Below are 144,179 nucleotides of genomic sequence, written 5' to 3' on the forward strand. Positions count from 1 at the left end.
GAGACAGACACTTCAGCTCAGAGGTGATGATGGGCCGGGCAAACCCCAACAGAGGAGAGGGACAAGTGAGATGGACGCTGCAGCTCAGAGGTGATGATGGGCCAGGCAAACCCCAACAGAGGAGAGGGACAAGTGAGACGGACGCTGCAGCTCAGAGGTGGTGACAGGCTGGGCAAACCCCAACAGAGGAGAGGGACAAGTGAGACGGACGCTGCAGCTCAGAGGTGGTGACGGGCCAGGCAAACCCCAACAGAGGAGAGGGACCAGTGAGTCGGACGCTGCAGCTCAGAGGTGATGATGGGCCGGGCAAACCCCAACAGAGGAGAGGGACAAGTGAGACGGACGCTGCAGCTCAGAGGTGGTGACGGGCCGGGCAAACCCCAACAGAGGAGAGGGACAAGTGAGGCGGAGGCTGCAGCTCAGAGGTGGTGACGGGCCGGGCAAACCTCAATGGAGGAGAGGGACAAGTGAGGCGGACGCTGCAGCTCAGAGGAGGTGACGGGCCGGGGCCAACCTCAATGGAGGAGAGGGACAGGTGTGATGGAGGCCGGGTCCACGCTGGGCCATGCATACAGTCTCTGCAACAGCGTGGTCTATACTGCGGATCTGTATGCAGCGTTGTCTTTACTGCGGATCTGTATACAGCATGGTCTATACTGCGGATCTGTATACAGCGTGATCTATGCGGTGGATCTGTATACAGCAAGGTCTATACTGCAGATATGTATACAGGATGGTCTATACTGCGGATCTGTATACAGCATGGTCTATACTGCAGATATGTATACAGCATGGTCTATACTGCGGATCTGTATACAGCATGGTCTATACTGCAGATATGTATACAGCATGGTCTATACTGCGGATCTGTATACAGCATGGTCTATACTGCAGATATGTATACAGCATGGTCTATACTGCGGATCTGTATACAGAGTGATCTATACGGTGGATCTGTATACAGCATGATCTATACTGCAGATCTGTATACAGCGTGATCTATGCGGTGGATCTGTATACAGTGTGGTCTATGCGGTGGATCTGTATACAGTGTGGTCTATGCGGTGGATCTGTATACAGTGTGGTCTATGCGGTGGATCTGTATACAGTGTGGTCTGTACTCTGGATCTGTATACAGCGTGATCTATGTGGTGGATCTGTATACAGTGTGGTCTATGTGGTGGATCTGTATACAGTGTGGTCTATGCAGTGGATCTGTATACAGCGTGATCTATGCGGTGGATCTGTATACAGCGTGATCTATGTGGTGGATCTGTATACAGTGTGGTCTATGCGGTGGATCTGTATACAGTGTGATCTATGCGGTGGATCTGTATACAGTGTGGTCTATGCGGTGGATCTGTATACAGTGTGGTCTGTTCTCTGGATCTGTATACAGCGTGATCTATGCGGTGGATCTGTATACAGTGTGGTCTGTTCTCTGGATCTGTATACAGTGTGGTCTGTTCTCTGGATCTGTATACAGTGTGGTCTATGTGGTGGATCTGTATACAGCGTGCTCTATGCGGTGGATCTGTATACAGTGTGGTCTATGTGGTGGATCTGTATACAGTGTGGTCTATGCGGTGGATCTGTATACAGCGTGATCTATGCGGTGGATCTGTATACAGCATGATCTATGTGGTGGATCTGTATACAGCGTGATCTATGCGGTGGATCTGTATACAGTGTGATCTATGCGGTGAATCTGTATACAGCGTGCTCTATGCGGTGGATCTGTATACAGTGTGGTCTATGCGGTGGATCTGTATACAGTGTGGTCTATGCGGTGGATCTGTATACAGTGTGGTCTATGTGGTGGATCTGTATACAGTGTGGTCTATGCAGTGGATCTGTATACAGCGTGATCTATGCGGTGGATCTGTATACAGCGTGATCTATGTGGTGGATCTGTATACAGTGTGGTCTATGCGGTGGATCTGTATACAGCGTGCTCTATGCGGTGGATCTGTATACAGTGTGGTCTATGCGGTGGATCTGTATACAGTGTGGTCTGTTCTCTGGATCTGTATACAGCGTGCTCTATGCGGTGGATCTGTATACAGTGTGGTCTATGCGGTGGATCTGTATACAGTGTGGTCTATGCGGTGGATCTGTATACAGTGTGGTCTGTTCTCTGGATCTGTATACAGCGTGCTCTATGCGGTGGATCTGTATACAGTGTGGTCTATGCGGTGGATCTGTATACAGTGTGGTCTGTTCTCTGGATCTGTATACAGCGTGCTCTATGCGGTGGATCTGTATACAGCGTGCTCTATGCGGTGGATCTGTATACAGTGTGGTCTATGCGGTGGATCTGTATACAGTGTGGTCTGTTCTCTGGATCTGTATACAGCGTGCTCTATGCGGTGGATCTGTATACAGTGTGGTCTGTTCTCTGGATCTGTATACAGCGTGCTCTATGCGGTGGATCTGTATACAGTGTGGTCTGTACTCTGGATCTGTATACAGTGTGGTCTGTTCTCTGGATCTGTATACAGCGTGCTCTATGCGGTGGATCTGATCTGGCAGGATGTGCAGGGATCCTCTCCGTCCTCGCTCGCTGACACTTTGGGATCTCCACAACAACCACAGTCCGGATTTTCTCCTTCAGAAGCGGCTAATGATCCATGAAAGACTCGGCGGTAAAAAGTGCGGAAAATGGGAAATCCAAAAATAGCGACAATGATAAGACGGAGTCTAAAAATGTTTCTGATCCCAACAGCAGGAGGATTAAAGGGACAGGCACCTTTACTGGTGGTGTATCTAAGCCTCACCTGTGATACAGTCTACTTGTGGTGAGGTAGAGGTCTAGGTGTACAGCTCAGCCAGGGATTGACGCCAGTGCTTGTCCAGCACACAGGTGCGGTGTTGGTACCTGCTTTGTGTTATGGCTGGCTGTGTTCCCCAATGGTCGGTGACCTGCCGGGCTGTGATGGGTCCCTTGGGTTCCTGTCACGGTAGTCCTGAGTGGCAACTGACCCACCTGGATTATCGGTACCACCCCCCACAGAAGGGGGAAAAATAACCCAAGATAAATCTTTAACATAGAGGTTAGTGCTGGAACGTGTGCTGAAGGAGGTGCTGGAGAAGTAGAGTAGAAGAGAGGTAGTTGTAGTGGTGCTTGGAGTTGAGTAGAAGAGAGGAGTTTGTCAGAGGAGCCCCTACCTAGTGTAGCAATGTACTCTGCTGAAACCTGGAGATATACTTTGTAGTGAGAAGTTTACTTGTAGTTGTGTTTAGACTGTGTCTGACCCCCTTCTGCCCTATAGTGTCGAGTGACCCGTCCTGTCAGGGTACTACAAGCCCCAGCCGTGGTTATCTGGGTGTAGTTAAGTGTCCGTGGGTGTCCCAGTTACCTGCACTGTGAGATAAGATACGTAGACCTTCTTTACTGTACCTTTGTCCTATCCAGACTAGTTCCTCTTGTGTTCAGGATACTGCCCTGTGCTTTTTAGACATGTTCTAGGCATGGGCTCGGTGTGGGCTAGGATGTTTCTAGATTCCTCCCCCTTCTAAGTGCTTAGCACTGCATAGTAGGTATAGTATAAGTAGTGGGAGAACTGGTTGTCTTTAGCTGCATTTATACGCACTCGTGTCTACACTAGACTGCTCTTTGTCCCTGTCAGGGGCCCGGGCAGCTGGGGCCCTGGCTTAGCTACAGCAGGAACACTAGGTTTTGCTTCTTCCCTTTCTTAGAATACGGTAATAGCTGCCACTACACTTCCTACACCAGTGACTCCTCCTAAAGGGGCCTAAATGAATTTCCCTGTGAGTGGTGGGGATGAGTGTGTGCATAAGAAAGAAGAAAGGTAATAGGTTAGAAGCAGAGAGCACCTATTGGCCAACAATAACACATGGTATACATAAAAAGTTAACCCATGATCTTCCTCAGCTGTGTAATACATAGGAATAAGAAATACTGACATCTAGTGGTGAAACTGTAAAGTACCCTTCATCACCACTTAACCTGAGAAGAAGCTTTTTGAGAGGTACAAAGGAAAAACCACCTGTGGTGGGACACCACATACTGAGCGGCTGGATCTATCACAATTGATGCTGTAAAATTAGCCCCTGTATCTAATCCTAGCACGTGTGATACTCTCAGCTGATTGGCTCATTCTAACATGTGTAAGGAGGGGTCTGGGGTCTCTGCTGCAGACAGGTATCTTATCTGGTTGTGTGGTGTCCCACTCTGAGTGCCTTATGCACCCGTCGCAAAGTTCTCACTCTTAGGTTAAAAATGGTGAATGAGGTAGTATTCTAAAGTTTCACCACTAGATGTCAGTATCTTTTACATACCTATGTTCTTGTCTGCACAGCTGAAGTTAGGAATGGGTTAATTATTGTACCATGTGGTCTGTGCTAACCTATAGGAGGTGCTTTCTCTTCTTCTGCCTATCCCTGCTCTCCACACACACTCACACCCTGTAGGAGGAGTTAGTTAGCTCCGTGTGGGAGGAAGTAAGCAGGTCCAGGAGTCCAGGAACACGCTAACCCACGCCAAGTACACGTCTAAAAGGAGCAGGGCAGTATCCTGAGTACAAGAGGAACTAGCCTGGATAGGACAAAGCTATTGTAAAGAAGGTCTCCTATCCTCGTATCCTATCGCACAATGCAAGTAACTGGGACACCCACGGACACTTAGCTACGCCCAGATAACCACAGCTGGGGCTTGTAGTACCCTGACAGGATGGGTCACTCGACACTGTAGGGATCAAGGTGGTAAGACACAGTCTAAACACAACTACAAGTAAACTTCTCACTTTAAAGTATATCTCTTCAAGTTCCGGCAGAGTACATTGCTACACTGGGTCAGGACTCCTCTGACAAACATCTCTCTTTTACTCAACTCTCCAAGCACTGCTACAACTACCTCTCTTCTACTGTACTTCTCCAGCACTTCCTTTAGCACAACAAGTTCTTAGCACTAAAGTATATGTCACACACACCTTAGGTTATTTGGGTGTGTCTCTGTGACCCTGTACGGGGCCCTAAGTCTTATTGCACCTGAGTAACGTAACTCCTTTGGGTTCACACAAGTGGGATGAGGTATCCACTGCAGTTTGTGTTTTTTCCACTAGGTGTCACTACTTTGTAACCTATTTCTATACACAACTGAAGCTCTCCAAGGGTTAACTATTGTATGTCACGTGTTGCCTTTTGTCCACTCACAGGTGCAGGTGCTTTCCCTCCTTTCTCTAGCCTATTTTCTCCTTCCTTTCTCTCTCTACACACACACACACACACAGCCCCCCAATCCCAGGCAGGGTTAGACAGACCCCTGTAGTTAGTCAGTCTGTAGTCTAGTTTCAGTGTGAGAGGAAGCAACACAAACAGGCTCTGCTAATGCCAAGCCAGGGCCCCTAACAGGGACACAACTAGAAAGTCAGTCTCTTTCCGATGAGCACTAGAACCGCTGTGCAGTGCTAGAAGCTTAGAGGGGGAGAGAAGCCACACAGGGATCACCTTGTCCATGCCAGGAACCTCTCTTGAAGTAGAGGACAGTAACCTTCGGAGTCATTGGAACTGACTTCAGTGGAACAAAGCTACGGAAAGTCTACGTATTCCACTGCTCAACGCAGTCTCGGGAGTCTGCTCAACCCAGATAACAAGGCCTGGGGCTTGTACTACCCACTTAGGATGGGTAGCTTGTCACTAGGGGGGCAGAAGGGGATCAGACTAGAGTCTATACTTGAGTACGGGTGTTTTCTATTCTCTTCTTCTACATGCCTCTACAGTTCCGGCAGAGTACACTTGGACACTTGTACTACCTTGGACAAGGCCCCTCTGGCAACTCCTGTCCTCTACTCCTTCCTACTACAAGCACCTGGTCTCTACCTCAACTACAAGCACCTGAGTTATTACAAGACTGTAACTGTTGTATTGCACTGGACTGTATTCCTACCACAAGGACTATCCAAGTATTGCAATATGTTTCTCCTAAATAACCTCCTCTACTTTGCTAAATCACCAGACTCTGGCTTGTCTCTTCCAGACCCGCATACACACACATCTCTACACTTGGGTAACCTTTTTGTGTGCCCAAGTGCCCAAGTGACCTTAGACCCACTCAGCTACCACACCACCGTACCAGCTGACCCAGTAGGGAGACCCCCCCAAAACAAACACTCCCCAGGGGTCAGGGGTCTCTGCCCTGGGTGGAGGGGTCAGGGGTCTCTGTCCTGGATGGAGGGGTCAGGGGTCTCTGCCCTGGGTGGAGGGGTCAGGGGTCTCTGTCCTGGATGGAGAGATCAGTGGTGTCTGCCCTGGGTGGAGAGATCAGTGGTGTCTGCCCTGGGTGGAGGGATCAGTGGTCTCTGCCCTGGGTGGAGGGATCAGGGGTCTCTGTCCTGGATGGAGGGGTCAGGGGTCTCTGCCCTGGATGGAGGGGTCAGGGGTATCTGCCCTGGATGGAGGGGTCAGTGGTCTTTGCCCTGGGTTGAGGGGTCAGGGGTTTCTGTCCTGGGTGGAGGGGTCAGGAATTTCTGCCCTGGGTGCAGGGGTCAGGAGTCTCTGCCCTGGATGGAGGGGTCAGGGGTATCTGCCCTGGGTGGAGGGGTCAGAGGTCTCTGCACTGGGTGTAGGGGTCAGGGGTCTCTGCCCTGGGTGGAGGGGTCAGGGGTCTCTGTCCTGGGTGGAGGGATCAGGGGTCTCTGTCCTGGGTGGAGGGATCAGGGGTCTCTGCCCTGGATGGAGGGGTCAGGGGTCTCTGCCCTGGATGGAGGGGTCAGGGGTCTCTGCCCTGGATGGAGAGGTCAGGGGTATCTGCCCTGGATGGAGGGGTCAGTGGTCTTTGCCCTGGGTTGAGGGGTCAGGGGTCTCTGTCCTGGGTGGAGGGGTCAGGAATTTCTGCCCTGGGTGGAGGGGTCAGGGGTATCTGCCCTGGGTGGAGGGGTCAGGGGTCTCTGCCCTGGGTGGAGAATTCAGGGGTCTCTGCCCTGGCTGAAGGGATCAGGGGTCTCTGTCCTGGGTGGAGAATTCAGGGGTATCTGCCCTGGCTGAAGGGATTAGGGGTCTCTGCCCTGGGTGGAGGGGTCAGGAGTCTCTGCCCTGGATGGAGGGCTTAGTGGTCTCTGCCCTGGGTGGAGGGGTCAGGGATCTCTGCCCTGGGTGGAGGGGTCAGGGGTCTCTGCCCTGGGTGGAGGGGTCAGGGGTCTCTGCCCTGGGTGGAGGGGTCAGGGGTCTCTGCCCTGGGTGGAGGGGTCAGGGGTCTCTGCCCTGGGTGGAGGGGTCAGAGGTCTCTGCCCTGGGTGGAGGGGTCAGGGGTCTCTGCCCTGGATGGAGGGGTCAGTGGTCTCTGCCCTGGATGAAGGGGTCTCTGCCCTGGGTGGAGGAGTCAGGGGTTTCTGTCCTGGGTGGAGGGGTCAGGGGTCTCTGCCCTGGGTGGAGGGGTGAGGGGTCTCTGCCCTGGGTGGAGGGGTCTCTGCTCTGCGCTCTGATCTCGGATACGCTTTCTCAGACATATTTCGCTGTTTTGCCTCCATCTAGATTTATTTACTTTAGAGGAAATGCGGCCGGTGCCCTGAAATTTACTGCGCTCTCCATATATCAGACGCCGCCGCTCGAGAGCTCGCTGTAAGTCACAGAACAGCGCAGATTTAATTCATGGTCTGGAGGTTCAGACATTGTCAGCCGCCATCTTGTAATTTAAGGATCCGCTCCAGGCAGGGGGGGAAGTGAACCGAGTGCAGAGAGAACGCCGTCCGCAATGATCCCATCTATCTGGTTCTATGTGCAACCTCATCGGGGAGGGATCGAGAACCCTGCTCATCCTGAGCCTCCTGCTTCATGAATAGGGAGGTGGAGACTGACCCCCAGACGGCCGGAGTACGCCGCAGACGGCCGGTGACAACCCTCGCCTCCTCCAATCTGAGATAATGGAATATTATTAATAATAATAAGCAGCGCCGGATGGGGAAGCGTCGAGTCTATCATCTCCGCCGCCGCCGGATAAATTAAGCGGGACGCCCGGCTCCTCGCCCTGATATTACAGATAATCAGATTCTTTGTAAATGAACGCGGCCTTAATCGGAATTGCTAATTTTAATCAAAATTGCTGAAGTAGAAAATGGTGTAAAATGTTTGTTTCATGGAGGAACGAGGCGGCGGGAGGGGGGGGGGGGCGAATCGGGGCGGTACTGCGGCGGGGGAGGGGGGGGGCAGATTGACAGGAAAACCAGCAATTTCTGTAATGAATATATAAGTGTCTGAGATGAGGTTGTCACCGAGGTCCGGAGATGGGATCAGAGATGAGCCGCACAGCGGAGGGAGATCAGCGGCGCTAAGACGCCAAACCGCCTGGACGTGAGGAGTGAGACTGGTGACACCTGATATTTACTGGCGGCTGCACGGACAGCACGGACAGCACGGACAGCACGGACAGCACACCGCTGTTACCTATACTGTATCATCTCCACACACAGCCAGCATCCCCGCTTTTACTACTGCAGGTTCATTCATAAAACGCATCAAGTAAACATCCACAGGGCAGGGAGAAAAGGTTAGGAACTAGGGATGGTCCGAACCTGCCGAGGTTGAGGTCCGTATGAACCCGAACGCTCGGCATCAGATTCCCGCTCTCTGCCCGCTCCGTGGAGAGGGTGGATCCAGCGGGAGGACCACCTGGAAAACTGGGATACAGCCTATGGCTATGGCTGTATCCCAGTTTTCCAGGCGGTCCTCCGCTGGATCCGCCCGCTGCACGGAGCGGGCAGAGAGCGGGAATCATTACCGAGAGTTCGGGTTTGGACCATCCCTATTAGGAACCTCTGGTGTCAGAAAGGTAATTTACTTCTATTTAAAAATCTCCAGTCCTCAGTACTTATCAGCTGCTGTATGTCCTGCGGAAAGTGGTGTATTCTCTTCAGTCTTCCTGTACTTATCAGTTGCTGTATGTCCTGCAGGAAGTGGTGTATTCTCTCCAGTCTGACACAGTGCTCTCTGCTGCCACCTCTGTCCATGTCAGGAACTGTCCAGAGCAGCAGCAAATCCCCATAGAAAACCTCTCCTGCTCTGGACAGTTCCTGACGGGCGATGCTGAGAGAGGTGAGGAGGGGGAGGGGGGGGGGGGCAGGTAAGTCCCACAGCATCCAAATATCCCCACACTCTCCATCACCAGAACCAGTATCTAAACTCTGCAGGATAAGAGCTCAGTGAGTCTTCCCTGTGAAGCTTCTTCCCGTCCCTCTTATTAAGCTGCAGAATCAGGGCTAAGATGGTCTTCCCTGTGAAGCTGTTGTCGCTCCCTTCTTTATAGAGCTGCAGGTTTGGGGCTCAGTGGGTGTTCCCTGTGAAGCTGTTGTCGCTCCCTTCTTTATAGAGCTGCAGGTTTGGGGCTCAGTGGGTGTTCCCTGTGAAGGTCTTGCCTCTCCCATCTTTATAGAGCAGCAGTTTGGGGCTCAGTGGGTCTTCCCTGTGAAGCTGTTGTCGCTCCCTTCTTTATAGAGCTGCAGGTTTGGGGCTCAGTGGATGTTCCCTGTGAAGGTCTTGCCTCTCCCATCTTTATACAGCTGCAGGTTTGGCGGTCAGTGGGTGTTCCCTGTGAACCTACTTTGTGTCTCCTTCCTTGTTAATCTGCAGGATCAGAGATCAGTGGGTGTTCTTATTAAGCCGCCTACTCTCCCTTTCCTTATGAAGCTGCAGGTTTGGGGCTCAGTGGGTTTTCCATGTGAATCTGCTTTCTGTCTATCTCCTTGTTAATCTGCAGGTTTGGGGCTCAGTGGGTCTTCCCTGTGAAGCTGTTCTCTTTCCCCTCTTTATACAGCTGCAGGTTTGGGGCTCAGTGTGTGTTCCCTGTGAAGCTGTTGTGTCTTCCTTTGCTTATGAAGCTGTAGGTTTGGGGCTCAGTGGATGTTCCCTGTGAAATTGTTCTCTCTCCCCTCTTTATACAGTTGTAGGTTTGGTGGTCAGTGGGTCTTCCCTGTGAAGCTGTTCTCTCTCCCCTCTTTATACAGCTTCAGGTTTGGGGCTCAGTGGGTGTTCCCTGTGAAGCTCTTATCTCTGTTCTTATAGAGCTGCAGGTTTGGGGCTCAGTGGATGTTCCCTGTGAAGCTCTTCTCTCTCCCCTCTTTATACAGCTGCAGGTTTGGCGGTCAGTGGGTGTTCCCTGTGAACCTACTTTGTGTCTCCTTCCTTGTTAATCTGCAGGATCAGAGATCAGTGGGTGTTCTTATTCAGCCGCCTACTCTCCATTTCCTTATGAAGCTGCAGGTTTGCGGCTCAGTGGGTTTTCCATGTGAATCTGCTTTCTGTCTATCTCCTTGTTAATCTGCAGGTTTGGGGCTCAGTGGGTCTTCCCTGTGAAGCTGTTCTCTTTCCCCTCTTTATACAGCTGCAGGTTTGGGGCTCAGTGTGTGTTCCCTGTGAAGCTGTTGTGTCTTCCTTTGCTTATGAAGCTGTAGGTTTGGGGCTCAGTGGATGTTCCCTGTGAAATTGTTCTCTCTCCCCTCTTTATACAGCTGTAGGTTTGGTGGTCAGTGGGTCTTCCCTGTGAAGCTGTTCTCTCTCCCCTCTTTATACAGCTGCAGTTGTGGGGCTCAGTGGGTGTTCCCTGTGAAACTATTGCCTCTCTCCCCTCTTTATACAGCTGCAGGTTTGGTGGTCAGTGGGTGTTCCATGTGAATCTGCTTTCTGTCTATCTCCTTGTTAATCTGCAGGTTTGGTGGTCAGTGTGTGTTCCCTGTGAAGTTCTTCTCTCTCCCCTCTTTATACAGCTGCAGGTTTGGTGGTCAGTCGGTGTTCCCTGTGAAGCTGTTCTCTCTCCCCCCTTTATAAAGCTGCAGGTTTGGGGCTCAGTCGATGTTCCCTGTGAAGCTGTTCTCTCTCTTCTCTTTATAGAGCTGCAAGTTTGGTGCTCAGTGGATGTTCCCTGTGAAGCTTTTGTCTCTCACCTCTGTATACAGCTGCAGGTTTGGTGCTCAGTGGATGTTCCCTGTGAAGCTGTTGTCTCTCACCTCTGTATACAGCTGCAGGTTTGGTGCTCAGTGGATGTTCCCTGTGAAGCTTTTGTCTCTCACCTCTGTATACAGCTGCAGGTTTGGTGCTCAGTGGATGTTCCCTGTGAAGCTGTTGTCTGTCCCCTCTTTATACAGTTGCAGGTTTGGGGCTTAGTGGGTCTTCCCTGTGAAGGTGTTGTCTCTCCACTCTTTATACAGCTGCAGGTTTGGTGGTCAGTGGATGTTCCCTGTAAAGTTCTTCTCTCTCCCCTCTTTATACAGCTGCAGGTTTGGTGGTCAGTCGGTGTTCCCTGTGAAGGTGTTCTCTCTCCCCCCTTTATAAAGCTGCAGGATTGGGGCTCAGTCGGTGTTCCTTGTGAAGCTGTTCTCTCTCCCCTCTTTATAGAGCTGCAGGTTTGGTGCTCAGTGGATGTTCCCTGTGAAGCTTTTGTCTCTCACCTCTGTATACAGCTGCAGGTTTGGTGCTCAGTGGATGTTCCCTGTGAAGCTGTTCTCCCTCCCCTCTTTATACAGCTGCAGGTTTGGGGCTTAGTGGGTCTTCCCTGTGAAGGTGTTATCTCTCCCCTCTTTATACAGCTGCAGGTTTGGTGGTCAGTGGGTGTTCCCTGTGAAGCTTTTGTCTGTCACCTCTGTATACAGCTGCAGGTTTGGTGGTCAGTGGATGTTCCCTGTGAAGCTGTTCTCCCTCCCCTCTTTATACAGCTGCAGGTTTGGTGCTCAGTGGATGTTCCCTGTGAAGCTTTTGTCTCTCACCTCTGTATACAGCTGCAGGTTTGGTGCTCACTGGATGTTCCCTGTGAAGCTGTTGCCTCTCCCCTCTTTATACAGCTGCAGGTTTGGGGCTTAGTGGGTCTTCCCTGTGAAGCTGTTCTCCCTCCCCTCTTTATACAGCTGCAGGTTTGGTGGTCAGTGGGTCTTCCCTGTGAAGCTGTTCTCTCTCCCCTCTTTATACAGCTGCAGTTGTGGGGCTCAGTGGGTGTTCCCTGTGAAACTATTGCCTCTCTCCCCTCTTTATACAGCTGCAGGTTTGGTGGTCAGTGGGTGTTCCATGTGAATCTGCTTTCTGTCTATCTCCTTGTTAATCTGCAGGTTTGGTGGTCAGTGGGTGTTCCCTGTGAAGTTCTTCTCTCTCCCCTCTTTATACAGCTGCAGGTTTGGTGGTCAGTGGATGTTCCCTGTGAAGCTGTTCTCCCTCCCCTCTTTATACAGCTGCAGGTTTGGTGGTCAGTGGGTGTTCCCTGTGAAGCTTTTGTCTGTCACCTCTGTATACAGCTGCAGGTTTGGTGGTCAGTGGATGTTCCCTGTGAAGCTGTTCTCCCTCCCCTCTTTATAGAGCTGCAGGTTTGGGGCTCAGTGGGTGTTTCCCTTAGAAGCTGATTTCCCCTTTTCTTGGTACTCCAGCCTGTATCTTTTCTTACACAGACTTATCTGCTTAAGACATTATATTCACTGAGATTTCTGCAGCTTTGATACCAAGGACATAGAACCTGGAGTTAGTAAACAGATCTGCAGTGAGCACATAGGCCTCTATAGAGCCGAGGAAGAGGTCAGCAACATAAGCCTGGGGGTCAGAGTCCTCCCAGAGACTGTATGTAGCCACTGACCATCAGGACGCATAGCTCAGCAAGGGAACTGTATACACAGAATCTGGATATATTTGCTCTTTATTAATAAATCAGCAGCTTGAAGTTCGTGTTTTATTATATAAATTTCCATATTTTAGTAGGATTGTTTAGTGGTGACTTTTTGGTGGTGTCGCGATGATCTGCAGTGTAATGCAGTGGACTGCAGCCACCTATTCATCTCCGCAGTGAAGATTAGGGATTAATCTGATGAGATGAGACGTATATCATAGACCTGATGGAGTCTGGTAATATCTCCTATAGCTCTTCCACAGTCAGCGATCGCCCCCTCCCCCCGCGCACATCCATCTCCACCGTACCGGTGATACAGGACGATTAGTCAGAGCCTCCAAACTTCCAGATCCGTCAGTATCGCTCAGGGAATAAGGACATTTGTCAGTTTTATTCCTCCATCAGATGCGTTTAGTGACACAGTAAAGGTAAACCAGGCGTCTTTATGAATGAACGTCCCCGGCTATGACCATGACACATTGGCGTCTAATTGTACGGCGCCATCCTGCCGAGATTTATACCCAACTTCGCAGAAGCATTAAGGATCGTGCAGCTGTACAGTAGCCGAGCGTGTCAGGATATAACGCTCCGAGAGAGAAGAGAATAATTAGACATTAAGGAGGAATCTGAAGCCCGGACGGCGATGGAGGCCGCGAAAAAAGCAGATTCTGAAGAGGAAGAAACAGGAAGATTCAGAGCACAGTAAGGTCCAGGGGGATCCACAGGTGCTAGGGGTCTCCCCGACTGATGCAGTATAATATAATGTGCCTTAAAGGGGTACCCCGACCTCAGGTAAGAACATAAAGGTGATGCAGAAGATCATAGTGTCACTAACCTGTCTGTCCCAGCTCTCATACTATGTACGTGCAGGGGGGTCAGACCCCTCAGGTCTGAGGGGTTCATCTGTGGACAAAGTATATACAACCGCTACTCTTGGTGTATTGTGTAGTCATTCTATTCAGACACCGCAAACAAAAGGGGTTAATTGTGTCTGTGACAGCCTGTAGGCGCTTGAGAGGATGATTGACAGCCACCTCCCTGCCTCTGAGCCAATCACAGCCCTGCAAATGTTTCCCTCCAGTTTGGGCCAATCCTGTGCTGAGCTACCTCAGGCTGCTCTCCACCAATAGGGAGCTCCCTTGTAGTCTATAAGTAGAGATGAAACATGCCCAGATTCTAGTTGACTTCCAGCTTCAGTCAGTAGCTAGACATGCCTGATCCCTGCCAAGTATCAGGCGGTGCTCTTACCAGGGCCGGGCCCTGCATCCACCACTTGAAGTAGCTAAGTGTGTGCTGTGTACCAGAAAACCAGGCTATGGAATACTAAAGCTCCAAGGGGTTAACTACCGCAGATGAGGGGACCAGACCTGTCCACGCTGAGGGGGATCACCGCTTACAAGTCCTACCAGTCTGTACAAGGACTTATCTGAAGGGGTTGGAGAAGTTGCTCTGTGCCGGCGTGCCCTGCTGTCTCCTGCTTGGCTTCCTCAGCATAAGTTGAGGGGCCCAGTCCTTCAAACTGTGGGCTCATCCTACAGGACTTGCCACTCTGTGTACCTGGCCAGCTCATCCATAGCTATGGGTATGGGTTATTTGTCTATATTCAAAGTAGTCGCAACTGTAGCCAGGGTTACCAGAATCCCCCCAGAAATGTGCCGTGCCTATTGGACAGGTCCCCTTCAGGTAGTCCCCTCACCTCAAGTCTTGCACCATTACACTACAGAGGGGATACTAGGGACTTGTTTAAGGTCTGCATTAGGTTCCAAGAAGAGCTACTACCACTCAAGTGCCACACTGTACCGCAAAGCCTAGCTCTGCATATAACACCCCTGGGTCACCACAAGACCACCAAAGATTTATTTGTTTTTCCTGTTTTTTATTCATTGCTCAGTACTACAATGCCCAGAATGCATTGTTTTACCTCAGCTCTCCAACCTGTATACTCCCCTCTCACAGCACTCCGCCTACACTGTGCAGTCCTGCTGCATTCACTATCTGCCTGCTCCTCTGCCTGTGGCTGTAATCACACCTTGTTCTTCCTAAATGTCCCAATAATGATTGATATGTATATGACAGGGAGATGGTAATGCAGGCTGGTGAGGCAGTGGCATCAGAGACATCACTGAGGGGGGTGGATTTAGAACTCAGAGACAAGATTAAGCTAAGCCTCCTGCAACTGAGAGAAGACAACAACACACTGAAAGAGGAGGAGACCCGGGAGCTGCCCTCCATGTATGCTCTCCTCTCCACCTACAGCTGGTGTGAGCTGCCCTCCTTATGTGCTGTGCTCCCTATCTACAACCGGTGTGAGCTGCCCTTCATGTATGCTCTCCTCTCCACCTACAGCTGGTGTGAGCTGCCCTCCTTATGTGCTGTGCTCCCTATCTACAACCGGTGTGAGCTGCCCTTCATGTATGCTCTCCTCTCTATCTACAGCTGGTGTGAGCTGCCTTCCTTATGTGCTGTGCTCCCTATTTGCAGCCTGTGTGAGCTGCCCTCTATGTATACTGTACTACCTATCTACAGTCTGTGCTAACTATCCTTCATGTATGCTCTCCTCTCTATCTACAGTCTGTGAGGTGTTCTCCTTGTATGCTTTCCTCTCTACAGTCTGTGCGAGCTATCCTCCATGTATTCTCTCTGCTCTATCTAGTCTGTGCAAGCTATCCTCCATGTATTCTCTCTGCTCTATCTACAGTCTGTGCGAGCTATCCTCCATGTATTCTCTCTGCTCTATCTACAGCCTGTGCAAGCTGTCCTCCATGTATGCTGTTTTCTCTATCTACAGTCTGTACAAGCTATCCTCCATGTATGTTCTCCTCTCTATCTACAGCCTGTGTGATCTGCCCTCCATGTATGCTCTCCTCTCTATCTACAGCCTGTGTGATCTGCCCTCCATGTATGCTCTCCTCTTTATCTACAGCCTGTGTGATCTGCCCTCCATGTATGCTCTCCTCTATCTACAGCCTGTGTGAGCTGCCCTCCATGTATGCTCTCCTCTCTATCTACAGCCTGTGTGATCTGCCCTCCATGTATGCTCTCCTCTATCTACAGCCTGTGCAAGCTGTCCTCCATGTATGCTCTCCTCTCTATCTACAGCCTGTGTGATCTGCCCTCCATGTATGCTGTTTTCTCTATCTACAGTCTGTACAAGCTATCCTCCATGTATGTTCTCCTCTCTATCTACAGCCTGTGTGAGCTACCCTCCATGTATGCTCTCCTCTCTATCTACAGCCTCTGTGATCTGCCCTCCATGTATGTTCTCCTCTGTATCTACAGCCTGTGTGAGCTACCCTCCATGTATGCTCTCCTCTCTATCTACGGCCTGTGTGAGCTACCCTCCATGTACGCTCTCCTCTCTATCTCCAGCCTGTGTGATCTGCCCTCCATGTACGCTCTCCTCTCTATCTCCGGCCTGTGTGATCTTCCCTCCATGTATGCTCTCCTCTCTATCTACAGCCTGTGTGATCTGCCCTCCATGTATGCTCTCCTCTCTATCTACAGCCTGTGTGATCTGCCCTCCATGTATGTTCTCCTCTGTATCTACAGCCTGTGTGAGCTGCTCTCCATTTATGCTCTCCTCTCTATCTACAGCCTGTGTGATCTGCCCTCCATGTATGCTGTCCTCTCTATCTACAGCCCGTGCAAGCTGTCCTCCATGTATGCTGTTTTCTCTATCTACAGTCTGTACAAGCTATCCTCCATATATGTTCTCCTCTCTATTTACAGCCTGTGTGATCTGCCCTCCATGTATGCTCTCCTCTCTATCTACAGCCTGTGTGATCTGCCCTCCATGTATGCTCTCCTCTATCTACAGCCTGTGTGAGCTGCCCTCCATGTATGCTCTTCTCTCTACCTACAGCCTGTGTGAGCTACCCTCCATGTATGCTCTCCTCTCTACCTACAGCCTGTGTGAGCTACCCTCCATGTATGCTCTCCTCTCTATCTACAGCCTGTGTGAGCTACCCTCCATGTACGCTCTCCTCTCTATCTACAGCCTGTGTGAGCTGCCCTCCATGTATGCTCTCCTCTCTACCTACAGCCTGTGTGAGCTACCCTCCATGTATGCTCTCCTCTCTATCTACAGCCTGTGTGAGCTACCCTCCATGTACGCTCTCCTCTCTATCTACAGCCTGTGTGATCTGCCCTCCATGTACGCTCTCCTCTCTATCTACAGCCTGTGTGATCTTCCCTCCATGTATGCTCTCCTCTCTATCTACAGCCTGTGTGATCTTCCCTCCATATATGCTCTCCTCTCTATCTACAGCCTGTGTGATCTGCCCTCCATGTACGCTCTCCTTGCTATCTACAGCCTGTGTGATCTGCCCTCCATGTATGTTCTCTTTATCTACAGCCTGTGTGATCTGCCCTCCATGTACGCTCTCTTCTCTATCTACAGCCTGTGTGATCTGCCCTCCATGTACGCTCTCCTCTCTATCTACAGCCTGTGTGATCTGCCCTCCATGTACGCTCTCCTCTCTATCTACAGCCTGTGTGATCTGCCCTCCATGTTTGCTCTCCTCTCTATCTACAGCCTGTGTGATCTGCCCTCCATGTACGCTCTCCTCTCTATCTACAGCCTGTGTGATCTGCCCTCCATGTACGCTCTCCTCTCTATCTACAGCCTGTGTGATCTGCCCTCCATGTACGCTCTCCTCTCTATCTACAGCCTGTGTGATCTGCCCTCCATGTACGCTTCCTCTCTATCTACAGCCTGTGTGATCTGCCCTCCATGTACGCTCTCCTCTCTATCTACAGCCTGTGTGATCTGCCCTCCATGTATGCTCTCCTCTCTATCTACAGCCTGTGTGATCTGCCCTCCATGTATGCTCTCCTCTCTATCTACAGCCTGTGTGAGTTGCCCTCCATGTATGCTCTCCTCTCTATCTACAGCCTGTGTGAGCTACCCTCCATGTACGTTCTCCTGTCTATCTACAGCCTGTGTGATCTGCCCTTCATGTACGCTTCCTCTCTATCTACAGCCTGTGTGATCTGCCCTCCATGTATGCTCTCCTCTATCTACAGCCTGTGTGATCTGCCCTCCATGTTTGCTCTCCTCTCTATCTACAGTCTGCGTGATCTGCCCTCCATGTATGCTCTCCTCTATCTACAGCCTGTGTGATCTGCCCTCCATGTTTGCTCTCCTCTCTATCTTCAGCCTGTGTGATCTTCCCTCCATGTATGCTCTCCTCTCTATCTACAGCCTGTGTGATCTGCCCTCCATGTATGCTCTCCTCTCTATCTACAGCCTGTGTGATCTGCCCTCCATGTTTGCTCTCCTCTCTATCTACAGCCTGTGTGATCTGCCTTCCATGTTTGCTCTCCTCTCTATCTACAGCCTGTGTGATCTGCCCTCCTTCCTCTCCACACTTTTATCCTCCTATTATAGCAGTCACCTATTACTCTAAGCTTTCCTACATAAACATTGTGTCTTCCTTCTGGGGGGGGGGGGGGTGCGGAGACTGTAGGCATGGAGGGATAGTAGTTATAAAAGAGACATAATAGCCAAATAACCGCTGATAACTCCTGATATTCCGCCCTGCGGTCGCTGGCGATTGGCTGGACCCTGAGGTCGGGGCTGTTTCCTCTGTGTTCGGTGTATATTTGGCGCCATCTATGACTGCCCGCTGCTGGTCTCCTGTGCGGTCGGCTCTCCATAGTCATCCTTAGTTGTTTGAGGTGAGGGGGGATTAGCGGCTCCCCCTATGGAGCGATGGCTTAGGTGCACTTGAAGACAATGCATTCCGTTATATGGCAGCGAGGGAGCGCCCGCTCCAGCCGCCACCGCCGCTGACACTCAAATCATTTCTCAAAGCTTCAGGGGTTAAAATGTCTTCAAAGTAAGGTGAGGACGGCGTGCCGCGTGCTTCTTTGTCGGCGGGGGAGGGGCGGGGTCACCTGGCGGCGTACTCTTTCTGTAGCGCATTGTTACGGGCATTGTGTGGTTTTTGATGGCGCTGGGCTGTGTAATTTGGGAGGTGGGCTCGGAGCTCAATGTAACTAACAGATAGACCCTATAGGCCTATTCACCAGTGGATGTGGCGCTCAATGCGGCTGATTGCCTTCCCGCCTCCTATTTTTAGCCCCGCGTTCGCCCCCTTTGTCCCTTCGTTTGCAGCCGCATTGTTCTGCGCCGTCAGTAGGTTTTAAGGTATTAACCGGCTTCCATATTATATTGATTACTGGACTGTATTTACGGATCCAAAAATCTCCGTCCTCGGCGAGGAGACTCTGCGGATGGCGACTGGTGACGAGAAAAGGCGCTGGCACATTGGCGTCATCTCGTAACGGAGAAGAAACGGCCAACACAGATCTCCAGAATACAGAATATTATAGGGAAAACCACCTGAGCAGGGTGCGGCTGTGCTGGTGTATCAACATGTCACCTCCAGAGCTGCACTCACTATTCTGCTGTTACATCATGTCTCATCCTCCAGAGCTGCACTCACTATACACCGTTACATCATGTCTCATCCTCCAGAGCTGCACTCACTATACTGCTGTTACATCATGTCTCATCCTCCAGAGCTGCACTCACTATTCTGCTGTTACATCATGTCCCATCCTCCAGAGCTGCACTCACTATTCTACTGTTACATCATGTCCCATCCTGCAGAGCTGCACTCACTATTCTGCTGTTACATCATGTCTCATCCTCCAGAGCTGCACTCACTATTCTGCTGTTACACCATGTTTCATCCCCCAGAGCTGCACTCACTATTCTGCTGTTACATCATGTCTTATCCTCCAGAGCTGCACTCACTATTCTGCGGTTACATCCTGTCTCCTCCTCCAGAGCTGCACTCACTATTCTACTCTTACATCATGTCTCATCCTCCAGAGCTGCACTCACTATTCTACTCTTACATCATGTCTCATCCTCCAGAGCTGCACTCACTATTCTGCTGTTACATCATGTCTCATCCTCCAGAGCTGCACTCACTATTCTGCTGTTACATCATGTCTCATCCTCCAGAGCTGCACTCACTATTCTACTCTTACATCATGTCTCATCCTCCAGAGCTGCACTCACTATTCTACTCTTACATCATGTCTCATCCTCCAGAGCTGCACTCACTATTCTGCTGTTACATCATGTCTCATCCTCCAGAGCTGCACTCACTATTCTGCTGTTACATCATGTCTCATCCTCCAGAGCTGCACTCACTATTCTGCTTCACTCTGAATCTTCCCAGAACAGGGGTAAATCTTGGTATCTGGGGTAATCTCAGCCGACCAGGACTCAGTTCTCCCAGTAGATGTGAGGTTCTGCGGTGCGATGTGGCGGTGCGGTGGCGGTGTGTGCTCAGCGATGCTCGCAGTGTTAATACCCTCTATAATGTTACACTGGAAAGGGCTGATATTGAATTTAAATAACCGTGAACGTCCATTTGCACCCGGGCGGAATAAATGACTATTTTATGAGGTGATAACTTTTTATTCGCTGTGACAATTATATTTTAGGGAGAAGCTGCGGAAATTCTCATCAAGCTGCAAAATTAAACGATACAAACAAAAAAAGAGAGAAAAGCAGAAGGAAAGCGAATCCGGAGCAGCGATCAGAGAGGGTCCCAGGGCCGGAGCGGCCGATAACACGACGGCCACCACAGAACTGCTGCTACTGGAGAGTCTGAGCCCCGGAGCAGCGATCAGAGAGGGTCTCAGGGCCAGAGCGGCCGATAACACAACGGCCACTACAGAACTGCTGCTACTGGAGAGTCTGAGCCCCGGAGCAGCAATCATAGAGGGTCCCAGGGCCAGAGCGGCCAATAACACAACGGCCACCACAGAACTGCTGCTACTGGAGAGTCTGAGCCCCGGAGCAGCGATCAGAGAGGGTCTCAGGGCCAGAGCGGCCGATAACACAACGGCCACCACAGAACTGCTGCTACTGGAGAGTCTGAGCCCCGGAGTAGCGATCAGAGAGGGTCCCAGGGCCGGAGCGGCCGATAACACAACGGCCACCACAGAACTGCTGCTACTGGAGAGTCTGAGCCCCGGAGCAGCGATCACAGAGGGTCTCAGGGCCAGAGCGGCCGATAACACGACGGCCACCACAGAACTGCTGCTACTGGAGAGTCTGAGCCCCGGAGCAGCAAACATAGAGGGTCCCAGGGCCAGAGCGGCCGATAACACAACGGCCACCACAGAACTGCTGCTACTGGAGAGTCTGAGCCCCGGAGTAGCGATCAGAGAGGGTCCCAGGGCCGGAGCGGCCGATAACACAACGGCCACCACAGAACTGCTGCTACTGGAGAGTCTGAGCCCCGGAGCAGCGATCAGAGAGGGTCTCAGGGCCAGAGCGGCCGATAACACGACGGCGACCACAGAACTGCTGCTACTGGAGAGTCTGAGCCCCGGAGCAGCGATCAGAGAGGGTCCCAGGGCCAGAGCGGCCGATAACACAACGGCCACCACAGAACTGCTGCTACTGGAGAGTCTGAGCCCCGGAGCAGCGATCAGAGAGGGTCCCAGGGCCGGAGCGGCCGATAACACGACGGCCACCACAGAACTGCTGCTACTGGAGAGTCTGAGCCCCGAAGCAGCAATCATAGAGGGTCCCAGGGCCGGAGCGGCCGATAATACGACGGCCACCACAGAACTGCTGCTACTGGAGAGTCTGAGCCCCGGAGCAGCAATCAGAGAGGGTCTCAGGGCCAGAGCGGCCAATAACACAACGGCCACCACAGAACTGCTGCTACTGGAGAGTCTGAGCCCCGGAGCAGCGATCAGAGAGGGTCCCAGGGCCGGAGCAGCCAATAACATGGAATCCCAGGGCCAGAGCAGCCAATAACACAACGGCCACCACAGAACTGCTGCTACTGGAGAGTCTGAGCCCCGGAGCAGCGATCAGAGAGGGTCCCAGGCCAGAGCGGCCGATAAAATGACGGCCACCATAGAACTGCTGCTACTGGAGACTCTGTTACTCTTAGACTCTTCTACTCAGACTCTGCATCTAATAAGAGTGGGCTCAACAAAGGGGGTGTGGCCTCAACAAAGGGGGTGTGGCCTCAACAAAGGGGCGTGGCTTTGGTAAAAGGGCCCCTGGTATAAGATTTAACACTGTGGGTCAACAATGTGCCATCGTGCAGTGAGAGTCCGACTCAGTGTAAGCCAACCGCTCTCCCTGTTCCACAGCTATCATAGTCGGCCTCCTGTGTTCCTCCCACAAAAAGACTGTTTTTTCTCCCATCTCTCACAGACTGCTCCCCATGGCTCATCCTCACAGAGCTGTCTTTCTGTCCCCCCTCTTTTACAGACTGCTCCCAATGGCTCATCCTCACAGAACCGTCTTTCTGTGCCCCTCTCTCACAGACTGCTCCCCATGGCTCATCCTCACAGAGCTGTCTTTCTGTCCTCCCTCTCTCACAGACTGCTCCCCATGGCTCATCCTCACAGAGCTGTCTTTCTGTCCCCCCTCTTTTACAGACTGCTCCCAATGGCTCATCCTCACAGAACCGTCTTTCTGTGCCCCTCTCTCACAGACTGCTCCCCATGGCTCATCCTCACAGAGCTGTCTTTCTGTCCTCCCTCTCTCACAGACTGCTCCCCATGGCTCATCCTCACTGAGCCGTCTTTCTGCCCCCCTCTCTCACAGACTGCTCCCAATGGCTCATCCTCACAGAGCCGTCTTTCTGTCCTCCCTCTCTCACAGACTGCTCCCCATGGCTCATCCTCACAGAGCTGTCTTTCTGTCTTCCCTCTCACAGACTGCTCCCCATGGCTCATCCTCACAGAGCCGTCTTTCTGCCCCCCTCTCTCACAGACTGCTCCCAATGGCTCATCCTCACAGAGCCGTCTTTCTGCCCCCCTCTCTCACAGACTGCTCCCAATGGCTCATCCTCACAGAACCGTCTTTCTGTGCCCCTCTCTCACAGACTGCTCCCCATGGCTCATCCTCACAGAGCTGTCTTTCTGTCCTCCCTCTCTCACAGACTGCTCCCCATGGCTCATCCTCACAGAGCCGTCTTTCTGTCCCCCCTCTCTCACAGACTGCTCCCAATGGCTCATCCTCACAGAGCCGTCTTTCTGTCCTCCCTCTCTCACAGACTGCTCCCCATGGCTCATCCTCACAGAGCTGTCTTTCTGTCTTCCCTCTCTCACAGACTGCTCCCCATGGCTCATCCTCACAGAGCCGTCTTTCTGCCCCCCTCTCTCACAGACTGCTCCCAATGGCTCATCCTCACAGAGCCGTCTTTCTGCCCCCCTCTCTCACAGACTCCTCCCAATGGCTCATCCTCACAGAACAGTCTTTCTGTCCCCCCTCTCTCACAGACTGCTCCCAATGGCTCATCCTCACAGAACAGTCTTTCTGTCCCCCCTCTCTCACAGACTGCTCCCCATGGCTCATCCTCACAGAGCAGTCTTTCTGTCCCCCCTCTCTCACAGACTGCTTTCCATGGCTCTTCCCCACAGCCGGGTCTTTCTGTCTCCCCTGTCTCACAGACTGATCCCCATGACTCTTCCCCACAGATTGGTCTTTCTCTGTTCCTCCTCTCTAACAGACCCAACAGCCCTCCACACAGACTGCTCCCCATGGATTTTCCCCACATATTAGTCTTTCTGTCACCCTCTCTCACAGACCCAACAACTCCCCCCCCACACACACACACACACTCAGACCGGCCTTTCTGTCCCCCTCTCTCACAGACTGCTTTCCATGGCTCTTCCCCACAGACGGGTCTTTCTGTCTCCCCTGTCTCACAGACTGATCCCCATGACTCTTCCCCACAGATTGGTCTTTCTGTCTCCCTCTCTCACAGACTGCTTTCCATGGCTCTTCCCCACAGCCGGGTCTTTCTGTCTCCCCTGTCTCACAGACTGATCCCCATGACTCTTCCCCACAGATTGGTCTTTCTGTTCCCTCTCTCTTACAGACTGCTCCCCATGGCTTTTCTCTACAGATTGGTCTTTCTGTCTTTCTATCACCCCTCTTTTCTCTTGCCACTCTCTCACAGGCCAGACAGCCCTCCCCCTGTTCCCCCTCTGTCACAGACTTCTCCCTTTGGCTTTTCCTCCCAGATTGGTCTTTCTGTCCCCCCTCTCTTACAGACTGGTCCCCATGTCTCTACTCCACAGACTGTTTTTTTATCACTCTCTCTCGCCCCCCCTCTCCCAAGACCAGTCCAGTCTTTCTGTCCCCACTCTCTCACAGACTGCTTCCCATATCTCTTCTCCAGGGCATACACCTGCCTTAATCATTTCCTATTGAATGACAGAATAAATCAGTGTGGACCTCCGCCCTCGCCATCGGTGCCCTGCAGCCCCAACCATCTTCGCTTCTCCTCGCCAGCTCTCTACTAGATGGCGGCACAGGATAACATAATCAGCATGTAATGATCAACGCATCTCTCTGTCCCCCCTATCTCACAGACTGCTCCCCACCACTCATCCCTACAGACCGGTCTTTCTGTCCCCTTCTCTCAGACTGCTCCCCGTGGCTTTTCCTCACAGATTGGTCTTTCTGTCCCCCCTCTCTTACCGACTGCTCCCCATGGCGGCAGAGGATAACATAATCAGCATGTAATGATAAATGCATCTCTGTCCCCTCTCTTTCACAGACTTCTCCCCACCACTCTTCCCTACAGACCGGTCTTTCTTTCCCCCTCTCTCATAGACTGCTCCCCATGGCTTTTCCTCACAGATTGGTCTTTCTGTCCCCCCTCTCTTACCGACTGCTCCCCATGGTGGCAGAGGATAACAATCAGCATGTAATGATAAATGCATCTCTCTGTCCCCCTCTTTTACAGACTGCTCCCCATGGCGGCACAGGATAACATAATCAGCATGTAATAATCAATGCATCTTTCTGTCCCCCCTATCTCACAGACTGCTCCCCACCACTCTTCCCTACAGACCGGTCTTTCTGTCCCCCCTATCTCATAGACTGCTCCCCGTGGCTGGTCCTCACAGATTGGTCTTTCTGTCCCCCCTCTCTTACAGACTGCTCCCCATGGTGGCAGAGGATAACATAATCAGCATGTAATGATAAATGCATCTCTCTGTCCCCTCCCTTTCACAGACTGCTCCTCACCACTCTTCCCTACAGACCGGTCTTTCTGTCCCCCTCTGTCACAGACTGCTCCCCATGGCGGCACAGGATAACATAATCAGCATGTAATGTTAAATGCATCTCTCTGTCCCCCCTATCTCACAGACTGCTCCCCACCACTCTTCCCCACAGACTGGTCTTTCTTCCCCCCCACCTCTCACAGACTGCTCCCCACCACTCTTCCCCACAGACTGGTCTTTCTGTCCCCCCTCTCTCACAGACTGCTCCCCACCACTCTTCCCTACAGACCGGTCTTTCTGTCTCCCTCTCTCATAGACTGCTCCCCATGGCGGCACAGGATAACATAATCAGCATGTAATGTTAAATGCATCTCTCTGTCCCCCCTATCTCACAGACTGCTCCCCACCACTCTTCCCCACATACTGGTCTTTCTGTCCCCCCTCTCTCACAGACTGCTCCCCACCACTCTTCCCTACAGACCGGTCTTTCTGTCCCCATCTCTCATAGACTGCTCCACGTGGCTTTTCCTCACAGATTGGTCTTTCTGTCCCTCCTTTCTCACAGACTGCTCCCCATGGCGGCACAGGATTACATAATAAGCATGTAATGATAAATGCATCTCTCAGTGTCAGGTGAGGTGGATCCACGTCTGGGAGCCTTTCCTCGCTCTGCGTCTCGTCTACGTGGTGGCCGGGTGGAAGAACGTTCTGTGGTGCGTTTTTTTAAATAACTCTGTGTGATTTCGGCGTTCATACTGCAATCCCCTTAATAATCTAAAGGAAAAAAAAGGGGGGGAAATGGCGGCTTTTGCTTCATAAACTTTCCCTTTCAGAGCCTGGAATTCTTATTCGTTTCCAATATGTAAGTTTAATGGCGTGACCCTTCCAGGCGGCAGCCGGGGCGAATGAGAGGAGGCGGCGTCGGGCTCTGCGCCGTTACAAGTGTCACTTCTGTCCCGCAACCCATTAATTTTATTGGAAGTCATTTTTCCAGGTTGAATCGGGCAGAATTTAATGTTCCCGCTCGCCGTTCCTGCTCTGCATGACAAATTGTTTTAATAAACATAAAGCGCGTAATATTACGGTAATAATAAGCCTCGCAGTCACCTTCTATCACCGCCGTTAAATTCTCCCATAAGCCATGACTGGTTACATTGACAATTACGCGGCAGCCAATGGGCGCCGGCGCCGCCGACAATGGACTGATTTAATATACTTGGTAAATATGATTAGTGGGCTGTCGTGTTATTGCAGGATATTATTTGCATTTCTCTTTGGGGGTTATTCACATTAAAGCGTGCGTCCTTCGCTCAGCGTCAGATGCAATCATTCTTCCCCACCGCCTGTTCGCCGGGCGTAATGAACGGAATGGCATTGATTGTTAATATTCCGCGTATCAATCACCATCTTTACTATGTTCTTATATATATATATACCCCTCCCCCCCTCGTGGTGATGTACGACCGCGCGGCGCTGGGAGATTGAGCCGGCCGCCGTCTCCCCCCGCCACCGCCGCCGCTCATCTGCCTCGTCTTTTATGAAAAATGTTCAAATAATGAATGCCTCTTGTTTACAGAAGTAATTTCATGCTACATTTCCATTATTGCCGGGATTTGTTTAGCTTCTGAGCCGTCCCTCTTCCCCGCAATGAACTTTTACAAAAATATAACCTGCTGGAAAGAAAGCGCCGCGCGACCGTGACTTATTCCAGGTCGGCGCTGAGTGATTCGCATTCCTGAGCTGGGAAATGTCATTCAATCCTCACACACAGGATTTTGGGGGAGTTTCGTGATGGGACGTTCCGCCCCCTGCCCCCCATATTATTAGCAACAGATGGGACGTTCCGCCCCCTGCCCCCCATATTATTAGCAACAGATGGGACATTCCACCTCCTGCCCCCATATTATTAGCATCAGATGGGACGTTCTGCCTCCTGCCCCCCATAATATCAGCATCAGATGGGACGTTCCGCCCCCTGCCCCCCATATTATTAGCATCAGATGGGACGTTCTGCCTCCTGCCCCCCATATTATCAGCATCAGATGGGACGTTCTGCCTCCTGCCCCCCATATTATCAGCATCAAATGGGACGTTCCGCCCCGCCCCCATATAATTAGCATCAGATGGGACGTTCCGCCCCCCCCCATATAATCAGCATCAGATGGGACGTTCCGTCCCCTGCCCCCATATTATTGGTGTCAGATGGGACGTTCCGCCCCCTGCCCCCCATATTATCAGCATCAGATGGGATGTTCCCCCTCCTGCCCCCCATATTATCAGCATCAGATGGGACGTTCCGCCCCCTGCCCCCCATATTATTAGCAATAGATGGGACGTTCCGCCTCCTGTCCCCCATATTATCAGCATCAGATGGGACGTTCCGCCCCTGCCCCCCATATTATCAGCATCAGATGGGACGTTCTGCCCCCTGCCCCCCATATTATCAGCATCAGATGGGACGTTCCGCCCCCCCATATAATCAGCATCAGATGGGACGTTCCGCCTCCTGCCCCCCATATAATCAGCATCAGATGGGACGTTCCGCCCCCTGCCCCCATATTATCGGTGTCAGATGGGACGTTCCGCCCCCTGCCCCCCATATTATCAGCATCAGATGGGACGTTCCGCCTCATGCCCCCATATTATCAGCATCAGGTGGGACGATCCGCCCCCCCATATAATCAGCATCAGATGGGACGTTCCGCCCCCTGCCCCCCATATTATCAGCATCAGATGGGACGTTCCGCCTCCTGCCCCCCATATTATCAGCATCAGATGGGACGTTCCGCCTCCTGCCCCCCATATTATCAGCATCAGATGGGACGTTCCGCCCCCTGCCCCCCATATTATCAGCATCAGATGGGACGTTCCGCCTCCTGCCCCCCATATTATCAGCATCAGATGGGACGTTCCGCCTCCTGCCCCCCATATTATCAGCATCAGATGGGACGTTCCGCCTCCTGCCCCCCATATTATCAACATCAGATGGGACGTTCCGCCTCCTGCCCCCCATACAATCAGCATCAGATGGGACGTTCCGCCCCCTGCCCCCATATTATCAGCGTCAGATGGGACGTTCCGCCCCCTGCCCCCATATTATCGTGTCAGATGGGACGTTCTGCCTCCTGCCCCCCATATTATTAGCAATAGATGGGACGTTCCGCCCCCTGCCCCCCATATTATCAGCATCAGATGGGACGTTCCGCCCCCCCATATAATCAGCATCAGATGGGACGTTCTGCCTCCTGCCCCCCATATTATCAGCATCAGATGGGACGTTCCGCCCCCCTGCCCCCCATATTATTAGCAATAGATGGGACGTTCCGCCTCCTGTCCCCCATATTATCAGCATCAGATGGGGCGTTCCGCACCCTGCCCCCATATTATCGGTGTCAGATGGGACGTTCCGCCCCCTGCCCCCCATATTATCGGTGTCAGATGGGACGTTCCGCCCCCTGCCCCCCATATTATCAGCATCAGATGGGACGTTCCGCCCCCCCATATAATCAGCATCAGATGGGACGTTCCGCCTCCTGCCCCCCATATTATCAGCATCAGATGGGACGTTCCGCCCCCTGCCCCCATATTATTGGTGTCAGATGGGACGTTCCGCCCCCTGCCCCCCATATTATCAGCATCAGATGGGACTTTCCGCCCCCCCATATAATCAGCATCAGATGGGACGTTCCGCCTCCTGCCCCCCATATTATCAGCATCAGATGGGACGTTCCGCCTCCTGCCCCCCATATTATCAGCGTCAGATGGGACGTTCCGCCCCCCTGCCCCCCATATTATCAGCGTCAGATGGGACGTTCCGCCCCCTGCCCCCATATTATCATATTATTACATCCTGCAGCATATTATACCCCTGCAGAACATCGCTCTTTCCTCTCTACTTCCTGATATATAGTGATATATCCTGCAGAGTATTACACCCCTGTCCTCTCTCCCTCCTGATACTTAGGGGTGTAATACTCTGCAGGATATATCACTAAATATCAGGAGGGAGAGAGGACAGGGGTGTAATACTCTGCAGGATATATCACTAAGTATCAGGAGGGAGAGAGGACAGGGATGTAATACTCTGCAGGATATATCACTAAGTATCAGGAGGGAGAGAGGACAGGGGTGTAATACTCTGCAGGATATATCACTAAGTATCAGGAGGGAGAGAGGACAGGGGTGTAATACTCTGCAGGATATATCACTAAGTATCAGGAGGGAGAGAGGACAGGGGTGTAATACTCTGCAGGATATATCACTAAGTATCAGGAGGGAGAGAGGACAGGGGTGTAATACTCTGCAGGATATATCACTGTCCTCTCTCCCTCCTGATACTTAGTGATATATCCTGCAGAGTATTATACCCCTGTCCTCTCTCCCTCCTGATACTTAGTGATATATCCTGCAGAGTATTACACCCCTGTCCTCTCTACTTCCTGATATATAGCGATATATCCTGCAGAGTATTACACCCCTGATACTTAGTGATATATCCTGCAGAGTATTACACCCCTGTCCTCTCTCCCTCCTGATACTTAGTGATATATCCTGCAGAGTATTACACCCCTGTCCTCTCTCCCTCCTGATACTTAGTGATATATCCTGCAGAGTATTACACCCCTGTCCTCTCTCCCTCCTGATACTTAGTGATATATCCTGCAGAGTATTACACCCCTGTCCTTTCTCCCTCCTGATACTTAGTGATACATCCTGCAGAGTATTGCACCCCTGTCCTCTCTCCCTCCTTATACTTCGTGATACATTCTGCAGGGTATTACACCCCTGTCCTCTCTCCCTCCTGATACTTTGTGAATAGTGATATATCCTGCAGAGTATTACACCCCTGTCCTCTCTGCCTCCTGATACTTAGTGATACATCCTGCAGAGTATTGCACCGGTAACCTCTGTGGTGTTTGTGTCATACATTGAGCTTTGTGATGTAGAGCTGAGGTGTGAAGTGGCAGCACTTTGATTACTGTGCCTCCAGAGCAGCGCTCTGCGCTCAGGACACATATATCTGGAGTATTTATGTGGCTGCTGTGAGATGTTTCTGGATCAGTCGCCCTCACACCTGAAGACGTCTTAATCGCCGTCCCCGGGCTCCGCGTAATATAACAGCGGATATGGCGGCACCGGTGGAGGATTCACCATCTCCTGTCGCTCTGAGAGAGCGGGAGATCAGCGGTGCCATCCTATACTACATGGAGAGAGCAGGAGATCAGCGGTGCCATCCTATACTACATGGAGAGAGCGGGAGATCAGCGGTGCCATCCTATACTACATGGAGAGAGCGGGAGATCAGCGGTGCCATCCTATACTACATGGAGAGATCGGGAGATCAGCGGTGCCATCCTATACTACATGGAGAGAGCGGGAGATCAGCGGTGCCATCCTATACTACATGGAGAGAGCGGGAGATCAGCGGTGCCATCCTATACAACTTGGAGAGAGGTGCCCTCCTATACTACATGGAGAGAGCGGGAGATCAGCGGTGCCATCCTATACTACATGGAGAGAGCGGGAGATCAGCGGTGCCATCCTATACAACTTGGAGAGAGAGGGAGATCAGCGGTGCCATCCTATACTACATGGAGAGAGCGGGAGATCAGCAGTGCCATCCTATACTACATGGAGAGAGCGGGAGATCAGCAGTGCCGTCCTATACAACTTGGAGAGAGAGGGAGATCAGCGGTGCTATCCTATACTACATGGAGAGAGCGGGAGATCAGCGGTGCCATCCTATACTACATGGAGAGAGAGGGAGATCAGCGGTGCCATCCTATACTACATGGAGAGAGCGGGAGATCAGCGGTGCCATCCTATACTACATGGAGAGAGCGGGAGATCAGCGGTGCCATCCTATACTACATGGAGAGAGCGGGAGATCAGCAGTGCCGTCCTATACTACATGGAGAGAGCGGGAGATCAGCAGTGCCGTCCTATACAACTTGGAGAGAGAGGGAGATCAGCGGTGCTATCCTATACTACATGGAGAGAGCGGGAGATCAGCGGTGCCATCCTATACTACATGGAGAGAGCGGGAGATCAGCGGTGCCATCCTATACTACATGGAGAGAGCGGGAGATCAGCGGTGCCATCCTATACTACATGGAGAGAGCTGGAGATCAGCGGTGCCCTCCTATACTACATGGAGAGAGCGGGAGATCAGCGGTGCCCTCCTATACTACATGGAGAGAGCGGGAGATCAGCGGTGCCATCCTATACTACATGGAGAGAGCGGGAGATCAGCGGTGCCATCCTATACTACATGGAGAGAGCGGGAGATCAGCGGTGCCATCCTATACTACATGGAGAGAGCGGGAGATCAGCGGTGCCATCCTATACTACATGGAGAGAGCGGGAGATCAGCGGTGCCATCCTATACTACATGGAGAGAGCGGGAGATCAGCGGTGCCATCCTATACTACATGGAGAGAGCGGGAGATCAGCGGTGCCATCCTATACTACATGGAGAGAGCGGGAGCTCTGGAGATCAGCGGTGCCCTCCTATACTACATGGAGAGAGCGGGAGATCAGCGGTGCCCTCCTATACTACATGGAGAGAGCGGGAGATCAGCGGTGCCGTCCTATACTACATGGAGAGAGAGGGAGATCAGCGGTGCCATCCTATACTACATGGAGAGAGCGGGAGATCAGCGGTGCCATCCTATACTACATGGAGAGAGCTGGAGATCAGCGGTGCCCTCCTATACTACATGGAGAGAGCGGGAGATCAGCGGTGCCATCCTATACTACATGGAGAGAGCGGGAGCTCTGGAGATCATCGGTGCCATCCTATACTACATGGAGAGAGCGGGAGATCAGCGGTGCCCTCCTATACAACATGGAGAGAGCGGGAGATCAGCGGTGCCATCCTATACTACATGGAGAGAGCGAGAGATCAGCGGTGCCATCCTATACTACATGGAGAGAGCGGGAGATCAGCGGTGCCATCCTATACTACATGGAGAGAGCGGGAGATCAACGGTGCCCTCCTATACTACATGGAGAGAGCGGGAGATCAGCGGTGCCCTCCTATACTACATGGAGACAGCAGGAGATCAGCGGTGCCATCCTATACTACATGGAGAGAGCAGGAGATCAGCGGTGCCATCCTATACTACATGGAGAGAGCGGGAGATCAGCGGTGCCATCCTATACTACATGGAGAGAGCGGGAGATCAGCGGTGCCATCCTATACAATGTGGAGAGAGCCGGAGATCAGCGGTGCCATCCTATACTACGTGGAGAGAGCAGGAGATCAGCGGTGCCATCCTATACTACGTGGAGAGAGCGGGAGATCAGCGGTGCCCTCCTATACTACGTGGAGAGAGCGGGAGATCAGCGGTGCCATCCTATACTACATGGAGAGAGCGGGAGATCAGCAGTGCCATCCTATACTACATGGAGAGAGAGCGGGAGATCAGCGGTGCCCTCCTATACTACGTGGAGAGAACGGGAGATCAGCGGTGCCATCCTATACTACATGGAGAGAGCGGGAGATCAGCGGTGCCATCCTATTCTACATGGAGAGAGAGCGGGAGATCAGCGGTGCCATCCTATACTACATGGAGAGAGCAGGAGATCAGCGGTGCCATCCTATATTACATGGAGAGAGCGGGAGATCAGCGGTGCCATCCTATACTACATGGAGAGAGCGGGAGATCAGCGGTGCCATCCTATACTACATGGAGAGAGCGGGAGATCAGCGGTGCCATCCTATACTACATGGAGAGAGCAGGAGATCAGCGGTGCCATCCTATACTACATGGAGAGAGCGGGAGATCAGCGGTGCCATCCTATACTACATGGAGAGAGCGGGAGATCAGCGGTGCCGTCCTATACTACATGGAGAGAGCGGGAGATCAGCGGTGCCCTCCTATACTACATGGAGAGAGCGGGAGATCAGCGGTGCCATCCTATACTACATGGAGAGAGCGGGAGATCAGCGGTGCCCTCCTATACTACATGGAGAGAGTGGGAGATCAGCGGTGCCATCCTATACTACATGGAGAGAGCGGGAGCTCTGGAGATCAGCGGTGCCCTCCTATACTACATGGAGAGAGCAGGAGATCAGCGGTGCCATCCTATACTACATGGAGAGAGCGGGAGATCAGCGGTGCCATCCTATACTACATGGAGAGAGCGGGAGATCAGCGGTGCCATCCTATACTACATGGAGAGAGCGGGAGATCAGCGGTGCCATCCTATACTACATGGAGAGAGCGGGAGATCAGCGGTGCCCTCCTATACTACATGGAGAGAGAGGGAGATCAGCGGTGCCATCCTATACTACATGGAGAGAGCGGGAGATCAGCGGTGCCATCCTATACTACATGGAGAGAGCGGGAGATCAGCGGTGCCATCCTATACTACATGGAGAGAGCGGGAGATCAGCGGTGCCATCCTATACTACATGGAGAGAGCAGGAGATCAGCGGTGCCATCCTATACTACGTGGAGAGAGAGGGAGATCAGCGGTGCCATCCTATACTACATGGAGAGAGAGGGAGATCAGCGGTGCCATCCTATACTACATGGAGAGAGCGGGAGCTCTGGAGATCAGCGGTGCCATCCTATATCACATGGGACCTTTGGGTGACGGAGCTCCGACTGCATCTACATGAGACTGCTGATCTTAACCTCAGGCACTTACCTGCTTCACTTCTCTCATCACCTGTAGTATACCAGGCTGATAAAGGTCCCAGCAACCAGAACGTCCCGAGATTGGGTATATTATCACCTAAAGTCGAGTGCAGTTGTTTTATATCCTTCATTGACCTTTATACAACCTGCACCAGTTGTTACGGAGTGCACAGACATACTATAGTTAGGATTGAAGTTAGTCTGAGAGTAGTGAGTCAGGTCCCAGGGTGTGAGGTAGACTTCCTGCAGGAGGTCCTCTACACCCATCAGCAGTCAAAAAAGGTCAATCCAAGCCAAAAACTCTACTGCCAGTGCTAGGATTCCTAAGGGGTCACCCTGACAGTTAGCTTGCCAAGAGGTAGGGCCTACGTTCCTGATCCTGCGTCACTCAGTGCCCACAGACAGCAATAGGCTGATGCTCACTCCTGTGGACGCAGGTGCTGTTCAGTTGTGACGTATATCCTAAGTCACAGTGTCCAAGGGATCTCAGTTAGCAAACTGTGACATGTATAGCACTTGTATCGGAGAAAGAACGGTACTGTGTGTATGGCCACTTCAAAGATATCTGTAAACCTGTTCCTGGTTAAGTTCATTGCTGGACTCTGTGGTTCCTCTACACCACACCGTCCTAACCTAAAAAGCCATGTGTCAGTGTATCCAGGGGCAGGCACGCTACCCCTCCAGGCCACCGTGACATGTGCCTGGTTGGTACACCACCATCTCACCCAGATAGACACCACCTGGCCCCCTGGTTACTGCGTCTGTCTGTCCACAGGTTTGCTGACTGTTTCCCGTAACCTTCCTGACTCTGAGAATTAGCGCCATTCAGTGGGTGATAAATATCTGACCTGTAGAGATACCGATGGGGCCCCCACCTCATCATTAACCATCTGTATTAACAGCTCCGGAGATTAGAGCCTAATACGCCGCGCCGAGAAGCAGCTCACCGTAATGAAACTGAATGAATCGCCGTCCATTGAAACTTGGAGAATGTATTGATTTTGCTGAGGGTGACGGTCCAGGAGGCGTTATTGGGGGAAATGGCGGCATAGCATGTGGGAACAGCAGCTCAGGATTGTGTCTGTAACTAAAATATAGATATTTATATACAAAAAGGGAGAACAGCGGCGTGCTGCATCCCCGCAAATCTCACCGCCGCCGCAGCCTCTGTCGCATCGATTTGTTAGACGCCAAAGTGAGATCGCAAATTAGTAGATTTCATTTCTGAGGCTTTGAGGCGTAAAAAAATTGATATTCCATAGAAAAGTCTAAAGAACAGCTGTCCGAGCGGCGGCGGCGGCGGCAACATCCATTACAGAGCGCAGCTCAAATATCTCCACTAAATGTAAATCCTTCAGCCGGCTGTCACCCCGGCCAAGAAGTCAGGTCTACGGTTATGTCTGGTTGGAGATCAATATGGCTGCCATCACAGCTCCGCTAGAGACCCACATCCAGCTTTCTCAGACTCCTGAACGGCAACTAAACCGCAGAGATTGTGAAATAGAGAGGCCTGTGAGATATACATATAATATACTAGTATAAATATATACATGCTAATATAATATACATACAGTATATGCAGTGTGGCAAACAAGGGGGTCAGGAGATATACTGTGTTTGTCAATGGGATGATCTTGTCTTCTGTTAATAAAGCTTCATTGAGAGGGGGGGAAAGGTCTGTTTCCCTTAGCGACCACTCCCACTTCAGCTTCCATTTTGTATTGAGCTCCTGATGTCACATACACTGCTCTCCTCACCAGGCCGGCTGTGATGTCACATACACTGCTCTCCTCACCAGGCCGGCTGTGATGTCACATACACTGCTCTCCTCACCAGGCCGGCTGTGATGTCACATACACTGCTCTCCTCACCAGGCCGGCTGTGATGATGTCACATACACTGCTCTCCTCACCAGGCCGGCTGTGATGATGTCACATACACTGCTCTCCTCACCAGGACGGCTGTGATGTCACATACACTGCTCTCCTCACCAGGCCGGCTGTGATGTCACATACACTGCTCTCCTCACCAGGCCGGCTGTGATGTCACATACACTGCTCTCCTCACCAGGCCGGCTGTGATGATGTCACATACACTGCTCTCCTCACCAGGCCGGCTGTGATGATGTCACATACACTGCTCTCCTCACCAGGCCGGCTGTGATGATGTCACATACACTGCTCTCCTCACCAGGCCGGCTGTGATGATGTCACATACACTGCTCTCCTCACCAGGCCGGCTGTGATGTCACATACACATACACTGCTCTCCTCACCAGGCCGGCTGTGATGATGTCACATACACTGCTCTCCTCACCAGGCCGGCTGTGATGTCACATACACTGCTCTCCTCACCAGGCCGGCTGTGATGTCACATACACTGCCCTCCTCACCAGGCCGGCTGTGATGTCACATACACTGCTCTCCTCACCAGGCCGATGTCACATACACTGCCCTCCTCACCAGGCCGGCTGTGATGTCACATACACTGCTCTCCTCACCAGGCCGGCTGTGATGTCACATACACTGCTCTCCTCACCAGGCCGGCTGTGATGATGTCACATACACTGCTCTCCTCACCAGGCCGGCTGTGATGTCACATTCACCTGCTCTTGTGTCACTGCAGACCTTTTGTAGTCTTCCACTACGGGTTACTTATTCTTATGCACCCAGGTAAAAGCAGTTGTTCCCAGTGATTGCTGAACCACTAGGTGTCACCCTCCCCAGGACACAGCTGCAGTTATGTGGGGAGGTTTAGCCAGTCACACACTCTCTCACACTCCACTTCCTGTAGTCATGAAGCCCCAGCCTGGCTCTAGTCAGCGAGGACATGTTGTAGTTCAGCTAGACCTGACTGACTGCTGGGTGACCAGAGTTACAGGAGTGGATCCAAACTTCAGGACAGTCACCCCCTAAAGAAGGAGAGACAAAAGGGACTGATCTGCAGTAGAGCACAGTGCAAGAAAGCCGCTCTCTACTGACTACGCTTGACTACGTAGGAAGGTAACTACTAGTCAGAGGCCTGGGACTCGTACTACCCCCCGAGACAGAGGCCTGGGACTCGCACTACCCTCCGAGACAGAGGCCTGGGACTCACACTACCCCCAGAGACAGAGGCCTGGGACTCGCACTACCCCCAGAGACAGAGGCCTGGGACTCGCACTACCCCCAGAGACAGAGGCCTAGGACTCGCACTACCCCCAGAGACAGAGGCCTGGGACTCGTACTACCCCCAGAGACAGAGGCCTGGGACTCGTACTACCCCCCGAGACAGAGGCCTGGGACTCGTACTACCCCCAGAGACAGAGGCCTGGGACTCGTACTACCCCCAGAGACAGAGGCCTGGGACTCGTATTACCCTCAGAGACAGAAGCCTGGGACTCGTACTACCCCCAGAGACAGAGGCCTGGGACTCGTATTACCCTCAGAGACAGAGGCCTGGGACTCATACTACCCCCAGAGACAGAGGCCTGGGACTCGTATTACCCTCAGAGACAGAGGCCTGGGACTCGTATTACCCTCAGAGACAGAGGCCTGGGACTCGTATTACCCTCAGAGACAGAGGCCTGGGACTCGCACTACCCCCAGAGACAGAGGCCTGGGACTCGCACTACCCCCAGAGACAGAGGCCTGGGACTCGCACTACCCCCAGAGACAGAGGCCTGGGACTCGCACTACCCCCAGAGACAGAGGCCTGGGACTCGCACTACCCCCAGAGACAGAGGCCTGGGACTCGTACTACCCCCCGAGACAGAGGCCTGGGACTCGCACTACCCCCAGAGACAGAGGCCTGGGACTCGTACTACCCCCCAAGACAGAGGCCTGGGACTCGTACTACCCCCAGAGACAGAGGCCTGGGACTCGTATTACCCTCAGAGACAGAGGCCTGGGACTCGTACTACCCCCCGAGACAGAGGCCTGGGACTCGCACTACCCCCAGAGACAGAGGCCTGGGACTCGTACTACCCCCCAAGACAGAGGCCTGGGACTCGTACTACCCCCAGAGACAGAGGCCTGGGACTCGTACTACCCCCAGAGACAGAGGCCTGGGACTCGTATTACCCTCAGAGACAGAGGCCTGGGACTCGTATTACCCTCAGAGACAGAGGCCTGGGACTCGTATTACCCTCAGAGACAGAGGCCTGGGACTCGTATTACCCTCAGAGACAGAGGCCTGGGACTCGTATTACCCTCAGAGACAGAGGCCTGGGACTCGTATTACCCTCAGAGACAGAGGCCTGGGACTCGTATTACCCTCAGAGACAGAGGCCTGGGACTCGTATTACCCTCAGAGACAGAGGCCTGGGACTCATACTACCCCCAGAGACAGAGGCCTGGGACTCGTATTACCCTCAGAGACAGAGGCCTGGGACTCATACTACCCCCAGAGACAGAGGCCTGGGACTCATACTACCCCCAGAGACAGAGGCCTGGGACTCATACTACCCCCAGAGACAGAGGCCTGGGACTCGTATTACCCTCAGAGACAGAGGCCTGGGACTCGTACTACCCCCCGAGACAGAGGCCTGGGACTCGCACTACCCCCAGAGACAGAGGCCTGGGACTCGTATTACCCTCAGAGACAGAGGCCTGGGACTCATACTACCCCCAGAGACAGAGGCCTGGGACTCATACTACCCCCAGAGACAGAGGCCTGGGACTCGTCCTACCTATCAGGATGGTCACCAAGACTGAGAGGCAGGAGGCAATGTAAGTGACAACATGGTGGCATTGTGGTGTCATTCACCCACCCAGTCCTGATAAATGCGCATACTCTCCCCACATATTTGCCATATGACATACAGGCTCTATAGATTGTAAGCTCTTCAGGCTCCTAGGTGTCACATAGGTGCCACTGCCAGATACAAACCCCTCTGTGATAATATATATTAGTATACAGATGTCGGATGTGATATCAGTGTATGAAGGGGGTGCTATATTCACTGATGGGTGTCAGTCTGAAAATTGCTCTGTCAATAATGCAAATCCTAAGAAACAATTATCACCTGAGCGATGAGACAATGACAATGTAATTACCCCCATTATTATAAGGAGGAGGGGGGGAGGGCTGCACTGGAACCTGATGACAATATCTGCAGCATTCAAAAAAGCCATAACAGCACAAACCCAAAAAAAAAAAGAGAATAGGGCGGGTGCCCGTCTCACCACTCCGGCCCAGGGGTGGCAGCAAGATCCAAAAATGAGATGAGAGACAGCACGTCCAAAGAATAAAGTGGTATTTTAATGACACACCAGTGCGCGACGTTTCGGCTATGTAAGCCTTTCTCAAGCAGTGATCATAGCCGAAACGTCGCACACTGGTGTGTCATTAAAATACCTCTTTGTTCTTTGGACGTGCTGTCTCTCATCTCATATTTAATATCTGCAGCATGAGACAGAGGAGGAGGTATACATGTCAGTGATGGAGATATATATATATATATATTATTATATATATATATATATATATATATATATATTATACACACACACACACACACACACTACCGTTCAAAAGTTTGGGGTCCCCAAACAATTTAGTGTTTTCCATGAAAAGTCACACTTATTCACCCCGTACGTTGTGAAATGAATAGAAAATAGAGACAAGACACTGACAAGGTTAGAAATACTGATTTGTATGGGAAATAACATTGTTCTTCCATCACACTTTGCTTCCGTCCCAGAATCCTCCTTGTGCACCAATTCCAGCATTGCCCACCTTTGGCATTCTAGCTATTAATCTGTTGGGGTAAGCTGGAGAAATTGCCCCCCACGCTTCTAGAAGCAGCTCCCACAAGTTGGATTGGTTGGATGGGCACTTCTGGCGTACCATACGGTCCAGCTGCTCCCACAATGGGGTGGTGATCTGGTGACTGCGCTGGCCCCTCCATTACCTAGGATAGAATACCAGCTGCTGCTTCTGCTGTAAATAGTTCTTGCACAATTTGGAGGTGTTTAGGGTCATTGTCCTGTTGTAGGATGAAATTGGCTCCAACCAAGCGCTGCCCACTGGGTATGGCATGGCGGTGCAGAGTGATCGCCTTCCTTATTCACAATCCCTGTTACCCTGTACAAATCTCCCACCTTACCAGCACCAACCCCAGACCATCACATGACCTCCACCATGTATAACAGATGGCGTCAGGCATTCTTCCAGCATCTTCTCATTTCTTCTGCGTCTCACAAACCTTCTTCTTTGTCATCCAAACACCTCAAACTTGGATTCATCCGTCCACAACACTTTTTCCAGTCTTCCTCTGTCCAATCTCTGTGTTCTTTTGCCCATCTTAATCTTTTTCTTTTATTGGCCGGTCTCACATATGGCCTTTTCCACTCTGGTTAGAGCCTGTTTGTGCTGTCCTCTGAAGGGAGTAGTACACACCGTTGTAGGAAATCTTCAATTTCTTAGCAATTTCTGGCATGGAATAGCCTTCATTTCTAAGAACAAGAATAGACTGTCGAGTTTCAGATGAAAGTTCTCTTTTTCTGGCCATTTTGAGCGTTTAATTGACCCCACAAATGTGATGCTCCAGAAACACAATCTGCTCAAAGGAAGGTCAGTTTTGTAGCTTCTGTAACCAGCTAGACTGTTTTCAGATGTGTGAACATGATTGCACAAGGGTTTTCTAATCATCAATTATCCTTCTGAGCCAATGAGCAAACACATTGTCCCATTAGAAGACTGGAGTGATAGTTGCTGGAAATGGGTCTCTATACACCTATGTAGATATTGCACCAAACACCAGACATTTGCAGCTAGAATAGTCAGTTACCACATTAGCAATGTATAGAGTGGGTTGGGTTACAGTTAGGACTGGTTTAAAGTTATCTGCATTGAGAAGTACAGTGCTTTTCCTTCAAAAATAAGGACATTTCAGTGTGACCCCAAACTTTTGAATGATAGTGTATATATATATATATATATATTATATATAATAGAGGAGGAGGTATATATGTCAGTGATGGATATATGTATATATATATATATATATATATATATATATATATATATATATATTATATATAATAGAGGAGGAGGTATATATGTCAGTGATGGATAGAGATAGATATATATATATATATATTGTAGGGATCTTCCCGGGGGATGGTGTGTTTGGACACAGTTCACATCAGACTTGGACTTATAAAATAACAGCAGCTTGGCGTTTATTTGCAGCATAAACCGTCCAGCAAATAGAAATAGAGCAACACTGCGCTTTTAAGAACAAAAACCCAAGGTCTTGCCCGTCTGGGCGCTTTCTAACAGGTCTTCTCACCTATCTGACACTATAACACGGCGTCTCTCACCTGGATACCGCAGGGTGTATATAAGCTCCAGCAGTGTCTGTATTCACAGCTCCCACCAAACACACTGGCTGAGAGCAATCACCTGCAGCTCTGCAGAGCTTTTACCTTTGTCAGGCTCATCAGAGCTCACCTGATCACAACACCCAAACTGGATCCGGGGGAGGGAATAGCAAGTCCCACTACCAAACCTACCCGCCATTCCATGTAACATCCAGGCCCGGCAACAATAACTAATAACTCAGCAGCATAACACTGCTGAGCACAGATCCCTCCTGGACTTACCATCTGACGCTGTGTAGTAACCTCGGTGAGATGTACACCCCCTCCAACACTTCTCCAGTGACATGTCTACAATATATATATATATATATGTGTGTGTGTGTCAGTGATGCATATACAGTGGTACCTTGGTTTAAGAGTAACTTGGTTTGAGAGCGTTTTGGTTTAAGAGCTCACAGTTTTTCAAAATAGGAAAATTTGCTTTGGTGTAAGAGTGGATTAGTGACTGAACATATAGCATAAAAGGAGAACTCCGGCAAAAAATATACAATTTTATAATTTACTTCTATATAAAAATCTCCAGTCTTCTAGTACTTATCAGCTGCTGTCTGTCCTGCAGGAAGTGGTGTTTTCTCTCCAGTCTGATGCAGTGCTCTCTGCTGCCACCTCTCTCCATGTCAGGAACTCTCATGTCCTCAGCTCCTCACAGCCTGTGGTCTCCTCTGATGATGGCTCCTAGTAGTCTCCTCAGCTCCTCACAGTCTGTGGTCTTCTCTGATGATGGCTCCCAGTAGTCTCCTCAGCTCTTTACAGTCTGTGGTCTCCTCTGATGATGGCTCCCAGTAGTCTCCTCAGCTCCTCACAGCCTGTGGTCTCCTCTGATGATGGCGCCTAGTAGTCTCCTCAGCTCCTCACTGTCTGCGGTCTTCTCTGATGATGGCTCCCAGTAGTCTCCTCAGCTCCTCACAGTCTGTGGTCTCCTCTGATGATGATGGCTCCTAGTAGTCTCCTCAGCTCCTCACAGTCTGTGGTCTCCTCTGATGATGGCGCCTAGTAGTCTCCTCAGGAGGGTGGTCTCCTCTGATGATGGCGCCCAGTAGTCTCCTCAGCTCCTCACAGTCTGTGGTCTCCTCTGATGATGGCTCCCAGTAGTCTCCTCAGCTCCTCACAGCCTGTGGTCTCCTCTGATGATGGCTCCCAGTAGTCTCCTCAGCTCCTCACAGCCTGTGGTCTCCTCTGATGATGGCGCCTAGTAGTCTCCTCAGCTCCTCACTGTCTGCGGTCTTCTCTGATGATGGCTCCCAGTAGTCTCCTCAGCTCCTCACAGTCTGTGGTCTCCTCTGATGATGATGGCTCCTAGTAGTCTCCTCAGCTCCTCACAGTCTGTGGTCTCCTCTGATGATGATGGCTCCTAGTAGTCTCCTCAGCTCCTCACAGTCTGTGGTCTCCTCTGATGATGATGGCTCCTAGTAGTCTCCTCAGCTCCTCACAGTCTGTGGTCTCCTCTGATGATGGCGCCTAGTAGTCTCCTCAGCTCCTCACAGTCTGTGGTCTCCTCTGATGATGGCGCCTAGTAGTCTCCTCAGCTCCTCACAGTCTGTGGTCTCCTCTGATGATGGCGCCTAGTAGTCTCCTCAGCTCCTCAGGGGGGTGGTCTCCTCTAATGATGGCTCCTAGTAGTCTCCTCAGCTCCTCAGGGGGGTGGTCTCCTCTGATGATGGCTCCCAGTAGTCTCCTCAGCTCCTCACAGTCTGTGGTCTCCTCTGATGATGGCGCCTAGTAGTCTCCTCAGCTCCTCACAGCCTGTGGTCTCCTCTGATGATGGCGCCTAGTAGTCTCCTCAGCTCCTCACTGTCTGCGGTCTTCTCTGATGATGGCTCCCAGTAGTCTCCTCAGCTCCTCACAGTCTGTGGTCTCCTCTGATGATGGCTCCCAGTAGTCTCCTCAGCTCCTTACAGTCTGTGGTCTCCTCTGATGATGGCTCCCAGTAGTCTCCTCAGCTCCTTACAGTCTGTGGTCTCCTCTGATGATGGCTCCTAGTAGTCTCCTCAGCTCCTCACAGTCTGTGATCTCCTCTGATGATGGCTCCTAGTAGTCTCCTCAGCTCCTTACAGCCTGTGGTCTCCTCTGATGATGATGGCTCCTAGTAGTCTCCATAGCTCCTCACAATCTGTGATCTCCTCTGATGATGGTTCCCAGTAGTTTCCTCAGCTTCTCATGGGGGTGGGCTCCTCTGATGGATCTTAGTAGCCTCCTCAGCTCCTCACAGCCTGTTGTCTCCTCTAATGATGAATCTTAGTAGCCTCCTCAGCTCCCCACAGCCTGTTGTCTCCTCTCATGATGAATCTTAGTAGCCTCCTCAGCTCCTCACAGCCTGGTGTCTCCTCTGATGATGGCTCCCAGTAGTTTCCTCAGCTCCCCATGGGGGTGGTCACTTCTGATAATGGATCTTAGTAGCCTCCTCAGCTCCTCACTGTCTGCAGTCTTCTCTGATAATGGCTCCCAATAGTTTCCTCAGCTTCTCATGGGGGTGGTCTCCTCTGATGGATCTTAGTAGCCTCCTAAGCTCCTCACAGCCTGTTGTCTCCTCTAATGATGAATCTTAGTAGCCTTCTCAGCTCCCCACAGCCTGAGGTCTCCTCTGATGATTGGCTCCCAGTAGTTTCCTCAGCTCCTCATGGGGGTGGTCACCTCTGATGATGGATCTTAGTAGCCTCCTCAGCTCCTCACAGCCTGAGGTCTCCTCTGATGATGGCTCCCAATAGTTTCCTCAGCTTCTCATGAGGGTGGTCTCCTCTGATGGATCTTAGTAGCCTCCTAAGCTCCTCACAGCCTGTTGTCTCCTCTAATGATGGTTCCTAGTTGTCTCCTCAGCTCCTCACATCCTGTTGTCCCCTCTGATGATAGCTCCTAGTAGTCTCCACATGCTATATACACGGTAGCGACACACCCTTATAGCTATGCTATATGTGGTACTATTATAGCCTAGTGGACTGTGGTTGTTGTGAGCTCGGCCAGTGATGTTATTTGTCGTGATGCCAGTGCTAGGTCAGCACACAGGTGTCATGTTGGTAAAATGGTTGGTAACCTCCGGGTTGTTGTGGGTCCCTTAGGCTCTTGTCATGGCAACCTGGAGTGGCAACTGACCCACTCGGGGTGTCGGTACTGCCACCCACAGAAAAAGGGAAAAATAACCCAAATTGTGCGGTGGTGTGTGTATAGGTGCAGGTGCAGACAGAGGAAGCAGAGTCTTGTGTGTTTGATATAAAAATATGACATCTTTACTGTAAAAGTTGGCAAATAAGCATTAAACGCTCTGTAGACGGTGCAATCTTGACACAGACTCAAGTGCTGCTGACTTAAAGTTTTGGTAAAAGTGGTAGTAGTGCCTTGTAGAGGTAGAGAGACGAGGGGAGATGAGGACAAGGTTGCCAGAGGAGCCCTTGCCCAGTGTAGACTCTGTACTCTGCCAGAAATACAGTGTAGACAGATAAGTAGTGAAGTAATCCTTGTACTTACGTTTAGACCTATGTCTGACCGCCTTCTGCCCTGCAGTTGCGACCTACTCATCCTTCTAGGGTGGTACTAGTCTCATTCATCGGTTATCTTGGTGTAGCAAGGTGCCTAAGTTTTCCCAGTCTACCTGCACTGCGCAGTAGGTTACGTAGACCTTTTAAATATTGTTAGCTTTGTCCTACTGGGGTCAGCTCCTCAGGAGTCTGCCCTGCACTTTTTTAAGGGGTGCCTGGTGTGGACGAGGGTATTTCTTGGTGGCTACTCTCCCCTATATTAGCTTAGCACTGCATAGTTAATTTAACTGCTCGCATAGAGAAAGTCTTTAACTGGTCTCTCACACATCTGTCCTCACGGACCTCCAATGACTAACTCCTTGGACTTCCTCCCACACAGAGCTAACTCCTCCTACAGGGGCTGAGTGTGTGTAAGAGAGGGAGAAGAGGATAAGACAGACAAGAAAGAGCACCTCTTAGTTGTTAGCAGATAACACATGGTACAAAAACACTTAACCGATGACCTGAGCATAAGTAATAATACATATAAAAATGACAGCGACACCTAGTGGGGAAACTACATACTTCACCACTTAACCTGAGTGTGAACTTTAGGACAGGTGCACAAGAGAAACACCAGTGGTGAGATACCACATATACACTTGCCATATATATATATATATATATATATATATATATATATATATACTGTATATATATATATATATAAATATATATATATATATATATATATCGGGGTGACACACCCGCTCTGGGACACTGCAATTGTGCAGCTATTGTCTTGTTTTTTATTGTAAACCGTAGAGAAGAAACCTGTTCTGTTACCTTCCTGATATTCTGTTTTTGCCATCGTGCCGCCGTATTACCGTAGCTATCGCTGCACTACATGACGGTCTTATATAACTACAGCATAAAACCAATAAAGAAGCGACGTAACAATAAAGCGACTGCATGTTGCGTTTGTGTTGCTGTATTGTGGCTCCACAGAGACCGCCCTGTTACGTAATCCTGGACCGCTTTGGCGCAGGTGGCGGATGAACCGTAAGGCTTGCAGTTTTTGCTGTGGCCGCTTGCTAAGGATGATTTAATTACAGCTCTGCTCCGTCTGGAGAGTCTCGTAACCTCCGGGTGACGGACCCCACTCCCACAGTTTATGTTTGTGCATTAAGCGTTTGCCACCGTCAGCCATTACGCCTCCGCCGCTAGAATGGACCGCTGCAGTTTCCAAGCTTTTTCCTCTCATAATATTGTGGACCCTTAAATTTTCCCGGTGTCAGACTGAGGACTCACCCAGGACTCTTACACAATGCCGTCGCCATCGCAAAATTAATTTCTGGTGTGAAGAACGTGGACGGGAGCGATCTCACAGAGTAAAGGAATTCATTAAAGCGCCATTACTGACAATCTCGCTTTTCCCTAACGCCAAATAAATGCGACGGCAGACACTGCGGCAGCAACCGGGACCCGATTACACAGACATTACAGTATGGGCGAGGCTACAGGATGAGTGACAGCTCTACTCTCAATAAGAGGTGGGGCCTGAATATATGACTTCATTTTGACATTTTCAACCTATTACAGCTGCAATTTTTAACAGTGAGACGTGATGGTGAACGTCCACGGCCGGGGATGAGCCGTCTCCAGGAGGGTTATACACCAGCAGCTGAAGGGTTACTGGGAGTTATAATAAAATTCCTGAAGACAAAGATAGTGAGCGGTTCCTGTGATTTATCAGCAGTAAAGTGAAGATTTATGATTTGCAGCATTTATTGAATTCTATGGTTAATTAAAACTGAAATCCGGGGTCACCGCGCCACCAACGCCACATCTATGGGAGTACCGCCGATGTATCCGAGCTGCTCAATGTGAGAATAAAAGAAACACTGAGATGAGCATGTAGGGATAAGGGTGAAACTATTATGCAGCCTCAGAGCTGAAATCTTCTAGAATTCCCTGGTTCATAAGCAACAACACTGAGATGGAGATTAGTATGAGTGATGGAAGAAACTATCTGCCCCCTTCAGAGGCCCGGAGGATCCTCCTGTGGGCCCACTGGCCAGAACCTGTGGTAACACTGCATCCTGACTGTCCCGGGCCTGGTGAATGACAGAGCAAAAAGCCAACGGCTCCCCGCTCTGCCAATCACTCTTGTGGCTGTAGACAGCATTGTGCCTCTGGCCAAGAGGCCATTCCCCCCCAATGTGAGGGTACTTGTTATTTACGAGGTAGCTGTGAACATCTTGTATCCACGTGAATTCTGGATTGAACTGGGTCAACGTGTTCTTTACTTGATTTACTGGATCATTTCCTCTGGTGGCCCCAGGATCATTTCCTCTGGTGGCCCCCGGGATAATTTCCTCTGGTGGCCCCGCGGGATCATTTCCTCTGGTACCCCAGTCCCACACTTGCCCCCTATATTATAGGAGCTCAGCTACTAGGAGAGGGGAACTGTGAGTGCAGCTCTGAAGGTGACTGTTGAGTCATGATTTTAATTTTACAGAATTACTTGGCCTAAACTGGAGATTATAATGTTACAAATAAAAGCTGTCTGTCCCTTTAAGAGTAAATTCTGCTGTGAGTTCCCTTATCAGTACGATCGCTGTCAGCCGCCTCATCCGTGTAATACTGGAGTTTGGTGAGTTCTGCTCCCGGTGTTTTGCATATATTCAAACTTATTTAGAAGTCGGATGATAAGAAGAGATGTGAGAGTGGCCTCCGGCTCTGGGAATAAAACTTCTCAATCATGAAGCTGAGGATATGTGAGCTGCGGCTCCTGCTGCTCGCACTCCTCCTTCCTCATTACTCGTTTCTCTTTCCTCATTCATTCCTCGTTCCTCTTTCCCCCTTTCTCATTCCTTGCACCTTGTTTCTCTTTTCCTCCTTCCTCTTTCCTCCTTCCTTGTGCCTCCTTCCTTGTTCCTCATTACTTGTTCCTCTTTCCTTCTTCCTCTTTCTTCATTCCTCTTTCCTCGCACCTCCTTCCTCTTGCCTCCTTCCTCGCTTCTTTCCTCGTTCCTCATTACTTGTTCCTCTTTTCTCTTTCCTCCCTCCTCCCTCCTGCTTCCTCTTTTCTCCTTCCTTTTTCCTCGCTTCTCTTTTCTCCTTCCTTTTCCCTTCTTCCTCTTTCCTCTTCCTCGTTCCTCATTACTTGTTCCTCCTTCCTCGCTTCTCTTTCCTTGTTCCTCATTACTTGTTCCTCCTTCCTCGCTTCTCTTTCCTTGTTCCTCATTACTTGTTCCTCTTTTCCTCGTCTCTTTCCTCCCTCTTCTCTTTCCTTCATCCTCTCTTCTCCCTCTTCTCTTTCCTTCATCCTCTCTTCTCCCTCTTCTCTTTCCTCACAGCTCTTTCCTCCTTCCTCATTACTTGTTTCTCCTTCCTTGCTTCTTTTTCCTACTTTCTCTTTCCTCACTTCTCTTTCCTTGTTCCTCTATCCTCGTTCCTTTTTCCTCACTTCTCTTTCCTCGTTCCTCCTTCTTCTTTACTTGTTCCTCTTTCCTCACTCCTCTTTCCTCCTTCCTTGCTTCTCCTTTCTCTTTCCTCCCTCCTCTTACTTACCTCCTTCCTCGCTTCTCTTTCCTTCTTCCTCTTTCCTCGCTCCTCTTTGCTTGTTTCTCCTTCCTCTTTTCTCCCTCCTCTTCCCTCCTTCCTCACTTCTTTTTCCTCCTTCCTCTTTCCTCGCTTCTCTTTCCTCCTTCTTCCCTCGCTTCTCTTTCTTCTTCCTCGTTCTTTGTTCCTCTTACCTCCTTCCTCGCTTCTTTCCTCCTTCCTCTTTCTTCTTTCCTCGCTTCTCTTTCCTCCTTCCTCTTTCCTCGTTTCTCTTCCTCCTTCCTCTTTCCTCCTTCTTCTTTCCTCCTTCTTCTTTCCTCCTTCCTCGTTCTTCGTTCCTCTTACCTTCTTCCTCACTTCTCTTTCCTCCTTCCTCTTTCCTCGCTCCTTTTCCTCACTTCTCTTTCCTCCTTCTTGCTTTCCTTCTCTTTCCTCCTTCTTCTTCCCGCCTTCATCTTTCTTCTTTCCTCATTCTTCATTCCTCTTACCTTCTTCCTTGCTTCTCTTTCCTCTTTCCTTGCTTCTTTTTCCTCCTCCTTCTTTCCTTGCTTCTCTTTCCTCCTTCCTCTTTCCTTGCTTTTCTTTCCTCAGTCCACCTTCCTCATTACTTGTTCCTCCTTCCTTGCTTCTTTTTCCTTCTTTCTCTTTTTTTGCTTCTCTTTCCTCACTTCTCTTTCCTCCTTCCTCTATCCTCCTTCCTCCTTCTTCTTTGCTCGCTCCTCTTTCCTCCTTCCTGTTTCTTCATTCCTCTTTCCTCGCTTCTCTTTTTTCTTTCCTCTTTCCTCCTTCCTCTTTCCTCGCTTCTCTTTCCTCCTTCCTCTTTCCTCCTTTCTCTTTCCTCCTTCCCCGCTTCTCTTTCCTCTTTCCTCGCTTTTCTTTCCTCGCTTCTCTCTCCTCCTTCCTCTTTCCTCTTTCCTCGCCTCTCTATCCACACTCCTCTTTCCTCCTTCCTCTTTCTTTGTTCCTCTTTCCTTGCTTCTCTTTCTTCCTTCCTGTTTACTCACTCCTCTTTCCGCCTTCCTCTTTCCTTGCTTCTCCTTCCTCTTTCCTCCCTCTTCTTCCCTCCTTCCTCGCTTCTCTTTCCTCCTTCCTCTTTCCTTGCTTCTCCTTCCTATTAACTCTCTCCTCTTCCCTCCTTCCTCTTTCCTCCTTCCTCGCTTCTCTTTCCTCCTTCTTGCCTCGCTTCTCTTTCCTCCTTCTTGCCTCGCTTCTGTTTCTTCTTTCTTCTTTCCTCCTTCCTCATTCTTCGTTCTTCTTACCTCCTTCCTCGCTTCTCTTTCCTTTCTCCTCGTTCCTCGCTTCTCTTTCCTCCTTCTTTTTTCTTTCCTCCTTCCTCTTTTCTTGCTTCTCTTTCCTCCTTCTTCTTTCCTCGCTTCTCTTTCCTCCTTCCTCTTTCCCTGCTCCTCTTTCCTTGCTTCTCTTTCCTCCGTCCTCTTTCCTCGCGTCTCTTTCCCTTATCCTCTTTCCTTCTTTCTTCCTTCCTTGTTCTGCGTTTCTCTTACCTCCTTCTTCTTTCCTCGCTTCTCTTTCCTCCTTTCTTCTTTCCTCCTTCTTCGTTCCTCTTACCTCCTTCCTCACTTCTCTTTCCTCCTTCCTCTTTCCTCTCTTCTCTTTCTTCCTTCCTCTTTCCTCCTTCCTCTTCCCTTGCTTCTCTTTCTTCCTTCCTCCTTCCTCACTTCTCTTTCCTCCTTCCTCTTCCCTTGCTTCTCTTTCCTCCTTTTTTCTTTCCTCTGTCCTCTTTCCTCGCTTCTCTTTCCTTCTTCTTCTTTCTTCTTTCCTCCTTCCTCGTTCTGCGTTTCTCTTACCTCCTTCCTCTTTCCTTGCTTCTCTTTCCTCCTTCTTTCTTTGTTCCTCTTTCCTTGCTTTTCTTTCTTCCATCGTCTTTACTCACTCCTCTTTCCTCCTTACTCTTTCCTTGCATCTCCTTCCTCTTTCCTCCATCTTCTTCCCTCCTTCCTCGCTTCTCTTTCCTCCTTCCTCTTTCCTTGCTTCTCCTCCCTCTTTACTTCCTCCTCTTCCCTCCTTCCTCTTTCCTCCTTCCTCGCTTCTCTTTCCTCCTTCTTGCCTCGCTTCTGTTTCTTCTTTCTTCTTTCCTCTTCCTCATTCTTCGTTCTTCTTACCTCCTTCCTCGCTTCTATTTTCTCCTTCTTTTTTCTTCTTTTCTCCTTCCTCTTTCCTTGCTTCTCTTTCCTCCTTCTTTCTTTGTTCCTCTTTCCTTGCTTCTCTTTCTTCCTTCGTCTTTACTCACTCCTCTTTCCTCCTTACTCTTTCCTTGCATCTCCTTCCTCTTTCCTCCCTCTTCTTCCCTCCTTCCTCGCTTCTCTTTCCTCCTTCCTCTTTCCTTGCTTCTCCTTCCTCTTTACTTCCTCCTCTTCCCTCCTTCCTCTTTCCTCCTTCCTCGCTTCTCTTTCCTCCTTCTTGCCTCGCTTTTGTTTCTTCTTACTTCTTTCCTCTTCCTCATTCTTCGTTCTTCTTACCTCCTTCCTCGCTTCTCTTTCCTCCTTCCTCTTTCCTTTCTCCTCTTTCCTCGCTTCTATTTTCTCCTTCTTTTTTCTTCTTTTCTCCTTCCTCTTTCTTTGCTTCTCTTTCCTCCTTCTTCTTTCCTCGCTTCTCTTTCCTCTTTCCTCGCTTCTCTTTCCTCCGTCCTCTTTTCTCGCTTCTTTTTCCTCCGTCCTCTTTCCTCCTTCCTCGCTTCTCTTTCCTCCGTCCTCTTTCCTCGCTTCTCTTTCCTCCTTCCTGTTTCTTCTTTCCGCCTTCCTCGTTCTTCGTTTTTCCTTTCTCTTTCCTTCTTTCCTCCTTCTCCGTTCTGCGTTTCTCTTACCTCGCTTCTCTTTCCTCCTTCTTCTTTCTTCTTTCCTCCTTTGTTCCTCTTACCTCCTTCCTCACTTCTCTTTCCTCCTTCCTCTTCCCTTGCTTCTCTTTCCTCCTTCCTTTTTCCTCTTTTCTCTTTCCTCGCTTCTCTTTCCTCCTTCTTCTTTCTTTTTATCTCCTTCCTCGTTATTCGTTATTCCTTCCTCTTTCCTTCTTTCCTCCTTCCTCGTTCTGCGTTTCTCTTACCTCTTTCCTCCTTCTTCTTTCCTCTTTCTTTGTTCCTCTTACCTCCTTCCTCACTTCTCTTTCCTCCTTCCTCTTCCCTTGCTTCTCTTTCCTCCTTCCTCTTTCCTATTTTCTCTTTCCTCGCTTCTCTCTCCTCCTCCTTCTTCTTTCTTCTTTCCTCCTTCCTCGTTCTTCGTTATTCCTTCCTCTTTCCTTCTTTCCTCCTTCCTCATTCTGCGTTTCTCTTACCTCCTTCCTCACTTCTCTTTCCTCCTTCCTCTTCCCTTGCTTCTCTTTCCTCCTTCCTCCTTCCTCCCTCTCTTTCCTCGTGTATATATATATATATATATATATATATATTATATATATATATATATATATGTCTCCTCTATATATCTGATATTATATAGGCTGTAGTGTATGAGGTTAGTACTACCTCCCCCCATTATGTATATATATATATATATATATATATATATATATATATATATGTCTCCTCTATATATCTGATATTATATAGGCTGTAGTGTATGAGGTTATTACTACCCCCCATTATATATATATATATATATATATATATATATGTCTCCTCTATATATCTGATATTATATAGGCTGTAGTGTATGAGGTTAGTACTACCTCCCCCCATTATGTATATATATATATATATATATATATATATATATATATATATATATGTCTCCTCTATATATCTGATATTATATAGGCTGTAGTGTATGAGGTTAGTACTACCTCCCCCCATTATGTATATATATGTCTCCTCTATATATCTGATATTATATAGGCTGTAGTGTATGACGTTATCACTACCCCCCCCCCCATTATATATATATATATATATATATATATATATGTCTCCTCTATATATCTGATATTATATAGGCTGTAGTGTATGAGGTTAGTACTACCCCCCCCCATTATATATATATATATATATATGTCTCCTCTATATATCTGATATTATATAGGCTGTAGTGTATGAGGTTAGTACTACCCCCCCATTATATATATATATATATATATATATATATATATATGTCTCCTCTATATATCTGATATTATATAGGCTGTAGTGTATGAGGTTATTACTACCCTCCATTATATATATATATATATATATATATATATATATATGTCTTCTCTATATATCTGATATTATATAGGCTGTAGTGTATGAGGTTATTACTACCCCCCATTATGTATATATATGTCTCCTCTATATATCTGATATTATATAGGCTGTAGTGTATGAGGTTAGTACTACCTCCCCCCATTATGTATATATATATGTCTCCTCTATATATCTGATATTATATAGGCTGTAGTGTATGAGGTTAGTACTACCTCCCCCCATTATGTATATATATGTCTCCTCTATATATCTGATATTATATAGGCTGTAGTGTATGAGGTTAGTACTACCCCCCCCATTATATATATATATATATATATATATATATATATATGTCTCCTCTATATATCTGATATTATATAGGCTGTAGTGTATGAGGTTATTACTACCCCCCATTATGTATATATATATATCTCTCTCCTCCTTGGAGCGGATATTATGCAGCCGGCCCTGTGGCCCCATCTATAATCTGCAGTGTATAATCCGGCTCCCCGCGCTCCGGGATATGTTTGGGCGGCCATGTGACGAGCAGCTCATTGCCGCTGCCGTAATCTTCCATATTGTCCAGTCCGTTCTCCGTGCCTCCTGTACGCTCCACCGCACCCCGAGATGGTGAGTGTCTGCTGCGCGGGGGGACGAGGTCGCCTTCTATTCCTGGTGTTCCCGCAGTGGCCTTCATCCTCCATGATGGATGGCGTCCCCCTCCATAATTGGATTTTATTTATTTTTTGGTGAATTGTTTTCTATCCAAGAAATAAAAGAGCGCAAATGTGACGGGCGATGACAGGACGAGGAGGACGCCGCCGCTGCTGCCACCACCGCGCTTCATCTGTGATTGGATAGAAATGACAGATGGGGGGAATATCATGTGATCGATGGAAGAATAAAGACACAAAGGTGGTGGATCAGAGCGCCCCCTGGAGACACCGCCTGGTGGTACAGGCCGCAAATTGCTGATGACCCTCATCTATATCAACGTTCCGTCCAGAATCCATCACTAATACTCATCCAGTCACCACCACACGCTGATCACTCATCTGCCAGCAATGGGGGAGGGGGCAGAGTATCAGGTTACAGGGGGTCCCGGCCCCCCACCCTGACCTGTAATAAGTTATTAGAATATTATTGGAAATTGTAAGGATCAGGGACCACAAGGCGGACCTCATAACCACAGCAGGACCCCATAACCCCAGCAGGAGCCCCATAACCACAGCAGGACCCCATAACCAGTGAGACCCCATAACCCCAGCAGGACCCCATGACCAGTGAGACCCCATAACCAGTGAGACCCCATAACCCCAGCAGGAGCCCCATAACCACAGCAGGACCCCATAACCCCAGCAGGAGCCCCATAACCACAGCAGGACCCCATAACCAGTGAGACCCCATAACCACAGCAGGACCCCATAACCAGTGAGACCCCATAACCACAGCAGGACCCCATAACCAGTGAGACCCCATAACCACAGCAGGACCCCATAACCCCAGCAGGAGCCCCATAACCACAGCAGGACCCCATAACCAGTGAGACCCCATAACCACAGCAGGACCCCATAACCAGTGAGACCCCATAACCACAGCAGGACCCCATAACCAGTGAGACCCCATAACCACAGCAGGACCCCATAAACAGTGAGACCCCATAACCCCAGCAGGACCCCATAACCAGTGAGACCCCATAACCACAGCAGGACCCCATAACTAGTGAGACCCCATAACCCCGGCAGGACCCCATAACCAGTGAGACCCCATAACCACAGCAGGACCCCATAACCAGTGAGACCCCATAACCACAGCAGGACCCCATAACCAGTGAGACCCCATAACCCCAGCAGGAGCCCCATAACCCCAGCAGGAGCCCATAACCAGTGAGACCCCATAACCACAGCAGGACCCCATAACCAGTGAGACCCCATAACCCCAGCAGGACCCCATAACCAGTGAGACCCCATAACCACAGCAGGACCCCATAACCACAGCAGGACCCCATAACCCCAGCAGGAGCCCCATAACCACAGAAGTATCCTATAAACACCTCAGAACCCCATAACCAGTGAGACCCCATAACCACAGCAGGACCCCATAACCACAGAAGTATCCTATAAACACATCAGAACCCCATAACCAGTGAGACCCCATAACCCCAGCAGGACCCCATAACCAGTGAGACCCCATAACCCCAGCAGGAGCCCCCCTGCATGGAGTACGTCATGTGATCACTGGGCCATACTGGGTTACTTGATTTAGGTAGATGATGGGAGGGGTCTACGAGCTGGTGGCCCCCAAAACTACTCAATGCAGGGGCCACAGAGTGGACAGCAGAGGATTCATAGGGGAGAATCACAGGACGCCGGATAGATTACTTTATGTATGGTGGATAAGTAACTATATGGCGGTATTAGATTATACACACCCCATGTCTATATACTGCCCCAGTGATGTCAGACACATCTCCTGAGTATATACTTCTCCAGTGATATCACTACACACCCCATGTCTGTATATACTGCCCCAGTGATGTAACTACACACCCCATGTCTGTATATACTGCCCCAGTGATGTAACTACACACCCCATGTCTGTATATACTGCCCCAGTGATGTAACTACACACCCCATGTCTGTATATACTGCCCCAGTGATGTCAGACACATCCTCTGTGTATATACTGCCCCAGTGATGTAACTACACACCCCATGTCTGTATATACTGCCCCAGTGATGTCAGACACATCCTCTGTGTATATACTGCCCCAGTGATGTAACTACACACCCCATGTCTGTATATACTGCCCCAGTGATGTCAGACACATCCTCTGTGTATATACCTCTGAAAAAAAAATCATAAAAGAAAACCATAAAGCTTCCTTTAATGGCAGCCATTGCTCTTACATCCCATCATACAATAAGGCCTCACCCTCTTGGACCCTCTCTCGCCTCCACCCTCCTGGATCCTCTCCCCCGATGCCCTCCGGGACCCTCTCTCCCAACGCCCTCCGGGACCCTCTCTCTGACGCCCTCCGGGACCCTCTCCCCCGACGCCCTCCGGGACCCTCTCTCCCAACGCCCTCCGGGACCCTCTCTCCCGACACCCTCTTGGACCCTCTCTCGCCTCCACCCTCCTGGATCCTCTCCCCCGATGCCCTCCGGGACCCTCTCCCCTGACGCCCTCCGGGACCCTCTCTCCCGACGCCCTCCGGGACCCTCTCCCCCGACGCCCTCCGGGACCCTCTCCCCCGACGCCCTCCGGGACCCTCTCTCCCGACGCCCTCCGGGACCCTCTCTCCCGACGCCCTCAGGGACCCTCTCTCCCTACGCCCTCAGGGACCCTCTCTCCCAACGCCCTCAGGGACCCTCTCTCCCAACGCCCTCCGGGACCCTCTCTCCCGACGCCCTCCGGGACCCTCTCTCCGGACACCCTCCGGGACCCTCTCTCCCAACTCCCTCCGGGACCCTCTCTCCCGACGCCCTCCGGGACCCTCTCTCCCGACGCCCTCCGGGACCCTCTCTCCCGACTCCCTCTGGGACTCTCTCTCCCGACGCCCTCTGGGACCCTCTCTCCCGACGCCCTCCGGGACCCTCTCTCCCAACGCCCTCTAGTCCCCTTCTGGCTGGCACTCTCTGGGACCATCTCTCACCAGCGCCCTCCGGGGCCCTCTCTCCCGGGCGTCCTCCAGGACCCTCTCTCAATACCCCCCCCCCTGAACCCTCCCTCACCACCATCCTCCGGGATCCTCTCTAGCTGCTGGACCCCCTCTCGCTAGCGCCCTTCGGAGCTCTCTTTCCCAAGCACCCTCCAGGACGATCTTTCAGCGGCGCCCTACAGCACCCTCTTTCACCGGCGTCCTTCAGGACCCTCTTTGCCACTGCGTTCTGGAACCCTCACTGGCTGTCCCTGGGACTCTCTCTCCTCAACGCCCTTCAGAACCCCTTTTTGGCACCGCCATCTGGGACCCTCTCTCACCACTACCCTCTGAGACCCTCTCTCTTGGCGCCCTCCAGGACCCTCTCTCGCCGCTGGCACCCTCTCTAACCAGCGATGTCTGGGAACTTTTCCCACCAGCGCCCTCTGATATTCCCTCTCTCACTGGTGCTCTCTAGGACCCTCTCTCACTGGTGCCCTCCAGAACCCTCTCTTGCCGGGACCCTCTCTTGCTGGCGCCCCCGGGACCCTCTTTCACTGCCCCCCAGCCCCCACCACCCCAGGACCCTTGCTCACCAGCGCCCTCTTGGACCTTCTCTTGCCCGTGCCCTCCGGGACCCCTTCTCACTGCTGCGGCTGCAACACCTTCCCGATTTTTTCGCCGTTTGACTTCAGGCACCTGTGGCCTTACCCCCGGATCCGCGGCAAAGCGAATGGTGTCGGTTGTGATTGCCGGCGACCCGATCCTGTTACACGTCTTCAATGAGGATCAGTACGCCAAGGCAGAAAAGACGAGGAAGAAAAAGGAGAAAAAAAATAAAGAATAGACATGAAACGGAGCCTGAAAAAAGGAACATTTCATCTCGAATCTATTTACTTGTGAATATTTAGCGGCCAATCCTGGCGCCATTCAGCAGCTTTAACTGGAAAATGACTCACTAATCTGTTTGCTTATTTGGAATAATTGGGTAAGCTGCCAGCCAAGAGGATTTCCTTCCCCCGTTTAAAGTCTCAGTTAGTAGTCCAATTTCAGCTCGGCGGCATAATTACTCTGACAGAGCTGTAGCCACGGGGCCCGTGAGTGGGGCCGCTTCTTAAATCGTAAATTATGGAGGATTAGCATTTATGAATTTTAAATTAGGGTTGTGGTAGGATCCGCTAAAGCAGCTTAGCGCGTGCATACCCCTGCATCCAGCCGCAGCACAACCGCCTTAACTCCTTCCTGCCCGACCGCCAGCGGAACACCTCGCCTATCAATTAGCGGCCGGGACCGGAACGTTACAAAGTATCATCACCCCCCCCCCCATAGGATAGGCTTCAGTGCCCGCCATCCTGAGAAGCCGAGCGGCCCAACACGCTCGCACGACCTTTATGTGGTTATTTAGACTCCGCATGACATTTACGTTTTCTTCCGGGGAGTCAATAATCGGGAGGTCGCGGGGGACGTTGTGGGTTTGATAATAATTAGTAATGATGGAAGGTAAATATGGAGGATGGCGGTAACGGGGGACGGATGGGTTATTAGAGGGGTACTGTATGATAGGGGCATAGGAGGAATGGAAGAGGAGAGGACGGAAAGGCGGCCGAATATGGCGGAATGTTTAGTTACATCTTCTTATAAGGACAAGAAGAGCTGTATATTAGTCATAGAGAGCAGTGATAGAGGAACGTATAGCTGCTGTGAGAGGTAGTCACAGCCCCACCCCCGTATATCCTGTGTATAGAGAGGTAGTCACAGCCCCGCCCCCTGTATATCCTGTGTATAGAGAGGTAGTCACAGCCCCGCCCCCTGTATATCCTGTGTATAGAGAGGTAGTCACAGCCCCACCCCCGTATATCCTGTGTATAGAGAGGTAGTCACAGCCCGGCCCCTGTATATCCTGTGTATAGAGAGGTAGTCACAGCCCCGCCCCCTGTATATCCTGTGTATAGGGAGGTAGTCACAGCCCCGCCCCCTGTATATCCTGTGTATAGAGAGGTAGTCACAGCCCTGCCCCCTGTATATCCTGTGTATAGAGAGGTAGTCATAGCCCTGCCCCCTGTATATAGAGAGGTAGTCATAGCCCCGCCCCCTGTGTATCTGCTATGATAGGTAGTGACAGCCCCGCCCCCTGTGTATAGAAAGGTAGTCACAGCCCCGCCCCCTGTATATCATGTATATAGAGAGTTAGTCACAGCCCCGCCCCCTGTATATCATGTATATAGAGAGGTAGTCATAGCCCTGCCCCCTGTATATAGAGAGGTAGTCATAGCCCCGCCTCCTGTATATCTGCTATGAGAGGTAGTCACAGCCCCGTCCCCTGTATATCCTGTGTATAGAGAGGTAGTCACAGCCCCGCCCCCTGTATATCCTGTGTATAGAGAGGAAGTCACAGCCCCGCCCCCTGTATATACTGTGTATAGAGAGGTAGTCACAGCCCCGCCCCCTGTATATCCTGTATATAGAGAGTCACAGCCCGACCCCTGTATATCCTGTGTATAGAGAGGTAGTCACAGCCCCGCCCCCTGTATATCCTGTGTATAGAGAGGTAGTCACAGCCCCGCCCCCTGTATATCCTGTGTATAGAGAGGTAGTCACAGCCCGTCCCCTGTATATCCTGTGTATAGAGAGGAAGTCACAGCCCCGTCCCCTGTATATACTGTGTATAGAGAGGTAGTCACAGCCCCGCCCCCTGTATATCCTGTATATAGAGAGTCACAGCCCGACCCCTGTATATCCTGTATATAGAGAGGTAGCCATAGCCCCGCCCCCTGTATATCTGCTATGAGAGGTAGTCACAGCCCCTCCCCCTGTATATCCTGTGTATAGAGGTAGTCACAGCCCCGCCCCCTGTATATCATGTGTATAGAGAGGTAGTTACAGCCCCGCACCCTGTATATCCTGTGTATAGAGAGGAAGTCACAGCCCCGCCCCCTGTATATCCTATGTATAGAGGTAGTCACAGCCCCGCGCCCTGTATATCATGTGTATAGAGAGGTAGTCACAGCCCCGCCCCCTGTATATTATGTGTATAGAGAGTTAATCACATCCCCGCCCCCTGTATATCATGTGTATAGAGAGGTAGTTACAGCCCCGCCCCCTGTATATCCTGTATATAGAGAGGTAGTCACAGTCCCGCCCCCTGTATATCCTGTGTATAGAGAGGTAGTCACAGCCCCGCCCCCTGTATATCCTGTGTATAGAGAGATAGTCACAGCCCCGCCCCCTGTATATCCTGTGTATAGAGAGGTAGTCACTGCCCCGCCCCCTTTATATCCTGTGTATATAGAGGTAGTCACAGCCCCGCCCCCTGTATATCCTGTGTATAGAGAGATAGTCACAGCCCCGCCCCCTGTATATCCTGTGTATAGAGAGGTAGTCACTGCCCCGCCCCCTTTATATCCTGTGTATATAGAGGTAGTCACAGCCCCGCCCCCTGTATGCCTGTGTATAGAGAGGTAGTCACAGCCCCACCCCCGTATATCCTGTGTATATAGAGGTAGTCACAGCCCCGCCCCCTGTATATCCTGTATAGAGAGGTAGTCACAGCTCCGCCCCCTGGATGACATCACTGAGGCAGTGATGGCCTCCTTGTATTAGTGTATATTAGTGCTATGACATACTTATAGCGGTGATATAATTACAGGATAACTCGGTGCTCAGTCTTGTGTGGATAAGTATCGCCCCCATAGACAGTAGTGATATCTTATTATCTTCCTGGTTATATTCCCCGTGTATCCGGCGGCGCTCTCTCTCTCTATATATACTCCCCGCGCAGTAGACAGATAACATACACCCCGCCATATATCTGGCTGCTGTAACAAATTGTCGGCCATATTTGCGGTGCTCTCTCTGGCGTGACGCCCTTGATACCCGCCACCCGGTGAAATATCCGCCATTGTCTGCTCGGACTGATGTCCTCATCCCTCCCTAATTTGTGTAAGTCACTTGTGTGCCGGAGCGCTAATCCCAGAAGCCGGGAAGATTCCTCGCGCCGGGTCTTGTGTGAACAGACTACGATGGGTAATTGATGGGCCGCCGCCGCCGCGCCAGGAGCCCTCGCCGCCTTCCCTGATAAGTCGCTATAATTCTCTATACAAATTACCCTATTAACACTTTGGAATCTGTCGTCATAAAAAATCCTTGATCCGGGTGAACCCAATAAAACCGCCATGAAGAATCGCCAAGAAGAAGCCGCAAAGCACTCCACGCTGCGTCCGGATGGTGATACTGTGTAATAAGGACCCCTATATGTTACTATATATAACGAGGACTCCTATATGTTACTATATATAACGAGGACCCCTATATACTATATAACGAGGACTCCTATATACTATATAACGAGGACTCCTATATACTGTGTAATAAGGACCCCTATATGATACTATATAACGAGGACTCCTATATACTATATAACGAGGACTCCTATATACTGTGTAATAAGGACCCCTATATGTTACTATATATAACGAGGACTCCTATATGTTACTATATATAACGAGGACTCCTATATACTGTATAACGAGGACCCCTATATGTTACTATATATAACGAGGACCCCTATATGTTACTATATATAATGAGGACTCCTATATACTATATAACGAGGACTCCTATATGTTACTATATATAACGAGGACTCCTATATACTATATAACGAGGACTCCTATATGTTACTATATAACGAGGACTCCTATATACTGTGTAATAAGGACCCCTATATGTTACTATATATAACGAGCACTCCTATATACTATATAACGAGGACCCCTATATGTTACTATATATAACGAGGACTCCTATATACTATATAACGAGGACTCCTATATGTTACTATATAACGAGGACTCCTATATACTGTGTAATAAGGACTCCTATATGTTACTATATATAACGAGGACTCCTATATACTATATAACGAGGACTCCTATATGATACTATATAACGAGGACTCCTATATGATACTATATATAACGAGGACTCCTATATACTGTGTAATAAGGACCCCTATATGTTACTATATATAACGAGGCCTCCTATATGTTACTATATAACGAGGACTCCTATATGATACTATATAACGAGGACTCCTATATGATACTATATATAACGAGGACTCCTATATACTGTGTAATAAGGACCCCTATATGTTACTATATATAACGAGGACTCCTATGTGATACTATATAACGAGGACTCCTATATAATACTATATAACGAGGCCTCCTATATGTTACTATATAACGAGGACTCCTATATGATACTATATAACGAGGACTCCTATATGATACTATATATAACGAGGACTCCTATATACTGTGTAATAAGGACCCCTATATGTTACTATATATAACGAGGACTCCTATATGATACTATATAACGAGGACTCCTATATAATACTATATAACGAGGACTCCTATATGATACTATATAACGAGGACTTAGCGAGGACTCATATAACGTGTCGCCATACGGGGCCCCCGGAAACGCTTCAGACCTTCGGCCGTTTTTTTTATTAAACCACATAAGCCGTTTATAGAAAATGTACAAAACCGAAGATATTGAAAGTCGTTGAAAGTCTCGTCGGCCTTAATGCAACTTCTCTCTCCTGGAATGAGATGTCACTCCCCGTCAGAGGCGCCAAACAAGACTCCTGTAATCCGCTCTCTTCTCCACATAATTTCTTTTTTGTCTGCAAAAACTTCAAAGTCGTCCGTGACAGAAAATCAAAATTATCGTCGCAATATTTTTCTTTCAAAGAAATCCAACAGTTCTGATTATTCTCCCCGAAACTGAAGCGAGGCGTATCAGGAGAGATTTTCTATCTGTGTCATTCATCATTACATCCAGCGGCTGCCGAGGAAGAAGAGATCAGTGCCAGCCACAAGTCAGGAGAACGCCGGCAATTACCTCATTATTCTACCGCCACCCCCCGCCCCGACCCTGATAATACACAGGATGTCATACCTATTATATGTACTCAGCTATATAGTACTTACATCCCTGTATATAGGAGCAGGGTTATAGTACTTACATCCCTGTATATAGGGGGCAGTATTATAGTAGTATATCCCTGTATATAGGAGCAGTATTATAGTAGTAAATTCCTGTATATAGGAGCAGTATTATAGTAGTTATATTCCTGTATATAGGAGCAGTATTATAGTAGTTATATTCCTGTATATAGGAGCAGTATTATAGTAGTATATTCTTGTATATAGGAGCAGTATTATAGTAGTTATATTCCTGTATATAGGAGCAGTATTATAGTAGTATATTCCTGTATATAGGAGCAGTATTATAGTAGTATATTCTTGTATATAGGAGCAGTATTATAGTAGTTATATCCCTGTATATAGGAGCAGTATTATAGTAGTTATATTCCTGTATATAGGAGCAGTATTATAGTAGTATATTCCTGTATATAGGAGCAGTATTATAGTAGTTATATCCCTGTATATAGGAGCAGTATTATAGTAGTATATTCCTGTATATAGGGGCAGTATTATAGTAGTTATATTCCTGTATATAGGGGGCAGTATTATAGTAGTTTTTTTCTTTATATAGGGGCAGTATTATAGTAGTTATATTCCTGTATATAGGGGGCAGTATTATAGTAGTTATATCCCTGTATATAGGGAGCAGTATTATAGTAGCTATATTCTTGTATATAGGAGCAGTATTATAGTAGTTATATTCCTGTATATAGGAGCAGTATTATAGTAGTTATATCCCTGTATATAGGGGGCAGTATTATAGTAGTTATATTCCTGTATATAGGAGCAGTATTATAGTACTATATTCCTGTATATAGGAGCAGTATTATAGTAGTATATTCCTGTATATAGGAGCAGTATTATAGTAGTATATTCCTGTATATAGGGTGATAAGTCTATATTTAGATGTTGACCTGACTCTAGGGAGCCAGGTCCTCCCAGGATGGATGGTTTTTAAATATATCTAGAGCTGTAACCTGCAGTATTACCAACTCCTCACTTATAAATCACGGACACAGATAAGACAATGTATCATGATTATAAGCCTGGATATATGGCTACGTTTTATTATGGTAATCACATTTTATAGACAGAATATGGGGCGGTACTACTCATGCGTAGTGTATTCATATGAAATGTAAACATTTAATACAGGCGGGGTTCCAAGTCACAAGACACATACATGTCACACTCTGATAGGCCAGTCCATAAATGGTAACAGTTTCCTGTACGGCGCAGTCAAGCTAGCACAACATGTTATGTTCCATGAATTGTTTATAGATAAGTGTCTCTTTTCCTTGAGTATTATGACTAAGATGATAAGTTCAAGGAGCTGTTCTCATTGACGTGCTGGCAGCATTCGTTTCCTTCTTCCAAACCATCTCTCTGTCACCCTCTGATCACGCTCTGATCACCTTCTGATCACTCAGAGGGCAGTATATATATATATATATAGGTGTAGTCATATAGGTACGGCGCAAGTAGGTAAAATCGCATGACCTGGCCTTATCATAGGGCGCTTGGCCTATATTAAAAATCAACACCAAAGTGTCTGTATATGAATTGATCAAGCCATATTGCCCCGTGTACCACCGCGCAGGTCCTCTGGTCCACACGGGTCCCTACGCTAACTCCACACCGTGTCGGTCAGTGACCGCCAACCCCGCAAAGCGTGCACATGCAGGGAAGATCCACATGGCCAAAATCAGCAGGATATGCCTGTGCTCGCTTGTCAGTACCTTATGTCTTCCCCATTCTGTGAGAGCAGCAATGGTAAGTGTAATACCATATCCATACTTGTCGTTTGGGGGCAGCCTTCCCCGCCGGTGGTGCTGGCTGGGTTTTGGTGGGGCTTTTTGGGTCTGGTCCTGTGACATTGGGGTTGCAGGGCCGTTCCATGGCCTCCCTTCCCTGCACGTGCACGCTTTGCGGGGTTGGTGGTCGCTGACCGACACGGTGTGGAGTTAGCGTAGGGACCCGTGTGGACCAGAGGACCTGCGCGGTGGTACACGGGGCAATATGGCTTGATCAATTCATATACAGACACTCTGGTGTTGATTTTTAATATAGGCCTAGCGGCATTAGTATCAGCCATGGATGGGATGTGCAGCCGTTCCTTCCTCTCCAGTTTCCGTGTATTATAGTAGTTATATTGTATAGATATGTATGTTCTTTAATGTTTTTCCCTCTATGACTGTATGTTTGGTGTAGAATGTGTCCTATCTCTCAGTCACCTGCAGTCGTGTCCCTGGAGTCTCTTGGTCTCTATAAGGTGTAATAGAACCTGAGCAGCTTCTGGTGCGTTCTGAGGAGTCGATGTCTCCAGCCATGTCTGGACTTTGTTGATCTTTGATTATTGCTCATCTTACGCCTCCACTTTTAAGTGTTGCTGCTCCATCTCTCCCGGCCTTGTCTTGTCTGTCACTTTTGTTCCTCAGACATTAACCCTGTATGTTCCGTCTTGGTTTCCTTTGTATTTTGCTCCTTGTGCGGTTACAGAATTGTTGAGTCTTCTGATTCCTCGAAATGTCCAGACAAATATCATGAGGAGGAGGAAGAGGCTGGTCGTGACCTCTGGTTATAGTGTATCGGTATTCTAGTCATCCAGACAATGGATCGTCTTGCAGTCAGCCAGATATGATACAGAGTGAGGGGCATGATGAGGGAGAGGATGATGGTGGTTGTAGTGGTTGGAGGTCACTGAGGCCTCCCATGTATAGCGCTTTAGCTCATGGGATGAGGGGATTTCTGCAGGGCAGGGGGGAGGGGTGCATAGAGAGCGACGTCAGCACCTGCGGGGTTGCTGGGCCTTGTGGTTGCTGCATCCGTTTCTCACGCTGACTTGTCACGGTCACTGGTGGTCCTGGAGCTCCCACAGGGGGCGGTCTGCTCTCTGCTGCTTCCCTTATCATAGTAGCCAACATTAAAAAAAAAAATTTTGGTAGGGGTGTGGCGCATCGTAGGTGTGGTTTGCAGGGTGTGGCTTGTCACCAGAATTTTGGGGTGTTTTTTTATTTTTATTTTCCAGAATTTTCCATTTAAAATTTTACAGTAAAAAACACAAAAGGAGCATTACACACCCCAGTGTAGTAGTAGCAGTAACAGATGAGGGGTGTAGTAGAACAGGTATAGATGAGGGGTGTAGTAGTAGTAGCAGTAACAGATGAGGGGTGTAGTAGTACAGGTATAGATGAGGGGTGTAGTAGTAGTAGTACAGGAACAGATGAGGGGTGTAGTAGTAGTAGTACAGGAACAGATGAGGGGTGTAGTAGTAGTAGTAGTAGTAGTACAGGAACAGATGAGGAGTGCAGTAGTAGTACAGGAACAGATGAGGGGTGTAGTAGTACAGGAACAGATGAGGGGTGTAGTAGTAGTACAGGAATAGATGAGGGGTGTAGTAGTAGTAGTACAGGAACAGATGAGGGGTGTAGTAGTACAGATATAGATGAGGGATGTAGTAGTACAGGAACAGATGATGGGTGTAGTAGTACAGGAACAGATGAGGGGTGTAGTAGTAGTACAGGAATAGATGAGGGGTGTAGTAGTAGTAGTAGTACAGGTATAGATGAGGGGTGTAGTAGTAGTACAGGAATAGATGAGGGGTGTAGTAGTAGTAGTAGTACAGGAACAGATGAGGGGTGTAGTAGTAGCAGTAGTAACAGATGAGGGGTGTAGTAGTACAGGTATAGATGAGGGGTGTAGTAGTAGTAGTACAGGAACAGATGAGGGGTGTAGTAGTAGTAGTACAGGAACAGATGAGGGGTGTAGTAGTAGTACAGGTACAGATGAGGGGTGCAGTAGTAGTAGTACAGGTATAGATGAGGGTTGTAGTAGTAGTACAGGAACAGATGAGGGGTGTAGTAGTAGTACAGGTACAGATGATGGGTGTAGTAGTAGTAGTACAGGTACAGATGAGGGGTGTAGTAGTAGTACAGGAATAGATGAGGGTTGTAGTAGTAGTACAGGTACAGATGAGGGGTGTAGTAGTAGTACAGGTATAGATGAGGGGTGTAGTAGTAGTACAGGAATAGATGAGGGGTGTAGTAGTAGTACAGGAACAGATGAGGGGTGTAGTACAGGAATAGATGAGGGTTGTAGTAGTACAGGAATAGATGAGGGTTGTAGTAGTAGTACAGGTACAGATGAGGGGTGTAGTAGTAGTACAGGTATAGATGAGGGGTGTAGTAGTAGTACAGGAGCAGATGAGGGGTGTAGTAGTAGTACAGGAACAGATGAGGGGTGTAGTAGTAGTACAGGAATAGATGAGGGGTGTAGTAGTAGTAGTACAGGAATAGATGAGGGGTGTAGTAGTAGTAGTACAGGAACAGATGAGGGGTGTAGTAGTAGCAGTAACAGATGAGGGGTGTAGTAGTAGTACAGGAATAGATGAGGGGTGTAGTAGTAGTACAGGAATAGATGAGGGGTGTAGTAGTAGTACAGGAACAGATGAGGGGTGTAGTAGTAGTACAGGGACAGATGAGGGGTGTAGTAGTAGTACAGGAGCAGATGAGGGGTGTAGTAGTAGTACAGGAACAGATGAGGGGTGTAGTAGTAGTACAGGAATAGATGAGGGGTGTAGTAGTAGTAGTACAGGAATAGATGAGGGGTGTAGTAGTAGTAGTAGTACAGGAATAGATGAGGGGTGTAGTAGTAGTAGTACAGGAATAGATGAGGGGTGTAGTAGTAGTAGTACAGGAATAGATGAGGGGTGTAGTAGTAGTAGTAGTACAGGAATAGATGAGGGGTGTAGTAGTAGTAGTACAGGTATAGATGAGGGGTGTAGTAGTAGCAGTAACAGATGAGGGGTGTAGTAGTAGTACAGGAATAGATGAGGGGTGTAGTAGTAGTACAGGAATAGATGAGGGGTGTAGTAGTAGTACAGAAACAGATGAGGAGTGTAGTAGTAGTATTAGTAGTAGTACAGGAATAGATGAGGGGTGTAGTAGTAGTACAGGAATAGATGAGGGGTGTAGTAGTAGTACAGGAATAGATGAGGGGTGTAGTAGTAGTACAGGAACAGATGAGGGGTGTAGTAGTACAGGAACAGATGAGGGGTGTAGTAGTAGTAGTAGTAGTAGTACAGGTATAGATGAGGGGTGTAGTAGTAGTAGTACAGGAACAGATGATGGGTGTAGTAGTAGTACAGGTATAGATGAGGGGTGTAGTAGTAGTAGTACAGGAACAGATGAGGGGTGTAGTAGTAGTACAGGTATAGATGAGGGTTGTAGTAGTAGTACAGGTATAGATGAGGGGTGTAGTAGTAGTACAGGAACAGATGAGGGGTGTAGTAGTAGTACAGGAACAGATGAGGGGTGTAGTAGTAGTACAGGAATAGATGAGGGTTGTAGTAGTACAGGTACAGATGAGGGGTGTAGTAGTAGTACAGGAACAGATGAGGGGTGTAGTACATGAATAGATGAGGGTTGTAGTAGTACAGGAATAGATGAGGGGTGTAGTAGTAGTACAGGTATAGATGAGGGGTGTAGTAGTACAGGAATAGATGAGGGGTGTAGTAGTACAGGAATAGATGAGGGGTGTAGTAGTAGTACAGGTACAGATGAGGGGTGTAGTAGTAGTAGTACAGGTACAGATGAGGGGTGTAGTAGTACAGGAACAGATGAGGGGGGTAGTAGTAGTACAGGAACAGATGAGGGGTGTAGTAGTAGAAGTAGTAGTACAGGTACAGATGAGGGGTGTAGTAGTAGTACAGGTATAGATGAGGGGTGTAGTAGTAGTACAGGTACAGATGAGGGGTGTAGTAGTAGTACAGGAACAGATGAGGGGTGTAGTAGTAGCAGTAACAGATGAGGGGTGTAGTAGTAGTACAGGAACAGATGAGGGGTGTAGTAGTACAGGAATAGATGAGGGGTGTAGTAGTAGTACAGGAATAGATGAAGGGTGTAGTAGTAGTAGTACAGGAACAGATGAGGGGTGTAGTAGTAGTACAGGAATAGATGAGGGGTGTAGTAGTAGTACAGGAACAGATAAGGGGGGTAGTAGTAGTACAGGTATAGATGAGGGGTGCAGTAGTAGTACAGGTATAGATGAGGGGTGTAGTAGTACAGGAACAGATGAGGGGTGTAGTAGTAGTACAGGAATAGATGAAGGGTGTAGTAGTAGTAGTACAGGAACAGATGAGGGGTGTAGTAGTAGTACAGGAACAGATGAGGGGTGTAGTAATACAGGTATAGATGAGGGGTGTAGTAGTAGTAGTAGTAGTAGTACAGGAACAGATGAGGGGTGTAGTAGTAGTACAGGTACAGATGATGGGTGTAGTAGTAGTACAGGAACAGATGAGGGGTGTAGTAGTAGTACAGGTATAGATGAGGGGTGTAGTAGTAGTACAGGTACAGATGAGGGGTGTAGTAGTAGTACAGGTATAGATGAGGGGTGTAGTAGTAGTACAGGAACAGATGAGGGGTGTAGTAAAGGAATAGATGAGGGTTGTAATAGTACAGGAATAGATGAGGGGTGTAGTAGTAGTACAGGTATAGATGAGGGGTGTAATAATAGTACAGGTATAGATGAGGGGTGTAGTAGTAGTACAGGTATAGATGAGGGGTGTAGTAGTAGTAGTACAGGAATAGATGAGGGGTGTAGTAGTAGTACAGGAACAGATGAGGGTTGTAGTAGTAGTACAGGAACAGATGATGGGTGTAGTAGTACAGGAACAGATGAGGGGTGTAGTAGTAGTAGTAGTAGTAGTACAGGAACAGATGAGGGGTGTAGTAGTAGTACAGGAACATATGAGGGGTGTGGTAGTAGTACAGGTATAGATGGGGTGTAGTAGTAGTAGTACAGGTATAGATGAGGGGTGTAGTAGTAGTAGTACAGGTACAGATGATGGGTGTAGTAGTAGTACAGGAACAGATGAGGGGTGTAGTAGTAGTACAGGTATAGATGAGGGGTGTAGTAGTAGTACAGGTACAGATGAGGGGTGTAGTAGTAGTACAGGTATAGATGAGGGGTGTAGTAGTAGTACAGGAATAGATGAGAGGTGTAGTAGTAGTACAGGTATAGATGAGGGGTGTAGTAGTAGTACAGGTACAGATGAGGGGTGTAGTAGTACAGGTATAGATGAGGGGTGTAGTAGTAGTACAGGAACAGATGAGGGGTGTAGTAAAGGAATAGATGAGGGTTGTAATAGTACAGGAATAGATGAGGGGTGTAGTAGTAGTACAGGTATAGATGAGGGGTGTAATAATAGTACAGGTATAGATGAGGGGTGTAGTAGTAGTACAGGTATAGATGAGGGGTGTAGTAGTAGTACAGGAACAGATGAGGGTTGTAGTAGTAGTACAGGAACAGATGAGGGGTGTAGTAGTACAGGAACAGATGAGGGGTGTAGTAGTAGTACAGGAACAGATGAGGGGTGTAGTAGTACAGGAACAGATGAGGGGGGTAGTAGTAGTACAGGGACAGATGATGGGTGTAGTAGTAGTACAGGTACAGATGAGGGGTGTAGTAGTAGTACAGGTACAGATGAGGGGTGTAGTAGTACAGGAATAGATGAGGGGTGTAGTAGTAATAGTACAGGAACAGATTAGGGGTGTAGTAGTAGTACAGGAACAGATGAGGGGTGTAGTAGTAGTAGTACAGGAACAGATGAGGGGTGTAGTAGTAGTAGTACAGGTATAGATGAGGGGTGTAGTAGTAGTAGTACAGGTACAGATAAGGGGTGTAGTAGTAGTACAGGTACAGATGAGGGGTGTAGTAGTAGTACAGGAACAGATAAGGGGTGTAGTAGTAGTACAGGTACAGATGAGGGGTGTAGTACAGGAACAGATGAGGGTTGTAGTAGTAGTACAGGAATAGATGAGGGGTGTAGTAGTAATAATACAAGAACAGATAAGGGGTGTAGTAGTAGTAGTACAGGAACAGATGAGGGGTGTAGTAGTAGTAGTACAGGTATAGATGAGGGGTGTAGTAGTAGTACAGGAACAGATGAGGGGTGTAGTAGTACAGGTATAGATGAGGGGTGTAGTAGTAGTACAGGAACAGATGAGGGGTGTAGTAGTAGTACAGGTATAGATGAGGGGTGTAGTAGTAGTACAGGAACAGATGAGGGGTGTAGTAGTAGTACAGGTATAGATGAGGGGTGTAGTAGTAGTACAGGAACAGATGAGGGGTGTAGTAGTAGTACAGGTATAGATGAGGGGTGTAGTAGTAGTACAGGTATAGATGAGGGGTGTAATAGTAGTACAGGTATAGATGAGGGGTGTAGTAGTACAGGAACAGATGTGGGGTGTAGTAGTAGTACAGGAACAGATGAGGGGTGTAGTAGTACAGGAACAGATGAGGGGTGTAGAAGTAGTACAGGTATAGATGAGGGATGTAGTAGTAGTAGTAGTACAGGAACAGATGAGGGGTGTAGTAGTAGTAGTAGTAGTACAGGTATAGATGAGGGGTGTAATAGTAGTACAGGTATAGATGAGGGGTGTAGTAGTAGTACAGGTATAGATGAGGGGTGTAGTAGTACAGGAACAGATGTGGGGTGTAGTAGTAGTACAGGAACAGATGAGGGGTGTAGTAGTAGTACAGGAACAGATGAGGGGTGTAGTAGTAGTAGTACAGGAACAGATGAGGGGTGTAGTAGTAGTAGTACAGGTATAGATGAGGGGTGTAGTAGTAGTACAGGAACAGATGAGGGGTGTAGTAGTAGTACAGGTATAGATGAGGGGTGTAGTAGTAGTACAGGAACAGATGAGGGGTGTAGTAGTAGTACAGGTATAGATGAGGGGTGTAGTAGTAGTACAGGAACAGATGAGGGGTGTAGTAGTAGTACAGGTATAGATGAGGGGTGTAGTAGTAGTACAGGTACAGATGAGGGGTGTAATAGTAGTACAGGTATAGATGAGGGGTGTAGTAGTACAGGAACAGATGTGGGGTGTAGTAGTAGTACAGGAACAGATGAGGGGTGTAGTAGTAGTACAGGAACAGATGAGGGGTGTAGTAGTAGTACAGGAACAGATGAGGGGTGTAGTAGTAGTAGTACAGGTATAGATGAGGGGTGTAATAGTAGTACAGGTATAGATGAGGGGTGTAGTAGTACAGGAACAGATGTGGGGTGTAGTAGTAGTACAGGAACAGATGAGGGGTGTAGTAGTAGTACAGGAACAGATGAGGGGTGTAGTAGTAGTAGTAGTACAGTAACAGATGAGGGGTGTAGTAGTACAGCAACAGATGAGGGGTGTAGTTACTACACCCCTCATTTGTTCCTGTACTACTACACCCCTCATCTGTTGCTGTACTACTACTACTACACCCCTCATCTGTTCCTGTACTACTACACCCCTCATCTGTTCCTGTACTACTACACCCCTCATCTGTTCCTGTACTACTACTACACCCCTCATCTATACCTGTACTACTACTACACCCCTCATCTATTCCTGTACTACTACTACACCCCTCATCTATACCTGTACTACTACTACACCCCTCATCTGTTCCTGTACTACTACTACACCCCTCATCTGTTCCTGTACTACTACACCCCTCATCTATTTCTGTACTACTACACCCATCATCTATTTCTGTACTACTACTACTACTACACCCCTCATCTGTTCCTGTACTACTACTACTACACTGTAGTACAGTAGTAGTACTGGCCCTATTACATAAGGGGGGTCGGGGGATATATCAGTAATAGGACACTGGCCCTATTAGATAAGGTGGTCGGGGAATATATCAGTAATAGGACACTGGCCCTATTACATAAGGGGGGTCGGGGGATATATCAGTAATAGGACACTGGCCCTATTACATAAGGGTGGTCGGGGAATATATCAGTAATAGGACACTGGCCCTATTACATAAGGGTGGTCGGGGAATATATCAGTAATAGGACACTGGCCCTATTACATAAGGGTGGTCGGGGAATATATCAGTAATAGGACACTGGCCCTATTACATAAGGGTGGTTGGGGATATATCAGTAATAGGACACTGCCCCTATTACATAAGGGGGGTCGGGGGATATATCAGTAATAGGACACTGGCCCTATTAGATAAGGTGGTCGGGGAATATATCAGTAATAGGACACTGGCCCTATTACATAAGGGGGGTCGGGGGATATATCAGTAATAGGACACTGGCCCTATTAGATAAGGTGGTCGGGGAATATATCAGTAATAGGACACTGGCCCTATTACATAAGGGTGCTCGGGGAATATATCATTAATAGGACACTGGCCCTATTACATAAGGGTGGTCGGGGAATATATCAGTAATAGGACACTGGCCCTATTACATAAGGGTGGTTGGGGAATATATCATTAATAGGACACTGGCCCTATTACATAAGGGTGGTCGGGGAATATATCAGTAATAGGACACTGGCCCTATTACATAAGGGTGCTCGGGGAATATATCATTAATAGGACACTGGCCCTATTACATAAGGGTGGTCGGGGAATATATCAGTAATAGGACACTGGCCCTATTACATAAGTTGTTGGTCACTATTTGGCAGTTTGTTTCTGAGCTGGAAGAGTCCATTGTGTGTGTGTGGGGGGGGGGGGGGGGGAGATCTGTGCTGGTCTCTTCCTGGATGCTGGATGACTGTATAGGAGCAGCAGTGTAATATGGAGATATCCTGTGTAATATAGAGGAGGAGGAGGAGGAGGAGGAGGAGACAGTGTAGCTGTAACCTCTGTCCTCAGTGTGGGGTCTTCTCTCTGGGAGAAGATTGAGTGTTTTTCTTTAGTGTTCAATGGCTGCAGCTGTGTGTGTGTGTGTGTGTGTGTGTGTGTGTGTGTGTGTGTGTGTATACTATGGCTGCAGCAGGCTGTGTGTGTACTATGGCTGCAGCAGACTGTGTGTGTGTGTGTGTGTGTGTGTGTGTGTGTGTGTGTACTATGGCTGCAGCAGACTGTGTGTGTGTGTGTGTGTGTGTGTGTGTGTGTGTGTGTGTGTACTATGGCTGCAGCAGACTGTGTGTGTGTGTGTGTGTGTGTACTATGGCTGCAGCAGGCTGTGTGTATGTGCTATGGCTGCAGCAGGCTGTGCGTGTGTGTGTGTGTGTGTGTGTGTGTGTGTGCTATGGCTGCAGCAGGCTGTGTGTGTGTGTGTGTGTGTGTGTATGCTATGGCTGCAGCAGGCTGTGTGTATGTGTGTACTATGGCTGCAGCAGGCTGTGTGTATGTGTGTGCGTGCTATTGTTGCAGCAGGCTGTGTGTATGTGTGTACTATGGCTGCAGCAGGCTGTGTGTATGTGTGTGCGTGCTATGGCTGCAGCAGGCTGTGTGTATGTGTGTACTATGGCTGCAGCAGGCTGTGTGTATGTGTGTGCGTGCTATGGCTGCAGCAGGCTGTGTGTGTGTGTGTGTGTGTGTGTGTGTATGCTATGGCTGCAGCAGGCTGTGTATGTGTGTACTATGGCTGCAGCAGGCTGTGTGTATGTGTGTATGCTATGGCTGCAGCAGGCTGTGTATGTGTGTATGCTATGGCTGCAGCAAGCTGTGTATGTGTGTACTATGGCTGCAGCAGGCTGTGTGTATGTGTGTGTGTGTATGCTATGGCTGCAGCAGGCTGTGTGTATGTGTGTACTATGGCTGCAGCAGGCTGTGTGTATGTGTGTACTATGGCTGCAGCAGGCTGTGTGTATGTGTGTGTGTGTACTATGGCTGCAGCAGGCTGTGTGTATGTGTGTGTGTGTATGCTATGGCTGCAGCAGGCTGTGTGTATGTGTGTACTATGGCTGCAGCAGGCCGTGTGTGTGTGTGTGTGTGTGTGCTATGGCTGCAGCAGGCTGTGTATGTGTGTATGCTATGGCTGCAGCAGGCTGTGTGTATGTGTGTACTATGGCTGCAGCAGACTGTGTGTGTGTGTGTGTGTGTGTGTGTGTGTGTGCGTGCTATGGCTGCAGCAGGCTGTGTGTGTGTGTGTGTGTGCTATGGCTGCGGCAGGCTGTGTGTATGTGTGTACTATGGCTGCAGCAGGCTGTGTGTATGTGTGTACTATGGCTGCAGCAGGCTGTGTGTATGTGTGTACTATGGCTGCAGCAGGCTGTGTGTGTGTGTGTGTGCGTGCTATGGCTGCAGCAGGCTGTGTGTATGTGTGTACTATGGCTGCAGCAGGCTGTGTGTATGTGTGTACTATGGCTGCAGCAGGCTGTGTGCGTGCTGTGGCTGCAGCAGGCTGTGTGTGTGTGTGTGTGCTATGGCTGCAGCAGGCTGTGTATGTGTGTATGCTATGGCTGCAGCAGGCTGTGTGTATGTGTGTACTATGGCTGAAGAAGACTGTGTGTGTGTGTGTGTGTGTGTGCGCGTGCGCGTGCTATGGCTGCAGCAGGCTGTGTGTGTGTGCTATGGCTGCAGCAGGCTGTGTGTATGTGTGTACTATGGCTGCAGCAGGCTGTGTGTATGTGTGTACTATGGCTGTAGCAGGCTGTGTGTATGTGTGTACTATGGCTGCAGCAGGCTGTGTGTATGTGTGTACCATGGCTGCAGCAGGCTGTGTGTGTGTGTGTGTGTGTGTGTGTGTGTGTATGCTATGGCTGCAGCAGGCTGTGTGTATGTGTGTACTATGGCTGCAGCAGGCTGTGTGTATGTGTGTGCGTGCTATGGCTGCAGCAGGCTGTGTGTATGTGTGTATGCTATGGCTGCAGCAGGCTGTGTATGTGTGTACTATGGCTGCAGCAGGCTGTGTGTATGTGTGTACTATGGCTGCAGCAGGCTGTGTGTATGTGTGTACTATGGCTGCAGCAGGCTGTGTGTGTGTGTGTGTGTGTGTGTGTGTGCATGCTATGGCTGCAGCAGGCTGTGTGTGTGTGTGTGTGTGTGTGAGTGTGTATGCTATGGCTACAGCAGGCTGTGTATGTGTGTATGCTATGGCTGCAGCAGGCTGTGTGTATGTGTGTACTATGGCTGCAGCAGGCTGTGTGTGTGTGTGTGTGTGTGTGTGTGTGTATGCTATGTCTGCAGCAGGCTGTGTATGTGTGTATGCTATGGCTGCAGCAGGCTGTGTGTGTGTGCTATGGCTGCAGCAGGCTGTGTGTATGTGTGTACTATGGCTGCAGCAGGCTGTGTGTGTGTGTGTGTGTGTGTGTGTGTGTGTATGCTATGTCTGCAGCAGGCTGTGTATGTGTGTATGCTATGGCTTCAGCAGGCTGTGTGTGTGTGCTATGGCTGAAGCAGGCTGTGTGTATGTGTGTACTATGGCTGCAGCAGGCTGTGTGTATGTGTGTACTATGGCTGCAGCAGGCTGTGTGTATGTGTGTACTATGGCTGCAGCAGGCTGTGTGTGTGTGTGTGTGTGTGCGCGTGCTATGGCTGCAGCAGGCTGTGTGTGTGTGCTATGGCTGCAACAGGCTGTGTGTATGTGTGTACTATGGCTGCAGCAGGCTGTGTGTATGTGTGTACTATGGCTGCAGCAGGCTGTGTGCGTGCTATGGCTGCAGCAGGCTGTGTGTGTGTGTGTGTGTGTGTGAGTGTGTGTGCTATGGCTGCAGCAGGCTATGTATGTGTGTATTCTATGGCTGCAGCAGGCTGTGTGTATGTGTGTACTATGGCTGCAGCAGGCTGTGTGTGTGTGTGTGTGTGTGTGCGCGTGCTATGGCTGCAGCAGGCTGTGTGTGTGTGTGTGTGTGTGTGTATGCTATGGCTGCAGCAGGCTGTGTGTGTGTGTATGTGTGTATGCTATGGCTGCAGCAGGCTGTGTATGTGTGTATGCTATGGCTGCAGCAGGCTGTGTGTATGTGTGTACCATGGCTGCAGCAGGCTGTGTGTATGTGTGTACTATGGCTGCAGCAGGCTGTGTGTATGTGTGTACTATGGCTGCAGCAGGCTGTGTATGTGTGTACTATGGCTGCAGCAGGCTGTGTGTATGTGTGTACTATGGCTGCAGCAGGCTGTGTGTATGTGTGTACTATGGCTGCAGCAGGCTGTGTGAGTGTGTGCTATGGCTGCAGCAGGCTGTGTGTGTGCGCTATGGCTGCAGCAGGCTGTGTGTGTGCGTGCTATGGCTGCAGCAGGCTGTGTATGTGTGTACTATGGCTGCAGCAGGCTGTGTGTGTGCGTGCTATGGCTGCAGCAGGCTGTGTGTGTGTGTGTGTGTGTATGCTATGGCTGCAGCAGGCTGTGTGTATGTGTGTGCTATGGCTGCAGCAGGCTGTGTGTATGTGTGTGCTATGGCTGCAGCAGGCTGTGTGTATGTGTGCTATGGCTGCAGCAGGCTGTGTATGTGTGTACTATGGCTGCAGCAGGCTGTGTGTATGTGTGTACTATGGCTGCAGCAGGCTGTGTGTATGTGTGTACTATGGCTGCAGCAGGCTGTGTGTGTGCGTGCTATGGCTGCAGCAGGCTGTGTGTGTGTGTACTATGGCTGCAGCAGGCTGTGTATGTGTGTACTATGGCTGCAGCAGGCTGTGTGTGTGCGTGCTATGGCTGCAGCAGGCTGTGTGTGTGCGTGCTATGGCTGCAGCAGGCTGTGTATGTGTGTACTATGGCTGCAGCAGGCTGTGTGTGTGTGTGTGTGCTATGGCTGCAGCAGGCTGTGTGTGTGTGTGTGTGTGTGCATGCTATTGCGTGCCCCCACAGCAGGGGCGGGCTGGGCCGGGGGGCAGGGTGGCATCTGCCCCCCGGGCCGGCCTTCCCCAGTACATTACAGGGCCATGCTGAGGCTGCTTACCGCCCCAGCGCTCTCCTCTCTGCCTGTGCTGCAGGGCCGCTCTCTGATGCCAGTGGCAGCTGAAGCTGCTCCCCGCCCCCGTTAAGCCCCGCCCCCTGTGTACCGTCCCATGTTCCTCCTGGCCCGGGACTTCCTGTATTACACAGTGTGGAGAGGAGGAGGATGGCTGCTTCCCTCCAGCTACACAGCGTCCTCCAGCTCCAGGCTCCTGCTCCCTGACCATCCTCCTCCTGTCCTGCTCTCTGCTCAGCAGCTATAAATGCAGGAGATAGGAGGGAGGTCGGGACAGAGAGGAGAGGGCTGTCTGCTGAGCTGGGCTGACAGAGGCAAACACACACACACACTAGCATCTGGTCCCCCAACCCCCTGTAGCTGCTGCCCTTTACCCCCTATAGCTGCACCCTCTTCCACAGGCTGCATTGCCCCTCTGCACCTGTAGCTGATATGTACCTCCTAAGGCTGCTGTGTGAGTCTTCCCCCCAGACTGCTGTGTTCTCCCCTTCAGGCTGCTGTGCCCCCCCCCCCCCCCCCCCCACACACACACACACACTTTTCAGGCTGCTGTGCCCCCCCCCCCCCACACACACACACACACACACACACACTTTTCAGGCTGCTTTGCCCCCCCCCCGCCCAGACACACACTTTTCAGGCTGCTTTGCCCCCCCCCCCCCCCCCCCCGCCCAGACACACACACACACTTCAGACTGCTGTGCCCCCACACAGAATGATACACACTCATAGAGAACAATATACGGTCATACAGAACCATACAGAACAAAAGCCACCCATACAGAACAATATACACCCATACAGAACAATATACACCTATACAGTACTATATACACCCATACAGTACTATATACACCTATACAGAACAATATACACCTATACAGAACCATACAGAACAATATACACCTATACAGTACTATATACACCCATACAGTACTATATACACCTATACAGAACAATATACACCTGTACAGAACCATACAGAACAATATACACCTATACAGAACAATATACACCTATACAGAACAATATACACCTATACAGTACAATATACACCCATACAGAACAATATACACCCATACAGAACAATATACACCCATACAGAACAATATACACCTATACAGTACTATATACACCCATACAGTACTATATACACCTATACAGAACAATATACACCTATACAGAACCATACAGAACAATATACACCTATACAGTACTATATACACCCATACAGTACTATATACACCTATACAGAACAATATACACCTGTACAGAACCATACAGAACAATATACACCTTAAGGCTGGGTTCACACTATGTATATTTGAGGCTGTATTTGTGAGGCTGTATAGCAACCAAAACCAGGAGTGGATTGAAAACACAGAAAGGCTCTGTTCACATAATGTTGTAATTGAGTGGATGGCCGTCATTTAATGGCAAATATTTGCTGTTATTTTAAAACAACGGCTGTGGTATTGAAATAATGGCCGTTATTTACTGTTATATGGCGGCCATCCACTCAATTTCAACATTGTGTGAACAGATCCTTTCTGTGTTTTCAATCCACTCCTGGTTTTGGTTGCTATGAGGACCTGACATGAGGACCAAATACAGCCTCAAATATACATAGTGTGAACCCAGCCATACAGAACAATATACACCTATACAGAACAATATACACCTATACAGAACAATATACACCTATACAGAACAAAATACACTCATACAGAACCATACAGAACAATATACACCTATACAGAACAATATACACCCATACAGAACAATATACACCCATACAGAACCATACAGTACAATATACACCTATACAGAACAATATACACCCATACAGAACAATATACACCCATACAGAACAATATACACCTATACAGAACAATATACACCTGTACAGAACCATACAGAACAATATACACCTGTACAGAACCATACAGAACAATATACACCTATACAGAACAATATACACCCATACAGAACCTTACAGTACAATATACACCTATACAGAACCATACAGAACAATATACACCTATACAGAACCATACAGAACAATATACACCCATACAGAACAATATACACCTATACAGAACAATATACACCTATACAGAACCATATAGTACAATATACACCCATACAGAACAATATACACCTATACAGAAACATACAGAACAATATACACCCATACAGAACAATATACACCTATACAGAAACATACAGAACAATATACACCCATACAGAACAATATACACCAATACAGAACAATATACACCCATACAGAACCATACAGAACAATATACACCTATACAGAAACATACAGAACAATATACACCCATACAGAACAATATACACCTATACAGAACAAAATACACTCATACAGAACCATATAGTTCAATATACACCCATACAGAACAATATACACCTATACAGAAACATACAGAACAATATACACCTATACAGAACAATATACACCCATACAGAACAAAATACACTCATACAGAACCATACAGTACAATATATACCTATACAGAACCATACAGAACAATATACACCTATACAGAACCATACAGAACAATATACACCCATACAGAACAATATACACCTATACAGAACAATATACACCTATACAGAACCATATAGTACAATATACACCCATACAGAACAATATACACCTATACAGAAACATACAGAACAATATACACCCATACAGAACAATATACACCTATACAGAACCATACAGAACAATATACACCCATACAGAACAATATACACCTATACAGAAACATACAGAACAATATACACCCATACAGAACAATATACACCAATACAGAACAATATACACCCATACAGAACCATACAGAACAATATACACCTATACAGAAACATACAGAACAATATACACCCATACAGAACAATATACACCTATACAGAACAAAATACACTCATACAGAACCATATAGTTCAATATACACCCATACAGAACAATACACACTCATACAGAACAATATGCACCCACACAGAACCATACAGTGCAATATACACCCATACAGAACAATACACACTCATACAGAACCATACAGAACAATATACACCCATACAGAACAATATACACCCATACAGAACAATATACACCCACACAGAACCATACAGTGCAATATACACCCATACAGAACAATACACACTCATACAGAACAATATGCACCCATACAGAACCATACAGTACAATATACACTCACCGGCCACTTTATTAGGTACACCTGTCCAACTGCACGTTACCACTTAATTTCTAATCAGCCAATCACATGGCGGCAACTCAGTGCATTTAGGCATGTAGACATGGTCAAGACAATCTCCTGCAGTTCAAACCGAGCATCAGTATGGGGAAGAAAGGTGATTTGAGGCCTTTGAACGTGGCATGGTTGTTGGTGCCAGAAGGGCTGGTCTGAGTATTTCAGAAACTGCTGATCTACTGGTATTTTCACGCACAACCATCTCTAGGGTTTACAGAGAATGGTCCGAAAAAGAAAAACCATCCAGTGAGCGGCCGTTCTGTGGGCGGAAATGCCTTGTTGATGCCAGAGGTCAGAGGAGAATGGGCAGACTGGTTCCAGCTGATAGAAAGGCAACAGTGACTCAAATAGCCAACCGTTACAGCCAAGGTAGGCAGAAGAGCGTCTCTGATCGCACAGTACGGCCAACTCTGAGGCAGATGGGCTACAGCAGCAGAAGACCACACCGGGTGCCACTCCGCTCAGCTAAGAACAGGAAACTGAGGCTACAATTTGCACAAGCTCATCGAAATTGGACAGTAGAAGATTGGAAAAACGTTGCCTGGTCTGATGAGTCTCGATTTCTGCTGCGACATTCGGATGGTAGGGTCAGAATTTGGCATCAACAACATGAAAGCCTGGATCCATCCTGCCTTGTATCAGCGGTTCAGGCTGGTGGTGGTGGTGTCATGGTGTGGGGAATATTTTCTTGGCACTCTTTGGGCCCCTTGGTACCAATTGAGCATGGTTACAACGCCACAGCCTACCTGAGTATTGTTGCTGACCATGTCCATCCCTTTATGACCACAATGGACCCAACATCTGATGGCGACTTTCAGCAGGATAATGCGCCATGTCATAAAGCTAGAATCATCTCAGACTGGTTTCTTGAACATGACAATGAGGTCACTGTACTCCAATGGCCTCCACAGTCACCAGATCTCAATCCAATAGAGCATCTTTGGGATGTGGTGGAACGGGAGATTGGCATCATGGATGTGCAGCCGACAAATCTGCGGCAACAGTGTGATGTCATCATGTCACTATGGACCAAAATCTCTGAGGAAGCTTCCAGCACCTTGTTGTATCTATGCCACCAAGAATTGGGGCAGTTCTGAAGGCAAAAGGGGGTCCAACCCGTTACTAGCATGGTGTACCCAATAAAGTGGCCGGTGGGTGTACACCCATACAGAACAATACACACTCATACAGAACCATACAGTGCAATATACACCCATACATTACAATATACACCCATACAGTACAATATACACCCATACATTACAATATACACCCATACAGTACAATATACACCCATACAGTACAATATACACCCATACAGAACAATACACACTCATACAGAACCATACAGTGCAATATACACCCATACACCCTTGAAGGATGGGCCGCTAGCCGGCTACTCATGGGCCAGTGCTGTGTGCTTGCCCCCCAGGCTAAAATTTGCCAGCCAGCCCCTGCCCCACAGTGACCTTCTATATCACTATGTGTGACCTCTCTCTATATCACTATGTGTGACCTCTCTCTATACCACTATGTGTGACCCCTCTCTATATCACTATGTGTGACCTCTCTCTATATCACTATGTGTGACCTCTCTCTATATCACTATGTGTGACCCCTCTCTATATCACTATGTGTGACCCCTCTCTATATCACTATGTGTGACCTCTCTATATCACTATGTGTGACCCCTCTCTATATCACTATGTGTGACCTCTCTCTATATCACTATGTGTGACCCCTCTATATCACTGTGTGACCCCTCTCTATATCACTGTGTGTGACCTCTCTATATCACTATGTGTGACCTCTCTCTATATCACTATGTGTGACCCCTCTGTATATCACTGTGTGTGACCCCTCTATATCACTATGTGTGACCCCTCTCTATATCACTATGTGTGACCCCTCACTATATCACTATGTGTGACCCCTCTCTATATCACTATGTGTGACCCCTCTCTATATCACTATGTGTGACCCCTCTATATCACTATGTGTGACCCCTCTATATCACTGTGACCCCTCTCTATATCACTGTGTGTGACCCCTCTCTATATCACTATGTGTGACCCCTCTCTATATCACTATGTGTGACCTCTCTCTATATCACTATGTGTGACCCCTCTCTATATCACTATGTGTGACCTCTCTATATCACTATGTGTGACCCCTCTCTATATCACTGTGTGTGACCCCTCTCTATATCACTATGTGTGACCCCTCTCTATATCACTATGTGTGACCTCTCTCTATATCACTATGTGTGACCCCCCTCTATATCACTATGTGTGACCTCTCTCTATAACACTATGTGTGACCCCTCTATATCACTATGTGTGACCCCTCTCTATATCACTATGTGTGACCCCTCTCTATATCACTATGTGTGACCCCTCTCTATATCACTATGTGTGACCCCTCTCTATATCACTATGTGTGACCCCCCTCTATATCACTATGTGTGACCCCTCTCTATATCACTATGTGTGACCTCTCTATATCACTATGTGTGACCCCTCTCTATATCACTATGTGTGACCCCTCTATATCACTATGTGTGACCCCTCTCTATATCACTATGTGTGACCTCTCTATATCACTATGTGTGACCCCTCTCTATATCACTATGTGTGACCCCTCTATATCACTATGTGTGACCCCTCTCTATATCACTATGTGTGACCCCTCTCTATATCACTATGTGTGACCCCTCTCTATATCACTATGTGTGACCCCTCTCTATATCACTATGTGTGACCCCTCTCTATATCACTGTGTGTGACCCCTCTCTATATCACTGTGTGTGACCTCTCTATCACTGTGTGTGACCCCTCTCTATATCACTATGTGTGACCCCTCTCTATATCACTATGTGTGACCCCTCTCTATATATCACTATGTGTGACCTCTCTATATCACTATGTGTGACCCCTCTCTATATCACTATGTGTGACCCCTCTCTATATCACTATGTGTGACCCCTCTATATCACTATGTGTGACCCCCCTCTATATCACTATGTGTGACCCCTCTCTATATCACTATGTGTGACCCCTCTCTATATCACTATGTGTGACCCCTCTATATCACTATGTGTGACCCCTCTCTATATCACTATGTGTGACCCCTCTCTATATCACTATGTGTGACCCCTCTCTATATCACTGTGTGTGACCCCTCTCTATATCACTGTGTGTGACCTCTCTATCACTGTGTGTGACCCCTCTCTATATCACTGTGTGTGACCCCTCTATCACTATATGTGAGATGTGACCCCCTGTATATCACTATGTCTGACCTCTATATCACAGGTATCTGGCAGTGTTTCTGTGTTTCTGTGGTGAATATTTAGTTAGAAACATAGAAGATGTCAGCAGGAAAAGCCCCCCTGCTCCATCTAGTCTAGCTGTGAGTAGTTCAGGACATGGAGGCTGGAGACTGGCTGCACCCACTGCACACACAGGAGAAGCTGCTGTATATACAGTATATATTCCCTCAGAAGTCGCCCCAGGATCACAGGGCCGCCATGAGGAATTTTGGGGCCCCATACAGCCAAAGTGTCAGCCCCCCCCCCCCCCCCCCCCCCCCCAATTAACGCTGTATCTTGAACTGATGTCTGGGAGTGGCGTACAGAAACAGATGCTTTGGATATGCCCCACGCCACAGTAATCATATGATGCTCGAGCCCCCAGCAGCAGCTACGTCTGATCGCCACTACAGAGACATTCACTTTGTGGCAGGTTTCCTTTAGGAATTACTGTTATTTTAATTAAAGGGGTACTCCAGCCAAACTTCATATTTTATTGTATTGCCCTATAAAATATATATAACATCTAACTATACTGTCACTACCGCTTCTTGCCGCACAGTGATATACTATCTGCACTTACCGTGACTGGAAGTCTTGACCTATAGAAAAATGCTTTCGTCTCATCTTGCTGGCTAGGATCGGGCACCATCTTGGGTCAGAGACGTGTCTGCTTGGTGGCCCTGGTCCTTGCGTTGGGGCATGTAAGAGAATAGGAGGCCCCTTACTAACAGCTTACTGACAGCTTACTGACATAGGCCCCTTACTAACAGCTTACTGACATAGGCCCCTTACTGACAGCTTACTGACATAGGCCCCTTACTGACAGCTTACTGACATAGGCCCCTTACTGACAGCTTACTGACATAGGCCCCTTACTAACAGCTTACTGACATAGGCCCCTTACTGACAGCTTTCTGACATAGGCCCCTTACTGACAGCTTACTGACATAGGCCCCTTACTGACAGCTTACTGACATAGGCCCCTTACTGACAGCTTACTGACATAGGCCCCTTACTGACAGCTTACTGACATAGGCCCCTTACTGGCAGCTTACTGACATAGGCCCCTTACTGGCAGCTTACTGACATAGGCCCCTTACTAACAGCTTACTGACATAGGCCCCTTACTGGCAGCTTACTGACATAGGCCCCTTACTGACAGCTTACTGACATAGGCCCCTTACTGGCAGCTTACTGACATAGGCCCCTTACTGGCAGCTTACTGACATTGGCCCCTTACTGACATCTTACTGACATAGGCCCCTTACTGACATAGGCCCCTTACTGACATCTTACTGACATAGGCCCCTTACTGACAACTTACTGACATAGGCCCCTTACTGGCAGCTTACTGACATAGGCCCCTTACGGACATCTTACTGACATTGGCCCCTTACTGACATCTTACTGACATAGGCCCCTTACTGACATAGGCCCCTTACTGACATCTTACTGAAATAGGCCCCTTACTGACATCTTACTGACATAGGCCCCTTACTGACATCTTACTGACATAGGCCCCTTACTGACAACTTACTGACATAGGCCCCTTACTGACATAGGCCCCTTACTGGCAGCTTACTGACATAGGCCCCTTACTGGCAGCTTACTGACATAGGCCCCTTACTGACATCTTACTGACATATTCCCCTTACTGACATCTTACTGACATAGACCCCTTACTGGCAGCTTACTGACATAGGCCCCTTACTGACATCTTACTGACATAGGCCCCTTATGGACATCTTACTGACATTGGCCCCTTACTGACATCTTACTGACATAGGCCCCTTACTGACATAGGCCCCTTACTGACATCTTACTGAAATAGGCCCCTTACTGACATCTTACTGACATTGGCCCCTTACTGACATAGGCCCCTTACTGACATAGGCCCCTTACTGACATAGGCCCCTTACTGACATCTTACTGACATTGGCCCCTTACTGACAACTTACTGACATAGGCCCCTTACTGACAGCTTACTGACATAGGCCCCTTACTGACATCTTACTGACATTGGCCCCTTACTGACAACTTACTGACATAGGCCCCTTACTGACAGCTTACTGACATAGGCCCCTTACTGACATCTTACTGACATTGGCCCCTTACTGACATCTTACAGACATAGGCCCCTTACTGGCAGCTTACTGGCATAGGCCCCTTACTGACAGCTTACTGACATAGGCCCCTTACTAACAGCTTACTGACATAGGCCCCTTACTGACAGCTTACTGACATAGGCCCCTTACTGACATAGGCCCCTTACTGGCATCTTACTGACATTGGTGGAACACAGGCCAGGAAAGTTACAGGCAAATGCTGGCGCCCTATCAAGGGTACACTGTCTGTGCGGACAATACGCTCAGCCCTCCGGTGTGAAAAAGAGGGGGGGGATATGTAGACATGTCACTGGAGAAGTGTTGGAGGGGGTGTACATCTCACCGAGGTTACTACACAGCGTCAGATGGTAAGTCCAGGAGGGATCTGTGCTCAGCAGTGTTATGCTGCTGAGTTATTAGTTATTGTTGCCGGGCCTGGATGTTACATGGAATGGCGGGTAGGTTTGGTAGTGGGACTTGCCATTCCCTCCCCCGGATCCAGTTTGGGTGTTGTGATCAGGTGAGCTCTGATGAGCCTGACAAAGGTAAAAGCTCTGCAGAGCTGCAGGTGATTGCTCTCAGCCAGTGTGTTTGGTGGGAGCTGTGAATACAGCCACTGCTGGAGCTTATATACACCCTGCGGTATCCAGGTGAGAGACGCCGTGTTATAGTGTCAGATAGGTGAGAAGACCTGTTAGAAAGCGCCCAGACGGGCAAGACCTTGGGTTTGTTTTTGTTCTTAAAAGCGCAGTGTTGCTCTATTTCTATTTGCTGGACGGTTTATGCTGCAAATAAACGCCAAGCTGCTGTTATTTTATAGGTCCAAGTCTGATGTGAACTGTGTCCAAACACACCATCCCCCGGGAAGATCCCTACAATATATATCACCCTGTATATAAGTGATAATAGGGGGCATCATATATATGTATCACACAGTATGTATCCGAACAAAGGGAGCAACATATATATGTATCACACAGTATGTATCCGAACAAAGGGAGCAACATATATATGTATCACACAGTATGTATCCGAGCAAAGGGGTCAACATATATATGTATCACACAGTATGTATCCGAGCAAAGGGGTCAACATATATATGTATCACACAGTATGTATCCGAACAAAGGGGGCATCATATATATGTGTATCACACAGTATGTATCCGAACAAAGGGGTCAACATATATATATGTATCACACAGTATGTATCCGAGCAAAGGGGTCAACATATATATATGTATTACACAGTATGTATCCGAGCAAAGGGGTCAACATATATATATGTATCACACAGTATGTATCCGAGCAAAGGGGGCATCATATATATGTATCACACAGTATGTATCCGAGCAAAGGGGTCAACATATATATATGTATCACACAGTATGTATCCGAGCAAAGGGGGCATTATATATATGTATCACACAGTATGTATCCGAATAAAGGGAGCAACATATATATGTATCACACAGTATGTATCCGAACAAAGGGGGCGTCATATATGTATATCACCCAGTATATATGGACGTGTATAGGGACCCTGCAAGCATTGTGATAGCAGTATCCAGGTGGAGCTTTACGCAGTGACATCATCACAGAACTACACATCCCAGCATGCAGTGTTATAGGGCATGGTCAGTGGTTTCCCTCTATGTAGGGCTCTGTTCACACCTGTGAAGCAGCGGTGGTGTAAGCCCCCGAGACGCAGATCTACATTCAGTAGTGATGGGTGGGGGCTCACACCGACCGGTCAGGGGGTCTCCATTCTAGTTGGAGATCACTTTTTACTATGTCCCCCCAATCATCTGTAGTCGCTGCTGATCCCCCCAATCATCTGTAGTCGCTGCTGATCCCCCCCATCACCCAAATTCAGTGCTGATCCCTCCTATCACCCCTGGTTTCTGCTGATCCCCCTATCACCCAAATTCAGTGCTGATCCCTCCTATTACCCATGGTCAGCGTTGATACCCCCATGACCCCTGGTCGCTGATGACCCCTCCATCACCCCTGTTGGGCCCCGTTACTCTTGCACTATAATGTTCCCATCCCATTATAGGACAGACTGGAGTAAGTGGATGAAGATGATGAGTCCAGCAATGGCTCCTAGTAGTCTCCTCAGCTCCTCAGGAGGGTGGTCTCCTCTGATGATGGATCTTAGTAGCCTCCTCAGCTCCTCACAGCCTGAGGTCTCCTCTGATGATGGCGCCTAGTAGTCTCCTCAGCTCCTCAGGGGGGTGGTCTCCTCTAATGATGGCTCCCAGTAGTCTCCTCAGCTCCTCAGGGGGGTGGTCTCTTCTGATGATGGCTCCTAGTAGTCTCCTCAGCTCCTCACAGCCTGTGGTCTCCTCTGATGATGGTTCCTAGTAGTCTCCTCAGCTCCTCACAGCCTGTGGTCTCCTCTGATGATGGCTCCTAGTAGCCTCCTCAGCTCCTCACAGTCTGTGGTCTCCTCTGATGATGGCTCCTAGTAGTCTCCTCAGCTCCTCACAGTCTGTGATCTCCTCTGATGATGGCTCCTAGTAGTCTCCTCAGCTCCTCAGGAGGGTGGTCTCCTCTGATGATGGATCTTAGTAGCCTCCTCAGCTCCTCACAGCCTGAGGTCTCCTCTGATGATGGCGCCTAGTAGTCTCCTCAGCTCCTCAGGGGGGTGGTCTCCTCTAATGATGGCTCCCAGTAGTCTCCTCAGCTCCTCAGGGGGGTGGTCTCTTCTGATGATGGCTCCTAGTAGTCTCCTCAGCTCCTCACAGCCTGAGGTCTCCTCTGATGATGGCGCCTAGTAGTCTCCTCAGCTCCTCAGGGGGGTGGTCTCCTCTAATGATGGCTCCCAGTAGTCTCCTCAGCTCCTCAGGGGGGTGGTCTCTTCTGATGATGGCTCCTAGTAGTCTCCTCAGCTCCTCACAGCCTGTGGTCTCCTCTGATGATGGTTCCTAGTAGTCTCCTCAGCTCCTCACAGTCTGTGGTCTCCTCTGATGGCTCCTAGTAGTCTCCTCAGCTCCAGGGTATGATGGGAGTTGTAGTTCTGTGGGATGTAGAAGCATCCTGCAGCAGTTAGTTATTGTGCAGATGACAGTCAGGAGTGCGGGGCTCGGTGCTGGGGCTGACAGACAGAAACTCAGATCTCCTCCCTGTTTGGGGATGATGATGGTTCCTGCAGAATGTAATAAAGTGAGAGCCCCACTCCTGTATACCCCCCCCTGCATCTCCCACCCCATATCGCCCCTCTCACCCCATATCTACCCCCTGTATCATCTGTAACCCCCATATCCACCCTGTACCCCCCATATCCACCCCCTGTATCATCTGTAACCCCCATATCCACCCTGTACCCCCCATATCTACCCCCTGTATCATCTGTAACCCCCATATCCACCCTCCACCCCCCCATCCACCCCTACAAATCATTTCCTTTTGTTTAATCCAGACTGGTTTTTGAGGCGGCGTCTCGGTGGGATTTATTACCGCTCGTCCTCCAGATACCGCGCCGCTCACAACACAAACACCGGCTCCGCAGGAATTTCCAAATTATATTTAATTGGACAATAATTCAAGCTGGAAAACCAAGTGGCGTAAAGAACGGAGCGTCTGAGAAACCCGCCACGTTATTGGTGAAGACGCCTTCTCCCCCGACCCAAGAGGCGCAATTGTATCCGCTGCAAATTTATTGTGAAGTAACTGCAAAGTCTACGAGGAAGCGTATATAAAATATACCACAGAATCATCAAAATATAAAAATATGGTAGTGTTATCGGCCGGCATTTACAGGCCGGAACATGTGCCGGCCCCTCCCCTTCCATCTGCTCTGGGGGAGCAGGAAGCATTGGACCGGCAGGAGGTACATGGACATCAAATGGTGGGCGGTGCCATTGGTGGTGGCAGTGGTCGGGATCTGTGATAACTCCAGTCCTGGCCACTCCTTAGATGCTGCAAATTAGTGACCACAGGTGGGGGGGGGTCTCTGGTAGCAGTCAGGAGCACAGTGAGGCCTCCAGGTCTGCCATTACAATAGAGCAGGCTGCACAACCGGGCCATAGTAAGCAGATAAAGTAGCTGAGCCGCAGGTTATTACTGATGCACAGAAGGGGAGAAAAGGTACAAATACCCCCACACTACCCTCCTCCCAAATAAATGAGATACAGACCCCGCACAAAACTCATTATCAGACCCCAGGGCAGACCCCTAAATTATCAGACCCCTAAATTATCAGACCCCAGAGCAGACCCCTAAATTATCAGACCCCTAAATTATCAGACCCCTAAATTATCAGACCCCTAAATTATCAGACCCCTAAATTATCAGACCCCTAAATTATCAGACCCCTAAATTATCAGACCCCTAAATTATCAGACCCCAGACACTTATATTATCAGACCCCAGACACTTATATTATCAGACCCCAGAGCAGACCCCTAAATTATCAGACCCCAGGGCAGACCCCTAAATTATCAGACCCCAGGGCAGACCCCTAAATTATCAGACCCCAGGGCAGACCCCTATATTATCAGACCCCAGACACTTATATTATCAGACCCCTAAATTATTAGGCTGCAGAGGAGACCCCTATAATATCAGACACCAGACCCCTTAATTACCAGACCCCTATATTTTCAGGCAGAAGTATAGCATAGATCCTCTGTATTGTTTATCCTGGTCCTGCAGCTCGGCCTGGTTCACCTGGCTGGCCTCGGACCCTCTCTAATAAAGCTCGGACCCCCACTGATCATACACTGACCGCCATCAATGCTTTTCCTGATTATATTCCCAGGAATCATTGTATCAAAACCCAAACAATTCTGCACAATGTGAAATTCTGTGAAATCCCATGAAAGTCGCCCCCCGAGTTCCTAAGAGAGCGAACAGCCACCAGATCATAGAAAACCTGAGTGGTGTAGACCCTCCCCATAGCTGCTCGGTGGTGCAGATTCATTCCCCACTTATAACTGTTTTTGTTTTTTTACTTTTTTTTTTTATTTTTTTTCCCCGATTGTTCTTTATCAGTTCAAATCTCCAGAAACCGTAAAATAAAATTCCCAGTTATATCCGGAGCCCGAAGTGCGAGACTTTACAGCTGTGTCTGGGCGCCTCTACAAATGGAAAGTTCCTTGTAGTAATTGAGAGATAAAATGGCGGCGGCCGCGTTACTGATAGGTTACATAATGATTGCTCTGTACAATGAGCTTCACGGCCGCCATAAGATAAGTTTCCTCCGTGCGTTCTGCGGTGATTATCTAGTCCTGGAGTCTCGTGTTCCCTTCTTTGTGGCGGGGTTCCCATCCTTCTTTTACATATCTGGGCTCGGTCTCTATAATTGCCTCCTAAACTTAAGAGTAATAAATCAAAAAGCGTAAATCTGTGACAAGCAGCTGACAAGTGCGATACGGCCCCGCGACGGCCGCCTGAAAACAGCACAGTCTCTGCCTCTCCGGCTTCTCATAGGATCTGGCATGAGAAAGAACTTTGTTTCATTCTGGATGGAACTTCCTGGGATTCCGGATCAAGATGGAATGTTCCAAAAATGTTCTAAAATGTAATGAAGGGCAAAAATATAGAAAAAATGAAAACCCTGCTAAATTTCTCCTGATTTATAGGTAAGCACTGAGACGCTGTTACCTCACCCCAAAATTAACTCGCACCCCAGATCTGATACCTAAACTAATAAGGACCCTGGGGCAGACCCCTAAACTAATATGTGGTGTCCCACTGTTAAGTGCCCTATGCACCTGTCGTAAAGTTCTCTCTCCAGGTTCAGTGGTGATGAAGGTAGTATTCTATAGCTTCACCACAAGGTGTCAGTGTCACTTCTAAGTCTTGCTATCTCATGCACAGCTGAAGTTAAGGGTTACTGTTGTTGTACCATGTGTTCAGTGCTGACCTATAGGATATGTTCTTTCTTCCTCTACCTATCCCTGCTCTCCACACACACACACACACACACACACACACACACACACACACAGCCCCTGGGGAGGTAGCTAGTTAGTGGAGGGAAGTTCAGATAGTGCGTTCAGTAAGTTAGCTAAGATATGTGTGGTCCAATGTAACCGGAGACACTCCGTACTTTCAGTATTCCTATTATATCTGTTATTAGGGGCAGTGTACTGTACAGCAGATAATACAGGTGTATACAGCATGGAGGGGCAGTGTACTGTACAGCAGATAATACAGGTGTATACAGCATGGAGGGGCAGTGTACAGCAGATAATACAGGTGTATACAGCATGGAGGGGGGGCAGTATACTGTACAGCAGATAATACAGGTGTATACAGCATGGAGGGGGGGCAGTGTACTGTACAGCAGATAATACAGGTGTATACAGCATGGAGGGGGGGGCAGTGTACTGTACAGCAGATAATACAGGTGTATACAGCATGGAGGAGGGGGCAGTGTACTGTACAGCAGATAATACAGGTGTATACAGCATGGAGGGGGGAGCAGTGTACTGTACAGCAGATAATACAGGTGTATACAGCATGGAGGGGGGGCAGTGTACTGTACAGCAGATAATACAGGTGTATACAGCATGGAGGGGCAGTGTACTGTACAGCAGATAATACAGGTGTATACAGCATGGAGGGGGCAGTGTACTGTACAGCAGATAATACAGGTGTATACAGCATGGAGGGGGGGAGCAGTGTACTGTACAGCAGATAATACAGGTGTATACAGCATGGAGGGGGAGCAGTGTACTGTACAGCAGATAATACAGGTGTATACAGCATGGAGGGGCAGTGTACTGTACAGCAGATAATACAGGTGTATACAGCATGGAGGGGGGGGCAGTGTACTGTACAGCAGATAATACAGGTGTATACAGCATGGAGGGGGGCAGTGTACTGTACAGCAGATAATACAGGTGTATACAGCATGGAGGGGAGGCAGTATACTGTACAGCAGATAATACAGGTGTATACAGCATGGAGGGGGGGGCAGTGTACTGTACAGCAGATAATACAGGTGTATACAGCATGGAGGAGGAGCAGTGTACTGTACAGCAGATAATACAGGTGTATACAGCATGGAGGGGGCAGTGTACTGTACAGCAGATAATACAGGTGTATACAGCATGGAGGGGCAGTGTACTGTACAGCAGATAATACAGGTGTATACAGCATGGAGGGGCAGTGTACTGTACAGCAGATAATACAGGTGTATACAGCATGGAGGAGCAGTGTACTGTACAGCAGATAATACAGGTGTATACAGCATGGAGGGGGAGCAGTGTACTGTACAGCAGATAGTACAGGTGTATACAGCATGGAGGGGGCAGTGTACTGTACAGCAGATAGTACAGGTGTATACAGCATGGAGGGGGGGCAGTGTACTGTACAGCAGATAATACAGGTGTATACAGCATGGAGGGGGGGGCAGTGTACTGTACAGCAGATAATACAGGTGTATACAGCATGGGGGGGGCAGTGTACTGTACAGCAGATAATACAGGTGTATACAGCATGGAGGGGGGAGCAGTGTACTGTACAGCAGATAATACAGGTGTATACAGCATGGGGGGGCAGTGTACTGTACAGCAGATAATACAGGTGTATACAGCATGGGGGGGGGGCAGTGTACTGTACAGCAGATAATACAGGTGTATACAGCATGGAGGGGGGAGCAGTGTACTGTACAGCAGATAATACAGGTGTATACAGCATGGGGGGAGCAGTGTACTGTACAGCAGATAATACAGGTGTATACAGCATGGAGGGGGCAGTGTACTGTACAGCAGATAATACAGGTGTATACAGCATGGAGGGGGGCAGTGTACTGTACAGCAGATAATACAGGTGTATACAGCATGGAGGGGGGCAGTGTACTGTACAGCAGATAATACAGGTGTATACAGCATGGAGGAGCAGTGTACTGTACAGCAGATAATACAGGTGTATACAGCATGGAGGAGGAGCAGTGTACTGTACAGCAGATAATACAGGTGTATACAGCATGGAGGGGCAGTGTACAGCAGATAATACAGGTGTATACAGCATGGAGGAGGGGCAGTGTACTGTACAGCAGATAATACAGGTGTATACAGCATGGAGGGGGGCAGTGTACTGTACAGCAGATAATACAGGTGTATACAGCATGGAGGAGAGCAGTGTACTGTACAGCAGATAATACAGGTGTATACAGCATGGAGGGGCAGTGTACAGCAGATAATACAGGTGTATACAGCATGGAGGAGGGGCAGTGTACTGTACAGCAGATAATACAGGTGTATACAGCATGGAGGGGGGCAGTGTACTGTACAGCAGATAATACAGGTGTATACAGCATGGAGGGGGGCAGTGTACTGTACAGCAGATAATACAGGTGTATACAGCATGGAGGGGAGCAGTGTACTGTACAGCAGATAATACAGGTGTATACAGCATGGAGGGGGGGCAGTGTACTGTACAGCAGATAATACAGGTGTATACAGCATGGAGGGGGGGCAGTGTACTGTACAGCAGATAATACAGGTGTATACAGCATGGAGGGGCAGTGTACTGTACAGCAGATAATACAGGTGTATACAGCATGGAGGGGGGGCAGTGTACTGTACAGCAGATAATACAGGTGTATACAGCATGGAGGAGGGGCAGTGTACTGTACAGCAGATAATACAGGTGTATACAGCATGGAGGGGGGCAGTGTACTGTACAGCAGATAATACAGGTGTATACAGCATGGAGGAGGGCAGTGTACTGTACAGCAGATAATACAGGTGTATACAGCATGGAGGGGGGCAGTGTACTGTACAGCAGATAATACAGGTGTATACAGCATGGAGGAGGGGGCAGTGTACTGTACAGCAGATAATACAGGTGTATACAGCATGGAGGAGGGGGCAGTGTACTGTACAGCAGATAATACAGGTGTATACAGCATGGAGGGGGCAGTGTACTGTACAGCAGATAATACAGGTGTATACAGCATGGAGGGGGGGCAGTGTACTGTACAGCAGATAATACAGGTGTATACAGCATGGAGGAGGGGGGGCAGTGTACTGTACAGCAGATAATACAGGTGTATACAGCATGGAGGGGGGGCAGTGTACTGTACAGCAGATAATACAGGTGTATACAGCATGGAGGGGGGCAGTGTACTGTACAGCAGATAATACAGGTGTATACAGCATGGAGGGGGACAGTGTACTGTACAGCAGATAATACAGGTGTATACAGCATGGAGGGGAGCAGTGTACTGTACAGCAGATAATACAGGTGTATACAGCATGGAGGGGGGAGCAGTGTACTGTACAGCAGGTAATACAGGTGTATACAGCATGGAGGGGGGCAGTGTACTGTACAGCAGGTAATACAGGTGTATACAGCATGGAGGAGCAGTGTACTGTACAGCAGATAATACAGGTGTATACAGCATGGAGGGGGGCAGTGTACTGTACAGCAGATAATACAGGTGTATACAGCATGGAGGGGGGGCAGTGTACTGTACAGCAGATAATACAGGTGTATACAGCATGGAGGGGGGCAGTGTACTGTACAGCAGATAATACAGGTGTATACAGCATGGAGGGGGGGCAGTGTACTGTACAGCAGATAATACAGGTGTATACAGCATGGAGGGGGGCAGTGTACTGTACAGCAGATAATACAGGTGTATACAGCATGGAGGGGGGCAGTGTACTGTACAGCAGATAATACAGGTGTATACAGCATGGAGGGGAGCAGTGTACTGTACAGCAGATAATACAGGTGTATACAGCATGGAGGGGAGCAGTGTACTGTACAGCAGATAATACAGGTGTATACAGCATGGAGGGGGGGCAGTGTACTGTACAGCAGATAATACAGGTGTATACAGCATGGAGGGGGGGCAGTGTACTGTACAGCAGATAATACAGGTGTATACAGCATGGAGGGGGGGCAGTGTACTGTACAGCAGATAATACAGGTGTATACAGCATGGAGGGGGGCAGTGTACTGTACAGCAGATAATACAGGTGTATACAGCATGGAGGGAGGGGGGCAGTGTACTGTACAGCAGATAATACAGGTGTATACAGCATGGAGGGGGGGCAGTGTACTGTACAGCAGATAATACAGGTGTATACAGCATGGAGAGGGGGCAGTGTACTGTACAGCAGATAATACAGGTGTATACAGCATGGAGGGGGGGCAGTGTACTGTACAGCAGATAATACAGGTGTATACAGCATGGAGGGGCAGTGTACTGTACAGCAGATAATACAGGTGTATACAGCATGGAGGGGGGGCAGTGTACTGTACAGCAGATAATACAGGTGTATACAGCATGGAGGGGGCAGTGTACTGTACAGCAGATAATACAGGTGTATACAGCATGGAGGGGGGGGGGCAGTGTACTGTACAGCAGATAATACAGGTGTATACAGCATGGAGGGGGAGCAGTGTACTGTACAGCAGATAATACAGGTGTATACAGCATGGAGGGGGGCAGTGTACTGTACAGCAGATAATACAGGTGTATACAGCATGGAGGGGGGGCAGTGTACTGTACAGCAGATAATACAGGTGTATACAGCATGGAGGGGGGCAGTGTACTGTACAGCAGATAATACAGGTGTATACAGCATGGAGGGGGGGCAGTGTACTGTACAGCAGATAATACAGGTGTATACAGCATGGAGGGGGGGCAGTGTACTGTACAGCAGATAATACAGGTGTATACAGCATGGAGGGGGCAGTGTACTGTACAGCAGATAATACAGGTGTATACAGCATGGAGGGGGGGGCAGTGTACTGTACAGCAGATAATACAGGTGTATACAGCATGGAGGGGAGCAGTGTACTGTACAGCAGATAATACAGGTGTATACAGCATGGAGGGGGCAGTGTACTGTACAGCAGATAATACAGGTGTATACAGCATGGAGGGGGGGCAGTGTACTGTACAGCAGATAATACAGGTGTATACAGCATAGAGGGGAGCAGTGTACTGTACAGCAGATAATACAGGTGTATACAGCATGGAGGGGGAGCAGTGTACTGTACAGCAGATGTTGCGGTGGGGTTGTTCTCTTCATACATTTATAATACATTCTGTCTTCTGGAGTTCTGTGAGCTGACACCCCTGACACGGTGCAGTGGAGCCCCCCTTTAATCCTGGCAGGTGACGGGGCGGGATGTTATGGGTGTCTTTTGCAGACTACAAGGCACATCTGACATTGTGAGTCCCATACTGCCGGCTGGCGGGATAATTGCCGCAGTAAAAAGGAGCGCGACATTATTCTTTCATACCGCGGAGCAGTTAAAGGGAAAGCGCTCACCTGTACAGACGCCGATCCGGCTAATTATCTGCTGATTATCCGCTCAGCGTGGCTGCCGCCAGCTCTGACTGTACAGCTGGGAGCCGGGCTGACACATCGCACCGCTAATAGTTCCTAATGAGGAGGTCAACATTAGCGAACACAGAAGTGACGGAAAGACTTCGTGAATGAGCGCAGAGCGAGCGGGCGGTGAGCCGCACTCAGCTGTCTGCCCCGCTAAATTATATGGACAAAGCGATCCGGTGTGAAGGGTGGCGCTAGGATTATTTAATCATTGTCACTGTCGCTCCGTATTAGAGTATGTGCACAGATTACTGACAGCTACAGCAAGCACAGGAGAGCGAGGACCCCGACACCTGCTAATCAGTTACCATGCAGACAGAGGTGGAAGGAGGATGGGAGTTGTAGTATACAGTCTACCTGGAGAGTGATTAAAATATTATACTGCTCCCTATATGCAAGAATATAACTACTATAATACTGCTCCTATATATAGGGATATAACTACTATAATACTGCTCCTATATACAGGAATATACTACTATAATACTGCTCCTATATACAGGGATATACTACTATAATACTGCTCCTATATACAGGAATATATACTACTATAATACTGCTCCTATATACAGGAATATAACTACTATAATACTGCCCCCTATATACAAGAATATAACTACTATAATACTGCTCCTATATACAGGAATATAACTACTATAATACTGCCCCTATATACAGGAATATAACTACTATAATACAGCTTCTATATACAGGAATATAACTACTATAATACTGCTCCTATATACAGGAATATACTACTATAATACTGCTCCTATATACAGGAATATAACTACTATAATACTGCCCCCTATATACAGGAATATACCTACTATAATACTGCCCCTATATACAGGGATATAACTACTATAATACTGCTCCTGTATACAGGAATATACTACTATAATACTGCTTCTATATACAGGAATATACTACTATAATACTGCTCCTATATACAGGGATATACTACTATAATACTGCTCCTATATACAGGAATATAACTACTATAATACTGCTCCTATATACAGGAATATAACTACTATAATACTGCTCCTATATACAGGAATATAACTACTATAATACTGCTCCTCTATACAGGGATATAACTACTATAATACTGCCCCCTATATACAGGAATATAACTACTATAATACTGCCCCCTATATACAGGAATATAACTACTATAATACTGCTCCTATATACAGGGATATACTACTATAATACTGCTCCTATATACAGGGATATAACTACTATAATACTGCTCCCTATATACAGGAATATACTACTATAATACTGCTCCTATATACAGGGATATACTACTATAATACTGCCCCTATATACAGGGATATACTACTATAATACTGCTCCTATATACAGGAATATACTACTATAATACTGCTCCTATATACAGGAATATACTACTATAATACTGCCCCTATATACTGGAATATAACTACTATAATACTGCTCCTATATACAGGGATATAACTACTATAATACTGCTCCTATATACAGGAATATAACTACTATAATACTACTCCTATATACAGGAGTATACTACTATAATACTGCTCCCTATATACAGGAATATACTACTATAATACTGCTCCTATATACAGGAATATACTACTATAATACTGCTCCTATATACAGGAATATAACTACTATAATACTGCTCCTATATACAGGGATATAACTACTATAATACTGCTCCTATATACAGGAATATACTACTATAATACTGCTCCTATATACAGGGATATAACTACTATAATACTGCTCCTATATACAGGAATATACTACTATAATACTGCTCCTATATACAGGGATATAACTACTATAATACTGCTCCTATATACAGGTATATACTACTATAATACTGCCCCCTATATACAGGAATATAACTACTATAATACTGCCCCTATATACAGGGATATAACTACTATAATACTGCTCCCTATATACAGGGATATAACTACTATAATACTGCTCCCTATATACAGGAATATACTACTATAATACTGCTCCCTATATACAGGAATATAACTACTATAATACTGCTCCCTATATACAGGGATATAACTACTATAATACTGCTCCCTATATACAGGAATATACTACTATAATACTGCTCCCTATATACAGGAATATAACTACTATAATACTGCTCCTATATACAGGGATATAACTACTATAATACTGCTCCTATATACAGGAATATACTACTATAATACTGCTCCTATATACAGGAATATACTACTATAATACTGCTCCTATATCCAGGAATATAACTACTATAATACTGCCCCCTATATACAGGAATATAACTACTATAATACTGCCCCTATATACAGGAATATACTACTATAATACTGCTCCTATATACAGGAATATACTACTATAATACTGCTCCTATATACAGGAATATACTACTATAATACTGCTCCTATATACAGGAATATACTACTATAATACTGCTCCTATATACAGGAATATACTACTATAATACTGCTCCTATATCCAGGAATATAACTACTATAATACTGCCCCCTATATACAGGAATATAACTACTATAATACTGCCCCTATATACAGGAATATACTACTATAATACTGCTCCTATATACAGGAATATAACTACTATAATACTGCCCCTATATACAGGAATATAACTACTATAATACTGCCCCTATATACAGGGGATATAACTACTGTAATACTGCTCCCTATATACAGGAATATACTACTATAATACTGCTCCTATATACAGGGATATACTACTATAATACTGCTCCTATATACAGGAATATACTACTATAATACTGCTCCTATATACAGGGATATAACCCCTATAATTCTGCCTCCTATGTATCAGTATATAGCGGTATATATACTGTGCCGTGTGTCTTTATTATTTTCTGTATGTTGCGGTTTTATACTCTAGGTCACAATAGTGATGTGCTCCTCCTCTGCACACTCATTCTTGGCTGTCGGCCGCCATCTTGCTTTTCCTGGATGATTACCTTCCTCTCGGCGGCGGTTTCTTTCTCTGAGAAGCAGTGGAGATAATCACCACTTTCCAGTTGCGGCTCAGATGGAAGGAGACTGCACAGAAATCGTATCCGCACAGAATTGACACATTTGTCGCTTCACCTTTAATGTCGGAACCTTTAGAATTTGATCTCCTGTGCAGTATGGAGCAGCTCCTCGCTGTCAGTGTACTCCTTCAGTACGGGGCATGCGCAGTGTATTGGGGACCCCCTGTCAGTGTACTCCTTCAGTATGGGGCGTGCGCAGTGTATTGGGGACCCCCTGTCAGTGTACTCCTTCAGTATGGGGCGTGCGCAGTGTATTGGGGACCCCCTGTCAGTGTACTCCTTCAGTATGGGGCGTGCGCAGTGTATTGGGGGACCCCCTGTCAGTGTACTCCTTCAGTACGGGGCGTGCGCAGTGTATTGGGGACCCCCTGTCAGTGTACTCCTTCAGTACGGGGCGTGCGCAGTGTATTGGGGACCCCCTGTCAGTGTACTCCTTCAGTATGGGGCGTGCGCAGTGTATTGGGGACCCCCTGTCAGTGTACTCCTTCAGTACGGGGCGTGCGCAGTGTATTGGGGACCCCCTGTCAGTGTACTCCTTCAGTACGGGGCGTGCGCAGTGTATTGGGGACCCCCTGTCAGTATACTCCTTCAGTACGGGGCGTGCGCAGTGTATTGGGGACCCCCTGTCAGTGTACTCCTTCAGTACGGGGCGTGCGCAGTGTATTATGGACCCCCTGTCAGTGTACTCCTTCAGTACGGGGCGTGCGCAGTGTATTGGGGACCCCCTGTCAGTGTACTCCTTCAGTACGGGGCGTGCGCAGTGTATTGGGGACCCCCTGTCAGTGTACTCCTTCAGTACGGGGCGTGCGCAGTGTATTGGGGACCCCCTGTCAGTGTACTCCTTCAGTACGGGGCGTGCGCAGTGTATTGGGGGACCCCCTGTCAGTGTACTCATTCAGTACGGGGCGTGCGCAGTGTAATGGGGACCCCCTGTCAGTGTACTCCTTCAGTACGGGGCGTGCGCAGTGTATTGGGGACCCCCTGTCAGTGTACTCCTTCAGTACGGGGCGTGCGCAGTGTATTGGGGACCCCCTGTCAGTGTACTCCTTCAGTACGGGGCGTGCGCAGTGTATTGGGGGACCCCCTGTCAGTGTACTCCTTCAGTACGGGGCGTGCGCAGTGTATTGGGGACCCCCTGTCAGTGTACTCCTTCAGTACGGGGCGTGCGCAGTGTATTGGGGACCCCCTGTCAGTGTACTCCTTCAGTACGGGGCGTGCGCAGTGTATTGGGGACCCCCTGTCAGTGTACTCCTTCAGTACGGGGCGTGCGCAGTGTATTGGGGACCCCCTGTCAGTGTACTCCTTCAGTACAGGGTGTGCGCAGTGTATTGTGGACCCCCTGTCAGTATACTCCTTCATCCTTCAGTACGGGGCGTGCGCAGTGTATTGGGGACCCCCTGTCAGTGTACTCCTTCATCCTTCAGTACGGGGCGTGCGCAGTGTATTGGGGACCCCCTGTCAGTGTACTCCTTCAGTACGGGGCGTGCGCAGTGTTGAGCAGGAATCTAATGACGGAATTATCATAGTGTATCAGATTGGCGGTATATTAACCGCGCCGCAATAGAAAAATAATCTGTTCTCCTAATCCAGAACAAAAACTAATTATTGTGGCCGTTAGCGAGGTCAGGAGACGGACGAGCCGCCAATGGCCGACCCACCCAAATGGTAATTTAATTTGTAGGCTTTGCGTTTCCCGGCCGGCGGTGATTTTTATCTCGCTTCTGCGCCATTCATTACTGAATCCACTGACAGCCGACATGTCTGTAATCCGACGTGTTTACAGCCGCTTTTTGTACTTCTACAATTACTGAACCCGCAACTCAAAGTCATGTGATAGGGAGGGCGACGGAGGCCACGGCGTCCTCCGCTCTGTATGCACGGCATGGAGGGAGGAAAGAAGCACAGCGGGGGGACGCCATCACAGAGAGCACTGCAGGGATAGAGCCGTATACTGCCGGCACTGGATAGAGCCGTATACTGCCGGCACTGGATAGAGCCGTATACTGCCGGCACTGGATAGAGCCGTATACTGCCGGCACTGGATAGAGCCGTATACTGCCGGCACTGGATAGAGCCGTATACTGCCGGCACTGGATAGAGCCGTATACTGCCGGCACTGGATAGAGCCGTATACTGCCGGCACTGGATAGAGCCGTATACTGCCGGCACTGGATAGAGCCGTATACTGCCGGCACTGGATAGAGCCGTATACTGCCGGCACTGGATAGAGCCATCCTAGTAGTATATTCCTGTATATAGGGAGCAGTATTATACTGCCCCATGTACCATTGTGCCGGTATCTGATACACATGGGTCCCTACACTAAGTCCACACCGTGCCAGTCAGTGGCCACCAACCCCGCAGGCACGCACAGTCAGGGAACGGGGGCCATGGGACGGCCCTGCGACCCCCATGCCACAGGACCAGACCCAAAAACACCACACCAGAACCCGGCCAGCACCGCCGGCGGAGAAGGTCGCCCCCAAGCAGCACAAGTCTGGATGAGGAATTACACTCACCATAGCTGCAGACAGAATGGGAAAAAACAGGAGGGATTAAAACCATGTGCACTCAGGTGTCTCCTGCTAATTGCGGTCATGTGGGTCTCACCAGGAGGAGTGCAAAACACGGGAGAAAAGAGAGAAACAAACACGGTGTGGAGTTAGCGTAGGGACCCGTGTGGACCAGAGGACCTGCGCGGTGGTACACGGGGCAATATGGCTTGATCAATTCATATACAGACACTCTGGTGTTGATTTTTAATATAGGCCTAGCGGCATTAGTATCAGCCATAGATGGGATGTGCAGCCGTTCCTTTCTCTCCAGTTCGTATTTTAGTAGTTATATTGTTGTATATAGGGGTCTGCACAGACAACGTCCATCATTTTATATACTGTTTGCATTGGACGTCCGTTATTCCATTGACTTCAATCCATTGCACTGAAGTCAATTAAATTGCAGCAAAACCGTCTTTTTAAACAGAGATTGTTGGCTTTTTTATTGCCCGTAGTGTGAACATGGTCTAACACTGATGTGGATGCCGAGTCCTTTGTTCTCCTATAAGAGGAGATGTCGGTAAGTCTGGGATTTTTTCTGGGATTTTTCTCTCTTTCGGGTGCAGTTTTTATGCTTTGCCATTAGTCTTCTGTGAAGGAGGAAAAATTAGAAATCTTTTATGATGATTTTTAAATCTGCTCGTAACAAATAACTCAATAATCCTGAGTGAGCACAATGTGTGTGTTAGCCAGCGAGCAGCTGACAGCCTGTAATGCAGTTACATCTAAGTGCTTCTGCGAGGATGTACGCTGCTTCTTAACTAGCTCCTTAGGGTATTGTTAGATATCATTGCTTACAGTCACTGAAAGACAGTGTGCGCTAAGTAATAGCACATCCTCCTCTGCTGCCACTGCTGTCACTTAGCCGCCACCTGACATCAGATACGCGGAAGCTTTCATGTCCCCCCTTCCCCGACCCCAGATGGACAGAGAGCGAGATGCTTATTCCTCTCATCTCTCTACCTGCACAGCAATGACCTCTTCATACAGCGTCCATAGGAGACTCCCAGAAATGGGGAGAGATAGAGATAGATAGATATCAGAGAAGGAAGCCCATCACCAAGGGGCGCCTCCTAGTGGGGAGAGCACCAAACCACCCTGATACGTAGTCCCTCAGGTCCTCACTCTGTTGCGAGCTTTGGGACCTAAATAGGGAAACACCAGGGTGGCCCCTGTAAGTCAAAGTCTAACTCTGTGGTGAGTATATTTTTCATTGCCCCGGTAGCCAGAATCCTGCTCCACACTGACGAGGGGCAAATACCCCGAAACTGCAGTCTGTGGATGGATGCCCGGCCTTGGTAACCCTTGTCTTATGTCGTTAGACTCGCCACAGAGTTAGACTTTGACTTACAGGGGCCACCCTGGTGTTTCCCTATTTAGGTCCCAAAGCTCGCAACAGAGTGAGGACCTGAGGGACTACGTATCAGGGTGGTTTGGTGCTCTCCCCACTAGGAGGCGCCCCTTGGCAATGGGCTTCCTTCTCTGGAGAGAGGGATATCTGGCTATTCCCGTGTTTTGAGACTCGTAACTGAGGCTCCACGGACCCCTTTTTTGCATGGATAGATAGATAGGAGATAGATAGATAGGAGATAGATAGATAGGAGATAGATAGATAGGAGATAGATAGATAGGAGATAGATAGATAGGATATACCTATATACTTGCAGTGACTATACCACACACATAACTATGTACCAGCAGTGACTATACCACACACATAACTGTATACCAGCAGTGACTATACTACACACATAACTATGTACCTGCAGTGACTATACCACACAGATAGCTATATACCTGCAGTGACTGTACTACACACATAACTATATACCAGCAGTGACTATACCGCATATAACTATGTACCTGCAGTGACTATACCACACAGATAGCTGTATACCAGCAGTGACTATACCGCACACATAACTATATACCAGCAGTCACTATACCGCATATATAACTATATACCAGCAGTGACTATACCGCACACATAACTGTATACCAGCAATGACTATACCGCACACATAACTGTATACCAGCAGTGACTATACTGCACACATAACTGTATCAGCAAAGGGTAAACGTCCACAGCTTCTTAAAATTTGAAAATCTTTATTGCGGCATCAAAACATAAAAGAACAAACAAAAAAGTGAACAGTGAGCTTAAAAAACGCCGACGCGTTGCGAGGCTCTACCTCTTAATCATGGCAAGGTGAAAGCATGAATGACAGATTTTTATGTTGCCTCATGTGATGCGAAAGGGATAGGACACGCCTCTCAAAGGGAGGAGAAATCTCTCGTCAGATCGATCACATGATCGGCTTACAGCATATATACAAAAAACAACAAAAAAACAATAGAGAAATAACAAGAAAACTCCCAGAAATAAACACCAGTTAAAGACCCAAGGGGCTTAGTAAATATACAATAAGTCTGATTTATAGTTCAGGCCTCTAGGGAATCTGGTGTCCAATAGGAGAATCCACAGGGCTTCTCGTTTGCGCAGAAGGGAAGTCCAATTGCCTCCCCTCCTGGGTTGTTTAACCCTTTCTATGGCGCTAATGCGAAGACTATTGATGTTACCAGAGTGACACTCTACGAAGTGTTTTGCTAAACCGGATAGCGATCTGCTAGATCTACCAAGGGAATGTGATCTGATGTCCGTGATGTGTTCCCCCATACGGATCTTAAGTTTTCGTGTACTGGAACCTACATACTGGACGTTGCACATATTGCAACATGCTACATATACAATATAATTTGTGTTACAGTTAATGAAAGATTTTATAGGATAGTTACGCCCTGTACTGCTGGAAGTAATGGAATTACCCTTGACTGCGAATTGGCAGATACCGCATCGCGGTACCGCACATTTAAAAAATCCCTGGACTGAAAGCCAATTGTGTGCTCCTCTATCAGACACGCTGGAGGAAACATCGCTAGGTGCAAGTAAGTTACCCAAAGTAAGACCACGTCGTGCCACACATTTGATGCCGGTTTTAAGGGCTAGTTCACATTTACTGTCCTGATAGAGTAAAGGCAAGTATCTATTTACAATCTTACAAATGTCCTGAAACTGTGGGCTATATCTGGTGGAAAAAACTATGGGATTATGGGAAGGATTGGCTTGGAGACCGTTCACATTGCGATTAGATGTTTCATGTCTATCCTGCAGATGGAAAGAACGGTCCCTACTCTCAGCTATGGTCCTTGCTCGGGTGATGACATGATGTTTATAACCTCTACGTGTCAGGCGATAGGTAAGTTCGCAGTCAAGGGTAATTCCATTACTTCCAGCAGTACAGGGCGTAACTATCCTATAAAATCTTTCATTAACTGTAACACAAATTATATTGTATATGTAGCATGTTGCAATATGTGCAACGTCCAGTATGTAGGTTCCAGTACACGAAAACTTAAGATCCGTATGGGGGAACACATCACGGACATCAGATCACATTCCCTTGGTAGATCTAGCAGATCGCTATCCGGTTTAGCAAAACACTTCGTAGAGTGTCACTCTGGTAACATCAATAGTCTTCGCATTAGCGCCATAGAAAGGGTTAAACAACCCAGGAGGGGAGGCAATTGGACTTCCCTTCTGCGCAAACGAGAAGCCCTGTGGATTCTCCTATTGGACACCAGATTCCCTAGAGGCCTGAACTATAAATCAGACTTATTGTATATTTACTAAGCCCCTTGGGTCTTTAACTGGTGTTTATTTCTGGGAGTTTTCTTGTTATTTCTCTCTTGTTTTTTTGTTGTTTTTTGTATATATGCTGTAAGCCGATCATGTGATCGATCTGACGAGAGATTTCTCCTCCCTTTGAGAGGCGTGTCCTATCCCTTTCGCATCACATGAGGCAACATAAAAATCTGTCATTCATGCTTTCACCTTGCCATGATTAAGAGGTAGAGCCTCGCAACGCGTCGGCGTTTTTTAAGCTCACTGTTCACTTTTTTGTTTGTTCTTTTATGTTTTGATGCCGCAATAAAGATTTTCAAATTTTAAGAAGCTGTGGACGTTTACCCTTTGCTGATTGCCCTACGGGTTGTGGCCCGCAATATGTTTTTCCCACGTGCTTCAAGACACTACTGCCAACTGAGTTAAACACTACAGCAAGTTTGGTGAGCTGACATTTTTTCCTTGTTCTTTCATGTTATATTGACCGCACAGTCTTGCTCCCTCAGCTGAGTTGTATTATTTGCTTTTTTCTCAGTACATTATTGGCAGTTTTGGGTTTTTTGCTTTTTTCTGGAAATGGCCGTACAGGCCCCTCTGGATAATGAGGAACGTCTTCTCAAAGCAGCAGCGGTTTTCTCAGGTGGAGACACGGAGCACAACACTGAAGACTACAAAAAGTCCATATGGCTGTTTGAAAAACAAAAAATCAAACAGATTAAGCTCTGGTGGCACATTATCACTCTAAAAAAATATGCTGAGAAAAAGATGATCCCAAGGGGACTAAGAGTCCGTAAACCTCCTAATGCTACAGAAGGGGAAGTTTTTGTTTCGGAATGGAATGAAGCCCTTTCAGTCTGCTCCTTCACCATTATGGACATTATCATTAAAAAGAGTGAACAAAAGTTGGCAGACCTTAACAAATCTCTTGTCGACATGGACATTACTCTACAACAGTTTAATCATATCCCTGGTTTTGCCACTATGTTGGATCAGACACACCAATCATTAACAGAGGTGGAGAACGATATTATGGAAACAAAGAAAATAAAGTTTAATAGAGATTTAAAAGATTACTCAACGGACACTGTTTATACCTGGTGGGAACAACGCCGCATCCAGCGTTCTTTCCCACCAATTCTTAAAAATCCTAATCAAGGCTCCTCCAGCCAAAAATCTGTGTCTTTTGATACTTCAGATGCGGACAGCTCGGATATTCAAACAGACTATTCTGAACAGGAGGAAGTGGCCACTTCTTCCACCAACAGAAACCGCAACTCTACCAGTGGGGCTCGCCGCAGAAACAACAAGAAAAGAAATTTTCATCGTGACCCCCCAGTAACACGCTCCAGAGGCGCACCTGATTTTCAACAACCAAAAAACGTCCAACGACCCGCCGAGCCGGGCGTAAACACCGATCGTGGAGGTCACGGAGGAGCCCGCAGGAGATGGTAGCACCGGCCGCCCTAGATGTCTACAATCTATCAGCGTGTACAGTCACAAATGCTCAAATGAAGGTACTGTCCCTTGGCTTGACTTTTGTTCCTACTAAAAAGTTCTGTTTATATGATACTATTCAGGACGTAAACAAGTTTGTGCGTCAGATTACAGTTAAGAGACATTTCATGCCTAATGTATCAGAGGACACTGTACCTGCTTTACCGTTGGCCAACATGTTACAGAGTGCCACCACTGATACCGAAAGGTCGGATCTAAACTTGATAGGTAGAGGTATTATTCCCACTAACTTGTTGTTTTCTGAACAGATGTGTATTCAAGGACTTTCTGATTTACAGGCTCTGGGGTTAAACGATGAACAAAACATTACTAACACCGGGGGTCGGCTTACCATCCCTAACCCCACCTTCTACCCTGTGCAATCCAGAACTTCTGGAATGGATTTATTCCAACATAGGGTGGAAGAAGCACTTACAGATCTTTATACACACCCTGGGGATAATGCACACAGGGACAATTTAACTAGGGAAGAACGCATAGCCCTGACAGAACTTAGGAATAACCCTTACCTAGTATTTAGAAAATCTGATAAAGGGGGTTCTGTAGTTATCCTAGATAAAGATCTATACATACGGGAGGTTCGCAGTATATTGGATGACACGACAACCTACAAAAAGTTGCCAGGTGATCCAACTGGGATCATTAGAAATAAACTACAAGATCTGTTGGATACAGGGGTGGAGTGGAATGTCTTGAGTGATAAGCAACGTATCCATCTTTTTCCTCCTTTCCCAGTTATCCCCGTTTTCCATGCGTTACCAAAAACCCATAAAAATATTTTTCCCCCTCCTTTTCGTCCTATTGTTTCTGGCATTAATTCCCTGTTGGAAAGACTTTGTATTTGGCTGGACAACCTATTGCAGCCATTGGCGGTTCGGACCATGGGGTATGTTCGAGACAGTAAAAGTCTACTCACCAGTATAGAAAACCTTCCAGAGTTACACAATGTATCCTGGCTATCTTGCGATGTGGTTGCACTCTACTCGAACATACCCCATGATGTTGCTATCACTGCTTTGGCCTTTCATTTGAAAAAATATAGTAACTACAGCAATGTACTGTGTGAATTTATACTAAAGGTTACTTTTTTTCTGTTGACCAACAATTTTTTTCAGTTTGGTGAAGATTTCTTTTTACAGGTCCTTGGTTGTCCCATGGGTGCGTCTTTTTCTCCTTCTTTAGCCAATCTATTCATGGCATATTGGGAGGAGGTTTATCTATGTAGTGTCCATAACCCTTTTTTAGGCTTGGTGGCCTGGTATGGACGCTACATAGATGACCTCCTCCTGGTCTGGCGAGGTTCACATGTGGAGGCTGCGGATTTTGTGCGGTTTATTAATGATAATCCACTTAACCTTAGTTTTACTTTTCAATTTGAAGCTGAATCCATTTCCTTTTTAGATGTCACACTTAGGTTTGTGGAAGGTAAAATACAGTCTGAATTATACAGAAAACCGAGTGCAGGAAATGGGGTACTCCATGCCTCTAGCAGCCACCCCTCACACGTCACCAGAAACTTACCTATAGGTGAATTTATTCGCCTTATACGTAATTGCTCGAACAAAGACATCTATACTAGCCAGGCCGAACAACTTACCTATCGCCTGACACGTAGAGGTTATAAACATCATGTCACCACCCGAGCAAGGACCATAGCTGAGAGTAGGGACCGTTCTTTCCATCTGCAGGATAGACATGAAACATCTAATCGCAATGTGAACGGTCTCCAAGCCAATCCTTCCCATAATCCCATAGTTTTTTCCACCAGATATAGCCCACAGTTTCAGGACATTTGTAAGATTGTAAATAGATACTTGCCTTTACTCTATCAGGACAGTAAATGTGAACTAGCCCTTAAAACCGGCATCAAATGTGTGGCACGACGTGGTCTTACTTTGGGTAACTTACTTGCACCTAGCGATGTTTCCTCCAGCGTGTCTGATAGAGGAGCACACAATTGGCTTTCAGTCCAGGGATTTTTTAAATGTGCGGTACCGCGATGCGGTATCTGCCAATTCGCAGTCAAGGGTAATTCCATTACTTCCAGCAGTACAGGGCGTAACTATCCTATAAAATCTTTCATTAACTGTAACACAAATTATATTGTATATGTAGCATGTTGCAATATGTGCAACGTCCAGTATGTAGGTTCCAGTACACGAAAACTTAAGATCCGTATGGGGGAACACATCACGGACATCAGATCACATTCCCTTGGTAGATCTAGCAGATTGCTATCCGGTTTAGCAAAACACTTCGTAGAGTGTCACTCTGGTAACATCAATAGTCTTCGCATTAGCGCCATAGAAAGGGTTAAACAACCCAGGAGGGGAGGCAATTGGACTTCCCTTCTGCGCAAACGAGAAGCCCTGTGGATTCTCCTATTGGACACCAGATTCCCTAGAGGCCTGAACTATAAATCAGACTTATTGTATATTTACTAAGCCCCTTGGGTCTTTAACTGGTGTTTATTTCTGGGAGTTTTCTTGTTATTTCTCTCTTGTTTTTTTGTTGTTTTTTGTATATATGCTGTAAGCCGATCATGTGATCGATCTGACGAGAGATTTCTCCTCCCTTTGAGAGGCGTGTCCTATCCCTTTCGCATCACATGAGGCAACATAAAAATCTGTCATTCATGCTTTCACCTTGCCATGATTAAGAGGTAGAGCCTCGCAACGCGTCGGCGTTTTTTAAGCTCACTGTTCACTTTTTTGTTTGTTCTTTTATGTTTTGATGCCGCAATAAAGATTTTCAAATTTTAAGAAGCTGTGGACGTTTACCCTTTGCTGATTGCCCTACGGGTTGTGGCCCGCAATATGTTTTTCCCACGTGCTTCAAGACACTACTGCCAACTGAGTTAAACACTACAGCAAGTTTGGTGAGCTGACATTTTTTCCTTGTTCTTTCATGTTACACATAACTGTATACCAGCAGTGACTATACCACACATAACTATATACCAGCAGTGACTATACCACACACATAACTGTATACCAGCAGTGACTATACTGCACACATAACTGTATAACAGCAGTCACTATACCGCATATAACTATGTACCTGCAGTTACTATACCGCACACATAACTGTATACCAGCAGTGACTATACCGCACACATAACTGTATACCAGCAGTGACTATACCACACAAATAACTATATACCAGTAGAGACGACTAGCAGTGCCTTCCCCAGTGCTCCTATAATACTGCCCCAGTACTCCTATTATACTGCCCTAGTGCTCCTATATTACTGCCCCAGTGATAAGGCTGATGTGATTTTACCTGCTGCCACCGTGACCTGTAGGATTACACATACATATATATATATATATATATATATATATATATATATATATATATATATATATATAATACTGCCCCATATTTTGTCTATAAAAGTTAACACAAATCAATAAAGGGCACGCTTCCCCAACCTATGTTACTGATACGTACATCAGCTGTCTGTGTCTGTGATTTCAAGTTTTAAGCAGAACTGCAGCTGCTAATTCATATCTGTAATCATCCTATCCTGGGAGTGTCTGGCTTCATAAAGTCAAACAAATACATCCCCAGTACTCTTATAATACTGCCCAGTACTCCTATAATACTGCCCCAGTACTACTATAATACTGCCCCAGTGCTCCTATAATACATCCCCAGTACTCCTATAATACATCCCCAGTACTCCTATAATACTGCCCCAGTACTCCTATAATACTGCCCCAGTACTCCTATAATACTGCCCCAGTACTCCTATAATACATCCCCAGTACTCCTATAATACTGCCCCAGTACTCCTATAATACTGATCCAGTACTCTTATAATACATCCCCAGTACTCCTATAATACTGATCCAGTACTCTTATAATACATCCCCAGTACTCCTATAATACTGATCCAGTACTCTTATACTGCCCCAGTACTCCTATAATACTGCCCCAGTACTCCTATAATACATCCCCAGTACTCCTATAATACATCCCCAGTACTCCTATAATACATCCCCAGTACTCCTATAATACATCCCCAGTACTCCTATAATACTGATCCAGTACTCTTATAATACATCCCCAGTACTCCTATAATACTGATCCAGTACTCTTATAATACATCCCCAGTACTCCTATAATACTGATCCAGTACTCTTATAATACATCCCCAGTACTCCTATAATACTGATCCAGTACTCTTATACTGCCCCAGTACTCCTATAATACTGCCCCAGTACTCCTATAATACATCCCCAGTACTCCTATAATACTGATCCAGTACTCTTATACTGCCCCAGTACTCCTATAATACTGCCCCAGTACTCCTATAATACATCCCCAGTACTCCTATAATACATCCCCAGTACTCCTATAATACATCCCCAGTACTCCTATAATACATCCCCAGTACTCCTATAATACTGCCCCAGTACTCCTATAATACTGATCCAGTACTCTTATAATACATCCCCAGTGCTCCTATAATACATCCCCAGTACTCTTATAATACTGATCCAGTACTCTTATAATACATCCCCAGTACTCCTATAATACTGCCCCAGTACTCTTATAATACTGATCCAGTACTCTTATAATACATCCCCAGTACTCCTATAATACTGATCCAGTACTCTTATACTGCCCCAGTACTCCTATAATACATCCCCAGTGCTCCTATAATACTGCCCCAGTGCTCCTATAATACATCCCCAGTGCTCCTATAATACTGCCCCAGTACTCCTATAATACTGATCCAGTACTCTTATACTGCCCCAGTACTCCTATAATACATCCCCAGTACTCCTATAATACATCCCCAGTACTCCTATAATACATCCCCAGTGCTCCTATAATACATCCCCAGTACTCCTATAATACATCCCCAGTACTCTTATAATACATCCCCAGTACTCCTATAATACTGCCCCAGTGCTCCTATAATACTGCCCCAGTGCTCCTATAATACTGCCCCAGTACTCCTATAATACTGCCCCAGTGCTCCTATAATACTGCCCCAGTGCTCCTATAATACTGCCCCAGTGCTCCTATAATACTGCCCCAGTGCTCCTATAATACTGCCCCAGTACTACTACAGTCATCACTACACAGAGAGGAGGACCCCCAACACACAGCACACAGGGGAGCCCCCCTACAGTCACCCCAACAAAGAGAGGACCTCCCCTAGTCATCACTACACAGAGGAGGACCCATGACACACAGAGCCCCCCTACAGTCACCCCAACACACAGAAGAGCCCCCCCTACAGTCACCAAAACACAGAGAGGAGGACCCCCAACACACAACACACTGAGGAGCCCCATCACCTACAACAAAGAGAAGAGAGCCCCCCCCCCCATCTACAACACAGATAGGCACCCCCCATAACACATAGAGGAGAGAAAACAACTGGTTGGGGAGCAGAGAGCACCCATTGAGCTTTGCTCCTGGGCCAATCCATAATGGACACCCTGCTCCTGCATCTCTACATAGAGAAGAGAGAGGTCTGCTAGGGGTCACCCCCCCCCCCCCCAGATCCTGCAGCCTCATAGGGGGACACCTACAGAGCCCACAAACGGCAGCTTTATAGGGGGGCACCTACAGAGCCCACAAACGGCAGCTTTATAGGGGGGCACCTACAGAGCCCACATCCTGCAGCTTCATAAGGGACACCCACAGAGCCTAGATCCTGCAGCTTCATAGGGGGGACACCCACAGAGCCCACATCCTGCAGCTTCATAGGGGGACACCCACAGAGCCCTAATCCTGCAGCTTCATAGGGGGACACCTACAGAGCCCAGATCCTGCTGCTTCATAGGGGACACCCACAGAGTGCTGATCCTCCAGCTTCATAGGGGGACACCCACAGAGCCCTAATCCTGCAGCTTCATAGGGGGGACACCTACAGAGCCCAGATCCTGCTGCTTCATAGGGGACACCCACAGAGCCTAGATCCTGCAGCTTCATAGGGGGACACCCACAGAGCCCAGATCCTGCAGCTTCATAGGGGGACACCTACAGAGCCCACATCCTGCAGCTTTATAGGGGGACACCCACAGAGCCCAGATCCTGCAGCTTCATAGGGGGACACCTACAGAGTGCTGATCCTCCAGTTTCATAGGGGACACCCACAGAGCCCAAATCCTGCAGCTTCATAGGGGGGACACCTACAGAGCCCACATCCTGCAGCTTAATAGGGGGACACCTACAGAGCCCAGATCCTGCTGCTTCATAGGGGACACCCACAGAGCCCAGATCCTGCAGCTTCATAGGGGGACACCCACAGAGTGCTGATCCTCTAGCTTCATAGGGGGACACCCACAGAGCCCGAATCCTGCAGCTTCATAGGGGGACACCCACAGAGCCCAGATCCTGCAGCTTCATAGGGGGACACCTACAGGACCCACATCCTGCAGCCTCATAGGGGGACAGCCACAGGGTGCTGATCCTGCAGCTTCATAGGGGGACACCCACAGAGCCCTGATCCTGCAGCTTCATTTGGGACACCCACAAAGCCCAGATCCTGCAGCTTCATAGGGGGGCACCTACAGAGCCCAGATCCTGCAGCTTCATAGGGGGACACCCACAGAGCCCTGATCCTGCAGCTTCATTTGGGACACCCACAAAGCCCAGATCCTGCAGCTTCATAGGGGGGCACCTACAGAGCCCACATCCTGCAGCTTCATAGGGGGACACCCACAGAGTCCAGATCCTGCAGCTTCATAGGGGGCACCCACAGAGTCCAGATCCTGCAGCTTCATAGGGGGACACCTACAGAGCCCACATCCTGCAGCTTCATAGGGGGGCACCCACAGAGCCCAGATCCTGCAGCTTTATAGGGGGGACACCCACAGAGCCCTAATCCTGAAACTTCATAGGGGGACACCCACGAGTCCAGATCCTGCAGCTTCATAGGGGGACACCCACAGAGCCCAGATCCTGCAGCTTCATAGGGGGACACCCACAGAGCCCACATCCTGCAGCTTCATAAGGGGACACCCACAGAGCCCAGATCCTGCAGCTTCATAGGGGGACACCCACAGAGCCCAGATCCTGCAGCTTCATAGGGGGACACCCACAGAGCCCAGATCCTGCAGCTTCATAGGGGGACACCCACAGAGCCCAGATCCTGCAGCTTCATAGGGGGACACCCACAGAGCCCACATCCTGCAGCTTCATAGGGGGACACCCACAGAGCCCACATCCTGCAGCTTCATAGGGGGACACCCGCAGAGCCCACATCCTGCAGCTTCATAGGGGGACACCCGCAGAGCCCAGATCCTGCAGCTTCATAGGGGGACACCCGCAGAGCCCAGATCCTGCAGCTTCATAGGGGGACACCCGCAGAGCCCAGATCCTGCAGCTTCATAGGGGGACACCCGCAGAGCCCAGATCCTGCAGCTTCATAGGGGGACACCCACAGAGCCCAGATCCTGCAGCTTCATAGGGGGACACCCACAGAGCCCAGATCCTGCAGCTTCATAGGGGGACACCCACAGAGCCCAGATCCTGCAGCTTCATAGGGGGACACCCACAGAGCCCAGATCCTGCAGCTTCATAGGGGGACACCCGCAGAGCCCACATCCTGCAGCTTCATAGGGGGACACCCGCAGAGCCCACATCCTGCAGCTTCATAGGGGGACACCCGCAGAGCCCACATCCTGCAGCTTCATAGGGGGACACCCGCAGAGCCCAGATCCTGCAGCTTCATAGGGGGACACCCGCAGAGCCCAGATCCTGCAGCTTCATAGGGGGACACCCACAGAGCCCAGATCCTGCAGCTTCATAGGGGGACACCCACAGAGCCCAGATCCTGCAGCTTCATAGGGGGACACCCGCAGAGCCCAGATCCTGCAGCTTCATAGGGGGACACCCACAGAGCCCAGATCCTGCAGCTGTACATAGAGTATATACAGTAGATGGATGAGAAGCTTAACTTGTAGTAAACTTTCTATAATCGATAAATGTCATTTTTTTCCCCACGTTGTGACTGTTTAGTGTTTTCTCACAGCTTTTCCGTCACAATGTGTCATTCCCTGCAATACCTTGAAGTTATGGAAGAACAGCAGGTGATAGCCCAGAGCGCCCCCTTCCCCCTCCCTGGGGTACTTGCCATGTGGTCGGGGATGTCCTGCACTCAGCACTAGGTGGAGCCACTCACCTCCTGCTATATCATACACTCATCATCATCATCATCATCATCATCATCATCATCATCAGAGAATACTCAAATACTCCCTCGATGTGACTGCAGCAAAGATGGATGATTCCTGTCCAACACTGCACTACCCATCCTGAGCCTCCTGCTTCATGACACCTAGGATTCCAGTACAGACGGATTACTACCCATCCTGAGCCCCCTGCTTCATGACACCTAGGATTCCAGTACAGATACATTGTTACCCATCCTGAGCCTCCTGGTTCCTGACACCTAGGATTCCAGTACAGATGGATTGTTACCCATCCTGATCCTCCTGCTTCATGACACCTAGGATTCCAGTACAGATGGATTACTACCCATCCTGAGCCTCCTGGTTCCTGACACCTAGGATTCCAGTACAGATGGATTACTACCCATCCTGAGCCTCCTGCTTCATGGCACCTAGGATTCCAGTACAGATACATTGTTACCCATCCTGAGCCTCCTGCTTCATGGCACCTAGGGTTCCAGTACAGATGGATTACTACCCATCCTGAGCCTCCTGGTTCATGACACCTAGGATTCCAGTACAGATAAATTGTTACCCATCCTGAGCCTCCTGGTTCATGACACCTAGGATTCCAGTACAGATGGATTGTTACCCATCCTGATCCTCCTGCTTCATGACACCTAGGATTCCAGTACAGATGGATTACTACCCATCCTGAGCCTCCTGGTTCATGACACCTAGGATTCCAGTACAGATGGATTGTTACCCATCCTGATCCTCCTGCTTCATGACACCTAGGATTCCAGTACAGATGGATTACTACCCATCCTGAGCCTCCTGCTTCATGGCACCTAGGATTCCAGTACAGATACATTGTTACCCATCCTGAGCCTCCTGCTTCATGGCACCTAGGGTTCCAGTACAGATGGATTACTACCCATTCTGAGCCTCCTGGTTCATGACACCTAGGATTCCAGTACAGATACATTGTTACCCATCCTGAGCCTCCTGGTTCATGACACCTAGGATTCCAGTACAGATACATTGTTACCCATCCTGAGCCTCCTGGTTCCAGACACCTAGGATTCCAGTACAGATGGATTACTACCCATCCTGAGCCTCCTGCTTCATGGCACCTAGGGTTCCAGTACAGATGGATTACTACCCATCCTGAGCCTCCTGGTTCATGACACCTAGGATTCCAGTACAGATGGATTACTACCCATCCTGAGCCTCCTGCTTCATGGCACCTAGGATTCCAGTACAGATACATTGTTACCCATCCTGAGCCTCCTGCTTCATGGCACCTAGGATTCCAGTACAGATGGATTACTACCCATCCTGAGCCTCCTGCTTCATGACACCTAGGATTCCAGTACAGATGGATTGTTACCCATCCTGAGCCTCCTGCTTCATGGCACCTAGGATTCCAGTACAGATGGATTGTTACCCATCCTGAGCCTCCTGCTTCATGGCACCTAGGATTCCAGTACAGATGGATTACTACCCATCCTGAGCCTCCTGCTTCATGGCACCTAGGATTCCAGTACAGATGGATTGTTACCCATCCTGAGCCTCCTGCTTCATGGCACCTAGAATTCCAGTACAGATGGATTGTTACCCATCCTGAGCCTCCTGCTTCACGGCACCTAGGATTCCAGTACAGATACATTGTTACCCATCCTGAGCCTCCTGCTTCACGACACCTAGGATTCCAGTACAGATACATTGTTACCCATCCTGAGCCTCCTGGTTCATGACACCTAGGATTCCAGTGATTGGTTGGTGTGGATGGCTCCTCCCCTTTGTCCATGTATCTGTATATGGGGGGGTGTCTCCGGGTTATTAGCAGTCGGTGTGCGCGGTTCTTCCTCACACCGTTATATACTTTGTGGCTGGCAGAGGTCACCCTCGCTCTCAAGGTCGCCCCGTAATGAGCCGGTGACTCCTTTATTTGCCGTTTGCGGTTCTCTGGGATTAATTGTGGCGTCTGACAATGTGAGGCGGTGGCGGCGGCTTTGTCACAGTGATCCATGGCCGCCGTCCCCGGCCCCCCCGCGCCTTCATTATTACGCCGCCTGCTAATCGATAGCAGCATTTTTAACATTTTGGCCCCAACATTTTATCAATCCTTATTATGTGACGAGCGGCGGTGGAGCGATGGCTGGCGGACAGCCCCGTGCATCTGTAATCAGCGCTCATTATTATTATTATAGAGCGCCTGTCACCGCCAGGGGGGGGGGGGGGGGGGTCGAGTCCGGTCCACGTGGTTGTGGCTTTTGCTCTGGTTTTGTGCTTTTGCAGGTCACGTGATGTCGAGAAGTTACGGTTGGGGGTCTATGAGTCTATCAGCCCTGGGTGTATTGTGTCCATATAATACTGCCTCACTGTATCTATATAATACTGCCTTAGAGTGTCCAGATAATACAGCCATGTAGTGTCTATATAATGCTGCCATATAGTGTCCATATAATACAGCCATATAGTGTCTATGACCGTATTATATATACACTATATGACAGCATTATATATGGTGTCTATATAATACTGCCATATAGCGTCCATATAATACCACCATACAGTGTCTATATAATACTGTCATATAGTGTCTATATAATACTGTCATATAGTGTCTATATAATACTGTCATATACTGTCCATATAATACTGTCATATAGTGTATATATAATACTGCCATATAGTGTATATATAATCCTGCCTCACTGTATCTATATAATACTGCCTTACAGTGTCCATATAACGCTGCCATACAGTGTCCATATAATACAGCCATATAGTGTAATACGGTCATATAGTGTCTATATAATACTGCCATATAGTGTCCATATACCACCATACAGTGTCTATATAATACAGCCATATAGTGTATAAATAATACAGCCATATAGTGTATAAATAATACAGCCATATAGTGTATAAATAATACTGTCATATAGTGTATATATAATACTGTCATATAGTGTGTATATATAGTACTGTCATATAGTGTATATAAAATACTGCCATATAGTGTCGATATAGTACCGCCATATAGTGTCCATATAATATCACCATACAGTGTCTATATAATACAGCCATATAGTGTATATATAATACTGCCATATAGTGTCTATATAATACAGCCATATAGTGTATATATAATACTGCCAGATAGTGTCTATATAATACAGCCATATAGTGTATATATAATACTGCCAGATAGTGTCTATATAATACAGCCATATAGTGTATATATAATACTGCCAGATAGTGTCTATATAATACAGCCATATAGTGTATAAATAATACTGTCATATAGTGTATATATACTATATGGCTGTATTATATAGACACTATATGGCTGTATTATATAGACACTATATGGCAGTATTATATATACACTATATGGCTGTATTATATAGACACTATATGGCTGTATTATATAGACACTATATGGCTGTATTATATAGACACTATATGGCTGTATTATATAGACACTATATGGCAGTATTATATATACACTATATGACATTATTATTTATACAATACAGCCATATAGTGTATATATAGTACTGTCATATAGTGTATATAAAATACTGCCATATAGTGTCTATATAATACTGCCATATAGTGTCCATATAATACCACCATACAGTGTCTATATAATACAGCCACATAGTGTATATATAATACTGCCATATAGTGTAAATATAATACTGCCACACAGTGTCTATATAATACTGCCACACAGTGTCTATATAATACTGCCACACAGTGTCTATATAATACTGCCACACAGTGTCTATATAATACTGCCACACAGTGTCTATATAATACTGCCACACAGTGTCTATATAATACTGCCACACAGTGTCTATATAATACTGCCACACAGTGTCTATATAATACTGCCACACAGTGTCTATATAATACTGCCACACAGTGTCTATGTCTCGGTGTCCCACTGTGAGTGAAGGAGAGGGCGTGCACGTCCATTTCCTCCCCTCTCCCCTCATGTTATTTTGTTGAGTGGAGAGCGGCAGCAGCGGAGGAGCGGGCCATCTCCTTCACTCACACCGAGATCCATTAGAGATATTTGCTTAATACCACAGCTCTGCTTTATCAGCATACAGCTATAATCAATGACTCATCTAAGTCTCATATCTCCTTCCCTGCAGCTCTGCCTTACTAGCATACAGCTATATTCCACGACTCCATCTAAGTCTCATATCTCCCATATCTCCTTCCCTCCATGCTTTACCCTGCAGCTCTGCCTTACTAGCATACAGCTATAATCCATGACTCCATCTAAGTCTCATATCTCCCATATCTCCTTCCCTCCATGCTTTACCCTGCAGCTCTGCCTTACTAGCATACAGCTAGTCCAGGGTCCCATCATGGCGTTGCGGATGTAACAGTGAGCTGTGATTCTCCCTTTCATGCGGTAATTGAATGCTGACAGCACTTGTGGCCTGAAGAGGCGGCGGCGGCCATTACTATCCCGCTGACTCCACATCCTACACCAAACATTTATAACACGTTTGGAAAACTGAGAGCGAGAAACGCATCACATCCTGTCCGCACCCCGCCACACATCCACCCAGCTCATACTCCAGGAGGTAGTCACAGCCCCGCCCCCTGTATATCCTGTGTATAGAGAGGTAGTCACAGCCCCGCCCCCTGTATATCCTGTGTATAGAGAGGTAGTCACAGCCCCGCCCCCTGTATATCCTGTGTATAGAGAGGTGGTCACAGCCCCGCCCCCTGTATATCCTGTGTATAGAGAGGTGGTCACAGCCCCGTCCCCTGTATATCCTGTGTATAGAGAGGTAGTCACAGCTCCGCCCCCTGTATATCCTGTGTATAGAGAGGTAGTCACAGCTCCGCCCCCTGTATATGCAGTGTCCCAGAACATGCAGACTACTACTCCTATTATGGCCATTTCTATTTCTGTGTCAATGCCTGTTCTGGTAAGTGTTTGCACTGCAACTGCTGCTGGTTTTCCCCTAGTATTCTCTGGTAATGTGCATTTTCATGTGTATTCTCATGTGTTCCTGTGTATTACAGTGTACAGTGGTATGCAAGGCTGTTGATCACGTGACCTGTAACCATGGTTCCTCCAATGGCCGACTAGTTCTGGCCAGGAGCAACCATGTGACCTCCCACTTCCTGCTGACAAGTTAGTCTTCCCCCTGCTTCCAAGCAAGGAGGTTGTGTGTCGTCCCTCTCCTGCCTCAGAGGAGTTGGGCTTCTTCTCTGCAGCCTTTTCACCATAAGAAGAGTGACTGATTCTGCTGCTGTATTCAAGTCTTCAGCTGTATCTGCCTGCTCAAGTGTCCGGATTCTTCTCTCTCATCTGGGTGTCATTCCGTTATCTCTCCTCATCGCTGCAAGGATTCACAGCAAGTATTACTCTCAAGCTAATCCACCCAGCAACGCTATTCCTCTCATACTCCTACTCCCATCATCCGGCACGTATTCTCACAGCCTATGCAGCACCACTCCTGCCTTATTTGTCAAAGCCTGCTATATACCCGGTTGCATCCGGACAGAACTGTTGCTACTAGTTACCTCATCTATAATAAAACCGCTGTTACTGAACCCTGGCATTGGTGTCCACTAACTGGTGCCCTGACTAGGTGCAGCGAAGAATCGCATGCCCATCATCACCCGCAGATTCCTCAGACCGGCCCTACAGCTGTGCTGCCCTCAGGCCTATACCGTGACAAGTATAACCCCTGCAGCTGCCCCGGTCATTGCCCGCTCATAACACCAGCACTGCGGAAGTGGCCCCCAGGGGCCAGGGCATCGCATTTGGCGTCACGAACAGGATATACCCGCCACGCGGTGTACCAGATCTACAGTTTACTATCGTCTCCAGAGACTGTGCTAAAATTGCCATGGGAGTTCTGATAACTGAGTCGCTGCACGGCTGGGACTGTACACAAAATGGCCGCTTCTTGCTGTTATTTCTACCTGCGCCATCCCCCAGTGACGAGGGGGTTAACCGCCATGCGGCCGAGAAGCGGGAATTGTTTGGCGCCATTGATAATGACTGTGTCTCTCCTGATTGGCCGGCCGCTTCCACTGACGTCATTGTTGCTGGGCAGACTTTGGAGCCTGATCCTCCAGCCTGGCGCTCCTCCCCTTCCTGCTACAAGTTCCGGCCAGAGCGAGACAAGATGGCGACCCCTGAGGAGTGCATCTTCGCTGCTGCTGCTCCCGTTGTGCCTGAATGGCCTACAAGCCTAGCGGAGGTAGATCCTGCCTGTCTCCTAACTCCGCTACCTCCGGACAGCGACTCCAGCTGGGGCTCCGTTGCGTCGGACGACATAGGTTCCACCCGGGCTTCCACTCCACTCTGCGCTGACCCGGACGGGGGACCATCATCCGGCACCAGTCCTTCCCCGGAGACCGGCCGTTCCAGCGAGTCCGACTTGGCCTTCTCCACCGGAGGATCGACTTCACCGGAACGGGACAAAATAGTGAGTACCGGACCTCCGGACACCCCGTTACCCGGCCCTAGTAAAGGGAAAAAGCCGAAGGCCTTCTGTTTCACCAGCCCCTGGCGGCTCCCTGAGCCCGAGACACCTTCCTTGCCGCAGTGGGTGTTTGGTGATGACCCCATCATCAGCAGAATAGCCGAGGAGATTCAGCAGGCCCTCTCTCTCTTGCCTCCGGTGACTCAGACCGCCCCTACCATGGCTAGCACCGTGACGGTTAGCCCCACTACGGCCCAGCCACCCACTGCTTCTTCCACTAAGGGGGGCCTGCCTGCCAAGTCTGGCCTAGTGCCGGAGGAGCCCCCGACTGTGCCCTATCCAGACTATGCCCCTGCTCCGGGCCCATCTACTTCGGCTGCTAGCACCGCTCCTTCCCCTGCCGTGGCTAAAGCTGCTGTCTCCTCCACTACCACCACCTACCACGTGGCCCCTACTGTCTCTCCTGTGACCACAGTAGCCCCTACTGTCTCTCCTGTGACCACAGTAGCCCCTACTGTCTCTCCTGTGACCACCGTGACCCCTAGCCTCGTGGTCACCACCGCAGCAGATGATGCTCCTGCTCCGGCTTCCTCCCGGTATTATCCCTGGGAGAAAAAGAGGGGTGCCACTTGGGGTCCTCCAGGACATTTCTGTTAAATGTCCTCCCAAGGGCTGAGTTCTATGACTGTGTTTTTTTTTGTGAACTGTTTCACCATTCTAGTGTATGCAACGTTCAAGGTTTGTGCCTGGTTCTCCTGACCAAGTTCCCTGTACTAACCAGTCATGAGCTGATGGACACTTACAATAACAAAAGGTTCTCTAGTGCCTGTCCCAGAGCCTTTTCCATGGACGATGTCTAATTGCCTAAAAGAGACTCTACCTCACAGAGACACTTAACCCATTCCTTCCTAATGCACTTTCCTGTGATTGTGTGTTCCACACAGGGTATTATTGCACTTATTTCATTATTGCACTTTTTCTACTATTGCATTCCAGTGTTATCGAAGTCTTTGTATTTCCTCCTCTGAGTAAGCACAAGGTTACATAGATTGCCTCAGAGTAGAGCGCCTCTTTTGTAAAACAGTATATTTTCCAGTGTCTAAGTCAGATAGCTCCTCCTCTGAGTAAGAGAAGTCAGTATATATATATACCCCAGAGAAAGTCCAGTTTATGTAGGAGTGTATTTTCTCATCCAGTCTCAGTATTGTGTATTATTATCATATCTATAGCTGGAAAGATTTAGTTGAGCCAGTTTGTATTCAGATTTTTCTCAGATTTTCATTCAGATTTCTCTCAGGTTTCATTCAGATTCATGTGAGCCAGTTCTCCTCAAGACCTCGCAGTATTTGTTGTCCCTTGTGTTCCCCTTCCTTTTGTTTCCAGTATTTGTTCACCTCTGTCTTGTCCCAACACAGTAGTAATCACACATAGTCTTACCTAACCTTCACACTGGTCCATACATATCGCACCTTGGATACCCTTTCGTGTGTTTGGCCTGTGGAGTGCTTGTGTGTGTGATTGAGTGGTATGAAAGGGGCCCCCATGTATGTTTGCTTTTATTATTTTGTTCTTTTCTCTTCCAGGTATCCAAGACACTACTCAGACACGCCAAGGTAGTACACAGGTCTTCACAGTTCTCTCCTCCAGTAGGGTAACACATTTAACAGAAAACCTACTGTCTAACTGGCTGGAATATGGAGGGTCACCCGCCAGCAGTTAAGTTGTCCTGGCTTACATGTCAGATGGTTCACACACTAGCTACCTGGTCGCCAGAGTATGTTAGGCACCCCTAGGTGAAGTCCTGCCACTAGGGTTTCTCATCTTCTCTCTCTTCTCACCTGTGCCTTGGGTGTGGGAAACACACACCTCATCACACTCACTCTCATCATTCATTCCTGTTGTTTGATTGTCCAGTCTATTCATGTTTGCTGCCTTCTAGATTCGCCGAGGTCGGCTCAAATTTGCTAGGGAGGTATGCAGTGTCCCAGAACATGCAGACTACTACTCCTATTATGGCCATTTCTATTTCTGTGTCAATGCCTGTTCTGGTAAGTGTTTGCACTGCAACTGCTGCTGGTTTTCCCCTAGTATTCTCTGGTATTGTGCATTTTCATGTGTATTCTCATGTGTTCCTGTGTATTACAGTGTACAGTGGTATGCAAGGCTGTTGATCACGTGACCTGTAACCATGGTTCCTCCAATGGCCGACTAGTTCTGGCCAGGAGCAACCATGTGACCTCCCACTTCCTCCTAACAAGTTAGTTTTCCCCCTGCTTCCAAGCAAGGAGGATGTGTGTCGTCCCTCTCCTACCTCAGAGGAGTTGGGCTTCTTCTCTGCAGCCTTTTCACCATAAGAAGAGTGACTGATTCTGCTGCTGTATTCAAGTCTTCGGCTGTATCTGCCTGCTCAAGTGTCCGGAGTCTTCTCTCTCATCTGGGTGTCATTCCGTTATCTCTCCTCATCGCTACAAGGATTCACAGCAAGTATTATTCTCAAGCTAATCCACCCAGCAACGCTATTCCTCTCATACTCCTACTCCCATCATCCGGCACGTATTCTCACAGCCTATGCAGCACCACTCCTGCTTTATTTGTCAAAGCCTGCTATATACCCGGTTGCATCCGGACAGAACTGTTGCTACTAGTTACCTCATCTATAATAAAACCGCTGTTACTGAACCCTGGCATTGGTGTCCACTAACTGGTGCCCTGACTAAGTGCAGCGAAGAATCGCATGCCCATCATCACCCGCAGATTCCTCAGACCGGCCCTACAGCTGTGCTGCCCTCAGGCCTATACCGTGACAAGTATACACCCTGCAGCTGCCCCGGTCATTGCCCGCTCATAACACCAGCACTGCGGAAGTGGCCCCCAGGGGCCAGGGCATCGCATTTATCCTGTGTATAGAGAGGTAGTCACAGCCCCGCCCCCTGTATATCCTGTATATAGAGAGGTAGTCACAGCCCCCCCCCCCCTGTATATAGAGAGGTAGTCACAGCCCCGCCCCCTGTATATCCTGTGTATAGAGAGGTAGTCACAGCCCCGCCACCTGTATATTCTGTGTATAGAGAGGTAGTCACAGCCCCGCCCCCTGTATATCCTGTGTATAGAGAGGTAGTCATAGCCCCGCCACCTGTATATTCTGTGTATAGAGAGGTAGTCACAGGTGGCGGCAGATGGGGCGGTCTCTGTTACATATATGGTGGCGGGGGATGGGGCGGTCTCTGTTACATATATGGCGGCGGGGGATGGGGCGGTCTCTGTTACATATATGGCGGCGGGGGATGGGGCGGTCTCTGTTACATATATGGCGGCGGGGGATGGGGCGGTCTCTGTTACATATATGGCGGCGGGGGATGGGGCGGTCTCTGTTACATATATGGCGGCGGGGGATGGGGGGGTCTCTGTTACATATATGGCGGCGGGGGATGGGGCGGTCTCTGTTACATATATGGCGGCGGGGGATGGGGGGGTCTCTGTTACATATATGGCGGCTGGGGATGGGGGGGTCTTGGTTACATATATGGCGGCGGGGGATGGGGGGTGTCTTACATGTATGGCAGCGGGGGATGGGGGGTGTCTTACATATATGGCGGCGGGGTGTCTTACGTGTATGGCGGTGGGGGATGGGGGGGTCTTGGTTACATATATGGCGGCGGGGGATGGGGGGTGTCTTACATGTATGGCAGCGGGGGATGGGGGGGTCTCTATTACATATATGGTGGCGGGGGATGGGGGTGTCTTACATGTATGGCGGCGGGGGATGGGGGGGTCTCTGCGCCTCTCACCAGTTTCTCTTCCAGGGCCGTCAGGGTTGCCATCATTAGTCATGTGATATTGCTGCGTCCTGGCGCAGCGCTCAACCCTGCACCCCGCCTGGCGGCTTTTCCGGCTGCGTTCGTGTAAACACAGGAGTCGGGGGGGAAGGTGAGAAAAATAAATAAAACGAGAAGACTAATTAAATTTGTTTGTATCGTTCTCGTGCGGCGCTCATTGACAAACATGAAAGTTCGGAATCGTTAAATAAGAAGTAAATTGGCCCCCGGAGATGGCGGACGGCAGCGGGCAGACCTCTGGCGGATGAGCCCAGGTGCGGGCGGTGGCGGCGGTGCCCATTATAGAGGGCAGGGCCCCACGCTGCGGGGTGAGTGGCGAGGAGTCGGGCGGTGACAGCCTCCTGTCACCCACTCTTCTCACTTTGATTAATGAGGGCATTTGAAAGGCAATTAGCGGCGGCGGCTTTGGCCGCGGCCGGCGTATCAATCAGACGCTTTCTATTCACAGCTCCCGGCCGGCTGTGCTTCCCTTTGTTTTGCGATTGAAAAAAAATAGAAGAAGAGAAGAGAATTGTATCAGGAATAACAAGAAGAAGCCGGATAGATGGCACAAAGGAAGAAGCCGCCACCGCGCATAATTTACTGGAATAAAGCGGCAATGGCGTCCGTGCGTAATAAGCCGAGATATCACGAGGAAGTGAGGTCTCCACTATGTACCGCAAAATGTATGGAGGGCGCAACAGAGCGCGGGAACGAAAACTAACTAATAAATAACTTCTGGTAATCAGTGATGGATTCCCAGGTGTCGTTTAAAGGGGAACTCCAGCGAAAATCAGCTGCTGTATGTCCTGCAGGAAGTAGTGTATTCTCTCCAGTCTGACACAGTGCTCTCTGCTGCCACCTCTGTCCATGTCAGGAACTGTCCAGAGCAGCAGCAAATCCCCATAGAAAACCTCTCCTGCTCTGGACAGTTCCTGACATGGACAGAGGTGGCAGCAGAGAGCACTGTGTCAGACTGGAGAGAATACACTACTTCCTGCAGGACACACAGCAGCTGATAAGTACTGGAGTGTAGTATGTGTAGGATCCGGCGTAGTATTTGTAGGATCCAGTGTAATATGTGTAGGATCCAGTCTAGTATGTGTAGGATCCAGTCTAGTATGTGTAGGATCCAGTGTAATATGTGTAGGATGCTGTGTAGTATGTGTAATATGTGTAGGATGTGGCGTAATATGTGTAGGATGCGGCGTAATATGTGTAGGATGCGGTGTAGTATGTGTGGGATCAGAGATACCAGTCTGGGATGGGCCTGGTGCACAGGATGATGGCCGTTCTCCCGGGGGGGCAGAGATACCAGTCTGGGATGGGCCTGGTGCACAGGATGATGGCCGTCCTCCCGGGGGGGCAGAGATACCAGTCTGGGATGGGCCTGGTGCACAGGATGATGGCCGTCCTCCCGGGGGGGCAGAGATACCAGTCTGGGATGGGCCTGGTGCACAGGATGATGGCCGTCCTCCCGGGGGGGCAGAGATACCAGTCTGGGATGGGTCTGGTGCACAGGATGATGGCCGTCCTCCCGGGGGGTGCAGAGATATATGATCTCCTAGTACATTATCTCCTGTACATTATCTTCCGTACATTATTCTCTGTAAATTATCTCCTGGGCATTATCTCCTGTACACTACATCTCCTGTATATTATCTCCCCTGTATTATGCTCTGTATATTATCTCCCCTGTATTATGCTCTGTATATTATCTCCCCTGTATTATGCTCTGTATATTATCTCCCCTGTATTATGCTCTGTATATTATCTCCTTTACATTATCTCCCGCACATTTTTCTCTGTATATTATCCTCTGTACATTATCTCCTGTACATTATCCCCTGTATTTTATCTTCCATACATTATTCTCTGTATATTTTCCTCTGTATATTATCTCCTGTATAATATCCCCTGTCTATTATCTCCTGTACATTATCTCCTGTATATTATCTCCTGTACATTATCCTCTATATATTATTTCCTGTACATTATCCTACGGGAGATAATGGACGGGAGATAATGGACGGGAGATAATGGACGGGAGATAATGGACTGTGCATTATCCTCTATATATTATCTCCCGTACATTATCCTCTATATATTATCTCCCGTACATTATCCTCTATATATTATCTCCCGTACATTATCCTCTATATATTATCTCCTGTACATTATCCTCTATATATTATCTCCTGTACATTATCCTCTATATATTATCTCCTGTGTATTATCCTCTATATATTATCTCCTGTGTATTATCCTCTATATATTATCTCCTGTGTATTATCCTCTATATATTATCTCCTGTGTATTATATCTTCTGCATATGGGTGGATTTTCGGGGATCTCGTTACAGTGTGGTTAATAAATGGGGAAACCCTTAGCATGTGATCAGGGTCGGTAAATCTTCAGCTGTAATCAGAGGTAATTGGTAACGGCCTCATTAATAGGAGCCGCTAATTAGTTTTCTGATAATTAATTTAATACGTTGTTTCTTCCTCCCTGGATGTGATGAAGAGCGATCAGATGCAGATGTGAGGAGGAGGAGGAGCGATCAGATGCAGATGTGAGGAGGAGCGATCAGATGCAGATGTGAGGAGGAGGAGGAGCGATCAGATGCAGATGTGAGGAGGAGGAGGAGCAATTAGATGCAGATGTGAGGAGGAGGAGGAGCGATCAGATGCAGATGTGAGGAGGAGGAGAAGAAGCGATCAGATGCAGATGTGAGGAGGAGGAGGAGCAATTAGATGCAGATGTGAGGAGGAGGAGGAGCGATCAGATGCAGATGTGAGGAGGAGCGATCAGATGCAGATGTGAGGAGGAGCGATCAGATGCAGATGTGAGGAGGAGCGATCAGATGCAGATGTGAGGAGGAGGAGCGATCAGATGCAGATGTGAGGAGGAGGAGCGATCAGATGCAGATGTGAGGAGGAGGAGCGATCAGATGCAGATGTGAGGAGGAGGAGAAGCGATCAGATGCAGATGTGAGGAGGAGGAGAAGCGATCAGATGCAGATGTGAGGAGGAGGAGAAGCGATCAGATGCAGATGTGAGGAGGAGGAGAAGCGATCAGATGCAGATGTGAGGAGGAGGAGAAGCGATCAGATGCAGATGTGAGGAGGAGGAGAAGCGATCAGATGCAGATGTGAGGATGCAGAGGAGAAGCGATCAGATGCAGATGTGAGGAGGAGGAGCGATCAGATGCAGATGTGAGGAGGAGGAGCGATCAGATGCAGATGTGAGGAGGAGGAGCGATCAGATGCAGATGTGAGGAGGAGGAGCGATCAGATGCAGATGTGAGGATGCAGAGGAGAAGCGATCAGATGCAGATGTGAGGATGCAATGTCCCAGAACAGCCCTTCTCATGCTCGCACTTGTAATATAACCAGTTCTGTTCTGGAAAGCTATGATCCACTGCATACTGTGTGTATTGTGTTACCCCCCCTGCATTATTCAGGTCTGTTATTCCATTCATTCCTTGTATATATATTCATGTATTAGTGCCTAATGGTATTATGTCGTCCCCCAGTGTTCAAGTATGGTACTTCTCATGTATATTTCTCTGTATATGCCTAATGGTGTGATGATGCAATGGCTGGATGTTACGTGACTGCCCCTGCTTCCATGGTAACTCCAATGGTCATCGAGCTTTTGCTGGGGTTACCATGTGACTTCCTGTTCTACCTCAGTCTATTTCCTACCACAGAGGGGATAGGTTGTGTGTTTGTCCTCTCTCCCTGCTAAGAGAGAGGCCTGCGTGTGCTCTGCTGCTCCAGTCCACTGGCTGTGTTCCTGTCTCAAGTCTCAAGATTCTCATCTGGGTGTCAATTCTTCAGTCGTTCCTCTCATCTTCTCTAATCATCAACAGCAAGTATTTCATTCGTCTCATTCCACCCAGCATATTATCCTCAGTATCACTACTACTCCCATCATTCAGCACGCTTATCTCACAGCCTATTACAGCATCACCCATTACTCTGCCTTATCCAAGATTGCCTTATACCCGGTTGCATCCGGAGAGACTGTTACTACTAGTTACCACCGTTACAATAAATATACAACTACCGTTGTTTCTGATCGTTGGCATTGGTGTGATAATTGGTGCCCTGACTAAGGACAACGAAGAATCGCACGCCCAGTATTCCCGCATGGTCAGGAGCCCGGTTTCCAGCTGTATTACCCTCGTGCCTACACCGTGACCACATTATCCTACAGCTGCCCCGGTTCCTGCCTGTTAGCACCATCTTCACTGCGGAGTGGCCCCTAGGGGCCAGGGCATCGCATTTGGCGTTACAAACAGGATACAAACTGCGTTGTGCCTACTGTCAGCATTCTCAAGGTACACTATCGATCCCCAGAAAAACTTTGCCATATCACCATGGGGGTAATCGAGGCACTTAGGGCCCTAGACTGTACACAAGATGGCCGCTGTCTTCTTCAATTTCTCACTGCGCCATACCCCGGAGGAGGGGGTTAACCGCCATGCTGCCAAAGCGCGGGAATCGCCCGGCGCCATAGACTTTACATGGACTGCTCCTGTTTGGCTGCCTGCGCCAGATGACGTCACTGTTGCTGGGCAGGCTACTGGGCTGGAACTTCAGCCTCTGCGCTCCGCCTCCTCCCAGGTCCTCAAGACCACGCCAGTGCGCAGCAAGATGGCGTCCTGTGAGGAGTGTAACTCCGCGGCTGCCGTACTTCCTCTACCGGAGCCTCCTACTATTCTGCCAGAACTCGATCCAGCCTGCTTGCTAGCCCCGCTGCCCTCGGACAGTGACAGCAGCTGGGGTTCCGTCCGGTCCGGAGACGGGCATCCAAGCCGGGCCTCCACGCCAAGCTCCCCTGACAGAGGTGAGGAGACTTCCGTACTCAGCGGTGCCTCCAGCCCCGAGCATTCCGGCTCCTCCCGCTACACCTTCTCTACCGGACCATCGCTCTCCTCTGAGGATGACCGGATCGTAGACGGGTCCTTGGCAGCGCCTCCAGACCTGGAGCTCGGGGGTAAGACTCTCTCTAAGGGCCCCATCTCCCCGGGCCTGTGGCGACCCCCTGGCCGGGATTCTGCACCTCTCCCGCGATGGGTATTTGGCCGGGAGCCGGGGGTTATGCAGTTGGTGGATGAGATCCAGCGGGCTCTTGCTCTTCTACCCCCTGCCACTAAAGCTGCGCCCGCTACAGCTACCACGGCGCCTGCAGCAGCTACCACCGCAGCCTGCTCTACTGCTCCTGCGGCTGTGGTAAAGCCGCTTGCTCCACCACTACGGTCACTTACCATGTGGCGCCCATCATCTCCCCCGTCACCACAGTGACCCCTAGCGTTGTGGTCACCACCGCGTCCGCGGATGCCTCGGCTCCAGCGTCCCCACGCTTCTATTATCCGTGGGAGAAGAAAAAGCAGAAGAAGAAGGGGCCTAATGAGGTTCCTCCCGCCTCTTCACAATAATTCGCTATAGAGACCAAAGTCCTTAAACTGTTTGTTTTGTTGTTGTTCCTGTGTGATTAAGAAGTCCTATGCAACGTTCAAGGTCCGTGCCTGGTCCTCCTGACCAAGTTTCCTTATTATCATCCAGCTATGTGCTGATGGACACTCAGTGACCAAACTGTTCTCTAGTCCCAGAGCCTTTACATGGACCATGTTCTATATTGCCTAAAGAGACTCTACCCCACAGAGACACTTACCCAATTCTTCCTAAATCACTTGTCATGATTGTGTGATTGTCAGAAGCTTATTATAGCCCTTCAGTGGTCAAAAGTCTATATTCATGTCAGAGTCTTATATATATATATTTCCTACCTCTGAGTAAGAAGTCAGTATATATCTATAGCCTCAGAGAAAGTCTATTTTCATGTCAGAGTCTTATATATATATATATATATTTCCTACCTCTGAGTAGGCAGGAAAGTCATTTAGAGTCTCAGAGTAAAGTGTGTCTTTAGACAAAGTATTTCTTCTCACAGTGTAAATTTTCATGTCCGAGTCAGACAGTTTCCTCCTCCTCTGAGTAAGAAGTCAGTATATATCTATAGCCTCAGAGAGAGTCTATTTTCTAAAGAGTGTATTTCCTAAAGGGTTTTCTATTTTTCCTCATATATTGTATTATTGTGTCATCCACTGGAAAGATTATTTGAGCCAGTGTTCTTCAGGACCTCATAGTGTTTGTTGTCCTCTATGTTTCCCTTCCTTGTGTCTCCATTGTTTGTTTATCCTTGTCTTGTCCCAACACAGTAGTTGCTGCACATAGTCCCACTCCACACTTACACTTGTCCATACATATTGCACCTTGGATTCCTTTTCGTGTGTTTGGCCTATGAAGTACTTGTGTCGTATGATTGAGTGGTGTGTATTGAGGCCTCAACTGTATGTTTGCTTTTGTTATTTTATTCTTTTCTCTTCCAGGTGTCCAAGTCACTTCACACAGTCACCCAAGGCAGTACACAGGTCTTCACGTTCTTTTTCCAGTAAGGTAACGTATTTCATTGGAAACCTACTGTCCACACTGGCTGGAATTGAGGGTCCCCCACCAGCAGTTAAGTAGTCCTGACTTCCATGTCAGATGGTCCACGCACTAACTACCTGTAACTAGAGTACGTTAGGCACCCCTAGGTGAAGTCCTGCCACTAGGGTTTTCTTTCTCTTCATATTTTCTCTTGTCACCTGTGCCTTGAGCGTGGGAAACACACATCTACATACTCACTCACACTAACATTCCTTCCTCTTGTCTTGTTGTCCTGGTTCTCTATGTTCATTCAGCCACATCTACCTCAGCTTGTGGTTCGCCGAGGTCGGCTCATTTCTAGTAGGGAGGTATGCAGTGTCCCAGAACAGCCCTTCTCATGCTCGCACTTGTATTATAACCAGTTCTGTTCTGGAAAGCTATGGCCCATGGCAAACCTGTGTGTATTGTGTCACCCTTCTCAGTATTCAGGTCTGCTATTTTATTCATTTCTTGTATATATATTTATGTATTAGTGCCTAATGGTATTATGTCGCCCCCCAGTGTTCAAGTATGGTACTTCTCATGTATATTTCTCTGTATGTGTCTAATGGTGTGATGATGCAATGGCTGGATGTCACGTGATTGTGCCCCTGCTTCCATGGTAACTCCAATGGTGATCGAGCTTTGGCTGGGGTTACCATGTGACTTCCTGTTCTACCTGAGCCTATTCCCTACCACATAGAGGATAGGTTGTGTGTTTGTCCTTTCTCCCTGCTAAGAGAGAGGCCTGCGTGTGCTCTGCTGCTCCAGTCCACTGGCTGTGTTCCTGTCTCAAGTCTCAAGATTCTCATCTGGGTGTCGATTCTTCAGTCATTCTTCAGTCATTCCTCTTATCATCTTCTCTAATCATCAACAGCAAGTATTTTATTCAAGTCTCATTCCACCCAGCATATTATCCTCAGTATCACTACTACTCCCATCATTCAGCACGCTACTCTCACAGCCTATTGCAGCATCACCCATTATTCTGCTTTATCCAAGTCTGCCTTATTCCCGGTTGCATCCGGAGAGACTGTTGCTACTAGTTACCACCGTTACAATAAATATACAACTACCGTTGTTTCTGAACCTTGGCATTGGTGTGATCATTGGTGCCCTGACTAAGGACAACGAGGAATCGCATGCCCAGTATTCCCGCATGGTCAGGAGCCCGGTTTCCAGCTGTATCACCCTCGTGCCTACACCGTGACAACCCTATACCCTGCAGCTGCCCCGGTTCCTGCCTGTTAGCACCATCTACACTACGGAGTGGCCCCTAGGGGCCTGGGGCATCGCAAGGAGGAGGAGCGATCAGATGCAGATGTGAGGAGGAGGAGCGATCAGATTCAGATGTGAGGAGGAGGAGCGATCAGATGCAGATGTGAGGAGGAGGAGCGATCAGATGCAGATGTGAGGAGGAGGAGGAGCGATCAGATGCAGATGTGAGGAGGAGGAGCGATCAGATGCAGATGTGAGGAGGAGGAGCGATGAGATGCAGAGCAACCGCCGGGGACCAGAACCCCAATGTTTATCAGAATAGGGCGCACACTGCTCCACGTCCTGCGGCTACCCCCAGCAATGCCCCATCATGAATAGCTGCGTTACTTCCTCATGGGGACACTTACATGATGGCGATGGCTGCAGTATGATATAAGCCTTCTATGGCAGTATTATATGTTCCCGTATTGGCAGTATTATATGGACCCTGTATATTACCATTATTATATGTTCCTGTATGGCAGTATTATATGTTCCTGTATGGCAGTATTATATGGACCCTGTGTATATGTACTATTATATGTTCCTCTATAGTAGTGTTGTATACGACCTGTATATTACCACTATTATATGTTGCTGTATGGCAGTGTTATATAGGAGCTGTATATTACTACTATTATATGTTCCTGTATTGCGGTATTATGTGTTCCTGTATGGCAGTGTTATATAGGAGCTGTATATTACCACTATTTTATGTTTTTCTGTATGGCAGTATTATATGTTCCTATAGGGCGGTATTATATGTTCCTGTATGGCAGTGTTATATAGGAGCTGTATATTACCACTATTATATGTTCCTGTATGGCGGTATTATATGTTCCTGTATGGCGGTATGATATGTTCCTGTATGGCAGTGTTATATAGGAGCTGTATATTACCACTATTATATGTTTCTGTATGGTGGTATTATGTGTTCCTGTATGGTGGTATATGTTCCTGTATGGCGGTATTATATGTTCCTGTATGGCAGTGTTATATAGGAGCTGTATATTACCACTATTATATGTTCCTGTATGGCAGTGTTATATAGGAGCTGTATATTACCACTATTATATGTTCCTGTATGGCGGTATTATGTGTTCCTCTATGGCAGTGTTATATAGGAGCTGTATATTGGTACTATTATATGTTCCCATTATATTATAATATCCCCCTACGCACACTGAGCTCTGCTGCACCATACAGTATACGGGCTCCGCTGCTCCTGTTATTTTACACCCCCGCCAGATACTTGGAATAATAATGATATAATCTTAATGTTTGCAATAGTGTACACCGCCACTGCCGCCCCCAGGGGTGAGCGCCATATCTACCGCCGCCCCTTATCCGACATCTCTGCAGATTCTAATTAAGACAACAAGAAGACGGAACATTCCAGGAGCGGAGAGCCGGACAGACAGGACGTCTGCGGGACGTTCTGCGCCTGGTGTTTCACAGGCCGAGTTCATAACTGCACAAGGCTGCAAGGGGCCAAAGGGGCAAATACCATCTGTACCAGCGGGAGGGGTCCAGGGCACCTGGTGGCTGCATAGTGGGGAGGGGGCAAAGGGGCAAATACCATCTGTACCAGCGGGAGGGGGCAAAGGGGCAAATACCATCTGTACCAGCCGGAGGGGGTGCAGGGCACCTGGTGGCTGCATAGTGGGGAGGGGGCAAAGGGGCAAATACCATCTGTACCAGCGGGAGGGGGCAAAGGGGCAAATACCATCTCTACCAGCGGGAGGGGGCAAAGGGGCAAATACCATCTGTACCAGCCGGAGGGGGTGCAGGGCACCTGGTGGCTGCATAGTGGGGAGGGGGCAAAGGGGCAAATACCATCTGTACCAGCGGGAGGGGTCCAGGGCACCTGGTGGCTGCATAATGGGGAGGGGGCAAATACCATCTGTACTAGCGGGAAGGGTCCAGGGCACCTAGTGGCTGCATAATGGGTAGGGGGCAAAGGGGCAAATACTATGGTGTCCACCATGGGCACTGTGTGGTGGTGCTATATGGGCACTGTGTGGTGGTACTATATGGGCACTGTGTAGTAGTACTATATGGGCACTGTGTAGTAGTACTATATGGGCACTGTGTGGTGGTACTATATGGGCACTGTGTAGTAGTACTATATGGGCACTGTGTGGTGGTACTATATGGGTACTGTGTAGTAGTACTATATGGGCACTGTGTGGTGGTACTATATGGGCACTGTGTGGTGGTACTATATGGGCACTGTGTGGTGGTACTAATAGGGGCACTGTGTGGTGGTACTAATAGGGGCACTGTGTGGTGGTGCTATATGGACTCTGTGTGGTGGTACTATATGGGCACTGTGTGGTGGTACTAATAGGGGCACTGTGTAGTAGTACTATATGGGCACTGTGTGGTGGTACTATATGGGCACTGCGTAGTAGTACTATATGGGCACTGTGTAGTAGTATTATATGGGCACTGTGTGGTGGTACTATAGGGGCACTGTGTGGCGGTACTATATGGGTCCTGTATGATGGTACTATATGGGTACTGTGTGGTGTTACTATATGGGTACTGTGTGGTGTTACTATATGGGTACTGTGTGGTGGTATTATATGGGTACTGTGTGGTGTTACTATATGGGTACTGTGTGGTGTTACTATATGGGTACTGTGTGGTGGTACTATATGGGTACTGTGTAGTAGTACTATATGGGCACTGTGTGGTGGTATTATATGGGCACTGTGTGGTGGTACTATAGGGGCACTGTGTGGTGGTACTATATGGGCACTGTGTAGTAATACTATATGGGCACTGTACGGTAGTACTATATGGGCACTGTGTAGTAGTACTATATGGGCACTGTGTGGTGGTACTATATGGACACTGTGTGGTGGTACTATATGGACACTGTGTGGTGGTACTATATGGACACTGTGTGGTGGTACTATATGGGCACTGTGTGGTGGTACTATATGGGCACTGTGTGGTGGTACTATATGGGTACTGTGTAGTAGTACTATATGGGAACTGTGTAGTAGTACTATATGGGCACTGTGTGGTGGTACTATAGGGGCACTGTGTAGTAGTACTATATATAGGGGCACTGTGTGGTGGTACTATATGGGCACTGTGTGGTGGTACTATAGGGGCACTGTGTAGTAGTACTATATATAGGGGCACTGTGTGGTGGTACTATATGGGTACTGTGTAGTAGTACTATATGGGCACTGTGTAGTAGTACTATATGGGCACTGTGTGGTGGTACTATATGGGCACTGTGTAGTAGTACTATATGGGTACTGTGTAGTAGTACTATATGGGCACTGTGTGGTGGTACTATATGGGCACTGTGTGGTGGTACTATAGGGGCACTGTGTAGTAGTACTATATATAGGGGCACTGTGTGGTGGTACTATATGGGCACTGTGTGGTGGTACTATAGGGGCACTGTGTGGTGGTACTATAGGGGCACTGTGTGGTAGTTCTATATGGGTACTGTGTGGTGGTACTATATGGGCAATGTGTAGTAGTACTATATGGGTACTGTGCGGTGGTAGTATATGGGCACTGTGTTTTGGTATTATAGGGGTACTGTGCGGTGGTAGTATATGGGCACTGTGTTTTGGTATTATAGGGGTACTGTGTGGTGGTAGTATATGGGTACTGTGTGGTGGTACTATAGGGGCACTGTGGTGGTATTATAGGGGTACTGTGTAGGATGGATCGGGATCCAGGGGTTCGCTCACACCTCCATCTCCTTCCCTCCTCCATCTCCTTCCCTCCTCCATCTCCTTCCCTCCTCCATCTTCCTTTCCTGCTCATTTCTTCTCCTGAATATAATGATCTCGTCTCTTCCTTACACAATTTATTATATTGATTTACTGACACAGAACGCTGTGTCCTGACTGCGACACGTAGATACCACGCTGAGAATACAGCGCCTATAGGAGAGGTATAGGGAGGGACAGGACATAGGTATATACTTATATATATGTACAGCTGGTATAACCTGGGTATATACTGTATATAATTATATATGTACAGCTGGTATAACCTGGGTATATACTGTATATAATTATATATGTACAGCTGGTATAACCTGGGTATATATTGTATATAATATATATATGTACAGCTGGTATAACCTGGGTATATACTGTATATAATTATATATGCACAGCTGGTATAACCTGGGTATATACTGTATATAATTATATATGTACAGCTGGTATAACCTGGGTATATACTGTATATAATTATATATGTACAGCTGGTATAACCTAGGTATATACTGTATATAATTATATATGTACAGCTGGTATAACCTGGGTATATACTGTATATAATTATATATGTACAGCTGGTATGACCTGGGGATCTCCTGTATATAATTATATATGTACTGCTGGTATAACCTGGGTATATACTGTATATAATTATATATGTACAGCTGGTATAACCCGGGTATATACTGTATATAATTATATATGTACAGCTGGTATGACCTGGGTATATCCTGTATATAATTATATATGTGCAGCTGGTATAACCTGGGTATATACTGTATATAATTATATATGTACAGCTGGTATGACCTGGGGATCTCCTGTATATAATTATATATGTACAGCTGGTATAACCTGGGTATATACTGTATATAATTATATACTGTATGTATACCTGGTATAACCTGGGTATATACTGTATATAACTATATATGTACAGCTCGTATAACCTAGGTATATACTGTATATAATTATATATGTACAGCTGGTATAACCAGGGGATATACTGTATATAATTATATATGTACAGCTGGTATAACCTGGGTATATACTGTATATAATTATATATGTACAGCTGGTATAACCTGGGTATATACTGTATATAATTATATATGTACAGCTGGTATAACCTGGGTATATACTGTATATAATTATATATGTACAGCTGGTATAACCTTGGTATATACTGTATATAATGATATATATACTGCTGGTATAACCTGGGTATATACTGTATATAATGATATATGTACAGCTGGTATAACGTGGGTATATACTGTATATAATATATTTGTACTGCTGGTATAACTTGGGTATATACTGTATATAATTATATATGTACAGCTGGTATAACCTGGGTATATACTGAATATAATTATGTACAGCTGGTATAACATGGGTATATACTGTATATAATATATTTGTACTGCTGGTAAAAACTAGGTATATACTGTATATAGTTATATATGTACAGCTGGTATATAATTATATACAGTATATACCCAGGTTATACCAGCTGTACATATATAATTATATACAGTATATACCTAGGTTATACCAGCAGTACAAATATATTATATACAGTATATACCCATGTTATACCAGCTGTACATATATAATTATATACAGTATATACCCAGGTTATACCAGCTGTACATATATAATTGTATACAGTATATACCCAGGTTATACCAGCTGTACATATATAATTATATACAGTATATACCCAGGTTATACCAGCTGTACATATATAATTACATACAGTATATACCCAGGTTATACCAGCTGTACATATATAATTATATAGAGTATATACCTAGGTTATACCAGCAGTACAAACATATTATATACAGTATATACCCATGTTATACCAGCTGTACATATATAATTATATACAGTATATACCCATGTTATACCAGCTGTACATATATAATTATATACAGTATATACCCAGGTTATACCAGCTGTACATATATAATTATATACAGTATATACCCAGGTTATATGTACAGCTGGTATAACCTGGGTATATACTGTATATAATTATATATGTACAGCTGGTATAACCTGGGTATATACTGTATATAATTATATATGTACAACTGGTATAACCTGGGTATACACTGTATATAATTATTTATGTATAGCTGGTATAACCTGGGTATATACTGTATATAATTATATATGTACAGCTGGTATAACCTGGGTATATACTGTGTATAATTATATATGTACAGCTGGTATAACCTGGGTATATACTGTATATAATTATATATGTACAGCTGGGATAACCTGGGTATATACTGTATATAATTTATATTATATACCCAGGTTATACCAGCTGTACATATATATGTACAGGCGGTATAGTCTTGGTATCTCCGGTGTGCGGCTGTAATGTGGCTGATCGCTGTACACACCATCAGGATGATAGTGGGGTTGGCTCCCTCCACAGCAGCGCTCAGGATACAGCATTACCTGCCCCATTTATTATGCAGTAACCAGCTGTTGTCTTAGTGTAATTAGTTAATTATGTAAATCAGCGTCTCTCTCTCTTTTTTTTTTTTTGTCCGTCCCTCTATCTGTCTCTCTCTAGCTCTCTTTCTCTCCCCTCCATCTCTCCCTTTCTCACTCTCATAGTCACAGTACAGGTCTCATAGTCACAGTACAGGTCTCATAGTCTCAGTACAGGTCTCACAGTCTCAGTACAGGTCTCACAGTCACAGTACAGGTCTCACAGTCACAGTACAGGTCTCACAGTCACAGTACACGTCTCACAGTCACAGTACAGGTCTCACAGTCACAGTACAGGTCTCATAGTCACAGTACAGGTCTCATAGTCACAGTACAGGTCTCACAGTCACAGTACAGGTCTCACAGTTACAGTACAGGTCTCACAGTCACAGTACAGGTCTCACAGTCACAGTACAGGTCTCACAGTCATATTACAGGTCTCACAGTCACAGTACAGGTCTCATAGTCACAGTACAGGTCTCATAGTCACAGTACAGGTCTCATAGTCACAGTACAGGTCATAGTACAGGTCTCATAGTCACAGTACAGGTCTCATAGTCACAGTACAGGTCTCATAGTCACAGTACAGGTCTCATAGTCACAGTACAGGTCTCATAGTCACAGTACAGGTCTCATAGTCACAGTACAGGTCTCATAGTCACAGTACAGGTCTCATAGTCACAGTACAGGTCTCACAGTCACAGTACAGGTCTCACAGTCACAGTACAGGTCTCATAGTCACAGTACAGGTCTCATAGTCACAGTACAGGTCTCATAGTCACAGTACAGGTCTCATAGTCACAGTACAGGTCTCATAGTCACAGTACAGGTCTCACAGTCACAGTACAGGTCTCATAGTCACAGTACAGGTCTCATAGTCACAGTACAGGTCTCATAGTCATAGTACAGGTCATAGTACAGGTCTCATAGTCACAGTACAGGTCACAGTACAGGTCTCATAGTCACAGTACAGGTCTCATAGTCACAGTACAGGTCTCACAGTCACAGTACAGGTCTCATAGTCACAGTACAGGTCTCACAGTCACAGTACAGGTCTCATAGTCACAGTACAGGTCTCACAGTCACAGTACACGTCTCACAGTCACAGTACACGTCTCACAGTCACAGTACACGTCTCACAGTCACAGTACACGTCTCACAGTCACAGTACAGGTCTCACAGTCACAGTACAGGTCTCACAGTCACAGTACAGGTCTCACAGTCACAGTACAGGTCTCACAGTCACAGTACAGGTCTCACAGTCACAGTACAGGTCTCACAGTCACAGTACAGGTCTCACAGTCACAGTACAGGTCTCACAGTCACAGTACAGGTCTCACAGTCACAGTACAGGTCTCACAGTCACAGTACACGTCTCACAGTCACAGTACAGGTCTCACAGTCACAGTACACGTCTCACAGTCACAGTACACGTCTCACAGTCACAGTACACGTCTCACAGTCACAGTACAGGTCTCACAGTCACAGTACAGGTCTCACAGTCACAGTACAGGTCTCACAGTACAGGTCTCACAGTCACAGTACAGGTCTCACAGTCACAGTACAGGTCTCACAGTCACAGTACAGGTCTCACAGTCACAGTACAGGTCTCACAGTCACATTACAGGTCTCACAGTCACAGTACAGGTCTCACAGTCACAGTACAGGTCTCACAGTCACAGTACAGGTCTCACAGTCACAGTACAGGTCTCACAGTCACAGTACAGGTCTCACAGTCACAGTACAGGTCATAGTACAGGTCTCATAGTCACAGTACAGGTCTCATAGTCACAGTACACGTCTCACAGTCACAGTACACGTCTCACAGTCACAGTACACGTCTCACAGTCACAGTACACGTCTCACAGTCACAGTACACGTCTCACAGTCACAGTACACGTCTCACAGTCACAGTACACGTCTCACAGTCACAGTACACGTCTCACAGTCACAGTACACGTCTCACAGTCACAGTACACGTCTCAGGGCGGCCTCCGATTACATACACAAGGTTTGATCTTCCTTGTATTTAGACAATTCTTCATCCATTAATCTGGAGGATTTTTGCACCGTCCATCGAGTATTGTGAGACATGTGATAAAGAAGAATTAGCGACATTGTGAAAACGTGTAAATAAATAATCAATATAAATAAATATCTATTCATGTTTGGTGACATCACTGCTCCGGGTGTGGTGACATCACTGCTCCAAGTCACACTGCACAGAGGGAACATGGAGGTTTGGAGGCTGCCTGCACAGAGGGAACATGGAGGCCTGGAGGCTGCTTGCACAGAGGGAACATGGAGGCTGCCTGCACAGAGGGAACATGGAGGCCTGGAGGCTGCACAGCACAGAGGGAACATGGAGGCCTGGAGGCTGCACAGCACAGAGGGAACATGGAGGCCTGGAGGCTGCCTGCACAGAGGGAACATGGAGGCTGCCTGCACAGAGGGAACATGGAGGCCTGGAGGCTGCACAGCACAGAGGGAACATGGAGGCCTGGAGGCTGCACAGCACAGAGGGAACATGGAGGCCTGGAGGCTGCACAGCACAGAGGGAACATGGAGGCCTGGAGGCTGCACAGCACAGAGGGAACATGGAGGCCTGGAGGCTGCACAGCACAGAGGGAACATGGAGGCCTGGAGGCTGCACAGCACAGAGGGAACATGGAGGCCTGGAGGCTGCCTGCACAGAGGGAACATGGAGGCCTGGAGGCTGCCTGCACAGATGTCTGTCCCTGTCCCCTGCTCTTGGTGGACAGGGGTACTGACCCCTCATAGGATGGAGAATGTGAGGAGACTGCACCACAGAGGATTAGACTGAGTAAGTGTGTGTGTAGTCAGTGTGTGGGTGTGTGTAGTCAGTGTATGGGTGTGTGTAGTCAGTGTGTGGGTGTGTGTAGTCAGTGTGTAGTCAGTGTATGGGTGTGTGTAGTCAGTGTATGGGTGTGTGTAGTCAGTGTGTGGGTGGGTGTAGTCAGTGTGTGGTCAGTGTATGGGTGTGTGTAGCCAGTGTGTGGGTGTCTGTAGTCAGTGTGTAGTCAGTGTGTGGGTGTCTGTAGTCAGTGTGTAGTCAGTGTATGGGTGTGTGTAGTCAGTGTATGGGTGTGTGTAGTCAGTGTGTGGCAGTGTATGGGTGTGTGTAGTCAGTGTGTGGCAGTGTATGGGTGTGTGTAGTCAGTGTGTGGGTGTGTGTAGTCAGTGTGTGGGTGTGTGTAGTCAGTGTGTGGGTGTGTGTAGTCAGTGTGTGGGTGTGTGTAGTCAGTGTGTGGCAGTGTATGGGTGTGTGTAGTCAGTGTGTGGCAGTGTATGGGTGTGTGTAGTCAGTGTGTGGCAGTGTATGGGTGTGTGTAGTCAGTGTGTGGGTGTGTGTAGTCAGTGTGTGGGTGTGTGTAGTCAGTGTGTGGGTGTGTGTAGTCAGTGTGTGGGTAGTCAGTGTGTGGCAGTGTATGGGTGTGTGTAGTCAGTGTGTGGGTGGGTGTAGTCAGTGTGTGGGTGGGTGTAGTCAGTGTGTGGGTGGGTGTAGTCAGTGTGTGGGTGTGTGTAGTCAGTGTGTGGGTGTGTGTAGTCAGTGTGTGGGTGTGTGTAGTCAGTGTGTGGGTGTGTGTAGTCAGTGTGTGGGTGTGTGTAGTCAGTGTGTGGCAGTGTGTGGGTGTGTGTAGTCAGTGTGTGGCAGTGTATGGGTGTGTGTAGTCAGTGTATGGGTGTGTGTAGTCAGTGTGTGGGTGTGTGTAGTCAGTGTGTGGCAGTGTATGGGTGTGTGTAGTCAGTGTGTGGCAGTGGACAGGTATTAATATAATGTATAAGGACAGTTTTACATGTAGCGGAATTGCAGTGGATTTCATGCTGTGAGTTGCGCAGAAGAATCCGCTGCTATTCCTGCCTGGTGAATACCTTACTCGTCCGCCCTCCGGCTGCTTCTGGGGCTCCCTGCTGTCCCGCTCAGCCATTCAGTGCACTGTCCTGCCGCAGCCCCAGAACTATGTAACATCCAACCCCATAGATTGTGAACTACAACTCCCAACATGCCCAAACAGCTATAGACCTTTAGGAGCTGCTGGGAGTTGTAGTTCTCCCAACAGAATATATATTTTGTTATTAAGGTAAAATAGATACTCCAGAATTATCTATTTTGTTGGGAGAACTACAACTCCCAGCAGTTCCTAAAGGTCTATAGCTGTCAGGGCATGATGGGAGCTGTTATTCCCAATCTATGGGGTTGGGTGTTACATAGTTCTGGGGTATCATCTTAAAAATGTTCCCCCTACGGTAAGTGGGCCTGTGTACGTTGAAATGCCAGGGCCGATTTTCAGTCCCAGTCTGGCCCTGATGGTGCCTAATGGAGTGAGGAGCCTAATATGTCTGTCTGGCAGGTTCTGTGGATTCGAAGCTCGGAGAAGTTCTCATAACGGCCCAGGACGGATGGAGGAGAAAATGAAAAGGGAAGAACTCCGATCAGAGAAGACGTCCCCTGAAATAACTGCACTGTAATGTATATGGAGTATAGAACCTGTGTAGGGCTGGGTCAGCCTCTATATGACTGGATGAGGTGATAGTGATCTGTGTACAGTGGATTATTCAGTAGCAGCGGTGGCGGTGTTAGTCAGTATGCGGCGGTGTTAGTCAGCGTGTGGCGGTGTTAGTCAGTATGCGGCTGTGTTAGTCAGTATGCGGCTGTGTTAGTCAGTATGTGGCGGTGTCAGTATGCGGTGGTGTTAGTCAGTATGTGGTGGTATTAATCAGTAGCAGCGGTGGTGTTAGTCAGTAT

General features: G+C 48.3%; 1 pseudogene; it reads right to left on the reverse strand.

Annotated features, from left to right (window-relative positions):
• Positions 1 to 47,448: 47,448 nt before the first annotated feature.
• On the reverse strand, positions 47,449 to 50,904 carry LOC138789163 (trichohyalin-like; annotated as a pseudogene).
• Between the last annotated feature and the right edge of the window lie 93,275 nt (positions 50,905 to 144,179).

Source organism: Dendropsophus ebraccatus, chromosome 4, assembly GCF_027789765.1.
Source record: "Dendropsophus ebraccatus isolate aDenEbr1 chromosome 4, aDenEbr1.pat, whole genome shotgun sequence".
NCBI classification, from domain to species: domain Eukaryota; kingdom Metazoa; phylum Chordata; class Amphibia; order Anura; family Hylidae; genus Dendropsophus; species Dendropsophus ebraccatus.